The 143,537-nt window shown below is 40.3% G+C and overlaps 9 protein-coding genes across 12 annotated transcripts; 3 read left to right on the plus strand and 6 right to left on the minus strand.

Moving 5' to 3' along the window:
• Nucleotides 1–5,150: 5,150 nt before the first annotated feature.
• On the minus strand, nt 5,151–10,863 carry LOC148899003 (polyadenylate-binding protein-interacting protein 1-like). Its single transcript, XM_088993813.1, has 11 exons — nt 10,836–10,863; nt 10,455–10,606; nt 10,149–10,346; nt 9,950–10,062; nt 9,005–9,116; nt 8,755–8,880; nt 7,779–7,885; nt 7,589–7,703; nt 7,464–7,518; nt 7,225–7,309; nt 5,151–5,858 (listed from the first exon to the last, which is right to left on the minus strand). The coding sequence occupies exons 1-11, from the start codon at nt 10,861–10,863 to the stop codon at nt 5,771–5,773; spliced, it is 1,179 nt and encodes a 392-aa protein (XP_088849939.1). The 3' UTR covers nt 5,151–5,770.
• A 24-nt stretch (nt 10,864–10,887) lies between these two features.
• On the minus strand, nt 10,888–15,880 carry LOC148899004 (polyadenylate-binding protein-interacting protein 1-like). Its single transcript, XM_088995465.1, has 10 exons — nt 15,485–15,880; nt 14,121–14,272; nt 13,815–14,012; nt 13,616–13,728; nt 12,673–12,784; nt 12,423–12,548; nt 11,447–11,553; nt 11,257–11,371; nt 11,132–11,186; nt 10,888–10,976 (listed from the first exon to the last, which is right to left on the minus strand). The coding sequence occupies exons 1-10, from the start codon at nt 15,696–15,698 to the stop codon at nt 10,888–10,890; spliced, it is 1,281 nt and encodes a 426-aa protein (XP_088851591.1). The 5' UTR covers nt 15,699–15,880.
• A 3,233-nt stretch (nt 15,881–19,113) lies between these two features.
• Nucleotides 19,114–37,099, minus strand: LOC148899005 (fibroblast growth factor 10-like). The gene is made up of 6 exons (XM_088995466.1): nt 36,863–37,099; nt 33,176–33,246; nt 30,929–30,994; nt 30,102–30,856; nt 21,668–21,771; nt 19,114–20,177 (listed from the first exon to the last, which is right to left on the minus strand). The coding sequence occupies exons 4-6, from the start codon at nt 30,553–30,555 to the stop codon at nt 19,986–19,988; spliced, it is 750 nt and encodes a 249-aa protein (XP_088851592.1). The 5' UTR covers nt 30,556–30,856; nt 30,929–30,994; nt 33,176–33,246; nt 36,863–37,099; the 3' UTR covers nt 19,114–19,985.
• Nucleotides 37,100–42,879: 5,780 nt separating this feature from the next.
• adamts12 (ADAM metallopeptidase with thrombospondin type 1 motif, 12) lies at nt 42,880–91,221 on the minus strand. The gene is made up of 26 exons (XM_088994047.1): nt 91,163–91,221; nt 91,010–91,089; nt 86,205–86,697; nt 84,227–84,576; nt 72,760–72,937; nt 71,219–71,409; nt 69,565–69,648; nt 69,275–69,399; nt 68,941–69,090; nt 68,377–68,520; nt 67,331–67,475; nt 64,384–64,476; nt 64,165–64,310; nt 63,924–64,093; nt 62,125–62,258; nt 61,887–62,007; nt 59,708–59,952; nt 58,158–58,299; nt 57,077–57,203; nt 56,798–57,008; nt 54,783–55,763; nt 49,077–49,229; nt 48,579–48,755; nt 48,354–48,500; nt 46,047–46,200; nt 42,880–45,985 (listed from the first exon to the last, which is right to left on the minus strand). The coding sequence occupies exons 3-26, from the start codon at nt 86,308–86,310 to the stop codon at nt 45,870–45,872; spliced, it is 4,590 nt and encodes a 1,529-aa protein (XP_088850173.1). The 5' UTR covers nt 86,311–86,697; nt 91,010–91,089; nt 91,163–91,221; the 3' UTR covers nt 42,880–45,869.
• Nucleotides 91,222–95,260: 4,039 nt separating this feature from the next.
• LOC148899007 (glycerol-3-phosphate acyltransferase 3-like) lies at nt 95,261–112,379 on the plus strand. 3 transcript variants are annotated; one of them, XM_088994052.1, is made up of 14 exons: nt 95,261–95,369; nt 96,618–96,784; nt 96,920–96,986; nt 99,953–100,101; nt 100,177–100,322; nt 102,110–102,184; nt 102,286–102,375; nt 102,453–102,546; nt 104,454–104,569; nt 105,638–105,693; nt 105,864–105,949; nt 106,467–106,595; nt 106,674–106,753; nt 109,965–112,379. In XM_088994052.1, coding segments are annotated over exons 2-14 (1,233 nt in total). In that variant the 5' UTR covers nt 95,261–95,369; nt 96,618–96,640; the 3' UTR covers nt 109,966–112,379. The 3 variants fall into 3 exon arrangements, with proteins under 3 accessions (XP_088850178.1, XP_088850176.1, XP_088850177.1); XM_088994050.1 differs by lacking the exon at nt 109,965–112,379 and adding an exon at nt 107,548–108,611; XM_088994051.1 differs by lacking the exons at nt 102,453–102,546; nt 109,965–112,379 and adding an exon at nt 107,548–108,611 and having other exon boundaries at nt 102,286–102,406.
• A 143-nt stretch (nt 112,380–112,522) lies between these two features.
• myl7 (myosin, light chain 7, regulatory) lies at nt 112,523–115,153 on the minus strand. Its single transcript, XM_088994053.1, has 7 exons — nt 115,061–115,153; nt 114,900–115,001; nt 114,760–114,835; nt 113,073–113,177; nt 112,917–112,995; nt 112,786–112,834; nt 112,523–112,700 (listed from the first exon to the last, which is right to left on the minus strand). Exons 1-7 carry the CDS (start codon nt 115,130–115,132, stop codon nt 112,596–112,598), a joined length of 588 nt encoding a protein of 195 aa, XP_088850179.1. The 5' UTR covers nt 115,133–115,153; the 3' UTR covers nt 112,523–112,595.
• A 1,476-nt stretch (nt 115,154–116,629) lies between these two features.
• On the minus strand, nt 116,630–128,034 carry gck (glucokinase (hexokinase 4)). Of its 2 annotated transcripts, none has more exons than XM_088994049.1 (10): nt 127,510–128,034; nt 125,283–125,445; nt 125,048–125,202; nt 123,773–123,892; nt 123,602–123,697; nt 122,577–122,676; nt 122,304–122,487; nt 119,843–119,998; nt 118,573–118,806; nt 116,630–117,774 (listed from the first exon to the last, which is right to left on the minus strand). In XM_088994049.1, exons 1-10 carry the CDS (start codon nt 127,516–127,518, stop codon nt 117,627–117,629), a joined length of 1,365 nt encoding a protein of 454 aa, XP_088850175.1. In that variant the 5' UTR covers nt 127,519–128,034; the 3' UTR covers nt 116,630–117,626. The 2 variants fall into 2 exon arrangements, with proteins under 2 accessions (XP_088850175.1, XP_088850174.1); XM_088994048.1 differs by lacking the exon at nt 127,510–128,034 and adding an exon at nt 125,517–125,672.
• Nucleotides 128,035–128,995: 961 nt separating this feature from the next.
• Nucleotides 128,996–133,294, plus strand: LOC148899010 (synaptobrevin homolog YKT6-like). The gene is made up of 7 exons (XM_088994055.1): nt 128,996–129,130; nt 129,806–129,888; nt 130,119–130,219; nt 130,889–130,993; nt 131,089–131,154; nt 132,969–133,062; nt 133,142–133,294. The coding sequence occupies exons 1-6, from the start codon at nt 129,027–129,029 to the stop codon at nt 133,005–133,007; spliced, it is 498 nt and encodes a 165-aa protein (XP_088850181.1). The 5' UTR covers nt 128,996–129,026; the 3' UTR covers nt 133,008–133,062; nt 133,142–133,294.
• Nucleotides 133,295–137,034: 3,740 nt separating this feature from the next.
• LOC148899011 (synaptobrevin homolog YKT6) lies at nt 137,035–142,486 on the plus strand. The gene is made up of 8 exons (XM_088994056.1): nt 137,035–137,221; nt 137,519–137,671; nt 138,230–138,312; nt 139,931–140,031; nt 140,111–140,215; nt 140,323–140,388; nt 141,439–141,540; nt 141,624–142,486. The coding sequence occupies exons 2-8, from the start codon at nt 137,568–137,570 to the stop codon at nt 141,657–141,659; spliced, it is 597 nt and encodes a 198-aa protein (XP_088850182.1). The 5' UTR covers nt 137,035–137,221; nt 137,519–137,567; the 3' UTR covers nt 141,660–142,486.
• The last annotated feature ends 1,051 nt before the right edge of the window (nt 142,487–143,537 follow it).

Genomic DNA, 143,537 nt, shown 5'->3' on the forward strand with positions numbered 1-143,537 from the left:
TCGGCAGTACATATGCACCTAAAAGCTAGCAACCACTCATTTGACGACAATGAGGTCAAAATCTTAGCAAAAGAAAATAGATGGTTTGATAGGGGAGTAAAAGAAGCTATTTTCATAAAACAGCAAATTACTTCCCTAAACCGCCATGGAGGGGTGAGGTTCAATTTGGATCGTTCGTACAACAGACTGCTTAGGCAACATAGGCTTAGTCATGCTGATGAGGTGATAACAGAGCTAACGGGGCAATCAGGCCAGTCGTAGACCTCATACTCAGGCAGCCAAATAGAACTAGCCAGTGGAGCCGCAGGGAGGATTCCTCTGCTCCCCCCAACCTGAGAGCAGGGCCCAATCATAGCAGAGTCTGGCACCGCCACGTCTGGACAGTAGGGATATATATATATAGGGCCGAAACTACCAGTAAGACTTGAGTTAGCTAACGAAGCTTCTTGGATAAGAAGCAAAACGTCCGACACCTTCAAAGAAGTACAGATGACGGCTGAAGAAACCTTCTCATCGATGGACCACTCCTGTACAACTGAGAGCTTACACAGACATCCATGAAAATTGAAATCCTTGAAACAGCCATCTTTATTTTTAGCAACTATTGTGTATAGAATACTGCATTGAACAAATCAAAAGCACACACACACCCATAAATATAAATATGAATGTGTGTGTTTTCTTATCAGTAATTGACAGTTTTTAGATCACTAGTTGTGTTTTTTTTTTTCGTGCAAGAGGAGTCATCACCCTGTCTCAGTCAAGTGTCGTGGGAGGCAGAGTGCGCACAAACAACCAAAACTTATAATGATTAATGCCCAAGCCATGAAGCGATGTTGAGAAGTTATATACAAGAACGTGCTCTGTTTGTACACTATGAATGGAGTATAAACAACGCGGTGAACGACTCAGACATGCTAAGTCACCTCAGATCATTTATTATCTCATGAGGTAGTGGTCCATTCCGACCCATACGGTCCACTGCACAACACTGGACTGTTTTAAGATCAGTGTCTGGACCTGAAAATTACAGTTTGTCAGTCCCAAGAAGTCAAAGTCAAAGGCATTAAATAAATAACTAAATGCATAAAACACACAAACTGTGACAAACCATTGGTCACGGGTTGTTGTGCTGTCAAAGCAATAAAACAATGGATGGTTTGTTCAAAATTTTCTGATCCACTGCGGCCAATTTCATTCATATGTCCTCTTTTCCATAACACTTGTTCCCATTCGAGTCAGTCGTGAGTCAAAGGCAGTTGACATTGAATAAGATACAAGGTAGAAATGTGTCCCACAGCTACAGCTAAGCCAGCTATGTGACTAACTACACTACTAGTCAACAAACCAAATAGCTTTAGTGACACTAAAGTCAGAAATCTTTCATTCTTTTGGTCCCCCCTTTTCCGCTCTTGCTACAGCTTCATTAAAACAAAATTCTTGAGTCAGCGCCTCCCTCACAAATCAACATTCAAAGTTCTTTTCTTCAATAAGGAGTGACGTCAACTAAGTTTGGGAAACTTCATCCAATTGACGGTCCAACAGAGTCATACAATAGTGTTGCGGTCGAACGTAATGAACACTGGAGCTGTTGCAACTTCCTCAGGAAGAGGAGTATTTGTTTGTCCATCCGTCACTTCCTATGAATGTCAGGGGTATTCTTAGTGGAGACACAGGGTTGTAAAAATGGAACAACAGCTTTCATGATCAGAGTTCAGAGCAATTTGTGTTGTTAACTCTGATGTTTGGTGACACAAATTTTTGCTACGCAGGTCCGATATAACGCAACAATGTAGCCAAGTCATTAAAAAAAATCCCCACTGACTCGTCAGTCTAGCTTCTTATCAACAGACTTTGGTCGTGGGACTGTTTCATTCAGCAAAAATGGTATTTATCACTTAGCCTCATATAAACAAGTTAGACATTAAAAGACAACCGACACCACCAGACAAGTTGTGTCCATAATTTGTAAAATCACTTCAAATGACTTCTACTGAGCATATTTTACAAAGATTCCACCGCATATAGCTATATTTAAGACTTGCGCTGATGACCATTTGGTGTTTGGGAGCCTTTTACTGAGCATTTTCATTTTTATTAAGTTCATAGAGTTGCTTGTTCTGTAGCCACAAGGGGACACGAGACAGTGTCTTCTTGTGCCGGTCCCAAGCCCGGATAAATACAGAGGGTTGTGGCAGGAAGGGCATCCGATGTAAAAGCTTGGCCAAAATAAAACATGCGAATGAAACCTCTAAAGATGGAGGACACTGATTTGCTGTGGCGACCCCTAGAAGGGAAAAGCCGAAAGGAAAAGAAGAAGCCGAATATTCAGGAAGTCTTGTTTTCGAGTTGGTGACGATTCCTGACGTGACATCACGTCTGGAATGTCCCTGGCCGAGAAAGCGACACACAATACATTTTGGGTACTTTATTTGGTCTGAAAACTTCGTGTTGATGGCGAAATTAGAAGGAAAACACATAAATAACGCGATGGTGAATCGTTGTGTGTTGCACCAAGACTACTATTTGATACTAGTTGACACAAATTCCCATTTTCAACGGAGCTTGGGCGCCATCTTGTGCATTTTCTGGGACGCTACATTGGAGTCCAGACGCCCCAAAATGACACGGAAGGACTTCTTTAATCGATTGCAAACATTTATGCTTTCCTTTTCAGAACTATTTGAATCATATTCATAAATAACTGGAGGAGTAACAAGAAAGCATCTTCTCAAAATCTGAACTCAGTGAGCCCATTGTTTTGATTCAAGAGCAAGGCAAGACGTCCTGGCGTGAAGTCACGAACAAGGGGGCGGGACCTTATGAAACTCGCCATTTCCGGGGTCATTTTGAAGTAGTTTTGGGACACTAACTCATTTTTATTGGTGTTTTGCATTTGACTAAAAATATCAGCCTGTGTGTTTTGGGTATTTTAGATGCTACAAAACGTTTTTCAGATGTCAGGAAACAAAAAAAAAAATGGTGTCGGTTGTCCTTTAAATAGAAGTTTTACATGATTGGGGGTTCCAATAAAAAAGTAACTAGCAAACTTTTTTCCCCTCCTAAATGATTTTTATAAGATTTCAGGTCAATGTTGTTGTTTTTAGCCATTGAGCACCTGTATTTTTTTTGATAAGCCAGTATATATTTTGACATTCATTCAAGTGTTTTAAAAACAAAATATACAAAACACACACACAATAGGAACCCTGGGTGAATGGATTGCAATGCTGAGCTAATCCTTCTTTTGGACCCATTTGCTGACCTCTTTAATCTCTTTTTGTGGATCTACAAACGCGCATGCTCAGAGGGTTTTATGACTCAGAGGCTGCACATGAAGGATGTCAACATGTGGGAGACAGAACGTTATTTGACATGCAAAGAAACGGCTGTTAGGGGCATAATTTGAGATTACTTTTCTTTTCACTACTCAATATTGTGGTTGACATGGTTTTAGTAATGCACAGGAGAACATCTAATCAATGTAAATGAGTCAAAGAATTTGATAAGATTGAACAAAAGTTAATGAGAGCGGTTCAGTAGCAACCAACAACACTTGATTGTTGCAAACGCTTTATATTCTACCATTCAGTGAGTCAGTCATATTATGAGAAAGCAAATGTGTTGCAACATATTTTCACATTTGCCTTTTAATATAGAAAAATTGTTAAAAAACAGAAGTTCCAAAAATAATCCATAATAATGAAAAGGTTTCTTCAGCCGTCATCTGTACTTCTTTGAAGGTGTCGGTTATCAACATCGCAAGGATAATACTAGTGGGCCTCAATCGGCAGTACATATGCACCTAAAAGCTAGCAACCACTCATTTGACGACAATGAGGTCAAAATCTTAGCAAAAGAAAATAGATGGTTTGATAGGGGAGTAAAAGAAGCTATTTTCATAAAACAGCAAATTACTTCCCTAAACCGCCATGGAGGGGTGAGGTTCAATTTGGATCGTTCGTACAACAGACTGCTTAGGCAACATAGGCTTAGTCATGCTGATGAGGTGATACCAGAGCTAACGGGGCAATCAGGCCAGTCGTAGACCTCATACTCAGGCAGCCAAATAGAACTAGCCAGTGGAGCCGCAGGGAGGATTCCTCTGCTCCCCCCAACCTGAGAGGAGGACCAATCATAGCAGAGTCTGGCACCGCCACGTCTGGACAGTAGGGATATATATATAGGGCCGAAACTACCAGTAAGACTTTAGTTAGCTAACGAAGCTTCTTGGATAAGAAGCAAAACGTCCGACACCTTCAAAGAAGTACAGATGACGGCTGAAGAAACCTTCTCATCGATGGACCACTCCTGTACAACTGAGAGCTTACACAGACATCCATGAAAATTGAAATCCTTGAAACAGCCATCTTTATTTTTAGCAACTATTGTGTATAGAATACTGCATTGAACAAATCAAAAGCACACACACACCCATAAATATAAATATGAATGTGTGTGTTTTCTTATCAGTAATTGACAGTTTTTAGAAATAGTGTTTTTGTCAACGTTGTGTTTAGTCACTGATAAAATTTGGCAAACTGTAGATTAATGACTGTTGTCATTCGTATACAGTCCTTTCGCCAATCAGGATGCAGACACAAGTTTATAAAAAAAATAGTGAGAATGTGAAACACGATTCGTATTATAGCGAGGGATGACTGTACACCAATGGACAGAACCACGAGTTTAATTTACCTCGACTGAGAACGATGCCTCAAGTTGCCAATAGAGGGCGCGCTGATAGTTTTCAAGCGACTGGATGCATCCTTGCAACGTGGGATGCTCACCTGTAAGAGGCAGAACATCTGTCCGATGTTTTAATTTTCACTTAAACAACGTGGCAATAATAATACAGCACGTATAGGAAACCATACAGATTAAAGTTAAAGTTGTTGTGACCATTCGCTTCAGTGCACCAAAACTCGTTAGCGAAGACTATTTAGTCTCAGAAATGGCAAAAAAAAAAAAGAACAGGTCACCGTTTTTACAGGAAACCGATTTGTGTATTCTGGTACAGAATTAAAAAAAAAAATCAAGCCGGAAAAAAAAGGTCAACCATCTTGAAATGCTGTATGAATAATTACGGTAGTTTTATATGTACATTGACCTTAATAACCTACTTAAAATGATCAAAGAGAAATAAAATGTCACATTATAAAGGTTTTATTGCAGGCAAACAATACTATAAATAATATAAGCACACTGTATTTATAAAAAAAAAACCCATCATTCTTTTATACAGCCTCTGTCGATTGCCAACAAACAGTCTGATTCTCATGACAACAAACGTTTGATGCATTGGCGGTGATCCACTGCCTGATGCCAACATTCATGATTTTTTTTTTTTACATACTCAGACTTATACTCACCTTCGTCAGCGTTTGATATTTGAACAAAATATGAACACATCTGAGAAAAAGAAACGTCACAGCAAACTATGTACCTGTTTGTTATTATTTTGAGTTTCAACTATTTGCAAAAATGCTAATATATACTGCAGGAAAATCAAAACAAAGTGTCCAGGAACAAAGAAAATATTCATACCTCAACTTTTTTGTCGCCGCTGTTGTTGTGACTAAACCATTGAAAAGATTGTCTGCCATTTCTATTCTACACTGACCAGAAGCCAAATACCAGATGTGCATCTATAAATAGCTTAGTCACAACGGTTTTTGTTTACAGTCAAATAATATTTGGAGGCTATGACACACAGTAGCTTGTTTTGCTTCACAACATTACGGCAAAGTACTTGAGGTGTCCATCGGTGTCATTGCTGTCGTTTCCTCTCCGACTCTAAACAGAAATTCTCAAAGGCTTCTTCGATCTCGGGATCCATTTCGTCATCATAGTCGTCTCTGTGAACATACAAGGAGACATTTTGTTTTTCAAGAAACTGTGATGGACACAAGGTAGCTTTGTTGTGCATACACACAGATACTCAGGAGTGATCTTGGACTTTTTTTTCTCATATTTTCACCGAATTGCTAAACTGAATCATAGGCCCATGCTAACCCAGTTGCATTTTAACCTAAAACAGACATTTGCAAGATCAGGCGTTCACATTTTGTCATTCAATATCAGTTCATGGAATGAAGTTGTGATTTAGCTAAAGCTAAAAAGTCACGCTGAACAAGAAACACCATGTGTATGATCATCTTCAATAGTAATAGAGCGAGTCCTCGGTTGTTGACAAGATCTTTCTTCAAGGTTACTACATACAAACCCATACCTGTCAACCTTGGCTAATAGCTGCCCCAAAAAGACGCATACCCATGTAGATTTCACACATTATTCAGTTTATAGAAGACCATTCACCAGAGTTCCAGCTATTACTCTCAATTTGTCATCAATTTATGGCTTTCCCAAGATGTGTTCCAAATGTCCACCATTTCATTGCAAGTAAACCCGTATTCGTCTGACAACTTATCAATCACTTTTACACACTCCTTTTTGGGAAGGTTACCCAAAAAGATGCACTCCTACTGAGTTTCTCACTGCAGCAATGTTTTCTCCCAAAAGAGGAGTGTGTAAAAGTGATTGACAACTTTGTCAGCAGACAAGTACAGGTTTGCTGGCAACGAAATGGTGGACATTTGGAACACATCTTGGGAAAGCCATAAATTGACTAAAAATTGACAGAAGTAGCTGAAACGCTGATGAAGTGTCTTCCATAAACTCAATACTTTGTGGTTGTAATTTCAAATAAATAGCTTTTTAATTAAAAGCCACAATTGAAATGTTCATAGGTACGCATGTTTTTGGGTCACCCTGTAAATTGTTACAGTTCCCATTTTGTTGTAGTACGCTGTGCATTATTTGAAATGAAAACAAAATGACAACACAATCGGAAATGCAGTTTACCGCGCATCCGCACGTTATGCATATATCGATCCGACCGTACGCAGCGATTTTATTTATATATACATATACATATATATATATATATATATATACATATATATATACATATATATATAGATATATATATATATACACACACACACACACACACACACACACACACACATACATACATATATATATATATGTATGTATGTATGTATGTATGTGTACAATTTTTAAAAAAGTGTTCCCGTAAGTTGTAGTATGCCGTACATTATTTGAAATCATAATGTAATGTATAAAGTATGGGGAAAACGTATACGTTGACAGGTATGCAGACCAAGTGACATGAGAAACTCAATGGGAAAGATGACTTACTCATCATTTTCAATTTCGTTTTCTCCACCGAAATCATGGAAATAGTCTTGTTTTTCCATGAGCTCCTGGTATTTCTCAGCATATTCTACAAAAGCAAAACTGTGTCAAAAAACTTTCAGGAAAAAGACTTGTTGTCCACTTGAACAGACGAAAGAAAATGAGGGAAGGATAAAAAAAGCAGCAAAAATCATCATCAAAGCAGTGCAGATCGGGTTATTTCTTCTCCACCATAACCTTACCCGGGTCTGCTGCTGTAAAAGGCGTTCCGTCCTCAGTGTAGAAAGTGGGTTCATTCTGTCCAAAAAATCAGATGCAGTAATAAACAAAAAGAGAAAGAGGAGTCCATCATATCCATCACACTCACCATGAAGTAGTTGGGATCATTGTCGGGTGTAGCGCTGCTGGACGCTGCGGCGGACACTCGTCCCCAGTCACTGGATCGCAGCTCTACGAGCTTCAGAAGCATTTGTCGGACATCCCTGAGGTGAAAATTAGACGTTGTCGCGCTGCTTTGCTATTTGTTGCATGTTGAGCTGCTTAAAAGCAAAACACACCTACTGCATGTGGCATCCAGGACAATTGTTTCTATCCTTTGGATCAGCTCTTTCATATATGGGTCTCCTTTTTCTTTCCAAGCGTCATCCAAAGCGGAACCAGTTAGCTTCAAATAGTTCAATAAACAAATAAACCAAACATGATCGCATTTGCAAAATATCTGTATTTTCCAATGTATAAGGTGGATCGGTATAAGGCACAGCCCCAATGAATGGTGCATTTTCAAACTTTTTACATACAGTAAAGTCTCGTTATATCGATATTGGTTATATCGATAGTACTGCTTATTACGATACTATTTCTATGAACGCAAGGAGAAAATTTACATGCCACAGGATCGGATATATCGATAGTCCGGTTATATCGATATTTTTTCCGACTCCCGAGAATATCGATATAACGAGACTTTACTGTATATAAGGCGGACCGGAGTACAGGCTTACCTCCAACGAAAGTTGTATATGCGAACTTTTTCCATACATAAAAAAGGTGCACCTCCAACAAATGGTGTATTTTCAAAAGTTTTCCATATATAAGGCGCACCTTCAACGAATGGTGTATTTTCAAACTTTTTCCAGATATAAGGCGCACCTGAGTATAAGGGGCACCTCCAACGAATGGTGTATTTTAAAAATTTTTTAATAAGGCGCACCATCAATGAATGAAAAACATTTTCCAAATATAATATATAAATAGATACAACTTTTCCAAATATAAGGCACAACACATTATAAGGCACTATAGTAGACACTGGGGTTACACACAACTTCTTCTACAGGGGGAAATGGAGTCGGGAGCTGCTGACAGTAGTTGCGAGACCTGTTGTGGCTCAAGAGTACTTCACTTTTAAGGCGCACCTACATATAAGGCGCAGGGTCATCTTTTGAAGAAAATCAAAACTTTTGCTGGCACCTTATACTCTGCAAAATATGGTAATCGTTTTCAATAGGAGTTGAGTCATAACAGCTGTCAAACCTTGAGCAATTTGACAGCGCAGATGATGTTGGCATCCGCGGGGCTCGAGAGCAGCGTGTTCAACAGGTCTTTTAAAGCGATGAGGAGGATGTTAGCACGTTCTAAAGCTCCTTTGCTGCTCTTTATCTAAAAAAGGAAAACAACTGATTGAAATGTCTTTTTGCACATGCGCCACAACGGTTTATTGATTAGTGGACAGACGTCATTGCACTTGCAGAGTGAGAAAATTAGTGAAACATGGACTTCATACCTCTAGATGAAGGTAGAGCTCTCCTAGAAAGAGCACAAACGCGTGGAACTTTTTTTGCGTGTCAGGGTCTCCTTGCACGGCCACATCTCTTAGCTCAAATTCTTTTCGACACCTGGAACACACAATGATTTGTTGATGTGTTGTGTGGAGCAGGAAAAAATATATATGCAGGTAACATCCGAGTCACGACCGGGTTCCGTTCCGACAAAACGGTTGGAAGTCGAAATCCATTCAAAATGGTCGACGTGATGTTTACATGACAGGATAGTATAGAATGTCAATCTGTTGTTTTTAACCAATGTTTTGTATTGAATATTATTACATACCAACCTTTTTATAGTTCCTTGATACATTTTATATCATTTTATATTTCGTATTTTTGATTTTTATTACTGTATAACTGTACCTGTAAAGTATACAAAACTGTTTACTGTACAGTTCATTTATAAATTTTATACTTACCTTTTAGTGTCGTTTTTATCATTTCATATTTCATATTATCGATTTAGATTTTATATAGTGGGTTCAAACACTTCTACGTAAAGAATACAGCTGTTGAAAAATCGCTCTCCCTGCTAATGGCCAGAAGACGTGGCCCGACACACGCGTTCGGACTCAGGTGGACGCCGAAGGAAAAAAAGCAGTGTACAGTACTACAGGAGATGGTGCCGATATGGTATCTGTACTGCATAACTAACTACTGTACTTAGTGTAGTCACGCAATAGATTGCTGTGCGACTGTGTGACATGTTGGCTGGCCAAAATTGTAGTAGACGTTGCCGGCTGCTTGCGCGTTGCGGTACCAGGTGTAGATTTAAAAAAAAAAAAAGGAAAAAGGGTCTGGCAGTCATGGTCGTAAGTACGGGCGGTCGTAAATCGTGCCGGTCGTAACTTGAATGTTACCTGTATAACCGGCCGGCACATTATCATGGAAAGAAATGTTACTTTTGTAAGAGCAGCTGACGAAAGTTCCCGCTGGGTGGGCTGAGAGTGAGATGATGAGACAGATGGTTACAAAGTCGTGCTCCTGTGTAAGCGAAGTTAGGAATGGCGGTGGACTGGAATAAAAAAAAGAAAATGAAATCAAATATTGCAATATTTGCACTTTGATTGCACTTTGTACAGAGAATACAAGGAGCCATACCTCCGTGTAAATCAGATCCACCAGTTCTGCCAACAACGCCACTGAAGTAACGTAGGAATTAAGCACGCTTGTTATGTGTTCAATGTCTGATTCAAAGAGTCCAGGTGAGGAGCTCAGGTGGCAAAGGAAATCCCGCACCATCTCAGCCAGGGATGGAGCACCGTAAGTATCACCATTGTCCTCATAGAAAGCCTGGACCTGAATAAGACAAAGACAAAAAAAAGTGAATCTTCATGTTGACATTGTTTTCAAAGAAGAAATAATCAATTCATAAATATATAAGAATGGCCCGGTTATGCTGCTTACGTCATTTTGGTACACACTGGTTGGGACAAATTCTGGAGCGCTTGCAGAGAGCTTGGACGACTCAACCAAGGAATCCAAATTATTAAACCCTAGAGACACAGAAGGACTGTTGCCGTGGATATTGTGCTGGCCTGCACTTTGTCTTTTCCTGTCTAAAAGCAGAAAACAGGAGACTGGTGACACATTTAACTTACAATCATAACTTCACAATTCAGTGGTGCTTTCAGAAATGAGTTAAATTCATTCATATATGTATGTATGTATGTATGTATGTATGTATGTGTACAATTTTTAAAAAAGTGTTCCCGTAAGTTGTAGTATGCCGTACATTATTTGAAATCATAATGTAATGTATGTATAAAGTATGGGGAAAACGTATACGTTGACAGGTATGCAGACCAAGTGACATGAGAAACTCAATGGGAAAGATGACTTACTCATCATTTTCAATTTCGTTTTCTCCACCGAAATCATGGAAATAGTCTTGTTTTTCCATGAGCTCCTGGTATTTCTCAGCATATTCTACAAAAGCAAAACTGTGTCAAAAAACTTTCAGGAAAAAGACTTGTTGTCCACTTGAACAGACGAAACAAAATGAGGGAAGGATAAAAAAAAGCAGCAAAAATCATCATCAAAGCAGTGCAGATCGGGTTATTTCTTCTCCACCATAACCTTACCCGGGTCTGCTGCTGTAAAAGGCGTTCCGTCCTCAGTGTAGAAAGTGGGTTCATTCTGTCCAAAAAATCAGATGCAGTAATAAACAAAAAGAGAAAGAGGAGTCCATCATATCCATCACACTCACCATGAAGTAGTTGGGATCATTGTCGGGTGTAGCGCTGCTGGACGCTGCGGCGGACACTCGTCCCCAGTCACTGGATCGCAGCTCTACGAGCTTCAGAAGCATTTGTCGGACATCCCTGAGGTGAAAATTAGACGTTGTCGCGCTGCTTTGCTATTTGTTGCATGTTGAGCTGCTTAAAAGCAAAACACACCTACTGCATGTGGCATCCAGGACAATTGTTTCTATCCTTTGGATCAGCTCTTTCATATATGGGTCTCCTTTTTCTTTCCAAGCGTCATCCAAAGCGGAACCAGTTAGCTTCAAATAGTTCAATAAACAAATAAACCAAACATGATCGCATTTGCAAAATATCTGTATTTTCCAATGTATAAGGTGGATCGGTATAAGGCACAGCCCCAATGAATGGTGCATTTTCAAACTTTTTACATACAGTAAAGTCTCGTTATATCGATATTGGTTATATCGATAGTACTGCTTATTACGATACTATTTCTATGAACGCAAGGAGAAAATTTACATGCCACAGGATCGGATATATCGATAGTCCGGTTATATCGATATTTTTTCCGACTCCCGAGAATATCGATATAACGAGACTTTACTGTATATAAGGCGGACCGGAGTACAGGCTTACCTCCAACGAAAGTTGTATATGCGAACTTTTTCCATACATAAAAAAGGTGCACCTCCAACAAATGGTGTATTTTCAAAAGTTTTCCATATATAAGGCGCACCTTCAACGAATGGTGTATTTTCAAACTTTTTCCAGATATAAGGCGCACCTGAGTATAAGGGGCACCTCCAACGAATGGTGTATTTTAAAACTTTTTTAATAAGGCGCACCATCAATGAATGAAAAACATTTTCCAAATATAATATATAAATAGATACAACTTTTCCAAATATAAGGCACAACACATTATAAGGCACTATAGTAGACACTGGGGTTACACACAACTTCTTCTACAGGGGGAAATGGAGTCGGGAGCTGCTGACAGTAGTTGCGAGACCTGTTGTGGCTCAAGAGTACTTCACTTTTAAGGCGCACCTACATATAAGGCGCAGGGTCATCTTTTGAAGAAAATCAAAACTTTTGCTGGCACCTTATACTCTGCAAAATATGGTAATCGTTTTCAATAGGAGTTGAGTCATAACAGCTGTCAAACCTTGAGCAATTTGACAGCGCAGATGATGTTGGCATCCGCGGGGCTCGAGAGCAGCGTGTTCAACAGGTCTTTTAAAGCGATGAGGAGGATGTTAGCACGTTCTAAAGCTCCTTTGCTGCTCTTTATCTAAAAAAGGAAAACAACTGATTGAAATGTCTTTTTGCACATGCGCCACAACGGTTTATTGATTAGTGGACAGACGTCATTGCACTTGCAGAGTGAGAAAATTAGTGAAACATGGACTTCATACCTCTAGATGAAGGTAGAGCTCTCCTAGAAAGAGCACAAACGCGTGGAACTTTTTTTGCGTGTCAGGGTCTCCTTGCACGGCCACATCTCTTAGCTCAAATTCTTTTCGACACCTGGAACACACAATGATTTGTTGATGTGTTGTGTGGAGCAGGAAAAAATATATATGCAGGTAACATCCGAGTCACGACCGGGTTCCGTTCCGACAAAACGGTTGGAAGTCGAAATCCATTCAAAATGGTCGACGTGATGTTTACATGACAGGATAGTATAGAATGTCAATCTGTTGTTTTTAACCAATGTTTTGTATTGAATACTATTACATACCAACCTTTTTATAGTTCCTTGATACATTTTATATCATTTTATATTTCGTATTTTTGATTTTTATTACTGTATAACTGTACCTGTAAAGTATACAAAACTGTTTACTGTACAGTTCATTTATAAATTTTATACTTACCTTTTAGTGTCGTTTTTATCATTTCATATTTCATATTATCGATTTAGATTTTATATAGTGGGTTCAAACACTTCTACGTAAAGAATACAGCTGTTGAAAAATCGCTCTCCCTGCTAATGGCCAGAAGACGTGGCCCGACACACGCGTTCGGACTCAGGTGGACGCCGAAGGAAAAAAAGCAGTGTACAGTACTACAGGAGATGGTGCCGATATGGTATCTGTACTGCATAACTAACTACTGTACTTAGTGTAGTCACGCAATAGATTGCTGTGCGACTGTGTGACATGTTGGCTGGCCAAAATTGTAGTAGACGTTGCCGGCTGCTTGCGCGTTGCGGTACCAGGTGTAGATTTAAAAAAAAAAAGGAAAAAGGGTCTGGCAGTCATGGTCGTAAGTACGGGCGGTCGTAAATCGCGCCGGTCGTAACTTGAATGTTACCTGTATAACCGGCCGGCACATTATCATGGAAAGAAATGTTACTTTTGTAAGAGCAGCTGACGAAAGTTCCCGCTGGGTGGGCTGAGAGTGAGATGATGAGACAGATGGTTACAAAGTCGTGCTCCTGTGTAAGCGAAGTTAGGAATGGCGGTGGACTGGAATAAAAAAAAGAAAATGAAATCAAATATTGCAATATTTGCACTTTGATTGCACTTTGTACAGAGAATACAAGGAGCCATACCTCCGTGTAAATCAGATCCACCAGTTCTGCCAACAACGCCACTGAAGTAACGTAGGAATTAAGCACGCTTGTTATGTGTTCAATGTCTGATTCAAAGAGTCCAGGTGAGGAGCTCAGGTGGCAAAGGAAATCCCGCACCATCTCAGCTAGGGATGGAGCACCGTAAGTATCACCATTGTCCTCATAGAAAGCCTGGACCTGAATAAGACAAAGACAAAAAAAAGTGAATCTTCATGTTGACATTGTTTTCAAAGAAGAAATAATCAATTCATAAATATATAAGAATGGCCCGGTTATGCTGCTTACGTCATTTTGGTACACACTGGTTGGGACAAATTCTGGAGCGCTTGCAGAGAGCTTGGACGACTCAACCAAGGAATCCAAATTATTAAACCCTAGAGACACAGAAGGACTGTTGCCGTGGATATTGTGCTGGCCTGCACTTTGTCTTTTCCTGTCTAAAAGCAGAAAACAGGAGACTGGTGACACATTTAACTTACAATCATAACTTCACAATTCAGTGGTGCTTTCAGAAATGAGTTAAATTCATTCAGTGACCATGCTTGAAACCTAAAATACTTCAGAGAATTTTTCCCCATTGAAATTCCAGAAACTATTATGAATCAATTCCAGTCTCCCGCAACCACCAAAAAAAGTCACAACAAAAAGGAAAAAAGCAAATTTGTCCAATGAAGTTAGTCGGTCCCTCGCATCCAAATGCACTACTGCGGTCAAAATTTTCAGAGACATTGAATTTTGGGGTTTAGGCCCTTTAAGGGTTATCCCTTGCAATAATTCACTCTGTGTGGGAATGATGCGATGGCAATATAATGTATGATGAGTGTCAGAAAAGCTCCAGGAATGGCCTGACAAAAGATTGGTTGGATAAGCCATTATTAGTCGCGCAGTGGAGAAATGTACATTTCACATGACACAGAGACAACACATTTGAATCGGCAGGTTGCTTCAGCAAAGCCTCGCACTTCCTGGCAAGGATGCTCACAGATGCTCAGTGTTGTCATGGTGAAGCAGCCACACGTTCTAAAGCAAGAACTTATTTATTCTTGCTAAAACGAACAAAGTAAACGCCACAGGGTCTTTTTCTAGACGTGATAGTTGATCGTCTGGCCCACATTGATAGGCAGTTCGGGTTTTAAATCTATTTTTCGCAACTCCAGTCTTGGAACTTTTCTGGCACGAATGACAAAAACATTTACATTTTTCTGATAGTATTGAAGTGATTAGTTTTTTAAAGATATGTAAAAAAAAATACGTGGTAAGGGAACAATGGCGTTTTTAAGATATTTAATTTTCGAATACTTTGGCTTGACCGATTTTGCAATACTGGTCACCTGACGACAACAGACAATAGCCACAACGTTAATATATTTATGTGTACTGGAGGATTTTACTTATAGGACATATTTAAATTATATTACACGCTGCTACGTAATAGCCTAAGCAACAAAATAAAAACACGGTTATTTTCGACTTGTGCACATTTGGACATAGCGAAAGTCAAAAGAAGAATAAATCTTGATATGTTTAAATCGAAGTGACGCACTTTGGCCTACAATAACTTAACAGAACAGGTGCAAGTTGAAGATTGATTCGAACGTGAACGTTAAAAGCTAGTTAGCACTAGCCCCCTGTCTGCATATGCTCCTTACCTCCACTACCACCCGCAGCGCCATTTTCAGTGGCCGTGTTAATGTTGCAGTCCCCGGGAGCTGGGTGGTGTGTTCGAGGCTGCCTCAAAGGTTCTCTTTGGTGCAAAAACGTTAAGGGACTGTCGCTGTCCCAACCAGTGCTCGGGAGTGCGGCGTCTGCTGGAAGATTTCGGCTTCTCCCTGCTCCGGGAGCTCTGTTAAAATTCTCGTTCATGACCCGCTTGTTTTTTTAGCTTTAGTCCTCGGAAGAAAACATCTAGAATGAATAAAGTCCGTTTTCCAGAGAGAAAAAAATCCTGGTTGTTTTTATGTATCGCGACTTTCTACCTTTAGATCATGTTGGTGTTTAGTCCATTATTAACTTTTTGGGCCGCTTCCAGACAACAACACAGCTCTTGTTTTAATATTAGACGACGAGTTATTGCCATCTGCTGGTGTGGAGTAGAAGCTCAGTAACTAAAACGTACACTGGAAGAAAAATAATTGGTGGAATAAAATGTTCAAAGGTCAATTTTTAATGTAAAAAATAGTTTGAGAATTTAGTTCATAAACATTAGCACTAGCAATGTGACTTACAATCTCACGTAACCTTTTCATTCGCCCATAACGTGAACTCCCTGACAGATGTTGACAAGTGGGAGTACATCTGAACCTAATAATAATAATAATAATAATAATAATAATAATAATAATAATAATAATAATAATAATAATAATAATAATAATACATTTCATTTACAAGCACCTTTCAAAACCCTTAAGGATACTTTACAGTCACAGGATAAGAATAGATATTTTATTTTCTGCGGGTGAGCACATACTCACAAATACGCTTCAATGCACCTGTAGGCTCTTCTTCTTTTCGGCTATTCCCTTCACGAGGTCGCCACAGAAAATCAGTGTCCTCCATCTTTAGAGGTTTGATCCGCATGTTTGTTTTGGCCAATTTTTTACGTAGGACGCCCTTCCTGACACAACCCTCTGTATTTATCCGTGCTTGGGACCGGCACAAGAAGACTTAAGTCCCTTTGTGGCTACAGAACAAGCAACTCGCTCAGTAAAAGGCTCCCAAAAACAAAATAGTCATCGGCACAGCAACATTCAAAAAAGCAAAAAACTATAATGCACCTGTAGGCTAAATTTTACAAATGTAGCATTTGTCCAAAAAGCCATTGGGTATTAGACTGTGGCATTGTGGGAATAAAATGCACATCACATTAACAAAAAAAAACACAAAACCAAATTATGAATGAACAATGTGATTAAATGTTTTGATGCATTGGTATAATTTAGTGCAAATTCTAAAAATAAAAACATTTTAAAAAGTTGGACAATACCTTGTGGTGGGAAAATGTTATTTTTATAGCATTTAGCCTGGACATACCTTGAAATGTCAGAATGAACCCCAATCACGGTGTATTACAGGTATTTTCTAACTCTGTGGGATAAATTGGTGTATAAATGGTTTTATTGCAGAAAATCTAAGAAAAACGAAGAGTTTTCCACATCTGACACTGTCTATTGTAATGCAGTGTAACAAACATTGTTGCCTGATAGAATACATTCAGAAGCCTCTCACCCAGCCGCAGCAATTTCAGTAGCGGCCCACTACAAACATGTGTTGTGCCAGACTTCTCAGTATAAGTATTCATTAGTTGTTTTCAGCCTAGAGCCATTTTCCACTTGTTTCCCCAAGCTGGATCGCATTATGCCGCAGTGTATTCCCGCGCCAGAATGTGCGGACCAACTTTGAGAAAAGATTGCCATAGCTATTTTCTCTTATTGCTGTCCCCCATATGCCAGCCTCCCTGGAGGAAGTTTGAACACTTTCAAGTGTCTGGAGAGTGCACATGCACACGATGACAAACGACACTGGTGCGAATGGTGGAGGAGGGGTTGTGGACAAGAGTGTCTGCTGATGGACCACGCTCCAAGGCGGCTATTCATTAGCTCCAATTAGGTTATTTCCCTGGTGCCTCATTACATAGTACCAAGAGCCATTAGGAATGAATTAAAGAAAATTCAAGGCTACTTGATAGTTAAATTTTATCCAGGGGGCCAAAGACTTCACCCATGGGATAAATTAGCTTGGATTTAGAAACACCAACTGTCTGATACAGTAACTACATTACCAGTGGGGGATTTCACTGTAGATTTTTTTATTACTTAAAGGACAACCGACGTCACTTTTTTGTTTTTTAACTGACATCAGAAAAACGTTTTATAGCATCTAAAATACCCAAAACACGCAGTATGATATTTTAGTCAAATGCAAAACACCAATAAAAACGACTTAAAGTGTCCAAAATCTGCAAAAAATTGAGCTGCGAATTGGGCATTTTCAGAAAGTCCCGCCCCCAGTTCGTGACGTCACGCCAAGACGTCTTGCATTGCTAGTGAATCAAAACAATGGCTTCAGATTCGGAGAATATGCTTTCTTGTTACACTTCCAGTTATGAATATGATTCAAATAATTCTGAAGAGGAAAGCATACATGTTTGCAATCGATTAAATAATTTATTCAGTGCCATTTTGAGGCCACATTGGGGGAAATGTCTCACCCACAAAGAGGCAGAAAATGGCCACCGAGCTCCTGTGAGGAATGAATCAGCCCGTTTCCACAGACTGATAAATTCCTTACATGGAGCTTGGATGCCGTCTTCTGGCTCTTTCTGGTGCAACACGATGTTTTCAGACCAATGTGGAATCTTTGTAAAATACGCTCAGTAGAAGTCATTTGAAGCCATTTTACAAATTATGGACACAACTTGTCCGAAGGCGTCGGTTGTCCTTTAAAGTACTCGGACCAACAAACCAAACAAAAAACAAAAAAAAGTCACCAGACAAGGACAATGTAATGTCTATGCATCTATCTATCTAGCTTTCCATCTATCTATGTATCTATCCATCCATCTATCTATCCACTTTTCTAGCTATCTTTCTAGCTAGCTAGCAAACTATCTTGCTGGCTAACATTTGGTCAGTCTGCTCATCCATCCATCCATCCATCCATCCATCCATCCATCCATCCATCCATCCATCCATCCATCCATCCATCCATCCATCCATCCATCCATATATCCACCTTTCTAGCTACCTCTCTAACTAGCTAGCTAACTATCTTTCTCGCTAACATTTAGTCAGTCCACTCATCTATCCAATCATCCATCCAATCATCCATCCATCCATCCATCCATCCACCTTTCGAGCTACTTCTCTAGCTAGCTAGCTAACTATCTTTCTCGCTAACATTTAGTCAGTCCGCTCATCCATCCATCCATCCATCCATCCATCCATCCATCCATCCATCCATCCATCCATCCATCCATCCATCCATCCATCCATCCATCTGTCTATCTATCTACCCATCCATCCTTCAATTCTTCCATAGGTTTTGACTTGTTGGCAAAAGCAACATGACAATACGGGTCTTAAAGTGACAACACCGGAGAACCACACTCCTGCACCTTTGTCTTAGCTAAAATAGATATTTGCCAAGACAAGAAGATATGAGGCCCAGTCGATTGTGGCATTAATGTCCCATAATGTCCTCTTTTGATCTGCCATCAAGCCATCTGTCACCGATTAGCATGCTCACGCATGACGACTGAGGGAAGTGGGTGGTCAGACATTGGTCATGTTGCAGCAACCAGTGAGCATCCAAGGACAAGCAGGTTTTTCGATACAGTATTCATATTTTTAGCAGGTGCCTCCAAGTTGGTGTACATCATAGACGTACATAGACTTCAGACTGTAGTCAATTCCGCTTGCATCTACAGTCCGTATCAATGCAGAGTTCTCCCTCCCTCCTGTCTTGTCTTTATGTTTCCGCTCGGTTAGGGAGATAATGAGAGCAATGGTTGCCACATGGATTAGCCAGCCCTCAGACGTTAATGGTTGCCTTGTCAGCCATGCAGATAAGGACTCACATACCGCAACCCCAACATTCACAAGTCCAGAGTGTGCGGTGAACACAACAGATGGGATGCGGAGGATAAAAACAGTATTTTATTTCCACTTGATAGAAATCCTATGAAAAAAAACAAACAAACAAAAAATGAAGAATGCCAAGGAATGCTCAGGACATCAGTGTACCCCTCTAGTTAAATAATCACAAAATAAATAAATCAGTACAGTGCAGAAAACACACGGGCATTAAGTAATCAAATGCTTTGTTGGGTCCCCTAGAGTTTAATGATAAAGGATACCCACTTGTCTGCTTCTACACTTGCTTATTAGCTGAGCGAGTCATGTTTCTATTTGCCATTTAGCTCCATTTTGGCACAGAAATAAGATAAATATTGCATCCTGGGCCACATCAAACATAACCACACACTTCCCTTTCAAATAAAGTACATGATCTGATCTCTGTTCTTTGTCAGTGTTAGTGCCTCGTTTCTAAAATTTCCTAGTATGAGTCTTCACCCTCAGGTGAGGAATGCCTCTTTTTGCCAGTGCTGCATTTTGTCCTTTTTTTTCCCCAGCGCATTTGACGACGGGCTCACGCCATGATCGGAAGGAAGTGGGTGGCCGTGTTTTTCCTTCGTGTTCTCTTCCCTCTCACAGGCCTCCCATGGATGTTCAGACCCACAAACATCTGCCGTCGCTTGTTCTTCCACTCGGCTGACGCATAGGTGTTGTAGCCGTTTTCCTCAATGCGCTCCTTCAGGGTGCAGTCAATGCCAAACTCCCTCTAGAAAAATCCAGAAGCACCATATGTCAATTTCATACTCCTTAAGTAAAACAGTTTTATGTGCAAATATGTCAGGTTTGTCCATGCAACAACCCCATAATCTACAGCTGGACACATCTGAAGTAGAGAATTCGTATGAAAAAAAAACCTCTAACATAGACAGTTGAACCATCATTAGCATGATGTTGTCAAAGAGGACATGACTGTAGCTGGTGTGAGAGAAGAGGATGCACAAAACCGGGTTAGGTGGAGGACATTGATTGACTGTGGCGACCCCTGAAGGGAAAAGCCAACAGGAAAAGGACCATCATTAGCATGACATTGAAAAATTCATTTCAGAACATGATTTGTTATGACACCTCCATTTTAAAGGAGTAGCCTTTAAGCTGCTTTTTAAAGAAAAATATGAGAATAAAAATAAACAATTTACTAAAAGCCTACTTTCATTCTTTTTTCGGTTAACAATTCCTCACAAAAAAAGGGTTATCTGTTTATGCATGACTTTGAATGAATGTGGCTTTAAAAGGCGGGACCTAGCCTGGTGAGTGACGTTTTCATTGGCGAATAGAAGTTGCTGGTTGTTATTAGCTAGGGTGAGCCAGGCCGTCAATTGAGTGACGTCAGTATATGTTTTACGTGTTTCTTTTGTGTCGTTATCACTAGAATATCATATTAAAAGTGATTAACTTGTTTCATTATTTGAAAATGTGTAAAATATTTTAATATATATTTAAATAATATATAGAAACCTTGGAAGGGTCTTTTTTAATGGCTACATTATACTTTTTATGTTGTTAATTAACTACCAAAAATCATGTAAAAGTATGTGAAAAACGAATTACTCATGTAAAAAATACACTATATTAAATATTTTTATTTATATAGCTTGATGTCATTATTGTCACTGTTCTCGCTGTTTAAAATGACTTTTTGAAAATGTTGATGTCATATTTGGTATTTAGTTTTTTTTAACTTTGTTACTTCCGGGTTGAGTGAACGCTGGCGCGTGTGGCTGCCGCTGCTCACCCGCAGAAAAACTATCCTGTGACTGTAAAGTGTCCTTGACAGTTTTGAAAGGCGCTTATAAATGAAATGTATTATTATTATTATTATTATTATTATTATTATTATTATTATTATTATTATTATTAGTAGTAGTAGTAGTAGTAGTAGTAGTAGTAGTAGTATTAGTATTATCCGTGTGTGTCAACATCCGTGTGTGAAAGTCAACAAACTGTACCATAAGTGACTCGCCATTATTGCCAGTGTGAAATCTGGTTATGTTTGACCTCAAAGTTCACTCATTGAACTTTGAAAATTGTGACACTGTGATCCAATTTATGGCTTCACAGTTTTCTCTTCTTTTTCCTGTGCAAACACTTGACAAACTGTAACTGCACGGGATGAACACATAAGATGTTTGTGTTTTTTTTAAAGATCACCATGATGTGTCTAAAAATAGCTATGAGACCTCTGACCCGGACACTCACCGCTCCATACAGCTCTCCCCTCCTGCTGATTGCCAGATAGTAGTTGCTCTTCAGCCCTTTGATAGCCACCACTCCCACGTCCACCGATGTGATTTCCAAAATACCTAGAAAACAGTAACAACAGCAGATTATTATTATTATTATTATTATTATTATTATTATTATTATTATTATTATTATTATTATTGATGAGAAGGTTTCTTCAGTCGTCATCTGTACAAAAGTGAAGGTTTCGGACGTTTCGCCTCCTATCCAAGAGGCTTCGTCAGCGAACTAAAGTCTGACTGGTCGTATCGGCCCCATTTATATATCCCTAATGTCCAGACCTGGTGGCGCCGGACACAGCTATGATAGGTCCCTACTCTCAGGTATTATTATTATTATTATACATGTAATTTACAAGTGCCTTTCAAATCACCCAAGAACACATTATTATTATTATGATTATGATTATGATTATTATTATTATTATTATTATTATTATTATTATTATTATTATTATTATTATTATGCACCCCCATTCACTATGTTTCTATAGAAAAATGGGAATCAGTTTTCGGTCCGAAAAGACTACACTGAAATGGCAAAAGGATGTGAATGTTTTAAATGTTTTCCTGGTCCAGATCTCAATAGAGAACAATGCACATTTTGTGACACCTGTGCCATATGGGCTGCTAATGAGGCTTTTCTTCCACATCACCCAAAGTATGATTCCTGCTAGATTTTAGGAACTCCTACACAAGCGACCATGGGATGTGAGATTTAAGGTTTTATAACTGCAAACAAGATTTACAACTGTGTAACCGGTTTCAGCTGCATAATTTGAAAACGAATGGGTAGACACGACTGAGACTCTTCGGCTCGTTTAATTGCATTTCCTTAGTCAGGTGTCTGAGTCCTACGCAAATAATTCAAGGTTCTCAATGGCTGATGGTGGGGTTAATTTATACTCCAGCTATGTAGTCTTTGTAAGAGGTCAGAGAGATATAACTTCCCAATATGTCCTTTGACCACAAAAACTACTTGTCTCATTCTCTACTGGCAGTATGTGAGAAGAGAGCTCGCAATGAGCACGTAGGAAGGACATATTGGGGCACTCATGGGCCCCTCGGGGTTAAAAAAATCAAGTGAACATTTGGCAAGCCCCCTTCTCTGCCAATCTTTTAAACCCACCTATATTTTTTTGCCATTTGACTTAGCATGACTCAGATTTAGGTCTTAGTGCTCTCTTTGTTACTGATTTATTGTTTTATTGTCGGACTGTATATATGATAGTTGCTCTATGTACAACATTTTATATGCAGCAATGGCTGTCTAAAAGTGCTCGATAAATACAGTTGAGTTGAGTATGCATAACAGCAACAATTTATGGATAGGTTGACGGCAGTCCGTAAAATGAGAACGTTGTACTCAACGACCCTGTGAGGGGATGATACGGTACACATATTTGAAAACAATTGCTGAAAATGTCCAAGTTAAAGATGATCTACCTACCTACCTACCTACCTATATATTTACCTCTCTCCTCTGTCGCTATCTATTTACCTCTCTCTGTCTATCTCTCTCTCTGTCTTTCTCTTTTTCTATTTATTTATTTTGGTGGGGTGGTGGCTGAGTCTAAAATGGTGCCAAATCATGAACTTGAGAGTGCCACATGACTGGACCCCTCTTCCACTATACTGTATAAGAAAACTGGATGCCAACCATTCTCGTTACAAATATTTGAAAACAATTGCTGAAAATGTCCAAGTTGAAGATGACCTACCTACCTACCTACCTACCTACCTACCTACCTACCTACCTACCTACCTACCTACCAACCTACCTACCTACCTACCTACCTACCATATATCTATATATTTACCTCTGTCTCTATCTATTTACCTCTCTCTGTCTCTATCTATTTACCTCTCTCTCTCTCTCTCTCTCTCTCTCTCTCTCTCTCTCTCTCTCTCTCTCTCTCTCTCTCTCCCCCCCTTCCTTTCTTACTTCCTTACTTTCTTTCTTTCTTTCTTTCTTTCTTTCTTTCTTTCTTTCTTTCTTTCTTTCTTTCTTTCTTTCTTTCTTTCTCCCTCCCTCCCTCCCTTCCTCCCTTCCATCCTTCCTTCCTTCCTTATTTCTTTATTTGTTTTGGTGGGGTGGTGGTTGAGTCTAAAATGGTGCCAAATCATGAACTTGAGAGTGCCACATGACTGGACCCCTCTTCCACTATACTGTATAAGAAAACTGAACGCCAACGATCCTCGCTCACATTCACACCTTGGGACAGTTTTAGAATATTCAATCAGCTTGTCATGTATGTTTTTGAATTGTGAGACGAAACCAGAGTACCCAGAGAAAAGCCAAGCAGACACGGGGAGAACATGCCACTGTGTAACTCCAAAGTGGTTCATGAGAAAATTGAGTTTGTCAACTCCGGCAGAGTGACAGTGAATGACGTCGACGGTAAATGTGTCGAGTATACCAGCGGTTGACAACCAACAAAATGGTTAGGCCACACTCATTTAAAATGTTCTCTGTCGGTGCATGTGAGAACGCTGTTAAAAGATTCTGGTTGGAACGGTGGTGATTCCGGTTGTATGTTTAGCCATCAGGAAACAAGCGCCAATCAATGTCACATGTCCAAGAAGTGGCTGTCTGAAGTTCCCATCATTTGTTTGATGTCACGACAGTCTCTCTCACTTCAGTAATTCCTTCAACCGCTGCACCCTTGCATGTGGAAGCAACCCAGGGGAAGGGAATGACACGCTTTGATCAATGCTACTCTTCTCCCTAATCGCTTTTTGGAGGCCCCGGCATCCACGAGAGACCTACACCATTTTCCGGATATGAAGCCGGAAGCTGTATCGCGAAGCAAAGAGTGGAGCACGCAGGTGTGTCCCAAAAGAACAATCCCTCCCTTAAAAAAGCACGGTGGCTTCTCTCCTTGTCCACGAGGTCGTGACTGTATCAATTTCGAGTTCAAACAGTGTCACCTCAGGGCGATGAGGTCTGAAGCTGCAAAGCGACAGTGGGGACTGTGACACAACGGCCATTGAAGATCTGAGAGGAGCTAGTTTCTGTGTGGGGATCGGGTGTCTGGGACCAAGTGAGGATGTAAGACAATCTATGGCCTGGTCTGGCTGCTCTGTAGACATGGGAGGGATGAAAAGTCAAAGAACAGAGGATAGTAGAGCCATGACAGTGAGAATGAGGGGGAGGGGGGTTGGAGGGAGGATTAGAAAAGAGTGCAATGATCACTGATCAAAGTCAGCCACCGGAGGCTGGGGCGAGACAGCTTGTATACGCTCTGGCTCACACGCATGTGCATTATGGTGCTCGGGAAGCCTTATGAACACATGTGGATGTACTGTACATTTAGTATTGGGTACATGGGTCCACAAGATTCAAACATTCTCCTCAGTGGTCCATATTACATCCATTTTCAAGAACTAAATATTGTAATTTGCAGCATTGTAGAACCATACCGCATCGTCCCGATACCTGCTTTCAATATTTTGTACGACTTATGTCATGCAACAAAGGATCTGCAAGTGCAATTTTTCACCGATGCTTAATGCCGTTTTAACTCATTCACTGCAATTCCCGAATTTATTTGGGAATTGAAAATATGACATAGAGCGTCATTCCCGGATTTGTTCGGGTTTTGTTTTTTCATGCTTGGGTGCCGATAACTGCTGGCCATGGCCTCTGGCAAGGTTTTTTCTTTTCCGAACTTAATTGGTTCCTAGACAGTGTGTCAGGTGAAAAGTGTGTATCCCAAAAATTAAATTCCCATAGGAAACCATTAAAATGAGAATAATCCGTTCCCAGGTCCCCATGAAACATAATTTTCTACTTTCTAATTTTTTAAGCCTTAAACTACACAAAATATACGTTATTTTATGTATAATAAATGTGCTATGGTATTATAATTAAAGAAATAAACTGTATTTTATAATAAAGTCGTTTTATTTACCTTTGTGATGGTCGTTGATGGCTTGATGGAATGGAGTGGCCGGTTTCATCAGCATTAAACACTTGATGAGGAACGTAACCTTCTTTTATAATCTTGAGGAATGATCCCTTGTAGGTGCTATGTCTGCGATAAATTTATCTAGTTCCTCATCAATTGTGTTCTGTTTAGCTGGGTTGATAGCTTTTTGCATCAAGTGTACAGATGGCTTGTGCGGGTTGTTTGTGGAGCCTGATTGATGGGATATTTTAATTCTTGCAGTCTACACTCTGCCTTTGAACTATCAAAGTTGAAACTCTCTCACTGTCGTCTGCTTGTCTTTTTAATGTTTAAACCTTCCCCCCCTCACTGCTGCGTTCTTGACCAATCACATGGCTTTAACCGAAGATTCGGGGCGAGGAATAGAGGACAAAAACAGTCGGCTGCCATTTTGTTGTTAGAAGAACGGGCTCATTCGTGAGCGACACATCACTCATTGAGGCAGCTCCGTGCATGAAAAAAATTCGTATGCCAAGGTAAAGTTTGTATGACAAGGTAAAATTTTCATAAATGTAACGTTCGTAAACCGAAAAGTTTGTAAGCCAAGGGCTTCGTAAACCAAGGTATCACTGTATATGGAAAAAAAAAACATTTCTAAGGTCATTTGTTGAAGGGGCGCCATATAATACGGTGCACCTTATGCATGGAAAAGGCTTTTAAATATGCCATTTGTTGAAGGTGCGCCTTATGAGCCGGTGCACGTTATGGTCTGGGAAATATAGTAATAAAAAATACAACATAAATAATAACAACAACAATACTACTACTACTACTACTACTACTAATAATAATAATAATAATAATAATAATAATAATATATATTTTATTAACAAAATAAATACAGTACCCCCAATCCCTGTACTGAATCATATTAGATTCTGCTTATGTACCCAATGAAGTAGCTATGTGGATTTGGAACGCAGCAACATAGCTATGGTAATGTGTTGGATACGCTCAACAACTGCAAATAGTGCGTTAGTTGTGGAATGGAAGTGTTTTTCCATAAAGATACGAGAAGGCATGCAATTTGCAGCTTGTTTTGCCATTCTTCTTCATTCTCTATCCGCTTTATTTTTAACATTTTATCCCCCCACCTGCCGCAAAATAAAATGCCCTTTTCATGCTGACACGGGAATCTGGATATTTCCGAATGGCACTTTAAAAAGAACCACATTGTATGTATTTAAACAGACTGAATATCCATCATGAGCTTCATTTCAATAAAAAGATACACATCTCTCGCTTTCGCCCCCCCCCACACCTCAGTAAGAGGTCCATCTGTTTTTCCCATGCAAAAGGCCGTGGCTCTGATGAAAGAAGACAAATGTGTATGAAGAAAAAAGAAAAACACTCGCACAAACTCAGCATATCCACAGGCATCTCAGTGCACGCATGGCAACACAGTCTGACACGCATATGCACACTTGTTGACAGGCTTGTACCATAAGCGACCAAGTCAGACAATTTATAGAGCAGTGGGGGTCTTTTTTCCCCCTACTTCTACTTTTCCCTCCAAATTTTGCTGCTGTACATTGTTCTATGTATTGTTGTTTTATTGTAAAGTTCCTTGGATGTTCAGAAAGGCGCTTGTAAATTAAATGTATTATTATTATTATTATTATTATTATTATTTATTATTATTATTGTGAATTTTCTCATTGTGAGACAAATAAAGGTTTTCTTATCTTATCTACTTATTAAATTAATTGTTTCTGGAAGACAATTTTGAAAGAGAACATTTTGCAAGTCAAGATATCGTTCTCAAAGTGGCCAAAATTAAGACATTAATATTTTCTGAAACATAAAAACGCATGAAAACTGTAATAAATATATGCTACAATGACATTGTTGCACAATAAATGAGAGTTTAACATAATGTAAAAAAAAAAGAATAGCGTAAAGCATTTAATTTAAAAAAAAACATTTAACTATAACTTGGTCCTATTCATTTTTTGACCTCTTTCATTGGTGTTCTCGTTCAGAAGGCGTTTTTGACTGCCGTTTTGTATTATTAAAAAAGATTCGGCCATGTTTGCTCTGGTCGGGTTTTAACAATCCTAAGAAAATGATCGCCTGACTGGTGAATACTTTTTTTCTGAATGATTGTCGTTTACATAAAACTACCGTGACACCTCGTGGCTCGAGGGGCGAACGAGGAAGATGCGGAATAAACACATCGCTATCTAACTATACATACACACTTCGACACATCCGGCAGAGGTCCCTCTTAGCCAATGGGATGCCAGGATAATGCTAAGGATCAGCCAATCACAGACCTGCTATAATCATGTTGCGTACATGAAATTGGGAGTCTCAATAATCACCCACGTTGTATTTTTTACTTTTCGTATTTTGAAATTAATTTCATAACAAGAAGCAACAATTACCTTTTGAGGCGTTTTGTAACTTGAAAATTTCACATGGAGATGTTCATGTGAAGAGGTACCGTTGTATAAGGTAAAGGAAGTAGCAAGTGCTCTGGTAAAAAAAAACACTTGGCTTTGTACATTAGCATATAATCTATATTTAATGAGATGCTTTTGCAGATATGTTCTAAGCAAATAAATAAAAAAAGCTTGCTCTATTGTATGATGGGTGTTTTTGTTTTGTTTTTTTTTGCCGCGGGCCACATTGTAGTTACGGTTTCCTCTCCGGGGCTGTTATGAATTTGGGGAAGCCATTAGAAAGTTTTATATCCTCCACATATTACATACAGAACACACAACAAATTAATAAATACAGAATTTTAAAATCTGAAGTCAAGAATAATGACATTGTCGTTTTCATACAACAATTTGAAAATTTGGTTTTGACTAGCATCATGGAACTTGACATGCTTGATTTGCTTTTGCGGGCCAAATAAAATGATGTGGCAGGCCAGAACTGGCCCCTGGGCCTTGTCTTTGACACCGGTGCGCTATATAGTATCTCAAACCAACCTTAACACATGCTCCAGACAGTTTTTTTGCTGGCATCCCTATAAATCTGTGGGAGCCTGGATAGTAGGTCGTTAAGATACTGAGCTCAGTCCCCGCTGGGCCACAGGCAGCACCCTAAGACAGCGTTCCCACATCCTTCATACATCTATCTGAGGCACCGTCATACTTGAACTGCTTGGACAAGTTTTTACGCTCGGCGACAAGCGAGATTGTCCTACCACTCATAAGAACAAAAACAGGATATTTTGTCACTTCAAGGGACTGCGCAGAGTCGACAAAAGACATCAGACCTGGGATCATGTCTGGCCCCAGGGAGCAAAGACTGAAGCTACTGTTGTGTGGTGTCCTTTACCGTGTGAACCTGATACAAGAGCACAAAATCCACACAGTGTCCCCACACCCCCCCAGGACAGAGCTTTTTGATGGCAGTCCCATTGATGTGGAAGACACATGGCTTTGATGTGATCACAATGATCAGGTTTGCCATTCATGAAGTTGTAGCTCCAACTCATCCCGTCAGCTCATTTTAGTTGCCCTCCCCGATGGACAAGCCACGCTAAAACCTGCTGATTTTTATTTTCTAAACAGTGACACGTCCATCTCGACAGTGAGACATTCTATGCCCGCAAAAGTTCAAGACGCATTAGCGCACACCATTCATATAATGGAGTCAGTCGCTCGTGCACCCCCACATGTCAAGTTTTACAACTTAAGAGAAACATCCAACAAATGTGTCAGTAAAGGCATCACTGTTTAATACGCTCTGTAAATAAAGTTGCTTCTGTCATGACCTTGTCAAAACAAAATCTCCCTCTGACATCTTCGCTCCTTTTGATTGAAAGTGTGGTTTAGCATTCCCCCGGGGAGAACATTAAAAAGGTTCCACACACTCAACTCACTCTGGTTCAAGAAGGAGAAAGAGAGCACGTGAAGAGAAGATGTGAGCGAATACTCGCCAAGCACATGTGTCGTTGTCGGCGGCTTTAAGATAGCACACACACTGGGAGGGTGTGATTGACCCGGTGATTCTGATAGGCAAATGCTTATCGAGAAGCCCGATATGCGTAATTGCTTGAAAGTTTCTTCTGAAACCAAATCTCTCTGACTGTGGGATGTAATTTGTTCAACTGGGAAACACAGAGAGGGAGCAAGATTATAAAAGCACCATCGGGACTGACATCCATATCACCCTCCATGTCGCTTGCTGGTTGTTATCAGCGTTTACTTTGGGCTGTGAGGACCGTCTGATAATGACTAGGTTATCTGTCTTTACTCCTTCCAAAGTCATTTGAGAGCTACCAATTTTGTGCTGAGTGTTTGGACAGGACAGATCCCGTTGGATGTCTGGTTTGAAAGTAAATGACTATGTAAATGAATTGCATCTCGTAGTATAGACTCACGTTTGCTCCGAGACCCTCGGAGCAACAGTACATTGAGGTCACATGCAATACGTATTCAGTAAAACTCTAAAATGATGACATCAGATCATATTTTTACTTACTGAGAGGGTCATCCTTGCTCTTGGTTCCATTGACCCTTCCGTTCTTGTCGATCCTCAAGAAAAACTTCTGGAAAGAGAACAGCTTCCTCCGCCGTATGTCTCCTTGGAGATGACTGTAACTGCGCACGTGCCTACCCTGTGGTCCCCCGGTCCGACCCGGGGGCCCCCCAGTGGCCCCGGGCTTGGAGGCACCCTCGCTTTCTGAAATGTTCCGCAAAGCCCTGTGGCTCCACGGTATGGTGAGCCTCAGTCTGTCTTTTCTGAGCTGATGGCAGGCTGCTCCGGGGAGGGAGATAGCGAGAGCTACAAGAGCTAACAGGAAAGGCAGAGACCACGAGGAAAGCAGTGTGGCGGGCCTCAACCAGTGGCTGGTCCCAGAACAAGAATGAGTCCCAAAGTCAGTCCTGGAGTAGGACAAGGCAGCCTTACTCCTTCCAGCAGCACATCTGATCATGGTAGTGCGCTGTGTGGAGGACTCGAGGCAGCCTCAGAGCCTGGGACATGCTGCTGGGGGCGCAGATAGACTGGGGAGGGCAGGGAGGGAAGCCTTACAAAGTCCTCGCCGGGTCAGAACTCCCCCCCACCACCACTGCCGCAGAATCCAAATTATGAAGCACCTGTGTGAAATCCTCCGATTTCCCTTCTGCTTTATGTTTGACTTAAAAGCTACTCACTGATCCTCTTCCAGCCGGTATTCCTCTGAGTTCTCTACCTTTGGGAAACCAAAAAGTCTGCAGTCCAAGTTACAAGCGGATCTGGTTGGAAGGAAAAACAATTAGAGGCGAAAAAAAAAATGGATTGATTTAATACGTATTCCGGTAAGACACCTGTTCGTAACACTGCAAAACTGTTCTTTCGGTTGATGTTCTGAAGGTCCTACGTCCAGGGAGCTTCTATAAATTAGGAGAAGAAAAATCATGCAGAGGTGGAAGTCTTAAAATCAAGGGGGAGCACTCAGTGTACTTGCTACCAGCCAGACTCTCCACGGGCAGTCAAACCTTGGTAGAGTTTCCTCTGAGAACCCCCCCTGAAAACCTAAGAATCACGTCGGCAGATCCAAGCTGGTGTCAGATAATCCATTTAACGTGTATCGCTCCCTTTCTCTTCATCTCTGTCTGCTGTCTCTCTTGACCCCCCCCCCCCCCCCCCCAAAAAAAAAAAAAAAATGACCGCACAGCGTCGCACAGTACCGAGGCACCCAGGTAACGAGTCAGCTGTCCAGTGGGGGAAACACTTGAGCCTTTCTTTTCCTCTTTTTCAAGTCTTGGATGTGAGGAATTGTAGTACCATGTCCTCACCTGAAAGCTGAACACCCACCACCCGAAAAAAAATGGTGTATTGCACATAGCCGTGCGACTGTTGGTGACTTGAGTACGAGTACTCCCTCCCTCACATATGGGAGCAGGCGTTCTCTGTGTGTCTGCTTGCACGTGTGTGTGTGTGTGTGTGTGTGTGTGTGTGTGTGTGTGTGTGTGTGTGTGTGTGTGTGTGTGTGTGTGTGTGTGTGTGTGTGTGTGTGTGCCTCTTGGCTCATATGCATGACAGTCTAACTTTTGAGACTGGGAGAAGTGATACTTTATCCCGAGCTGCTACAAGAATCGGAAGTTTGTATTTACAGTTCCTGGGTCGATTACAAAAGTGGAAGTATGTTTCGCGGAACAGTTTGATCTCAGTACCATCCTTCAAGCTATCGTTTTTACATGTGTTGATTTAGCAACGCTATGATGAATTTAATTGGAAAGTACATGAAAAAAGCTGTGATATCATCACTGTGTGGTCATTTGTCACATTTGTCATCCATGATAGTTTATGGTAATGTTAGGTAATACCCTTTAAAAAACTAAAAGCGCATTGTTAGCAAACGTACGGCTAACAGCTAGTCGCTAATGGCTAATCCTTCAGACCTCTGGTTTCATTCTATCCTGACTGGCCTCATTTTGCCTGGTCTCTGTTTCTTTTCCCTTACAACAGGCGCCAATCAAAAGTGGGAGGGAATGTGGCAGGATCAAGAAGTTGACCGCCAGCCCATTCGTCATTTCCCACATTCTTGCTAGGACAAAGGATGTTGTGTTGTTTTTCTTCTTTCTTGTTTTATTCCGTGGATGAAAACCTCACAGAGTAGAATGAAAATCTACTTTGTATTAGCCAATCGAAATGGCAGCGATGACATTGTGGTTAATCAATATCGGCAGAGTTACATCAAGGCACGACTCGGCCTGCATTCTGCAAAGAAGCAGAGCAAAGGAAGAAACGTTCTATCGCGTACATAATTGGCGGATCATTTGGTTATGAACATTTTTATGATTGTAGAATTGGTTTTGAAATGAATGATGTCAAGGGGGGACCCACAGAATGACGCAGACTGAATTTGACATCTGTCATCAGGGACCGAACCGTTCTGTTATGCCCGAGTGAAACAAAACATGTTAAGATGTAGGCAGTAAAATATTGTTTTAAGACGCGAGTAAGGGGGAATCCCGCTGCTAAAAAGACAACTCGCTAACTGTAACGCTTTGAAAGCTTGTTTAAGTTTTCAGCCCGTTGACCTTGCTGACATAAATCAGATGGCAAGCTGACATTTTTAACCCAACCCGTGTGATAAACCAAACCAGTGTCGGCAGTCTTATCTAATTTGAACTGACCCTCGTATCTTTAATGTCGACGTCTGGTCTGTTGCTCACTTTCCCGACATTAAGTCCTACTTTTTACTGCCCGCTTTTAACGTCCATCAACGATGTACGGCGAGAGTGGCGGTCTGGACTCGACTATGCATGCCACGGTTTTATCTGGGGATGCAAACATAGCAATCTTATCAGCACTTCCTTAGCAGTGTCCCGTCCCACTGTGATAACCACAGTCATTGTGGAAGGAAGGAAGCAGGGACAATATCAATTTGGGTTGCGTCAAAATTCTAATTGATGGTCTAAACTATCGATCTACCTCAACTCTGATGCAATGTATTGGTGTCATTGTGTCTTTGGGTCATTTTTTATCAAATTCAAAACAAAATGATCAATATACAAATCGGGGTGTCGTCCTCTCTGGGATGAGGCCGTCCATCGCAAAAGACTCACAAGCTTTGCAGGATTTCTCGAGAGGCCAAGGAGCAAATTCTTCTCCACGTCAGCACACGTGTGTTGTCCTCCTAAAGGCAATATAAGAGAGATTTGCGGGGTCTGGAGATGGTCTCAACTCAGCAACCCCCCCCCGACTGAAAAATTGGCAATACACAATCTCCTGATCCAGGCCTACAGGCTGCATATCATAACTTATACTCCAAAATATGATGATATAAAATGAAAAGTCCAATGCCCAGAAATTTAGACACTTGAGTGGAGATTTAATTTCACATTGTTCCAATGACAAGAACATTCTCGATATGTTCATGCGTAAGAATATTCAGTGGGCTAATGACTCTTTCGCACTATATTCATAGATTATGTTTCCGAAATGTTATAGGCACAGTGCAAAATATTTTACCAAAATCTACAAAAGCATGCATGCATTTATACACAACCTCCACTGGCTATATATTTTTTCATAGATAACATGAACCCTATGTAGGTCAAAAAAAGTTCACGTCAACTAAATTAATTTACTTGAAATACACCAACATCAAATTGCAACATGATGGCTTTTTATTGTTGTAAATTTAGTATAAAATATACAATATACCAGTGGTGGACCGTCGGGGCCTGCAAGGCCTTCTCCGCTGGCCTAAAAATATCTGACTAATGTGAATGATATTTGGTCCATGAATTGTGACAACCGACACAATTTTTTGTTTCTTAACTGACATTAGAAAAACTTTTAAAAAATTATTACTTAAAGTGTCCAAAAACTACTTCAAAATGAAAACGGAAATGGCCAGCTGCGAATTGGGCATTTTCAGAAGGTCCCGCCCCCTTGTTCGTGACGTCACGCCAAGACGTCTTGCCTTGCTCGAGAATCAAAACAATGGCTTCAGATTCGGGGAAGATGCTTTCTTGTTACTCTTCCAGTTATGAATATGATTCAAATAGTTCTTAAGAGGGGAGCATAAATGTTTGCAATCGATTAAAGACGTCCTTCCGTGTCATTTTGAGGGGTCTGGACTCCAATGTAGCGTCCCAGAAAATGCACAAGATGGCGCCCAAGCTCCGTTGGAAATGAGCTGATTTGTCTGCTGGGAATTTGTGTCAGCTCGTATCAAATAGTAGTCTTGGTGCAACACACAACGATTCACCATCGCGTTATTTATGTGTTTTCCTTTTTCGCCATCAACACAGATCAACACGAAGTTTTCAGACCAAACAAAGTAAAGTACTGTACTGTAAAATGCATTGTGTGTCGCTATCTCGGTCAGTGAGAATACCTACCGTGACGTCACGGTAGGTATCGTCACCAATTCAGAAACAAGACTTCCTGAATATTCAGCGCAAATCTTAAAACGTAAAATATAGCTAAGTAGTCAAATATGCTCAGTAGAAGTCATTTGAAGTGATTTGACAAATTATGGACACAACTTTTCCGGAGCCGTCGGTTGTCCTTTAAATAATTCCAAATTGTCTTTCAGCTTCCTTTCATTGCTTTTTCCCTGTTGTGCTGCTTCCAGATGTGTGTTTTCGTATTTAAGCATTTAACCAATCACATTTCAGTCATCATTTTTTACCAAGGTCAGAAATATATCTGGACGCCTTCTCAATCAGTTCTGCGGGCCCTGGAGCGGAAAAATAAATGTCGATGAAACTGTTGCTTGAGCCAGTGTCTCATACAACTATTGCCCGGACGCCCGGGGTGTGCAACTTTTACGTCAGTCGTACATCTTACAGAACGTCTCCGCTCGGGTGGCCGACAACTTTTTCAAGAAAATAAAACAAACAATTTTTTTTTCAAATCAAACGATTGCTTTATTCTGATTTCGAAATTTCTGAATTTTGGTTTGTTTGGCAATTTACAAACTCGGCATCGAATCAGAAGCCTGCATCGAATAACTTCGTGCTTCCGGGTGCATTTGCATATCATTTTACAAAGTAGACGCACAGAGAACACAAGAAAAATGGTGGTTAGGAATCAAGCCAAAACCTCAACCCCAAAAGAAAGATTCAAAAGAGGCTAACAAAATGTATGACGCTACAAAACGTAAACTTACATTAAAAGCATTGTGAAAAGAGGAGTTCACGTGGCTTGTAGCAGACGACGACATGCAAATATTGCATTGTGCAACATGCCGAACAGTGTATCGACAAACGACAACTGGAGCATAATCATCAGCAAGTGATATTTACAATAAATTAAGCAAGGGAGCATTTGTGGTCGGCACATTTTAAAGTGTTTCTGTTATATATTCTGATTATCAATCCTTAATACTCTGCAACAATGTTGTTGTTTTTGCGATTAGTCGTCGTATTGTGTTTCAAGTTGTGAAAAATGGGGCAGGCAACTTTATGGCTGGGCAGGCAACTTTTCAGAGTTGGTGTCCGGTAACTTTTTGTCATGAGTTTCAGACACTTGCTCTAACCAATCAGATTTCAAGTTGGCAACTCAAAGCCTGCTGAAAGGCACTGGAAACGTGAGCATTTTCGCAAACTAAGATAGTCACATGATTGGCAAGTCACTAGCCAATCATCATTAGCCAGTAGTGATAAGAGCATACTGGCCGGAGCTAGCACAGTGTATCTGTAGCAAGCTGCATAAGCAAATATATTGTCTGGTTGATTTAATAGCGATCTTGTCAACCCACAATGGCAGGAGGAGGAGAAGATATGGATTTGTTTGCAAATATACTGTTAAAGCCATTTTCAAGATGGAAAATGGCTTTTATTTTCAAGAATAGATGGACATCATTCAGAAAGGTTGGACAGCTCAGAAGCTAGCAAAAATAGCAATTAATACAGTGGTACCTCGGTTCTCGACCATAATTCGTTCCAGGACCCTGTTCGAAAAGCGATTTTTTCGAACACCGAAACCACCTCTTTGCTCCTGTCACTTGCAAGTTAAACGCTAGAGCAAAACGCAGCACGTCCGCTAGCGACAACAGTTGGTCACGAACAGAGCGATACACCCGTGCGCCGCTCAGCTCCCCAGCCTCGCGTACGCACTCACGCGTCGTATTGGCATTCGAACACCGATTGATGTTCGAACGCCGAAGCATCTCGAATATTTTGTTCGAACACCGATTTGTTCGAACATTGAGGTGTTCGAGAACCGAGGTACCACTGTATTGAAATTTTATGAGGTTATCATGAATCCACATAAAAATTCCAACTATTTAATGACAGTATTTCTTACATTATCGTTTCTGCCCAACAGCACCCTCTAGTGGACATGTAGTACATCACACCACACTCGCAGCTGTGTGTTGATTGAGACATAGCACTACTGAAGACCTTGCGATGAAATCCACAGCCCGCCACTGGAATATACTATAAATGTTATCATTTCTACCCTAGTCAAGTTTATTCATATTGTTGTTCACCTTTATTGGACCAGGTTATAAATTCATAAAACTTGGAATCTCATCACATGAAGTCCGTAATCCGTTTGTGGGCAGTGACTTCCGCAGATACTTTACAACATCACATGGCAAAATCATGTACAAAATTATTAGATAAAGAAGAGAAAAGACCATCATAAAAAAGTACTGTTACCTTTATTTTCCAGGACAAAACCTCCAAATCATTCTAGACCTCTACACTGCGATATATAGCAGTTCAAAATGCAAATTTACCAAAGAACATGACAAAAGTATCGGAATTTTAAATAGAATGCATCATACTCACCAAAGATGAATATGGGCAGCACTATTCTTTGCTCCTGCTTCCCTGTATAGGCAATGAAAGTGTCCCCCAAATCTTTTTCCAGCAACACAGCTTGTAAGTTGACCTATCTAAACAATGACCATTTTTTCCCTGAAAAGGACACATTAATTTTAAAGACATTTTGAAATCATGCCCTCCTTTAGTAAATTTTCGATTCATATATTTAGTCCAACCAAAAATGGGTAAACATGGCAATCGAGTTAGGTCAAACAGTCAGAGGACAGAAAAATGATACCATCACTCCATGCTCTTAAATTATAAATGTCAAATCTGGCGCTAACAGTAAGCACTGCAAAGGCTTTGGGGAGATTACATTTACGTGGCAACACATAGAAGCTGAAATCTGAGCGGATAAAAGAAAATTCTGCATTTACGATATAAGTCTTAAAAGCTGGGAGGCCAAGATACATGCTGTGAACTGATGATAAATTCTTGGAAATTAATTACCGTGATATAATTAATCCAAGCTGTGAATGTAGGTCAATGGTTCTGATTAGCGTCTGCTCCGGCAGAGAAGGCCTTAAAGGCCCCGTGTGTTCATACCAGGTCTCTACCACCGCTGACATTATACATCTTTTTTTGATGTGCGGATTGCAAGTGAGAAAAAAAATCTTGCTTGGAGGGGACTGTGGGATTGACTTGCAAAGTGCTGAACATGGTGTACAACAACAGAGTTCAAGCGTGGAAATTCACCTTGTTCTTTCTCGTCGTGTGTCTCGACTTTTGCCGAGCCCCCTCCGCGTTGTGCCCTCCCCTTGGGTACGCTATCATTACGCAGATGTTTTGTGGGGAACGGCCCCTTGCGCCGTGTTTCTTCGACTCTCAATCCACATGTGGTCTGCTAGAGAATCAAACGCGCAAGTCACAAACAAGCCAAATGACCTATGGGAACCATGTGTGAGCGTACCCCGAGGCCCACTCTGTGTGTGCGCGGGTCACAGGAGGCTGAGGCTTTAATAAAGGAGCAGGTCTGGTACAGGGATGCTAGTCTGATCGCCTGGGGACATGGAACCTGATGGGGTCCAGATGAGCGCCACCACACTGGACCTTTTACTCCAAAGGACGCACATGTTCCGGACATATTCATGTCATATTCTGCTTGGATTGAGTTTAAAAGGGCTTTTTGCAGATCACATTTGAGGGTGTAAAGTGAGTTACACAGACGCAAAGTGATTTTTAACTTGTTAACTGATTTATTTCCCGGAACTAAAGACCTTACATATGACAAGACAAAAAAGAAAATCGCACACAAAACGTCATGATATTCCAATCAACTCTCCTGTTCCAAACTAGATGTCGCTGTCGCAATGCCAAACCTGACCATTGAGAGGCAAAATGATGCCATTGGGCATCAATTCAAAGAAGAGAAGAATGAAAAGAAGAAATATAGTACAAAAATGGAGGCTAAATGATAGCTAGCTTACTTGGTAGTTAAACTAATTTTACATTTCGTAAAATTAATTATAATGACCAGTACGTATGGTCCATACGTACTGTAATTACAGCTTTGTGAATTTATATCATATATGAACTTTCATATATGATATAAAGCAACCCCCGCGATCCAATGAGGAATAAGCGGTACGGAAAATGAGAGAGAGAGAGAGAGAGAGAGAGAGAGAGAGAGAGAGAGAGAGAGAGAGAGAGAGAGAGAGAGAGAGAGAGAGAGAGAGAGAGAGAGAGAGAGAGAGATGAACTTTCATCTTCCATTTTAGATATATTGATTTCAGAATTGCTGAACATCCATACAGAGCAAAGGAGGTTAAACGATTGTTTTTTTTAGAATTGGAGTTTACTTCACGACACGTTCTGACCTTTTTTTCTTAGATTGTATTCAATAAACAATCTATAGATTAAAAAAAACTAAAAATAAAACTAATAAAAATAATAATACAACAGCATTCTTTGAAAGATAACAATTCAGAAAAACTGACACATCTGCTTCAAAACAAACTGAACTTTTTTTTATACATTTAGAAGGAAATAAGAACAATCTAAAATGAAAAATTAAATTATTATAGCTCTGACGATCACGAGAAGTGCAACAGTATGGCAAGAGTGTCCATTAAATTTGTTGGTCTGAGTACTTTAAAGGACAACTGACATCTCCGGACAAGTTGTGTCCATAATTTGTAAAATGGCTTCAAATGACTTCTACTAAGCGTATTTTACAAAGATTCCACCGCATATAGCTATATTTTACGTTTTAAGACTTGCGCTGAATATTCCGGAAGTCTTGTTTTTGAGTTGGTGACGAGTCCGGACGTGACGTCACTGAAGGAACGCCCCTGACCGAAAAAAGGACACATTGTAGCAGCCCTTCCATCACGTCAATGCTTGTTTGGTCTGAAAACCTCGTGTTGCACCAGAAAGAGCCAGAAGAGGGCATCCAAGCTCCATGGAAGGAATTTATCAGCCTGTGGAAACGGGCTGATTCATTCCTCACAGGAGCTCGGTGGCCATTTCCTGCCTCTTTTTGGGTGAGACATTTCCCCCCAATGTTGCCTCAAAATGGCATGGGCTAAATTCTTTAATCGATTGCAAACATGTATGCTTTCCTCTTCAGAACTATTTGAATGATATTCATAACTGGATGTGTCACAAGAAAGCATATTCTCCGAATCTGAACCCATTGTTTTGATTCTCCAACAATGCAAGACGTCTTGGCGTGACATCACGAACTGGGGGCGGGACTTTCTGAAAATGCCCAATTCGCAGCTCAATTTTTTTCAGATTTTGGACATTTTAAGTCATTTTTATTGGTGTTGTGCATTTGAATAAAAATATCATACTGCGCGTTTTGGGTATTTTAGATGCTATAAAACGTTTTTCTGATGTCAGTTAGGAAACAAAAAATTTACGGCGGTTGTCCTTTAAGCAGTACTCAACTAAATCTGAGTTTCATAAAGTTTGGTAACCCCTGATTTAGTGGCTACACCACAACACAGTTATACCCCAACACCCCCCAACTAATATGTACCATGTGGTACCCTGGCGATTTCATCATTATCATTTTTATAGCTAGTTTTGAACACAAGTCAAGGAATAATTGTGGGAAACTTTCACTGGTCATATAAAATGAACTGGAGTAACGTCAAAATCGACTCTATTTGTAGTTGGGTACTTACTATAACTAGCGTTGAGCAGCTAGCTGTTAGCAGTTAGTTTACATTCAAATTCTTCCATTAGCAATGGCTGTTAACCTCATATCATCTTGGGAAGTTCACCATTCTGCTTTCTCAACATTTTGCTGATCACTGTTGAGATGGTTGACGATTAAGTGCAAGCTACTCCTCCGCAAATAACTGCGCTTCAGAGCTAGCATACCATTTGGATGCCATTTTGAGGCATTATAGAAACAGCACAAAAATAATCCAATATGAGTTTTTTGGGGGGAAATGTCGCTTATTTAGTTGGCAATTGCGGATGAAGATACAAGAAAATTATTTTCCTCACATAACTTTGCTGCAGTGAATCAGGAATTTATCCAATTCAAAACGAATAAAGGATATCTAATCTCTTAGCCAACGCAAGCTACTCGTCCGCAAATAACTGCGCTTCAGAGATAGCATAGCATTTGGACGCCATTTTGACGCATTATAGAAACAGCAAAAAAATAATCCAATATGTGTTTTTAGGGGGAAATGTTGCTCATTTAGTTAGCAATTGCGGTTGAAGATACAATAAGATAATTATTTTGCTCTCATAACTTTGCTGCCGTAAATTAGGAATTTATCCAATGTGAGATAAATAAAAGATATCTCATCTCATAAGTTTATACGTACCAAGGCCTTGTTATTTTTTTCTTATATGTAAATATTTAATGTGTCACTAGCCGTTGTGTTATGTTGTTGGGGTGTCTGGTAACTTCCAAGGTTACAATTTCCTGCCTTACAACAATCAATTAATGTTTGTCACGTTATCTGGGCAGTTTTACGTCACAGCACCCTGCTGAGTGTCAGTTTCCACAGGACCAAGGAATTTATTTACAGGTCAAACACTGGATCAAGTCATTGGTGCTTGAGCTTCATCTGGCTAGTGTAGCAATTTGGGCTATCGTTGTAGTGTTATCTTATTTTTACAAAGTCTGCCAATACACAAAATTCGAAAGTCATGCGATTCATTTCAATAGCACAATTTGCGTACTAATATAATTTTGATTCTCTTTACAATGTTGAAAAAGTTTTATGACAGTGGATTTTGAGTTTTCAGTTGTCTAGCATCATAAAAAAACTCTGATTTTCAGTTTTTGAACAATCGAACATTCGACAATGACCTGTTCATCATTTAGTCAGGTAAGTACTATGTAACTTGATACTGGATTAGCCAAGATATGATTTAAAGTCATGCACTGCATTAACAGGAAGTATATCACAGTATAATGCAAAGTTCACTTGTTCTTGTTTCATGATGTGCATTTACTGGAATTTATGAAAAGTAAGGTCTACCTTATGGAAAAACAAAAGATATATGTGCACATTTTGTAACTTTCATCTTTGTGATGCAAAATAAGCTGGCAGCTGGTGAAAGGAACTGAATTGAACCGATGCAGGAACTTTTCTAAAGCAGTGTAGGGATAAATTGTGGTTGACATTATTATGGCATTCTTAAATTTACGACACTGACGTCAACATAATATATGGCCGTATGGATACGGCAAGTGTGTGGAAATGTTTTACCAAAAATGAGATCCATAGCATGTCTGTCCTTAGACAAAGGTTAGATGTATTCATCCATGAATTTTTGAATTTGCTTATCCTCACAAGGAAACCGATCCCGGCCGTCTTCGGGCAATAGGTGGAGGACACCCTGAACTGGTTGCCAGCCGAGCATTGCGCACACAGATGAACAACCATCCACGCTCATAATCACCTCGGGAAAATTTTGTGTTCAATCAGCCTTCCATGTCTGCTTTTGGAATGTGGAACGGAACCCGGAGTACCCGAAAAAAAACCCACACAGACACAGAAAACATGCAAACTCCACACAGAAAGGCCAAAGCTGGACTCAAACCCAGTACTGTGAGCTCAATACGCTAACCACTGGCCTACCAGATCTGTATATTCCAATACAATAACATTTTGCAAATTTCCCCATTGTGGGAATATTAACTCATTCCAAAATGTATTTGGGAATTGGAAGTATGACGTAGAGCGCGCCATTCCTGAATTTGGGTTTTGTTTTTTCTTGTTTGGGTGTCCATAAAGCGCTGGCCATGGCCTCTGGCAATTTTTTTCCCTTCCATAAGGGGGCAACTTTTTTTCCCATGTTAGTGCTGTGTTCCAGCTTCAGCTGCTGGTAAAGTGATATATAAACCAATATGGATGTATAGCATTGTATTTGGACAGCCGACCTCATTTCAAGCTCATATAACTCCAGACCTATATAATTTAGGAATAAACTCTTTCTTTCTGAAAGGAGCTAGTCGAAGGTTTCTTACGCATCATTGAATGTTTATGTAGTCCTCAAACTCAATATTCGGTGGCTCCTGGAATTCGAGTGACAATGACAAAAACCCTGGCACTGGGGTAGACACATTTGTGCACATCGTCTGGCACAGGATGAGTTAAAGACATTTTTTTTATTATTCTTTTGTTTTTCAACACTTATTGCGCAATCACAATCGGATGATGCATTACTTGGTTACAAGAGCTGCTGTTATGTGATGCAAATGAGTACTTGCTTCATCATGGTAACACGCAAACGCAATTGTACACGCGCACACGCACAGCCTTGCACACACAAACACAAAGTATTGTGTTTCTCCTTCCATTATTGCTGACTAAATCTTGGTGTCTGGCTTGAATGACAGCAGTTGGGTCCTGTAATCTGGCGCAGAGGAAGCGGGAAGGAGAAAAGTGGGCCAGATGAAACCCCATCCCCGAATTTGAGCTCACTGCTGCTCCGGCTGTTGTTACACATACCGCAGCATATCAGGCAACAAAATGCCTTCCAAGTCACAGACGACAAAAAGCACCTGAAGTCTTTAATGGTCACATTTATTGCTGTGGAACCAACTGCCATGACATTAGTATGTACACGATCATACAAACAAAAACAAAGCCATGCTTGGAGGGACCTGAGAGGGATGACCCGCAACGCCTCTTTTGTCATTGGTCAATTTCACGCCAGAGGAGAACCTCAGTTCTGCAGGTCACTTAACAAGAAGTGCAGTTGAACCACCCCCAACCCCTCACATACAGTGCCAACCCACACACAATCATACTAAATGAGCCCATTGTCACTATTAACAATATAAAAAAAAAGTTACAAATATCATAATGTACATTTTTGCTCGTACAGTGATACCTCGGTTTACGAACCCCTTGGTTTACGACCTTTTCGGATTACGAACGTTAAATTTCTGAAAATTTTACCTTGGCATACGAACTGTATTTCGGGATACACACAGAGCTGCCACAATGAGTGATGTGTCGTTCGTGAACGAGCCTGTTCTCCTAACAAGAAAATGGCAGACGACTGTTTTTGTCCTCTATTCCCCGCCCCCAGTCTTCGGTTAAAGCCACGTGATTGGTCAAGAACGCAGAAGTGAGGGGGGATGGAGTTTACAGATAGAGAGAGAGTAAAACCGTTCTCCAAAAAGAAAATGGTAGCCGACTGTTTTTGTCCTCTATTCCCCGCCCCCAGTCTTTGGTTAAAGCCACGTGATTGGTCAAGAACTCAGCAGTGAGGGAAGGTGGTTTAAACATTAACAGTGAGAGTTTCAACTTTGATAGTTCAAAGGTAGAGTGTAGACTGCAAGGTTAAAATATGCCATCAATCAGGCTCCACAAACAACCCGCACAAGCCATCTGTACACTTGATGCAAAAAGCTATCAACACAGCCAAACAGAACACAATTGACGAGGAACGAGATAAAATGCTCGCAGAGAAAGCTCCTACAAAGGATCATTCCTCAAGATGGTGAAAGAAGAAGGTTACCCTCATCAAGTGTTTAATGCTGATGAAACCGGCCATCAATGACCATCACAAAGGTAAATAAAACGACCTTATCATACAGTACAGTTCAGTTCTTTAATTATAAGACCATAGCACATTTATTATACATAAAATAAGGTATATTTTGTGTAGTTTTAAGGCTTAGCAAATTAGAAAGTAGAAAATTATGTTTTATGGGGACCTGGGGATGGATTATTCTCATTTTAATGTTTTTTCTATGGGAAATTAATTTTTGTGATACGCACTTTTCGCCACTCTGTCTGGGAACCATTTAAGTTTGTAAGCCAAGGTATCACTGTACCAGTTTCAAATATAAAATGTCTTTTGTATTTCAGACCAAGCATTTAAAAGTAGCTCTATATCAGTTAATTTATCAGCAAGTCAAAGTCGAAATGCAGCTCCTGCATTCCTTGATGAATTGGTCAAAATATGTCCCGTTTTTTTGTGTGTACACCATACACGAGATCAACCGCCACACATGCTTGTTATTTTGTCAATTTGCCATTCAGAAATTGGTGAGGGTGTTAACTCATTCGCTGCCATTTTTTTCAGGAATTGAAAAGTGCTTTGTTACAGCTTCAGCTATTGTTAAGGTGCTAAATAAATCAATATGTATGTATTGTATTATGGACTGCCGCCCTCATTTCAAGCTCGCATAACTCCAGAACCATATAACTTAGGAATTTTTTTTTTTTTTCTGATGTAAGAAGAGAGTCTAAGGTTTTTAATACTGTATTGAACGTTTCTGTGCAGTAGTCCTAAAACTCAATATTCTGTGGGTCCTGGAATTTGAGTGTTAATGACAAAAATCCTGGCACTGGAGTGGACACATTTTTGCTCATCGTCTGGCAGTGGATGAGTTAAACATTTCAATATATGTAGCCCGATTTAAACAATAAAATTTGCATGATTTTGTATGCTGAATTAAAATAACATCAATGAATGTTCATGTGTGGGAACGAGAGGCATGGATTAGTGAAGCTTTATTATTTCAATTTTCTGATCAATTTTAACATTTTAAACCACCCCACCGAGCTCACCTCAGTTAGCATTCCGATTTACATGATTTCTTATGGGAATTTTGATTCCATATCCATTCAAACTGAACGTCAGCTTATGGTGTTGGACTTTAACGGACAACCGACGTCACTTTTTTGTTTTTTAACTGACACTAGAAAAACGTTTTATAGCATCTAAAATACCCAAAACACGCAGTATGATATTTTTAGTCAAATGCAAAACACCAATAAAAATGACTTAAAGTGTCCAAAATCTGCAAAAAATTGAGCTGCGAATTGGGCATTTTCAGAAAGTCCCGCCCCCAGTTCGCGACGTCACGCCAAGACGTCTTGCATTGCTGGAGAATAAAAACAATGGCTTCAGATTCGGATAATATGCTTTCTTGTTACACATCCAGTTATGAATATGATTCAAATAGTTCTGAAGAGGAAAGCATACATGTTTGCAATCGATTAAAGAATTTATTGCGTGTCATTTTGAGGCAAACGGGCGGGGGCAATGTCTCACCCAAAAAGAGGCAATAAAATGGCAGTGAGGAATGAATCAGCCCGTTTCCACAGGCTGATACATTCCTTCCATGGAGCTTGACTCCCTCTGCTGGCGGCTTTTGGATGTAACACAAGGGTTTCAAAAAAACAGTACAGCAAAATACATTGACGTGATGGACAGACACTACAATGCGTCTTTTTTACGGTCAGGAGGCGGTCCTTTTCTGACGTCACGTGAGGACTCGTCACCAATTCAAAAACAAGACTTCCTGAATGTTCAGAGCGAGTCTTAAAACGTAAAATATAGCTATATGCGGTGGAATCTTATTAAAATACGCCCAGTAGAAGTCATTTGAAGCCATTTTACAAATTATGGACACAACTTGTCCGGAGACGTCGGTTGTCCTTTAAAGGTGCAGGTGGATTTCAAATGTTCAATGTTACTTGCTGCTGACCAGTTTCATGTATAGTCCAGTAAGGGAGGTCCAGCAAGAGAGGGTTTATGACCTGCAGGTGCTACAACACTGTTTTTGCACAGACCTGAGAGAACATCGGCCCAGCAGTTTCAGCTTGTCACAGAAGCGAGAGGACATTGTGTTCTTCTTGCACACTGGACCTAAAAAGAAACGAGGATTATTCACAGCCAAAAGTCGAGAAGAAAAAGTTGTGGAACAAACCTGTAGTAGTCCGACATTCTTGCATATTGCACTGCCTGAGTGCTTCTGGTTTGGATTGCTTCTCGCACAGATTGTCTGGCATGACTCCAGAATCCTCAACATTCACACAGATGACGTCACGTTGCTGCTGACCACCTCCGCAGCTCACGGAGCACTGTCAGAACATACTTTTTAGATTGGTAAATCTAACTTACACCCGCTACTTGAGTAAAAGCACAAATATTGACATAAAAATGTAAAAAGGATTTAAGGCTGAAATGTACTTTCAGTGCAAAAGTAGAAAAGTAGACGCGCCTTATATATATGGATCAATATTCTGATTTCTTGGACGTCATATTTAAAATTTTCTGTAATGCACTGTTACAGTCGCAGCAGTTGAGAAATCTCTATATAAATAAAGCTGTATTGTATTGTATTCTCTTTAGCACATCAACATCTAGTGCAGGGGTGTCCAAAGTCGGTCCTCGAGGGCCGCCGTCCTGCCTGTTTTCCAGCTCTCCCAGGAGCAACGCACCTGATTCAAATCATCAGGACCATTTTGATGCTGCTTCAGAGCTGGCTGATGAGCTGATCATTTGAATCAGGTGTGTTGCTCCTGGGAGAGCTGGAAAACAGGCAGGACAGCGGCCCTCGAGGACTGACTTTGGACACCCCTGATCTAGTGGATGCATAATGCAACTGCAGTCACTATCGTAGCTTCTATTCTATGTGCCTGATAACATGGTGTGCCCTATAGATGAAAATTGTTTTGAAATGGGCCATTTGTTAAATATGCGGCGTATACGCAGACGTGTGGAACATATGTTACCCTCTCTTATTATTTACATCGTACTCAAAGACCAAGGGAAAGAAAAAAAAACATTGCAACTTGTTTAAAAAGTGCTGGCTAGGCTTTTATGCTATAAAAAAATAACTTGATGATACCTTTGTTAGCATTGTGGTTGTCTAACAAATAAAATTGTTAGCTAGCTTACAGGTAACTAAAAAAAAAGAACCTCCTGACTTGTATATTTATATTTGTGGGACTGCTGGGGTTATTTCTGTCGAAAGCTTGAAAAGAGACGTTTAATGGTTTCCTATGGGAAACCATTAAAAAACACAAAAAAACAAAAACAAAACTCAACTTTAGTAAAGTAAAAACAGAAATACGTTAACCAAGAATTTCTACTTTCTTACTTCATATAACTGCTGGTTGTTCAAGGGTGTCAAAGTCATTTTTTTACAAATGCTGCCCCCTCGTGGAAGTGAAAAAACATTGACAGAGGTCTGACCAGCGCTTTATTGGCACCCAAGCATGAAAAAACAAAACCTGAACAAATTTGGGAGTGGCGCTCTGTCATATTTTCAATGGCAGTGAATAAGTTAATAAATAATAATAATAATAATAATAATAATAATAATAATAATAATAATAATAATAATAATAATAATAATAATAATAATAATACATTTCATTTATAAGCGCCTTTCAAAACGCTCAAGGTAACTTTACAGTCACAGGATAAGTTTTTCTATGGGTGAGCAGCGTTCACTCAACCCAGAAGTAACTCAAATCGATAGAAAGCTAGCTAATATATAGGTAATATCTAGCCAGCTAGATAGCGAGGCAAATAGATAGCCAATAGCTAGCTAGATAGCTAATATATAGCTAGCGAGATAGCCAGCTAATAGATAGCAAATGGCTAGCTAGCCAGGTAACTAGCGAGATAGCCAGATAGCGATCTAGCTAGACAGCTCAATAGCCATATAAATCAAAAGACGAGAGTAAAAAAGAAATAACAATAAAGTCATTGGCGGGCTATAAAAGCTTATATGTTATGCATCAAAATAAAAGTATAGCAATTCTTGATGTTTTCGTTGTTTAGAGAGTGGTTTGAATTTCTGTCAGGCATTAAAACAACAATAACATCCAAATTGGCTGAGCTCTTATTTTGAAATCCTGACTCGTCTTCTTAATTACTCTGACAGAATGATATTTTTAAAAATGTGATTATCTTCTTTTGCTTTCGGCTTAAACGTGACAATCAAAGATACTAAACGTGGCTTTTTTTAGCATTTCAAGGTAATATGATACTAATTGCGGCATGCGGGATGACTAGTTTTCAAATTTGAAGTAAAAAATAATGACTTTTGTTATTGTGGTTTAAATTGGACAATTCTAATTTTGGTTCGGACTTTAGTAGGCATCATGGCACTTGACATGCTTGATTTGCATTCGTGGACCGAATAAAATGATATGCCGGGCCATATTTGGCCCCCGGGCCTTGACTTTGACACCAGTGTTGTAGTTGATCATCTATCACAAACCTGCTCCCACTCCTCTGCCGTCCAGTTGGTGCAAGGTTTCAAGCTGCATGCCTCTGTGCTGTTTGGCCTCGGCGTAGCACCGCAACCTTGAGGCACTGGACAGTACACCAACCGTTCACGTATTCCTTCACCACAGCTTCCAGAGCACTAAGGTAGAGCGATATATTCATGACGTTTTAAATCGAGCAAGCGACTCCAACGAGTGATACAGCAAAAAACACATACGGGTCCCCATGGTGACACCCTCCAGTCCACACAGGCCTTGTGGGGACATGTCAAAGTAGTGACAGGTTTGCTTGACACCGCCTGACAATGGAACGGCCTAAGAGGACGCTGATTCTGGGAATCAACACATTGGACATCCCGGTACCGCTTTGCCACCACTGCACAGTTATCTGGACACTGTGGACAACACAATGCAGTAATACCTTGGCTTATGAACTTAATTGGTTCACAGACAGAGTCAGGTGAAAAGTGTGTATCCCAAAAATTAATTTCCCATAGGAAACCATTAAAATGAGAATAATCCGTTCCCAGGTCCCCATAAAACATAATTTTCTACTTTCTAATTTTCTAAGCCGTACGTCTACACAAAATATACCTTATTTTATGTATAGTATTGATTGATGGGATATTTTAACCTTGCAGTGTACACTCTGCCTTGTAACTATCAAAGTTGAAACTCTCTCACTGTCGACTGCATGTCTCTTCAATGGTTGTTACCTTGCTCCAGCTGCTACTTTGCCAGGTTGCACACGGCTGAAGATGACAAGTGCGAGCAGGCTCAGGTTTCTTGGTGCCAGCACAGTCTTCGTCCTTTTGGGAACTGCATGTGACCTTTCTCCATATTGCACCAATTCCACATGTGGTTGAGCACTGGAGTGGGAGAAGAAGTCTCATCAGTGAATGCTTTTGAAAAGTATTTGGTAAATGAAGAAAAACACAATTATCAGCCATTTTTTCTCTCCACCTTTCATAGTGTAATTAGAGGAGTGGTTCTGAAACTAGGGACCCTAAGAGGTCTATCAGAATCGAAAACCCTTTAATAGTCCCACAATGGGGAAATTTGTCTATGTGCCATAATTTGGATTGTGCCCTATATATACTGTACATATATGGTCATATTCCGACAATTTTTCTAGGTAGTGGGCAACTTGTAAAATCCTATGGCAGTGGTGTGTAAAATTTTTGCAAAGGGGGCCAGATTTGGTGTTTTAAAAGTATAGTGGGGGGGGGGGGGTCAACCTTGGCGGACATTCTTTACATCCAACAGCAATTAATTTAAAGAATTTCAGCGAGCCATTCTGTGTGAAACGTTTTTGTTTTTTATTTCAGCAATCTTAAGCATGTATTTGGTTCATTTGAGACATGCGTATCAAAATTGAATTGACATTGAAAATTGAAATAGATTATTCGCTTAACTTCACTTTTTTTAACACTCTCCGTTTTGTAAGAGTTGAACGGTATTTTTTGTTGATTGTCGCCATTTTAGATTTTTTTTATTGTAGAAAAATCACAATTTTAGAAAATTGGAGGGCTAATTCAGCCAATTACACATACAGTATACTGATTTGCTTTTCCTGAGTCTGTAGATGGCAGCACTTAGCACCACAGGTAACAGCGCGACTACCCAATGTATTATCGGATTTTCCGGTGTATAAGCAGTGTCTGAAGCTCATGACAAAAAATTAGCAGACATGAGGGCAGACAACTCTGAAAAGTTGCCTTCCCCATTTTCAAAACTTGAAACACAAGAAGACGACTAATCGAAAAAAAAAGGAAAAAAAAACATTGTTGCGAAGTATAAAGGATTTTTTTAAATTAAGGAAGTACCTCCCACAAATGCTCCCTTGCTTAATTTATAGTAAATATCCCTTGCTGAAGATTTTGCTCCAGTTGTCGTTTGTCATGGTGCACAATGCAATGTTTGCGTTGTTGTCTCCTAAAAGCCACGTGGACTCCTTTTTCTAAGTGCCTTTCATAACTCTCAAGTACGAAACAGTCTTCTAATTGGCTGCCGTGCCGAGTATGCAAAATGCCACGTTCGTTTGGCAATTTGTTTCGTGCTTCGGACTATACCGTGACTGTAAAGTGTACTTGAGAATCTTGAAAGGCGCTTAGAAAGAGGAGTCCACATGGTTGTAGCGGTTTGCTCGTAGCTTTTGCTTTATTGAATAAAACAAACGTTTTGATTTGAAAATAATCTTTTTTTTTCCTTGAAGAAGTTGTCGGCCACCCGGGCTGAGACATTTTGAAAGTTGTATGCCCGACGTAAAAGTTGTAAGTCTCGGGCCTCCGGGCAGACGTTATTTCAAACACTGGTATAAGACGCACCAAAAAGCCTTAATTTTCTTCGAAAGATGACCCTGTACCTTATACGCAGATGCGCCTTATATGTGAAAGAATATTGAGCCACAACAAGTCTCACAACTACTGTCAGCACCCACCGAGTCCATTACCCTCCTGTAGAAAAGTAGTGCGGAACCCCAGCCTCAACTGTAGCGCCTTATAATGTGGTGTGCCTTGTATTTGGAAAACTTTTTTTAAATGGCATGTATGTACTCTTTGTACAAATGTATGTACTGTTTTAACAATTACTTTTCATTTTTGAAGGTGCGCCTTATACTCCAGTGCGCCTTATACACTGGAAAATACGGTCCTAATTTGCTGTTCCTAATTGAGCCTCTAGATCAGACATGGGCAAACTACGGCCCGCGGGCCACATACGGCCCGTTAGGCTTTTTAATTCGGCCCGCCGAACTTTCCCAAATTATAGTACAAAGAGTGTCTAAAACTCATGACAAAAAGTGAGCGAACAACAGGGCAGATAACTGAAAAGTTGCCTGGCCCATTTTTCGCAACTTGAAGCACAATGAGACAAGAAATCACATTAAAAAACATTGTCCTAAAGTAAAAAGTTTTTTAAAATCAAGAATGTACCTACTAGAAATGCTACCTTGCTTAATTTACGGGAAATGTGCATGGCTGCATGGCTGTAGATTTTGCTGTAGTAGTCGACTGTTTGCATTGTTTCTACGAGCCACTAAGCCCCTTTCAGAAGTCTCACGTACACTTTACAGTCACGGTTTAATGTAAATTTACGTTTTGTAGCGTCACATATGTTGTTAGCTTCTTTTGAATCTTTCTTCTGGGCTGAGGTTCTGTGCATCTATTTTGGAAAACGACATGCAATTGCATGACTTTATAACGCTTGCGAAAGTCCGGAAGAAAGAAGCAGGCTTCTGATTGGCTGCCGTGCCGAGTATGCAAATTTCAACTGCAGGTAGCCTATGTCTGTGTGCTCGGCGACGGTACACGTGTATTGTTTGTGCGTGAGGGCGAGGGCGTCAGTGGAGAGTTTGTTGAGCGCGCCGTCAGGACTAACCATCTATGATTTGGCGGAATTTAACACAAGTAGGTATTATTGAGCCTGAATATTTCGTTGTGTAATAATATGTTTTGAATGTTGAAAGTGATTCCATTTTTCAATAAATGTTGATTTCTTTAACTTTGCCCCTTCGATGGAAACTATTTAAAAACAGACGCAATATTGATAAATCACAGTGCATATGTTATTTTAATCTATTTCCCTTTCCTCCTCCAAGTATCTGCGAAATAGTATGTAAACCCCATATTCCTTGAGCCAAATTTATTAATTGATCAGGGATATTTTTCACATTTGAAAGACAGTTAATAAATTGGGTTGTAGTGTTCTTACTGTGCTATGAGGTTTGTACATACTACATTTAAAGGACAACCGGCACCATTTTTTGTTTTTGTTTCCCACTGACATCAGAAAAACGTTTTATAGCATCTAAGATACCCAAATAAGGCAGGCTGATATTTTTACTTAAATGAAAAACACCAATAAAAATGACTTCAAAATGAATCCGGAAATAGTCAGTTTCAGAAGGTCACGCCCCCCTGTTCGTGACGTCACGCCAATACGTCTTGCCTTGCTCAAGAATCAAAACAATGGCTTCAGATTCGGAGAAGATGTTTTCTTGTTACTCATCCAGTTATGAATATGATTCAAATAGTTCTGAAGAGGAAAGCATAAATGTTTGCAATTGATTCAAGGAGTCCTCCCATATCAATTCGAGCCGCCAATGAGAGCAATGTAGCACCCAGAAAATGCAGAAGATTGCGCCCAAGCTCCATTGGAAATTGGCTGATTTGTCAGCTGGGAATTTGTGTCAGCGAATATCAAATAGTTGTCTTGGTTCAACACACAACGATTCACCATCGCGTTATTTATGTGTTTTCCTTCTAATTTTGCCATCAACACGAAGTTTTCAGACCAAACAAAGTACCCAAAATGCATTGTATGTCGCTTTCTCAGTCAGGGGCGGAGCAAACGTGACGTCACATGGAGATCATCATCAACTCGAAAACAAGAATTCATGAATATTCAGCGCAAGTCTTAAAACGTAAACTATAGCTATATGCTGTGGATTTATCAGCCTGTGGAAACGGGCTGATTCATTCCTCACAACAGCGGTGGCCATTTTTGGGTGAGACATTCACCCCCGCCCGTTTGCCTCAAAAACACGGAATCTTTGTAAAATACGCTCAGTTTTCAGTCATTTGAAGTGATTTTATAAATTATGGACATAACTTGCTCCTGGCCCGGCCCCTCTGTCAAATTTTAGAACCCAATGCGGCCCGCGAGTCAAAAAGTTTGCCCACCCCTGCTCTAGATGACAGCACACGCAGGTACCAGCGCTCCTGCCCAATCTATTAATTCTATGTTATTGATTTTATGACAGAGACTGCGTGCCAGATGAAAATTGACCTTCGACCGCATTTGACCCCCGGGCTGGACTTTGGACATGTCTGTATTATGGCATTTAGCGGAGCACATGGTTGTTAGATTTCTATCAGCAGAATTTTCCATTGCACAGGCTCAGTGCAGCTTGGCTGTTCTCAGCTTTGTGGCAGTTAGTTTTCCACAAAATATTATCTCATAAAACTGCAGAAAGTTTCTTGCTCTGAACGCATCAGTTGGAACAAGACATGCCAATAAAAATAAAACAACAATGGAGGAGAATGAGAGTTTGGCAAATTTACAATCAGAATCCAAGGGGAGATTTAGTGCGGCGAGAAAATGGGCCACATCGAGAACGGGGAGAAGGGATTTGCGCATTTGCTATTAGGCTAAACTAACGTTACTATGTTTTGATTTTGGCCATTGTTGGTTTCAGATTGTACTAGAAAGTACAATGGCTGGCAAAAAGGACAACTCAAATTCATACATTCACTCCTACTGCAACAACAAGAAAAAAAAGTAATCATCCTTTTCTGCTTTACTGCTAAAGATGAAGAAACACATTTTATGACCCTGCAAACAAATTTGCTTTAATATGATAATAAAGAATAAAACCAATATCATAAAAAATGATATTGATTGCTTGCGGTCAGCATGATCACATGTGTCGTGAACTCATTCATTGCCATTCCCGAATTTATTCGGGAATTGAAAAGTGTGTGCATTCCTGAATTTGTTCGGGCTTTGTTTTTTTTCTTGCAGGGTGGTGCCAGTAAAGCACTGGTCGGACCTCTGGCATATGTTTTTTCCTCCCACGAGGGGGAAGCATTCGCCTTTTGTACAACCGCCGCCCATTTCAAGCTCAGATAACGCCAGACAAATAAAATTAACCATTTTTTTCTGGTGAAAGAAGAGAGTCCATAAAAACTCCTAGGAAACAAACGTTTTAAAGAAGCAAGAATCTCTGAAAATTAGGCACAGGTTGTTTAAGCGCTACATAACCCAATATGTTTCAGTATGTTTTGCATTGTATTTTCGACAGCCACCCCCATTTCAAGCTCGGATAACTCTAGCAATCATGTACGCTGAACTATTTTACATTTTATTTCTGAATCCTTTCATCATTTTTTTACACTCCATGAGTATATATATTTGGATCTTGATAATGTATTAACTCATTCACTGACATTCCTGAATTTGTTCGGGTTTTGTTTTTTCATGCTTGGGTGCCGATAAAGTACTGGCCATGGCCACTGGCAATGTTTTTTTTCTTTCTTTTCCACAAATGGGCAGCATTTCTCTTTTTCCATGTTAGCGCTTTGTTCCAGCTTCAGCTGTTGTAAAAGCTCTATATAAACCAATATGTATGTATTGCATTGTATTTTGGACAGCTGCCCTCATTTCAAGCTTATATATCTCCAGACCCATATAACTTCGGAATTAACTCTTTTCTTCTTATGAAGGAAGAGAGTCGAATGTTTCTTATGCTGCATTGAATGTTTATGACTCAATATTCTGTGGGTCCTGCAATTCCAGTGAAAATGACAAAAACCCTGGCACTGGAGTGAACACATTTTTGGACGTCTGGAAGAGAATGAGTTAAACGATTGGAACATTTTCAAAAATCTGATCATAGATGACAGCCCAAATTTTGTGCCTACCTCACTCCAGTTTCCTACAAGCCAGGACACATCCATGCTGATTGTCCCTGGTCGGGCCTGGGTGCTGGGTGGTGGATTCTGGGTCTTGGAGCGAGTACTTTTGGAACGGGTTGAGTTTTTTTTGGCAGTGATATTTTTCTTAGGGGTCACAGCAGGCTTCTTGGTTTTAATAACCTTTATTGTGGTCAGAGGCAACGATGCAGTGGCGAGCGGTACGGAGGGAGCTTGTGTTGTGTGGTAGCCAGTTTTGGGTGGAGCCAAACGCCGCTTCAACATGGGAGTAGTTAGAGGAATATTCTGCATCCGGACGCCGTATGGAGTGAAGTGAGGAGTGCTGTGATGACTGATCTCAGCAGTAGCATGTGGGGTGAAAGAGGAGGATGTGGCGGCTTCTGTGGTTGACTGCGAGCCAGGACCATTTGTTTGTAAAGTGGGTGTGATGATTACATACGGCAGTGGTGCGGTTGTTTTAAGAGTGTTTTTGAACCAAGTCGTACCCACGTCCAAATCGATGATCCCCTCCTCTTCTCGTGTCCTCTCGTCTGTGATGTAGTCATAACCAGGAATGTTTATCGTCACATCAGGTGTGCTTCCCTCCTCGCTGTCCACTCTCTCTTCTGATTCTGTCTTTTCTTGACTTGAATTTTCTCCATATTTCTTTGGATTCTCCACAATAATGACATCATGATGATCGAGGGATGGGATTTTAGGGGTGAATGATGTCGGACTCATAGTGGTGACCAAAGTACTTGTGGGAGACCCAATGGGAGGGGGAGTGCTACTGGGGTATCGTTTAGGTGGGTAAATGCGTCGGTATTTCGGAGGAGGCCCTGGTTGTCGCTGAAGACTCGAATTGGGGCAGCTCTGCAAACCGCACAGAGATCTGGTGCGCGGTTTGGTTGTGAGGTCGCACGTTGTTTTCGGTGTCAACGCACATGTCACATTGCGTGACCGGACACTTCCACCACATGTCACTGGACACTGCGGAGTAGACAGAGGACCAATTACCATAAGACAGGAGGACATTGGAACAGGGATGCATCTGGGAAATTTAAAAAAGGGGGCCAGTTGGCCCCGTTGTGTCTGAAAAGGGGGCCAAATTCTAAAATGGATGGGCCCAATTTAACTTGATTGCCGAAGTATACAAAACTGATTGAAATAAACCAAAATACATTCATCGGAGCACAATATTTCTAAATTGCAAATTCAAAAAACATTATTTGACTAAAATCTATTATTCTAATATATAAAATTTTAATTCAAGTCAAAGAATTTATTCATACATAAAATAAACAAGCTTTTTCTATTTTCTTTACTTACTACACAATCAATCCTGTGCTATTTTGATATTCTTCGGTATTACAGAGAAGACTAAGAGAACAAACTCCACACAATATTTTTTAACTACTTGCAATGAAGATTTCCAATGTGCTGCAACAGCTCTGAAATCATTCCCATTATCCACTCAATTCGAATCATTAACAGCAGTTTGCTGCAACGAATTGTCACTACCCCCCGCACATTTATTTGATTGTTTCTTCAAAAAACGAGAATATGTGTGTTTTCTGGCTAATTTTAATGTCTTTCAGAGTTTTACTCCTGTTCACACGCTCCATACTGCAACCTTCCGCCATGTTCGATGTACAGTAAATACTGTACATCACGGAATATAAACACGGAATACATACACGGAAAAGCCCGAAATATCGACTTTGGAACGCACCGAAACAAATGCTAGGTGATTATGGTTAGATATTGATAGGGCAAGATGGTAGATGACGACAGTTAAAACCTCTTAGGAAAATGAACATTTCTCAATTGCTGTTTCACTAAATTTGCTTCATTAGCTATCATGACAGAAGTATCTCATATGTGGCGGAGATCACTTGGCAATATGCGTGAATCGTAATTGACACGCCGGTGCTGGCGCAGTGGAGTTACTAAGTTGCGCCAGTGACTGTCAAAAAAAGCAGTGTGGCCCAGATGCATCCCAGTTGAAAGTGATAGACTCTTACTTCTTCCCAGACCCCAACAACCCAGTCCTGTCCGCAGGCTACATCTCTATTGCACGGCACAAGAGATTTGGGTTTAAGGAGCTGCTTGCACTCCATAGGATGAAGCACCCTCTCCTCACCAGAAACTGTGCGTACGCAAAGTACCGTACGCTTCCGCAAACCTTCCAATCCACAGGCGGCCGTGCACTGCTGCCAGCCTCCGACCCACCACCTGAAGAAGAAATGATTGAAAAGATGGAGGAAGGATGTCAACGTCCAGGTGGATTTGACGTGACCAACCTGGCGGGACAATCCATGTTCTTGCAATTGCGAATTCTGTCTTCTGGACGGATCTGCGGGTCACAGAGAGACTCGTCTACAACGCCGACATCCATTTCAAAGCAGCGTGCGGGCTGGTGCTGTACACCTATGAATCGCAGACAGGCAGACGAGAGGATAAGCCCATAAAAATAAATCACAATCTGCGTACTAAGATATAAAGAAAGTAGAACGAAAGCAAAAAGAGCACCAAGAGAGTGCATACCTACGCTAAAGCCCAGCACTGCATGAGTTTCTGGGATGCATGCCCGGATCTAAAATGACATGCACCGTAGATCCCCGAGCAGATATCAGATCTTGATCCAGATCTAATATCTGAGCTTCGGACTGTTTTTTCACTTGACCCCTTGTGGAGTCACATAGGGGATACCTGCGCTTTGAGTTTTACCGCTTGATACCCACATTTAAAGTAATACACACATGACCCAAAGATAAAACATCTTCCATATCAACTCATTCACTGCCAGACAATGTGCAATAATGTGTCCACTCCAGTGCCAGGGTTTTTGTCATTTTCACCCAAATTCCAAGACCCGCAAAATATTGAGATTTAGGACTACATAAAAAAATCAATGCAGTGTAAGAAACGTTAGATTCTCTTCATTGATGAGAAAAAAAGAGTTAATTCCTAAGTTATATGGGTCTGGAGTTATCGGAGCTTGAAATTGGGGCGGGTGTACAAAATACAATTACATTCATATTGATTTAGTGTATACGTATAGCGCTTTCACTAAGTGCCAGGGTTTTTGTCATCTTCACTCAAATTCCAGGACCCACCGAATATTGAGTTTTAGGAGTAGATAAACATTCAATACAGCGTTACTAAACTTTCTCTCTTCTTTCATGAGCAAAAAAATAGTTAATTCCTAAGTTATATGGGTCTGGAGTTATCAGAGCTTGAAATTGGGGTGTGTGTACAAAATACATATTGATTTGAAAAACCAAAAACCCGAACAAATTTGGGAATGGCGCTCCACGTCATGCTTTTCAATACCTGAATAAATTCGGTAATGGCAGTGAATAAATTAAACATGGGACCGACCTTTTCCACAAGTGGTGCTGCAGTCCGTCCATGCGCCATGTCGCCACCTGTAAATTGGTTTGATGACCTCATTTCCTGTCTCTTTGCTCTTTCTAATAATGTACTCGTATTTTAGGCCCGGGTTCTTCTCCTGAAACAACAACTGGACAATGATGCAAAAAGTCAGGAGGGACTTTGGTTATTGTACCCATCAAAGCAGATTGCTAAAATGGCAATATTTCTATCTATGTCTCAATACAGTGATACCTTAGTTTACGAACTTAATTGGTTCCCAGACAGAGTGTGTAAGAAGAAAAGTGTGTATCCCAAAAATTAATTTCCCACCGGAAACCATTAAAATGAGAATAATCCGTTCCCAGGTCTCCATAAAACATAATTTTCTACTTTCTAATTTTCTAAGCCGTACGTCTACACAAAATATACCTCATTTTATGTATAGTATTGATTGATGGGATATTTTAACCTTGCAGTGTACACTCTGCCTTTTAACTCCCCATAAAAAATAATTTTCTAAGCCTAAAAACTTCACAAAATATACCTTATTTTATGTATAATAAATGTGCTATGGTATTATAATTAAAGAAATAAACTGTACAGTATAATAAAGTTGTTTTATTTACCTTTGGATGGTCGTTGATAGCTTGATGGAATGGTGTGGCCGGTTTCATCAGCATTAAACACTTGATGAAAAACATAGCCTTCTTTCACCTTTCGCCATCTTGAGGAATGATCCCTTGTAGGTACTTTCTCTGTGATAATTGTATATAGTTCCTCATCAATTGTGTTCTGTTTAGCTGGGGTGATAGCTTTTTGCATCAAGTGTACAGATGGCTTGTGTGGGTTATTTGTGGAGCCTGATTGATGGGAATTTTAACCTTGCAGTCTACACTCTGCCTTTGAGCTATCAAAGTTGAAACGAGTCCATATGTCACTGTTTTCTATCCATTTGCTCACTTTCTCTCGGTCATTTGCTTGTCCCTTTAATGTTTAAACCACCTTCCCTCAGTGCTGCGTTCTTGACCATACACGTGGCTTTAACCGAAGACTGGGGGCGGGGAATAGAGGACAAAAAAAACGTCGGCTGCCATTTTGTTGTTGAACTAACTCACTCTCTCTCTGTCTGTAACCCCCCCCCCCCCTTCACTGCTGCGTTCTTGACCAATCACGTGCGGCTTTAAGACTGGGGGCGGGGAATAGAGGACAAAAAAAAGTCGGCTGCCATTTTGTTGTTGAACTAACTCACTCTCTCTCTGTCTGTAACCCCCCCCCTCACTGCTGCGTTCTTGACCAATCACGTGCGGCTTTAAGACTGGGGGCGGGGAATAGAGGACCAAAAAAAAAGTCCGCTCCCATTTCCTTGTTAGGAGAACGGGCTCATTGTGAACAACACATCACTCATTGTGGCAGCACCGTATGTATCCTGAGAAATAGTTTGTATGCCAGGGTAAAATTGTCATAAATTTAACTTTCGTAAACTGAAAACTTTGTAAGCCAAGGGGTTTGTAAACCGAGGTATCATTGTACCTACATACATCTTTGGGTGGCCATACCTGGAGCACGACTGGCTCTTTGGTGGGTCCCGGTGCAGTAAGGTTCTCCATGTTCCCGCTCCGTTCGTAATAGAAGGTGGTCCCACCGGCTTGGTACTCCCCATTCCATTGGATGATGTAGTTCCCATTGAGGAAGTAATCCTCCGAGCCCTGTCTCCTCAAAGCCAGGAAGTTACCAGCCTCCTCGGTTTCCTTCACCAGGATGTCCCGGGCCCCCTCAGGTATGACCCCCACGTCCACGTACCCTGCGAGAGACGGGAGGAGGGAAGTCGGAGTCACAGAGAGGTAATGGATGGCCCACCAAGGCAGCTGGTGCACGCGCATCCAGACTACCACAGTTTCTCTCTGATCTTTAATGGAGGGTGGGCTCAGTCTGTGTCGTTGGTTGGCATGTGTGTGTTCGGCATGGGGGAGGGGGGCACTGCCCCCGTCTCTTTTTATTTAATTGCCTATGAATAGCAAAGAAACAAGCAACGGTGAGTGGGTCTGTGGAGTTTAATGATGTTTGCGGGATGGCGTTTGCGGGATGGTGGGGGTCATGTGCTTATGTCTTTTTAAGTGTTTCAACACATCTGGCTGGTTATCTGATGCCATGCCCAACGAGAGAGGGAGAAAACGTGGGCACAAAGGAGATTTTTTATCCTGTATTTATTTATGTATTTATTTATTATCATCTCTCTTGCTCTCTCTCTCTCTTTCTAACCATCTGTCCATCTCTCTATTTATTAGTTTATTTGTTTGTTTATGTATGTATTTATTTATCAATTTATTTATCTATATATTTATATAGATATTTATCTATATATGTATTTATCTACTTGTCAATTTGTTTGTAGGAAATTCATTTGTCTGTGTCTACATTTATTTGTCTAATTTTGTATATGTGCATTTATATTTGTATTTATTTGTTTGATTATTTACGTATATGTATATTTATTTATTTATTTTACTGTACATCACAAAAGGCAAACAGTGGGTCTAATTCATTTTTTGGGCTAAATTATTGTTTTTTGGGAGGGCGGCAGGGGGGGGGGCAAAACTACTCTATAACGTTTTTTTTTCACTTATTAGAGACTTTACAAGTATTATTATTGCAACCAAATTATTGCAACCAAATCACATAAAATTGAACCATAGGACATACAGTAGATTTGGCTCTCACTGTTTTGATTTTACCTTTGTGGATTTGTAAGTATATGATGCAGTGTTGATACAGTGTCTGAAATAACGTCGGGGCATACTCGGCACGGCAGCCAATCAGAAGCCTGCTTTCTGATTCCGGACTTTCCCGAGCGTAAGAGGAGATGCCAGCGTGACCTTGTTTGTTATGATCACGTGATCAGCCGCTAACTTCCGGGAGGACGATAGCCAAGTGAACGCAACAGTTGAGCGCGATCATTGTTTTGTAAGCTTATGCCTTTCATTTTCGGTTTTGATGATGAAAGTCTTTGCGTTTTAGGACGATGGTGATATTGTGTGTGGTTGTTGGCTGTACGAACGGTTTTGTGAAAGGATCCGGGTTAAAATTTCACCAAATACCGATCGCTGAAGGAAGAAAACAAACCAGTTCGTTTGGCAATTTGCATACTTGGCACGGCAGCCAATCGAAAGCCTGCTTCGTGCTTTCCCGAGCGTTATAAGGTCATGCATTTGCATATCATTTTCCAAAGTAGATGCGCAGAACCTCAGCCCCAGAAGAAAGATTCAAAAGAAGCTAAGAAAATTTATGACGCTACAAAATGTAAACGTACATTAAAAGCATTGTGGAAAGAAGAGTTCACGTGCATGGAGAAACGACAACTGGAGCAAAATCATCAGCAAGGGATATTTACCATAAATTAAGCAAGGGAGCATTTGTGGTCGGTACATCCTTAATAAAAAATCCTTTATACTTTGCAACGATGGTGTTTATTTTGTGATTCGTCGTCTTATTGTGTTTCAAGTTGTGAAAAATAGGGCAGGCAACTTTATGGCCGGGCAGGCAACTTTTCAGAGTTGTCTGCCCTGGTGTCCGGCAACTTTTTGTCATGAGTTTCAGACACTGGTTGAAACATTTTCAATTGCCTTCTAGCGGAAAAGTACCACTATAAAAATTCAGGCCCAACATGCGGGATTGAATTGATGTGAAAACATTTTGATCCTGGTCCATGTGCTCAGTTGTTTTGTGCATTGAACTCACCGAAGCCCTCTCCCTCCTCAAATGACTTGTAGACCGTTTTGCAGCTCGTCCCGTCACCCAAACACACACCGCAACGATCCTCGACTGCGTTTGAGTCAATGCCAAAGTCACAGCCCACCTCCTTGGGGACAAATCGAACACATAAACATCAACCTGTAACTGTAGCGGCATGTTGTAGATATTTCATAACTTGCTCTACCTCCCCAGCCTCTCTGAGTCTCTTACCCAGCCACACTACCTTGCACACTCCGTTAACGCAGATGTTTCTGGAGTTGTTGTTCAGGAAGCATGGTGTTCCGTCGGTCACCGTGTCGAGCATCTTTTCCGAAAAATACTCAGTATCGGGACGACAGTGGAGCTCGCAGGGGTTTACTGCAAGCAGATAAGGGGACGGAGGATATTTTGAACACATAGATTTTAGTAACATGGAGGCAAATTTGGTATCACAATCAATTAGTGGTCACGCTGTCACGACACGGTAACGATGCTCAGGGTTTGTATCTGTTCACGCCATCCTAAGTGGCATTTACTGTACAAGTTTACTGCATGCTTGTGAGTTTGAGTGGTTGTTTGTTATGTTGACTGGAAAAGTGTGACAACCAGTCCGCCCAAATCTCTCCTAAATGTCATCAATAATAATAATAATAATAATAATAATAATAATAATAATAATAATAATAATAATAATAATAAATTTCATTTATAAGCGCCTTTCATAACTCTCAAGGACACTTTACAGTCACAGGATATGTTTTTCTGTAGGTGAGCAGAGGCAGTCAGACATGCCAGCATTAACTCGACCTGGAATTAACACACACTCACACACATGCACACACACTACTAATTCAAATATAAAATGTTCATTGGCAGAGTAACATTCAAATAAAGTCAAACTACTTACCATTTGATGACAATGCCCTTTTTGTGTAAACATAAAGAGATGGGAAAAAAAAAACACCTTTAAATCACCCTTTCTGGGAGGTGAATTCCAATGCCGACCTCATTTTTACAGATGGACCAAGTATATACTGCAAGTGGCAATGATCACCCCACTCAAAAGGTATAGATTCACTCATATATATATATATATATATATATATATATATATATATATATATATATATATATATATATATATATATATATATATATATATATATACACACATGTATATATTATATTATAACCATTATGTTATCTGGCTGCATTTGTTGCTCCACCTTTTGTGTTCAAATATTTGTTAGCATATTTTCCGGTGTATAAGGCGCACCCAAAAGTCTTGATTTTCTTCAAAAGATGACCCTGTCGTCTAATAATCATTGAACGAAATTAGGTCGGCAAAATGACGGGTAGGAAACAACCCAAAAATGTTTGGCACCAAAACCTCATCATATTGGATTATGACATTATCTTGTGCACCTAAGTTTGAAAGGAAAAAAAATGTGGACCACTTGCATGTTTCTATATGCTTAATTAAATAGTTAAATCGCGTATCAATCGGATTAGTACGCTTCCCTGTGACGAAACATTGTTTTCAGTTTTCGAAGGCGCTTTGCGGTAACCGCTTCGGCTTCGAGCATCCGTTGACCTGCCGGTGCGTTCATGAACCTCCGGACAAATCAAGACGTCGATGTTTTTTGCTGTGGATTGCTTATAAACTTCGACAATTTTTGGCATTTTTCAATTAAATACCATACTTATAAGTTTTGATATATTACCCTTCCTGTTTTGTTTGTCTTATGATGTCATGTAAATTTATTGTAAACACAGTCAGATATGACCATTTTATATTTGAGTTCATGGTGTGTGTGCATGTGTTTGTGTTACTTACGGGTTGAGTGAACGCTGACTTTAAAGTGTCCTTGGGCGTTTTGAAAGGCGCTTATAAATGAAATGTGTATTATTATTAATACACCCCGATTTACTAACCGGTTCAAGTTATGGGTATTACATTGTAAATGCTGCCCCCTAGTGGAAAACAAACGCATGGGCTACCCAGAAAAAAAACTCATGTGGGGTCTGTCTGAGTACACTCACAGGGGTTTGCCACAGGAACCCACTTGTAGAGCTCGTTGTGGTAGGGTACAGTGTCAAACTCGCTGCACAACATCTCTCTAAAGGAAGGCTTATCCTTCTGGCAAGGTCTTGTGTTACACGTCCGATAGCGCTTCCGCTCCCCTGTGCAGTACTTCCCCCCAAATTCTGGCCTGAGGGGAGGGAAAGTCACATTATTTCACCAAATGCTTACTTTGAACATGGTTCTAGAATAATATCTTACTTGGGGTTGTTGCATTCTCTCTCAGCTGACTGAACTCCAGTCCCACAAGTCCGAGAGCAATGAGACCATGCCGTCCATTGTCCCCATCCTCCATTTACCGTCTCAGGGAGCTTTCCCACGATCACACACTCTCCAGAGATACACCACTGGGACAAAAGCGCATGACATTTGGTAATGAGGGAATAAATACAAGCTAGTAACTGTAACTTTGACACATACCTTCTCCGGTCCACAGCGAGTCCCATCAATGGGCGAGTCCAGTTTGGAGCGACAGGAGCCATTTACGGAGCACCAAAGAATCTGGCAAACATTCTAAAATAATGAGAGAAAACAATCAGCAGCCATTTGAATATGTGGTCAGTGGTGAGGGCTAGCAAAGACCTTCTCTACGGGCCTGAATGCGATCCAAAACTTTGACCTACATTTGCAAGATGTTTCATTATTCCCAAAAGGCTATTCTTCTCATTTTGTAGAGCTTTTTATTTGGATTGTGCTGCTTCCAGTACAGTATGGAGACGTTTTTTTTTTTTTTAGTCCGGAGTCGCCAAAACCCATTTGAGTCTTAATAGGCTGCTGTGTCGTTTTAAGGGAAAGGTGTCCAAACTTTTGGCAAAGGGGGCCAGATTTGGTGTGTTAAAAATGTAGGGGTGGGGTGGGCGGGGGCAACCTTAGCGGACGTTTTCTATATATAACAGCAATTAATTTAAATACATTTCAGCTTCGACCTTCTTTGTTTCACGTTTGCTTTTTTGAATTTGAATTTCAGCGATCTTGAGCATGTGTTTTAGTTCATTTGAAACATGTGACTCAAAATTGAATTGACATTGAAAATCGAAATTGAATATTAACTTAACTTCACTTTTTTTAAAACATTTTTTTCAACAATTGAACAGAGGTAATTGTTCCTTTGTTGATTGTTGCCGTTTTTGAATTTTTGTTTTTAGAAAAGCGCCATTTTAGTCAGTATACTAAATGGCTGTTCCTAATTGAGCGTCTAGATGGCAGCACTTTACACACGGAGGTAACATTGCTACTGCTCAATGTATACCAGTCAAACCTCGGTTTTCGACCATAATCCGTTCAAGAAGCCTGTTCGAAAACCGATTGGGTCGAAAACTGAAAAATGTCCCATTATAATCAACGTAATCAATCTCTGCTTTTCTTTTATCGTGATTGAACAATACAAACATGCCTACTCACGATGGAGCGCCACACGAGGACACAATGAGATGCGACACAAGGAAGTGACGTATAAGGAAGTGGAAGGATGCATTCAGGTGCGCTCAGTTTGGTAGAGAACCGCTTTTTGGTTGTAAACCGAAGCGTAAAATGTTTGGCTGAAAACCGAATTGGTCGAGAACCAAGACCTTTGAAAACTGAGGTTTGACAGTAATTCTACATGAAGGTCAGACATTATTGATTTTTTGGGAAAAATCTGCGGGCCAGATGGAAATTGATCACGGGCCGCATTTGGCCCCCGAGCGGGACTTTGGGCTGTCTACATTGACACTACTGTAAGTTCTCGGTGGCAGCAGAAGCCCTATTTGCTCATAACACACTCCCCCGTGGGATTTTCAAACTGTTTTCTGTGTGTTGCTAAAGATTTCTCATGGTCTATTATTGTAACCGTGACGGGCCAGAGGCTCAAAGGCGCATTATGGTTCAATCCGTGGCTTGCCTCGGACGCTTGCGCATTCCTCCGCAGCCCATCACTTTCTGACTGGGTCACTCATGTTTCTCACATTCCGCCTAGGCTTTGTACTGCCGGAACGTGAATGCCGGGGAATTACAGAGGGCATTTGTGGCCGAGGGAGTCAACAAAATCTCCCTGGCTGGACATGGCTTCAGTGGCGGTGTCACTGCAAGTGGAGGAATCAGTGGTGGTTGGGTGGGACAAACATAGGAAAGTGATGCCCCCTAAAAAGGGGCCTTCAAAATATATTGAAGCTTACTGTAAATATCAAGGACCCGCCTGTTAGACTGGAGGCCCTCTTTTTGAATTAGAAGACCGAATGCGACGTGCCAGATTGATATCACGCCAGGCCATCACATAGCAGGATGCAGTATGATTGAGCAGCGTAAAATAACCATACACCTTCGCTGGTCATGAGAACTATGTCAAAATATGGGAAACGTACTAAAGTCTTTTGCTGGTAGTTACGGCCCTATATATATCCCTACTGTTTGAAAGGGGAGTAAAAGAAGCTATTTTCATAAAACAGCAAAATCCTCCACAAAACCGCCATGGTGGGGTGAGGTTCAATTTGGATCGTTCGTACAACAGACTTCTTAGGCAACATAGGCTTAGTTATGCTGATGAGATGATACCAGGGCAAATGGGGCGATCATGCCAGTCGTAGACCTCATACTCAGGCAGGACAATAGGATAATCAGTCAGGACAATAGAAGTAATCAGTGTAGCTGCAGGGAGTAGTCCTCTGCTCCCCCCAACCTGAGCAGGGACCAATCATAGCAGAGTCTGGCACCGCCATGTCTGGAAAGCAGGGATATATATAGGCCGAAACTACCAGCAAAAGACTTTAGTTCGCTGACGAAGCATCTTGGATAAGTAGCGAAACGTCCGACACCTTCAAAGAAGTACAGATGACGGCTGAAGAAACCTTTTCATCGATGGACCACTCCTGTACGACTGAGCGCTTACACAGACGTATTTTTAAAAAATAATAGCAATGCAAAGTGGTTCTCTTAAGAGTCGTATTAAATTAGACAAATCTATACTTAAAGCCCTGATCTGTATTATCTTATTTAGTTTAAAATGGATCGAAGTGACGGCCCGGTAGTCGAGTGGTTAGCACACCGGCTTCACAGTGCAGAGGTCGCCGGTTCGTGTCCCGGTTCGGCCTCCCTGTGTGGAGTTTGCATGTTCTCCCCGGACCCGCGTTTCTCCGGGTACTGCGGTTTCCTCCCAAACTCCAAAACCATGCATGGCAGGCAGATTGACCACTCCAAATTGTCCCTAGGTGTGAGTGTGAGAGTGACTGTTGTATGTTTTTGTGTGCCCTGCGATTGGCTGGCAACCAATTCAGGGTGTCCCCCGCCTCGTGCCCGAAGACAGCTGAGATAGGCTCCAGCAACCCCCGCGACAATAATGAGGAATAAGCGGTACGGAAAATGAGATGAGATGGATCGAAGTGTGATGACTTACATCCACTTCAGGGCAGTAGGTGGCGTTGGGCCCGTACTGGAGCTGGCACTGGTGGTGTGTTGTGTAGCGAACGCCAAGGCGAGCCAAAGGAGTGGTAAGGTCTCTTTTGGAAGGACGATCGTCCAGACAAAAACCCCATCCGCGACTGGAAGAGAGGACAAAATGACTGTAAAATAGCTTGAAAGGACAACCGTCGCTTCCGGACAAGTTGTGTCCATAATTCACTTTCAATGACTTCTACTGAGCGTATTTTAAAAACATTCAACGGCATATAGCTATATTTTACGTTTTAAGACTCGCGCTGAATATTCAGCAAGTCTTGTTTTCGAGTTGATGACGATACCTATCGTGACGTTACGGTAGGTATCGTCACTGACTGAGAAAGTGACACACAATGCATTTTGGGTACTTTGTTTGGTCTGAAAACGTCGTGTTGACCCATGTTGATGGCGAAATTAGAAGGAAAACACATAAATGATGCGATGGTGAATCGTTGTGTGTTGCACCAAGACTACTATTTGATACTAGTTGACACAAATTCCCAGCAGACAAATCAGCCCATTTCCAACTGAGCTAGGGTGCCATCTTGTGCATTTTCTGGGACGCTACATTGGAGTCCAGACGCCTCAAAATGAGACGGAAGGACTTTTTTAATCGATTGCAAACATTTATGCTTTCCTCTTCATAACTATTTGAATCATATTCATAACTGGATAAGTAACAAGAAAGCCTCTTCTCCGAATCTGAAGCCATTGTTTTGATTCTGGAGCAAGGCAAGACGTCTTGGCGTGACGTCACGAGCAAGGGGTCGGGACCTTCTGAAACTGAAACTTTCTGAGGTCATTTTGAAGTCGTTTTGGGACACTTTAAGTCATTTTTATGGGTGTTTTGCATTTGTCTAAAAATATCAGCCTGCGTGTTTTGGGTATTTTAGATGCTAAAACGTTTTTCTGATGTCAGTTAGGAAACAAAACCAACACCTGTCAACTGGATTTTTTGCATGGAAGAAAGACAGCAGAGAAGAGTCAATGCGGACAGGGGCTCACTCGAGGAAACGTGTGATGTAGTCCTTGGAGCACGACGACCATGTGAGAGGCGAGCTGTCGTACATCAGTTGTCTGGACATGATGAAGGGGTGCCTCCCGCCCACTTCGCAGTCGTTCCCTTGACCATCGTGATGGATTCCAAAGCTGCAGTCAAGCATATCCGACCAGAAGAACAACTGCTTTTTTATGGGATTTTGTCTTTACAGTCACACTCACTGTAAACTGTCAGGCGTAAATTAACTAATTCACTGCCAGATAATGTGCAAAAATTAGGTCCATTACAGCGCCAGGATTTTTGTCATTTTCACTCAAATTGAGGGACCCTAAGAACATTGAGTTTGAGGACTACATCAACATTCAATGCAGTGTAAGAAAACTTAGACTCTCTGCATTCATCAGTAAAAAATATTTAATTCCTAAGTTATATGGGTCTGGAGTTATCTGAGCTGGAAATGGGGGCGGCTATCTAAAAGGCAAATGGTGCCAGGGGTCTGACCAGCGCTTCATCGCCCCCCCCCCCCCACGGCAAGCAAAACCACAACCGGAACACATGCACGTATTCACCTATGACCCATCTCATGAGCTATGGTGAAAGCCACCGGTAAACCCGAATCCTCATTGATATTGCAGCTGCGGTGTGGTTGGCACATCCCAGAAAGATGAGACAGGCCTAAGGTCTCGCAGGGTTGGTTCATTCCGGCACAGATGTCCTTCCTGGGAGTGCAAATACAAGCCAAGGAACATTTAAAACATTTGACTTCATTTTCAAATGATATTTCGTGTATGTGTGTGTGTGTGTGTGTGTGTGTGTGTGTGTGTGTGTGTGTGTGTGTGTGTGTGTGTGTGTGTGTGTGTGTGTGTGTGTGTGTGTGTGTGTGTGTGTGTGTGTGTGTCTTGCCTAGTGACCAACACAGCCAGGTCATGATGAGCGGGGTGTGTGTCACTCTGTGGATTTAAGTTCTTCTGCCAGGCACAGAAGCTGGACAGAGTGGTGTCTGCATGGTGGACGATCTTGAGGCCTTTCTGTATGGTTGGAATTACCATGACAACCACACCTCAAATGAGCATATCACAATGAACGTCCTTTGACTGTTCAGAAACTTCAGATGAATTTGCAATCTTTGATTCCCAATAGTGAATCCATATTGGAATGACAAATAAACTGGAAAGACAAGAGTGTTTCATTACCTCTTCACCTTGTAGAAGTATCAGACGAACCAAGAGCACATGGATGGCGTTTCCAATGCTGGCGTCGTGGAAGATACCCGCCACCTTAGCAACATACAAAGTGTACCGTATTTTCCGCTGTATAAGGTGCACCCAAAAGCCTTCATTTCCTTCAAAAGATGACCCTGCGCCTTATACGTGTAGAAATTTTGAGACACAACAGGTCTCGCAAATACCGTCAGCAGCTACTGACTCCATTTCCCTCTGCAGAAGAAGACGTGCGGCGATATATAAAAATTTTAAGAGATATTTTCAATAATCTATTCAAATTACTTTGCATAATGGAATTTGTTTCATGATTTCAGCATAATTTTCCGTTTTTTGGCATAATGATTAGAAATGGAAAATTTGGCATTAAAGTATTACATAATTGACAGTATTGACATAAAAGTTTTAAAGAAGGAAGATTGAAAATCTCAGAAAATTATATTTATTATTGTATTGCACAGGTGTCAAAGTCAAGGCCTGGGGGCAAAATCTGGCTCGCCACATCATTTTATTCGGCCCACGAAAGCAAAACAAACTTGTGAAATTACATGACGCCCCATAAAGTCCGAACCAAAATTTCAAATGGTCCCAGGTAAACCACAATAACAGTCATTATTCTTGACTTCAGATTTGAAAACAAGTTACAGTGATACCTCGGTTTACAAATCCCTTGACTTACGAACTTTTCAGTTTACGAACCTTGGCATACGATATTTTTGCATACACGGAGCTGCCTCAATGAGTGACGTGTCATTCACGAACGAGCCCGTTCTTCTAACAACAAAATGGCAGCCGACTGTGTTTGTCATCTATTCCCTGCCCCCAGTCTTCGGTTAAAGCCACGTGATTGGTCAAGAAGGCAGCAGTGAGGGGAAGTGGTTTAAACATTAAAGAGACAGGCAGACAACAGTGAGAGAGTTTCAACTTTAATAGTTCAAAGGCAGAGTGTAGACTGCAAGGTTAAAATATCCCATCAATCAGGCTCCCTAAACAACCCGCACAAGCCATCTGTACACTTGATGCAAAAAGCTACCAACCCAGCTAAACAGAACACAATTGATGAGCAACTAGGTAAGATTATCACAGAGAAAGCACCTACAAGGGATCAATCCTCAAGATTATAAAAGAAGGTTATGTACCTCATCAAGTGTTTAATGCTGATGGAACCGGTGACTCCATTCCATCAAGCCATCAACCACCATCACAAAGGTAAATAGAACGACTTTATTATACAGTACAGTTTATTGCTTTAATTATAATACCATAGCACATTTATTATCCATAAAATAAGGTATATTTTGTGTAGTTTTAAGGCATAGAATATTAGAAAGTAGAAAATTAGGGAACGGATTATTCTCATTTTAATGGTTTCCTATGGGAAATTAATTTTTGGGATACACACTTTTTGCCTTAAACACTCTGGGAACAAATTAAGTTCGTAAGCCAAGGTATCACTGTATATGGAAAAAGTTTGAAAATACACAATTGAAAATACACCATTCGTTTGGGGTGCACCTTATAGTCCGGTGCGCCATATGCACTGGAAAATACTGCACTCACTTCTTTATGCGTTTGAAGAATAAAATATGGGAAAAAGTTGATGTTCAAAAAAATAGTAAAGACTCACCATGTTCATGATCGTGAAGATGTATGACTCCACGTTGTCACTGCCGTGATATTCGATGAGTTTGGAGTCGGCCACCACCATGGTCTCCACCCAGCGCTCCCTGCTGACCGAGCGCCGGGAACGAGACTGTGCTGGACCGTGTTCGCTCTCCCACGCCTCTCTCTCCTTTTCCAATCGTCCAGAGTCGCCATCTGTGGCGTAGATGTAAAAATTTGAGCGTACTTTTAACAGAGCCCCCGTACTTTCCAGTGTATAAGGCGCACCCAAAAGCCTTGATTTTCTTCAAACGATGACCCTGCACCTTATATGTGAAGTCATATTGAGCCACAACAGGTCTCGCAATTACCCAGCCAGCCTCTACTGTCGCGCCTTATAACGTGGTCTGCCTTATATTTGTGAAACTTTAATATTTAACAGTGTCTGAAACTCCTGACACATAGTTAGCGGACACCAGGGCATTTGCCTGCCCCATTTTTCACAACTTGAAACACAATAAGACGACTAATCGCAAAAAAAAAACATTGTTGCAAAGTATTAAGGATTTTTTTAATTATGTACAAATGCTCCCTTGCTTAATTGATGGTAAATATCCCTTGCTGATGATTTTGCACAAATTGTCGTTTGTCCATACACTGTTCGGCATGTTGCACAATGCAATGTTTGCGTTGCGTCGTCTGCTACAAGCCACGTGAACTCCTCTTTCCACCATGCTTTTAATGTACTGTATGTTTACGTTTTTTAGCGTCATAAATTTTGTTAGCTTCTTTTAAATCTTTCTTCTAGGGTTGAGGTTCTGCGCATCTACTTTGGAAAATGATATGCAAATGCACGATCTTATAACGCCCTGGAAAGTCCAAAAGCACAAAGCAGGCTTCTGATTGGCTGCCGTGCCGAGTATGCAAATTGCCAAACGAACCAAAATTCCAACATTTCCAAACCGAAAGATTTTGAAATCTTCATTCAAACGTTCCCTTATTGAAAAAAGCTAACGTTTGATTTGAAAAAAAAAAAAAAATATATATATATATATTTCTTTTTTCTCAAAAACTTGTCGGCCACTTGGACCTAGAAGTTTTGTAAGTCGTACGCCCCATGTAAAAGTTGCAGTGAAGAGTGAACGCAGGCACAAATGGCTGCCGCTGCTTACCTGCACAAAAAGAAAAAAATGTTCTTATCCCGTGACTGTAAAGTGTCCTTGAGAGTTTTGAAAGGCACTTGAAAATTAAATGTATTATTATTATTATTATTATTATTATTATTATTTCAGACACCGTATTTAACTATTTTCATTCATTGAGATGCGCCTTATAGTCCGGTGCGCCTTATATATGGGACAAGTTTGCAAAGATACCATTCATTGGGGGTGCGCCTTAAACTTCCGTGCACCTCATAAATCGGAAAATACGGTGCATTTTGGTGGTTGGACAAAAGTCTTAGCCTGACTTTATTCTCACCACATATTCATTTTGGCCAATGGATTCCATTTGGAGACAGCGCATAAACAAAAAAATGACAATTCTTGAGAAATGCCAAATAAATACCCGTTACTCCACACGGGCCGGGTGTCTGCATGCCCTCGGCGTTGCGTTTTTTTCTGGGCGTTTCCGTGGCAACATTCGGGATAATGATGTGCGGCTCTGGGGAACCTGCAGGATCACTTGAAGATTTAGGGAGCGGCTGGATGAAAAAGTGTCCTTCAGGCAGGGAGAAGAAGCCTTTCTGTTGGGGTGGAGGAAATGTACGCACAATTAGGCAAATATGGAACGAAATGATTTTTTTACGGAGTTTTGTGTAGCTTGTTTTCCCAACAAGACGACAAAGATCAGTACCATTTTTATTCATCAGATGAGCTATTAGACATCACTCCTTTTTTTTTTTTTCCCCGTGGGCACATTCTGTCTGCAAAAGAGATGTCTTGCCAAGTATGCTCTGCAAGTTCTTACTGGCCGTTTTTTTTTTTTTTTTTAACGTGGGCCCACAAAAGTTCAACGACGCGCACCCTCCAGCACAAACAAAGTATCTCGGATGGATAAAAGAAGACTGGATATTTTTCTTTAGGGGTGCACTTGACATCTTGTCTTTGAAATATTTTTTTCCACTTCTGGCCTGGGCTGAAGGCGCTCTTCATTTAATTGTGTGAGGACGTTCGGGTGTATGCGGATGTGCGCGAGGATGTCCAAACAAGCCCAGACTGTTCATGGAGTAACTCCTCCCTGTCGTTAAAGCCGCGTGGATAGCAGGTGGCCAAATAACGCTGAATGAGATGATATTATAAGATTAATAATTAAGTGTTGTGGCAACTATATTCCCACTACGAAGAGAGTCATTCTCAGTTTTGATTGACACATTCTGTCCGATTATGCAGAATGAGAATCACATTTATGATCATTTCTTTTCACATCACCACTACTTTTTTTTTGTCATCCATATTTGCGTCGACTTTTTTTTCTTGCTTGCGTTATCAAAAGGCACAATTAAAATGACACAAATGCTTTTTATTTCTTTAGCTATCCAGCTATCTATCTATCTAGCTGGCTATCTCGCTAGCTATCTATTTGCTATCTATCAGCTGGCTAGCTAGCTAGTTGAGCCAAAGATAGTGACTGTGGGCACCAGGTAGCAAGCACCCCCATCTACAACATTAGTAGCCTGTTCTAAAAAAAGGCAACAGTCAACAATCTTAGCTATCTATTCATTTGCTATCTATTAGCTAGCTAGCTCGCTTTCTATCTATTTGAGTTACTTCTGGGTTGAGCGAACGCTGGCGCGTGTGGCTGCCGCTGCTCACCCATAGAAAAACGTATCCTGTGACTGTAAAGTGACCCTGAGAGTTTTGAAAGGCGCTTATAAATGAAATGTATTACCTTTGTAGATTTCAGTCTATTTTTGTTTTACTTTTATCATAATTTAGGAAAAGGAGTTGAATTTGTACTTTTTGGGGTCTTTTTGGGATTTTGTTGGGATTTCTGCCGCCTCTGCAGGAATGTAACTCACTATACTGGAAACATATCACACTTGTAGCGGCATATAGAAACGCACTGCATCATACAGAGAAGTACCGTATTTTCACGACCATAAGGTATAAACGTCTCAGATTTTTTTCAAAATGTGCGGTGCGCCATGTAGTGCGGACGTATTAGAGACCACCATGAGGAGGACGTGGTAGGGAACATGAGGGGGGATGTGTGGGCGTGGTTTGTGTATACAAGAACAGGTATGTGCTTTATGCAGAACATTGCTGTTTTAACAACGCTTTTAATGGCAAAGAGACATGGATATGAAGCTCAGTTTAAACTGAAGGCTATCAGCTACGCCGAGGAACATGGGAATCGAGCCGCCGTGACATAATACGCGGAGATAAGGCAAGGTGGCCGGAGTTGGAGGAAAGATTCGAGCAAATCAGGAAGCTAAGAGGGAGCAGAAGGAGCGTTTCGACTGTCACCATCCCACTCAGAGCAGTAACGCTAGCGGAAGAAATGAAAATTGAACATTTCCAAGGAGGTCCGCCTTGGTGCTGGCGTTTTATGAAACTGTGCCATTTTTCCATCCGGACCAGGACTTTGGTAGCGAAGCAACGGCCGGCGAATTATTCTGAAAAGCTGGTGAAAAGGCTTCGTTTCCTGTTGTGCTTGGCTGCCATGCTAACGGAGAGAAAGTCCCGCCGATGGTGATTTTTAAAAGAAAGACTTTGCCTAAAGAGACATTTCCAGCAGGCGTCATTATTAAGGCAAACGAAAAGGGCTGGATGTTATGCCACAGTTTGCCAATGGATTGTGGATGCTTGGGGTAACGTGTCTGCTGGCACAGTGGTTCGAGCTTTCGGAAAAGTCGGTATCGGTAATGTGCTTTTTTTTACCATGTCGACGCCTATTGAGTGATGATTACAAAATGTTCTTATTTTGTAATAATAAATAAAGCACTACCAAACTCAGTTTTGCTCCCGATCTGTTTTTATAAATACGCAAACTTGTATGCCTGTGTGTTGTTGTGAGGCAGACGTACGTATGGCAGTAGAGGATATGTACCGGTATATAAAACTTGCGCCCTATCAGCCGGTGCGCTCAATGTGTAAGTTAAATACAGAAATGGCACACATAAATGAGACTGCGCCTTTTCACACGGTGCGCCCTTTGGTCGTGAAAATACGGTATTTGTAATATTTTGCCAATTTTCGCATCTGATTGGCCGCTTTCTCCTGTGCCGTAAGAACCAAAAGCAGCTGTGAAAAATCAGGACATGTTCCGCATCCTGCTGTTCCACAGGGCTCCGGATCACGTGTAGTTCCAATTTCTGGGTCATCCTGACCACTTTTGTAAGAGAAGGAAGGAGAAAAAAAATCCCTAAACATGTTCATTCAACAATGTGTACAGCATATCATTTTTCCTTTTTGGTGGAGGGTAGTTCACGGGGTTCATATGGGGAGAAGCAACCCCCATGGACATTCATAACCCACCTGTTACCATTGCAAAATGGGCCAGAGTGCGATTCCGTAATGGGGTGGGGGATACTTTCTGAGAATGTTCTGAAATTCTAATTACATTCCAGGAAGACAACAACTACGGTCAAAATTGATCTCTGCAGCTCAAGAGTTTCATGCAATCGATAGAACACCAAACAATATATTATTGTTCCTACCTATAGATCAGTTATTCTGAAACTACAGAATATCCGTTGTGGTACACAGGTTCTCACTATTGGTAAGTGAAAGAATCACTGAATTAAATATCCAAATGAGATTCAGATCATGAAATTTAAAAAGCACGAATACTATTAAACATATTAGAAGAAGGTTTGTTGCTATGCATTCCTGTTGATTTTTTTAGTGCAGTGCAGTTAAACACAACTGAACTTTAAAGGACAACAGACGTCAGTTGTGTCCATAATTTGTAAAATGGCTTCAAATGACTTCTACTGAGCGTATTTTACAAAGATTCCACCGCATATAGCTATATTTTACGTTTTAAGACTCGTGCTGAATATTCCAGAAGTCTTGTTTTTGAGTTGGTGACGAGTCCGTACGTGACGTCACTAAAGGAACGCCCCTGACCGAAAAAAAGGACACATCGTAGCAGTCCTTCCATCACGTCAATGCTTGTTTGATCTGAAAACCTCGTGTTGCACCAGAAAGAGGGTGTCCAAGCTCCATGGAAGGAATTTATCAGTCTGTGGAAACGGGCTGATTCATTCCTCACAACAGCTCGGTGAGACTCTTTTTGGGTGAGACGTTTCCCCCCAATGGTCACGTTTTGCTAGGTGGTGATGGCGGGTGCGGATCCCAAAAAGCAGGCAGGAGTGAGTAGGAGGTTATTTGACAAATTGTATTAAAATAAAGGCCAGCAGGAACAAAATGTAAAACATCAAAATCATCTGAACGGAAAAAATACAAAGTATCAAAAGAAAATCAAGTGTAAAAGTCCGCCAAGGTTAAACAAACACATGCACAGCATACAATGCATGCAATTGCAGACAAAGCATACAACAAACAGCAGCAAACAATGAACCGACACCGGATGGTCGTGCCGGGTTTCCTTTTAAGTGCCAGTGATTAAAACGACCAGCACCTGCAAGGCTGCAGGCAGGGCTGACGTCGCTACCCGTTGGTCGCCAATCTGATCGGGACGACCAGCACCTGTGCAGGTGCAGGCGGGGCCGACAGCGCCCCCCGTTGGTCGCCAACCAGATCATGACAAAAATGGCATGGAATAAATTATTTAATCGATTGCAAACATGTATGCTTTCCTCTTCAGAACTATTTGAATCATATTCATAACTGGATGTGTAACAAGAAAGCATATTCTCCGAATCTGAAGCCATTGTTTTGATTCTCCAGCAATGCAAGACTTCTTGGCGTGACGTCACGAACTGGGGCGGGACTTTCTGAAAATGCCCAATTCGCAGCTCATTTTTTTGCAGATTTTGGACACTTTAAGTCATTTTTATCGGTGTTTTGCATTTGAATAAAAATATCATACTGTGTGTTTTGGGTATTTTAGATGCTATAAAACGTTTTTCTGATGTCAGTCAGGGAACAAAAAAGTGACGTCGGTTGTCCTTTAAAGGACAACTGACGCCGACGGACAAATTGTGTCCATAATTTGTAAAATCACTTCAAATGACTTCTACTGAGCGTATTTTACAAAGATTCAACGGCATATAGCTATATTTTACGTTTTAAGACTCACGCTGAATATTCAGGAAGTCTTGTTTTCGAGTTGACGATGCCTGACGTGATGTCACGTCTGGAACGCCCCCGACCGAGAAAGCGACACACAATGCAATTTGGGTACTTTGTTTGGTCTGAAAACTTCATGTTGATCCGTGTTGATGGCGAAATGAGAAGGAAAAAACATAAATAACGCGATGGTGAATCGTTGTGTTTTGCACCAAGACTACTATTTGATACTAGTTGACACAAATTCCCAGCAGACAAATCAACCCATTTTCAACGGAGCTTGGGCGCCATCCTGTGCATTTTCTGGGCGCTACATTGGAGTCCATACGCCTCAAAAGGAGACAGAAGGACTTCTTTAATCGATTGCAAACATTTATGCTTTCCTCTTCAGAACTATTTGAATGATATTCATAACTGGATGTGTCACCAGAAAGCATCTTCTCCGAACTGAAGCCATTGTTTTGATTCTCGAGCATGGCAAGACGTCTTGGCATGATGTCACGAACAAGGGGGCGGTACCTTCTGAAACTCGCCGTCCCGAGGTCATTTTGAAGTAGTTTTGGGACACTTTAACTCTTTTTTTGGGTGTTTTGCATTTGACAAAAAATATCAGCCTGTGTGCTTTGGGTATTTTAGATGCTATAAAACGGTTTTCTGATGTCAGTTAGGAAACAAAAAAATGGTGTCGGTTGTCCTTTAAAATACAACTGAATTAAAAGAAAATATTAAATACAACTTAGATTAGAAATTAATTTGAAACATTTGTTTAAAAAATATAGAAGGTGACAGTGTTTATTAAATGTGTCCAATAAATTTTCAATTGTGAGATTGACAGGCAATCAGTCCAGGGTGAGCCTGCCCCTCGCTCCAAGTCAACTGAGATAGGGGTAGTCTTTTGTATTTTTCAAATCTAATACCATTTTAAGATGGTGACTGTGCTAATGTGAAATCTTTTGGAATGCAAGTATTTCTATTTATTTATTTTTAGTCGCCTCTATCGTCACTGTGCTGTACCGATTGAAAAGATTTTGGGGGAAATTAGAACAACTCGCATTCAATTTTGTGGCTGCGCTGTACGGAGTTGACTTATTTGGCGTCCCCACCCAAAGTGAGACAAAATTAAATTGAGAGGAAAACCTCTGGAGAATGGCCTTTGGCTACAAGTGTTGATGGACTCATCCACAAAACATGTAAGTTGATAAATCCCTCGTGAAATGCTGTCCGTTTCCCAGACTCTCAGTGCGCAACTTGCAGATGATTTCACTGTTCTCACACTCTTCTAGTGGGAGCGCATTTTCAAATTCAAAGATAAAGCGCGCAAGACAAAACACATACAAATATCCAATATGCTGGAGAAAAAAAAGTGACTGAGGTTGCTTGCACGCTTCTTTTTTTCCTTTGCTGCTATCATACCTTTGTGTCATCTCCTATATATTTGCAGTGTTTAACTTGCAGAGAGCAAAGCAGGTGGTGGAGTGCAGATGGACCGGGAAGGAATGCCACAGGGAGGCCCATCCAAACACAAAATTGCTCTGCGTGATTCATATGATCTGCAAAGCGAACGTACGTCTGGGCTTGCGCGCTCTTTTATGTACACTACCTGTGCTCCGCAAATGACACCCCCCCCCCCATGGCAATGGTGTGGGGGGGGGGGGGGGGGCAGAGTGAAAATATTTTTGTACTGTACTTAAAGACCCGATGAAAGGAATTCAGAAATGTTTTCCCTGAATATTCATATTTTGAAGATAATTAATGAAAACGCGCAAAGACTCAATCAGTCAATGGTAGAGTTATCACGTTAAACTCTTGACACAATTTCAGTATTCCATGGTTTTGGTTTGGCTAAAAGGTGCAATTGCACCATTTGGTCTTTGCCGTAAATAAAAAAAATAACTTGAGGGCCTTTGTTTACATCAGTGGTTATTTGGCAAAATGGTGACTAATTTCGCTCTTATGACTAGGACCAAACCTGTTTGTTTGCTAGCTAGCTGATGGCTAGCACGAAAAAAAGAACTCGGGGGGCCTTTGTTTACGTCAGTGGTTATATGACAAAATGGTGATAAAATTCACTCTTATGATAAGGACCAAACCTGTTTGTTTGCTAGCTAGTTGATGTCTAGCATGAAAAAAATGAGAGCCTTTGTTTACAGCAGTGGTTATTTGGCAAAGTGTGATTAAGTTCGCCCTTATGATTAGGACCAAACCTGTTTTATTGCTAACTAGCTGGTGGCTAGCACGAAAAAAGAACTTGAGGGCCTTTGTTTACATCAGTGGTTATATGGCAAAATGGTGACTAAGTTCGCTTTTATGATTAGGTCCAAACCGTTTGTTTTCTAGCTTGCTGATGGCTAGCAGGAACTAGGAACTCGAGAGCCTTGGTTTGCATCAGTGATTATTTTGCAAAACGGTGACTAAGTTTGCTCTTATGATTCGGACCAAACTGGTTTGTTTGCAAGCTAGCTAATGGCTAGCTAGCAAGGGTATTTACAGTCTTAGAAAAGAATGAAGAGTCCGCCATATTTTCTTCAATTTCTTTTCTATTTTAAAGTCTGTTGTCACTAAAAATGCATCTCGTAACTGACTGACACAAAACAAAACAAGCTGATAAATCTCCAGTGAAATGTTGTTAAATAAGCCAATTGAATAGACAGCGCCTATTTGCAAGAATATTTGGTTGATTTTTATACTCTTGAGTCGTGAGCAGAAATTCCGCTCGGACTGTAAAAAAAGTATGAGGCCAGCCTCTGAATCCTTGAAACCTGGAGCAAGGGTGTTTTCCGTATGAGGTACCAGGACCACAGGAGGTAACCATAACATGGGCCTGTGTTGTAAATACAACGGCCATGTGGAAATGCTTTATGGCACTTTCCTGCTTCTGTGGGTTGCAGTGCAATGAGAATAAAGTGTTAGCTGTTGGTGACCTTCGAGAACTTATTCATGTCAAAAAAAGGTCAAGGGGAGGGAGCTGCTTATTATAAAATGACCACCTTTCAACTTTCTCCCATGAAGAGTGCTTTTACGAATCAGGTGTGGGGGGTTGGGGGTGAAGGGAGGGGGGTCATTACGAGAGAATTTCTCTCTGTCGGTTCAAAAAAACCTTCTCTCATTTATCTTCGTGCCAGAAGACAAAAAAATGGTATAATAGGTCTGAACTTGTTTGTACTTGTTCAGGGGTGTGCCTCAGGGAATGGCCAAGCTTTGATGGAGAGCATCTTACATGAAAGGAGAATTTTGATTCTCAGCGCGTTCCACCCAATGATTCATACTTAAACTCCAGAATGGAGATTAGGTCAATTTGTTTTCTGCTAATGGGGAAATAAACAACACTGGTATATTTAATTTTACTAAAAAGACGCCTGTTATCCCTCATTTTCTGTCCTTTAGTTGGCAAGTAATTTAAGATTTAAACACTTAAAGGACAACCGACGTCACTTTTTTGTTATGAGTTATGAATATGATTCAAACAGTTCTGAAGAGGAAAGCATACATGTTTGCAATCGATTAAAGAATTTATTCCGTGCCATTATGAGGCATCATTGAGGGGAGATGTCTCAACGAAAAAGAGGCACAAAATGGCGACCTCCTGTGGCCACCTCTGCTTCCACAGGCTGATAAATTCCTTACATGGAGCTTGGGCCCCCTGTTCTGGCGGCTTTTGGGTGCAACACGGTTCTCAGACCAAACATGTACAGCAAAATACATTGACGTGATGGAAGGACGCTACAATGTGTCTTTTTTACGGTCAGGGGGCGGTCCTTTCATGACGTCACGTACGGACTCGTCACCAACTCAAAAACAAGGCTTCCTGAATATTCAGAGCAAGTCTTAAAACGTAAAATATAGCTATATGCGGTGGAATCTTATTAAAATACACTCAGCAGAAGTCATTTGAAGCCATTTTACAAATTATGGACACAACTTGTCCGGAGACGTCGGTTGTCCTTTAAACTGATAACAGCTACTATGAGGTCATTTTCAAATATTGTGTGGTAACTTCAAGTTGCCTTTATGGTGATAAAAATACAAGCAAAATTTAGGGGGGAAAAACTCAAAAAAACTTTACTGGAATAAAAGTGGAGAGCGCCAAATTAGCCAAAAAAGCGAACAGCTAGCCTAATTTTTTCCATTTCTTTTTCGGCAATTTGGATGTCCACGCTGCCTTGCTCTCTGGAATGAAAAATTGTGCTTGCCAGTGGAGATAAGGTTGTAAGCATGGTGTGCTTTGTTGGTCAGTCTCAGAATTTTTTTTTTTATCAGTTAAATATTTAATATCGAGATGTGTGTACCACACTTCAGTCACAGTAGTGCGACTTCGTTTCCCAAGGCCAAATCTGGAAAAGTTTCCACCCTACATCTGTGTATAAAGTGGACTCTCCTGGGTTTTTTAACTACTGGAAACCTACGACAGCAAAAAATCTGGATAATATATCAGATTGGATTCCCTGGGATTTGGAGGAGGGGAATTACAAAAAAAACACTAATTCCATCTTGAAGATGTTAGGTTTAAGTGACACATATCAGTGCATTGGGCTGGACCATCAGAGAAGGTCTAAAGTGGGTCAGTTGTAAATTACGCCGCAGCAGGACAGGCTGTCATTAACTTGGCTCTGTTAGTCAGATATAACAAATGAGGCCCGGCAGAGGAGAGATGAGGTAAGCCTCCTTAATGCAAACACGTTTTGCTCTGACATAATCAAAAACACAGAAACAAGGCATAATGTGCTATCATTTAACATCCAGGGTATTATTTGTAATTGTTTAGGGGTACTCGAAGTCTAAAGCTCACCCACTGATGTAACAGATATGTAAGATATGTATACGACAGCTGTCACTCAGGCGAAGCTGTTGATCCTGCAATACTTTACCAAACACTCTCCATTTGGCTGCGGTGGGCCAAACTTAAGACTGCCCATAATCTCGTCGAAAAAAAGAATTGTGTCACGTGCTGAAGTAAATTCAGTCGCCCTTCAACCTACAGCTTGTCTTATCCTCATTAAAGATAGCTATATTTTAGGTTTTAAGACTCACGCTGAATATTCAGGAAGTCTTGTTTTTGAGTTGGTGACGATGCCTACTGTGACGTCACGTATGGAACGCGCCTGACCGAGAAAGCGACACACAATGCATTTTGGGTACTTGTTTGGTCTGAAAACTTCGCGTTGATCCGAAATTAGAAGGAAAACACATAAATAACGTGATGGTGAATCGTTGTGTGTTGCACCAAGACTACTATTTGATACGAGTTGACACAAATTCCCAGCAGACAAATCAGCCCATTTCTAACGGAGCTCGGGCCATCTTGTGCATTTTCTGGGCGTTACATTGGAGTCCAGACGCCTCAAAAGGAGATGGAAGGACTTCTTTCTTTCTTCATCGATTGCAAACATGTATGCTTTCCTCTTCAGAACTATTTGAATCATATTCATAACTGGATGAGTAACAAGAAAGCATTTTCTCTGAATCTGAAGCCATTGTTTTGATTCTAGAGCAAGGCAAGATGTCCTGGCGTGACGTCACGAACAAGGGGGCAGGACCTTCTGAAACGGAAACTTTCTGAGGTCATTTTGAAATAGTTTCGGGACACTAAGTCATTTTTATTGGTGTTTTGCATTTAACTAAAAATATCAGCCTGCATGTTTTGGGTATTTTAGATGCTATAAAAGTTAGGAAACAAAAAAATGGTGTCGGTTGTCCTTTAAGGGTTCCACTTTCGCCATCCAAAAATTTCAATCTCATACACGTCATGTTTTATGGAATATTTTGACACAGTTCAAAATGTTATTTGTACACCTTAAAAAGTGGGCTGATTCTTAATTTGTGATAAATACCAATTTCAGCAATAAGGTTTTTTTTTCACCTTCTATAATCAAGTCATTCAATTGGCCAAAGCGGTGGAAATGCTTGCTTGTCTCAATACATCCATTGTGATTGACAGGTGACCAGATTGCTCAAAGTATACGCCCCAGCTCTCCTCAACCATAAAAAGGATCAGGGCAACCGAAAGCGGATGTAAAATGAAATGAAAGTAAAATGGGAGCACTATTCAGTGTCAGTGACAGCAATCTAAGACATGGAAAACAAGACCAAGAAGACAGGAAAGCGTCTCATGGTGAGCTGTTGAGGGGCGGCCGCTTTGCAAACAGTGTCGGGAAGTCTTTGAAGGGAAAACGTACAGACAAGACAGTGTCTTATGATATTTGGAGCCTTGACCGCATAGGAGGGAAGTAAATCCTAACACAAAACACGGGAAAATACCAAGCACGGCAACAGAAAAAGGACTTTAATACATTTGTGTACTTTAGGGTTCTTATTCTGCGCATTTGAGTTTTTTTGGGGGGTTACCACAATTTGGGCACAATGTGATTGCAAATTTCCCCTTTGTGGGACTATTAAAGGCTCTCTGATTAAATCAATGAAAGGGTTTCTTCAGCCGTCAGCTGTACTTCTTTGAAGGTGTCGGACGTTTCACTCCTCATCCGAGAAGCTTTGTCAGCGAACTAAAATGTTGCTTGCTGGTAGCTCTGGCCCTATATATATATATATATATATATATATATATATATATATATATATATATATATATATATATATATATATATATATATATATATATGACCTCTGCTTTGATAGGTCCCTGCTCTAAGGTTGTCCCGTGAAGCTAAACTGATTAATTCTTTTGTCCTGACAGATTATGGTCAATGACTGGCCCAGATTGCCCTATACCAGGGCAAATGGGGCAATCAGGGCCAATCACAGACCATACTCGGACCACTCCTGTACGACTGCTTACACAGAGCTTTCTGATTAAAGACTTAAAAGGCTTTCTGATTCCTTACCAGTCCATTACACGTGCTGATGGCAGCTGTCCCTTTGACACCCGAGACTTCCACAGTGCCGAGAAGGTGGCAGGACGTCCCATCGGGGGCCCCCCGACTTTCTGTCCAGTTGGAACCGCCATTGCGTCTCTCTAGGATGTAGTCACTTGAAAGCAACTGATGGTTTTCTGTCAAATTGAGCATCAAAGCACGTCCAGTGTAGTTGAACTTGTAGTAAACCTGCGCCACCGCGCTGAGGTCTCGCTTGATTCGGCCATCTTTGAAGTGGTGGGACAAAGAGTGGGAGATGAATTCTCCATCGGCGTTGGTTCTCACTGGATGGATGACGGACTCAGCCTGAGGCTCAGCACCTGTGAGGTTGAAAGCAGGATTGCACATGAGTCACTTGGAAGATAATGTTTATTAGTGTGTGTGAGGAAAAAAAACATGGCGGCGCACCCGCAAAAAGGAGAGTATGAGGTTTTAAATCCTCGAAAACTACAGTACAATGCTATTTCTAATTACCGTATTTTCTGGAATATAAGGCGCGCCTTCAACAGATGACATTTAAAAACCTTTTCCATAAATAAGGTGCACCGCATTGCACTTTCAATGAATGACATATTTTAAAACGTTTTCCATGCATAAGGCACACCGGATTATGAGGCGCATGGTCAGCTTTTGAAAAAAAATCTTTTCTTTTAGGTGCGTTTTTAGTGCAGAAAATACGCTAATTAATCCGACTGGACCCTCCGCACCCTGCTCACCACCCAATCCCCTCAGACAGGCACTACCGATCCATGCGCATCAAATCCAGCGGACATTAAAACTTCCCCCATCACATTTAACTATCTAAAGAGTAACCCAAATATAACTGTATAGTGGCTCTTGTAGAACAGCATCCCGTTACAATCATTGAATCTCCAGCTCTGTACTCACTTGAACCACTGTCTGCTTGATACTTTGCACATTGTCTCACAGTTATTCCTGAGAGGTACCACTTACATTAACTCATTCACTGCCACACGTGTGCAAAAATGTGTCCACTCCAGTGCCAGGGCTTTTGTCATTCTCGCTTGAATTCCAGGACCCACAGAATATTGAGTTTTAGGACTACATAAATATCGAATACAGCGTTAGAAACCTTAGTCTGTCTTCTTTCATCAAAAAAGAGTTCATTTCTAAGTTATATGGGTCTGGAGTTGTACGATCTTGAAATGAGGGCAGCAGTCCAAAATACAATGCAATACACACATATTGGTTTTTTTAGTGCTTTAACTACAGCTGAACCTGGAACAAAGCGCTAACATGGAAAAAAGGGAAATGCTGCCACTTGTGGAAAAGAAAAAAAAAAATGCCAGAGGCCATGGCCAGCGCTTTATCGGCACCCAAGCATGAAAAACCAAAGCAAACAAACAAATTCGGGAATGGCGCTCTACGTCATATTTTCAATTCCCGAATAAATTTGTGAATGGCAGTGAATGAGTTAAAGAATTCGATAAGATTAGCCTTTATTAGTGTCCTCCATTCTTATTTGTCATGTCTTTCACATGACAAATAAGACGATCCTGATTAATTTAAACTAATTAATTAACTCGCCTTTTAAATTCATGAATTAACTGTTAGGTCAAACATTTGCAGAGTGTAATACAGTAAAGTCTCGTTATATCGATATCGGAAATATCGATAGTCCCGGTTATATCAATATTTTTCGGATTCCCTAGAATATCGATATAACGAGACTTTACTGTACTTTAGAATAAAAATAACGCAGATGCTCTACATTGCAGTCTGGCAAATCCAAAACGTGCTTCATGGATTATGATAAATTAATCAAAATGGCAGTTCTGAATCAGTACTGTGTATCCGCATGAAAAATAGCTGAAAGGGGAGCACATCTGGATTAGACCTCGGCAGCGTCCACGACCGCCCCTCAGGCTGTCAGTGGTCGCTGAGCGCAGGCATATTGAGTTGAGGTGCGAATGAGCAGCACACTGACCTTGCGCTGTAAAAAGAGAGAAGTTCAAGTGTCCGTGGCCGCCTGCCAGGAAGAAAACAAAATGTTGCAGCAGCAGAAGACGGGTGCACTCTTGCAACCATGGCATTATTACATGGAATCAAACTTCCCAAACGATGGAAAAGCAGTCCACGCGGGGCGTCGGGAGCGACTATACTGACTGTCTCATGACATGGACATGCTCAGGGTGAGGAGTGCGTCCTGCCTCATTGGGGGAACCGAGCCAGGCTGCATGGGGAAGGAGCAAGCTGAGGCGCTCGGAAGGAGGGAGGGAGAGATGGAGACAGAGGGAGGGACAGAGGAGTGTTCTTCTGTGAGAGCTGGTGTCTGCTTTCCTTCTCCGAGGAGAAACGTGGAGAAGGAGCAACAGGCTCCATTGGTTCACGGGCTCCAACTTTGCCTCAACATGCAGCTGGGTGTGTTTCAGACTCACGGTTACGCGTCATGAAGCCTATTATGATCACGACTTGGATTCCTGCACACACAAACTCAATTCAGTCACACGATACGATGATATCAATCATAAATAATGTTACCATAGCCACCTCAGTGCAAGAGCCATCAGTTTCACGACAAGTCCCGGCCTTCCTGTGTGGAGTTTGAAAGTTCTCGTGTCTGCAAAAGTTTTCTCAGACTACTCCGGTTTTCTCCCACATTCAAAAAATATGTACTCTAGACGCTCCCCTACTTGTGTACATTCGAGTTACGAACAACAGTACATACAAACATGTTTGTAGTAACATACAGTATGTAGTATTCTCTCCAGCTGTACATCTACATAGCTTTATAAAGCATATATTTTATTTAATGTTTATTTTTCACTACAAACCATTACAGGTTACTTATACAAGCCTTAAACATACTTACTGTATATAAGCCTTATCATACATTCCATACAAATTATAGCACTGAAGTAACTTACGAATTAAGAGCGACCGTTTGGAACGTATCTCGTTCGTAAGTTGGGGAGCGTCTGTATAGGTTATAGTTGATGACTCTACATTGTCCCTGGGGGTGATTGTGAAGGCAAACGGTTATGTACCGTATTTTCCCGTGCATAATGCGCACCCAAAAGCCTTGGTTTTCTTCAAAAGATGAACCTGCGCCTTAAACACCGGTGCGCCTTATATGTGAAGTCATATTGAGCCACAACAGGTCCACTACTACTACTGTCAGCACCCACTGACTCGGTTTCCCCCCGTAGAAGAAGCAATGCGTAATCCCTGCCTCTACTGTAGTGCCTTATAACTTGGTGTGCCTTATATTTGGAAAACTTTTATATATTTATATATTATATTTGGGAAACGTTTTTCATTCATTGGGGGTGCGCCTTTTACACCAAAAAATATGGTAATCATTTCAGGGTGTCCCTCGGTTATGCACAAAAGGCATAAAAGTTGTAAAATAAAATAAAATGTGAAAAAAAAAACACATGTAAAAAAAATACTTGTGAAATGTAAAATGAAATACTTTTATTTTGAAAATACATTTGTGAGAAGTACATTCTTGTTCATTTCACTTTTATTAATAGAAAATATAACTATTAATTACTATTAACTATTAGTAGAACTACACTATTACACTATTATACACTATTAATAGAAATCATGTGGCGCTGAACTATTTTATATTTTGTTTCGGAATAGTTTCATCATTTTTGGATCTTGATAATGCCATCCACAAATTTATTCGGGAATTGAAAATATGACATCAAGCGCCATTCCTGAATTTGTTTGGGTTTTGTTTTTTCATGCTTGGGTGCCAATAAAGCGCTGGCCATGGCCACTAGCAATGTTTTTTTTTCTTTTCCATAAGGGGGCAGCAGTTCCCTTTTTTCCATGTTAACACTTTTTTTTCAAGCTTCAGCTGATGTTAAAGCCCTATATTTTTTTTCATTTATGATAGTACCTGTGCTTGTCCGTTACTGTAAACTTTACAGTTTGCCTCAAGGACACTTTACACTGTAAAGGACACTTTACAGTGTAAAGTGTCCGTGAGAACTTTGAAAGGTGATTAAAATGTAATGTATTATTATTATTATTATTATTATTATATAAATCATTGTTTATGTATTATATTGTATTTTGTACAGCCACCCTCATTTTCAAGCTCATGTAACTCCAGACCCATATAATTTAGGAACTAACTATTTTTTTCATGATGAAAGAAGAGAGTCTAATGTTTATTATGCTGCATTGAATGTTTATGTAGTCCTAAAATGCAATATTCTATGAGTCCTGGAATTCAAGTGACAATGACAAAAACCCTGGCACTGGAGTGGACACATTTTTGCACATCATCTGGCAATGAATGAGTTAAATAAATGAAGAAAATGCAGAATTTGATAAACGATTACCAGGTAATAGATGCACCAAAGTCCACTTCGCACTGTGACTATTCATCATGGAAAAAGGAGTCCAGTAGGGACACGAAATGGACCACTACGGTTTCCCTATATCTTCTTTCTGACAGGAAACATAAACTGCACCCCCCCCCCGCCCCATTTCTACAAGGAAACGTCAAACAAAAGATAAATTCAGCACAAACAAATGCAACATTTCAGTTTATCGGGGGGTGAACTGCAGTTTGACTAACATTTGCTCATTCCACTGCTACTTCTGAAATTGGCTTTGATCAAAGACACTTTTCTGGATGCAACGTTATATGCGAATGGACGCCCATCTGCTGCAATGTTTAATTGTGAAACTAATTAAAGGGGACTGCTGGTTATTTTCGTAACAAAGCAACTGCGGGTCTAACTAGCGTGTTCGGGCAACAAAATGAAATACAAATATTAGTCACAACCTTCGTGAGTTCATCTCTTGACGTCTTCCTTCCTGTCCATAAATAATGACAACAACAAAAACAACACAAAAGGAACCCCCTAATAAAATCTTCAGATAACCAGATTAAAATTGAGTTTGTGACTTCATGTGCCTTTATTATTGCTTTGATGTGTTGAACGCACTTCAGCTTAGAGATAACTGTTTTTTGGCACTCTTTAGGGGATAAATAAAACATCTAAAGCAAATTTCAGTGCGATAATGTAGTTTATCCACTCCGAGCTACAACCAATAATAATAAACAGAATAGATTTGCCTGAAAGTGCTTAGATACGTTTTCATTTAATTCATTCACTGCAAAAATGTGTCTCGTCTCGTCAGTTTTTATCATTGTCACTCAAATTCCAGGACCCACAGAATATTGAGTTTTAGACTACATAAACATTCAATTCAGCATGAGAAACCTTGGATTTTTTTTCTTTCATCACACAAAAATTGTTATTTCCTAAATTATATGAGCCAGAAATGAGGGCGGCTGTCCAAAAGACAATGCAATACATAGATCTTGGTTTATATAACAGCCGAAGCTTTAACAAAGCGCTAACATGGAAAAAAGGGAAATGCTGCCCCTTGTGGAAGGAAAAAAAGCACTGCCAGAGGCCATGGCCAGCGTTTTTATCAGCCTCCCCGCAAGAAAAAAAAAAACAAAACCAAACAAATTCGGGAATGGCCCTCTATGTCATATTTTCAATTCCCAAATAAATTTCTGAATGGCAGTGAATGATTTAACAACTCCGTCTTGCATCTCTCTTACAGGCATGACCCAAACAAGACCCCCAACAAAGGGCCCCGTTACTGTAATGTGCAGTAGACTGTGAAATGTCTGAACCTAGAAAATAATCGGGAGCTTTTGTTCGTCTTAGGTGGGATAGAGAGGGTGGACCCCCACCCCACACACCCCCACACACTTCGGCCCCTTTCTCCTTCCGAAGGAGCTTGTGGCCACATTCCTCAAGGCCTCCCCGTGTTGTGGTGTGTAACTCGTCTGGGGGGTTTGGCACTTTTTCAGCACTTTTTGAGTCAAGGCCTTTAAATGATGAGACCAGTTTCGCTGGGATTGGCAGCAGCACGCCTGCGCTCCTCGCGAGGAGAATCGGAATTAGAACATTGATGGACGGATGGGTTGTTATTTTGGTTTCAGCCTATTTGCAGATGCCCTTAGTAAATTCCCTTATTTATGGATACTGGGGGCTAATCCTGTTATTTTGAGGAAAAAACAATTTCAGTTCATAACATTGTTTTGCAAACATTCAAAACTAGTTGTATTGGGAAGGAGTTCTTAACTCATTCACTGCCAGATGATGTGCAAAAATGTATCCACTCCAGTGCCAGCAATCACTAACAACATAGCGAGTCGCTGAGGGCCGTCCTCATCTTCCTCTTGTGCGCCAAAACCATGGAAGTCTTCCTCCTGCTTGTCGCATTGGAATAGCGTCAGATATTCCTCGCCGCACACGCTCTCAATCTCTTTCGTTGTCGCATTAAGTGTCACTTTCATCGTCGGGCAAAGTCACTCCTGAGCTTGTGCTGTCCTCTCCGTCATGCAGCAGACCGGCTTTTCAAAAGGCGTTGGTGATGGTGGAATTTTTTTCACACTGCTCGCTGTCAGGATCCACTGGCAGATTTGTGCAAAAGTTGCTCTTCGCATACGGCCAGTTTTGGTGAACGATTTCTTGCCGCTAGTCATCCAAGCCTCCCATTCAACTCGTAGGGCCACCTTCAATGCACGATTCACAACCAAAGTCTTACTCTTTCCTTTAGTGCTCGAGCCGCACTGGCGGCCGTTGGAAAAAAATGCATAAATTTGCCCCACTGTTGCATAACCCGCAGGTTTAAAAGCTTGTCACCAAAGTTGCGGCTTATAGTTAAATTACGGTACATGTATCATATTTTCAGTAAGAAGATTGTGCTTAATATCAGTTTCTGTGTCTAGGAGGCTCTCACATTCATCCGCAGACTCTTCTTCATCGCTTAGTTCCAATACAGAATCAATTCCAGGCTAGTCATCGAAGGAGATCATCCACCTTTTAGGACAAGAAAACTGCTTAAATTTCTGATTACTTTAAGAAGGAATTTCTTAAAGTATAGTTGACATACCTTTGAAGAGTGTACGCATGTGACAGTTGGAGGTGGAGAGACTTTCTCAGGTAGTTATAAGCTTTTGGACCATGTAAATGGAATTTTAGGGCAAACTCTTTCTGGTCTCTCATGTACTCCTAGCCCTGTTTTGACAACAGGTGGACTGGCAGACCTGGAATTCACACCCAGCCATATTGGATGTGTGTCACTTGAATTGGCCAAATGTTGAGCGAGTTGTATCCCCAGGCACCAATGTAGCGGGGTTCCATTGAATTCAAGTGCTCAAATATACACACACACCCCGCCTTTATTAGTCTCGCAGCGGAGAAATTTACATTTCACAGCAACAAAGTTAGCATGGGGGCATTGGTTGTGTTTGTGTTTTTCCGGTTTATTAACATTCAATAAACAGGTGAAAAATGTATCAAGATTGTGGCTCTCCTTTCCCACACCGAGAGGCAAAGTATAGAGATATAAAGTAATGTCGATAAACCACGAATTCCTGTAAAAGGGAGGGGATTTCCGCAATCGATACATTACACAAACAATAAAAAAAGAAAGAAAAATGATACTTACAGCGTCAGAAAGAGGGGATGCCTGTAGTGGCAGTGATTCAGTCTGCGGCACATTCGGCGAAGCAACAGGTGCCGCCGCTGACTCTCGAGCTTTCTTTGAGGTTTCTGTTGTCCTGGTAAACACTTGATGATGTGGAGGGTGGAAAAAGAAAATCTGATTCATAAAATTCACGAACATTAACTTGAAATACAACATCAAAGACATTATTTGGCTGAATATTGAATATAATTTGTATATACATAATTTACACAATTAAAATTGCTCTCCTACTAGCTAATATCACTTCTACAATGCACTATTTCACCATCAAAAAGTACACCTCTTCCATAAATCCAAGCAGCGGAAAAATCTATTAATTAGCTCGTCATTCAATCACGATCATGAATTCCCACAATGTTTCCACTCGACGAGACCCACTTTTGGGACAGTAGACTGTAGACTGAAGACAGAATCCCGATGGCCTGTCTGGCCTGTGGCATCAATGTCCTTGGGTTTGAAGTGCTAGCTGCACAGGACAGATGACTAGGTGGCGAAGAAACCTCTGTTCCTTGCTGCCACTTCCCACTGTCTCCTCAAAAACGTATCTTTTGGAAACCTGCAAATATGACCACATATGAGTGCCTATTAATCAACAATATTAGCTGCACAGCGATCGATATTTTAACGTGTTCTGCTCACAAATAAATGGAGGATATTTGCCTTTGAGGTGGAATTGATGGAAAATGTAAAAGGTTTACGCTACAGTGATATTATATTGATTTTCTCATCACAAACAATTCATTGAAAGAAAAGTTAACAAAATGGTGGGATTTGGGTAAAGGAAAATCTACTTATATTTCTTTCTGTGACTCTTCCAGTATCTTTGTAGGAACCTGTAGATTACAATGTGTGACATGATAAATTCAATGGCCAGTTAAGGTCAATGACCCCTTCCATCTGAGAACATCTTGTTTTAAGCATCACGATGGCAGTCCTTATTAGAGAAAAGCAACACGTGTAAAGAGAGTGCTAAGAAACATACACCATTTGAACATTCAAAAGCTATGAGAATGTCACATTAAATTCACGGGTAATGGGTTGCTACCATTTTAATCTCATCCTGAAACTCCACTTGAAAGCCAAATATCCCAAAGTTTTTGTGGGTAGGGTAAAATACACAACTCGTGTTGTGCTTCATATTTAACCCTGAAAGCGCATTCCGTCTGACCTGTGAAAGGTAATTTCCCCGCAATTTGCTTTCGGCTGTGCGGCGATTTGGATATCCCCATGCTGCACACGAGTCAGGCATCTTTCCTTTCAAAAGTCAGGCTTCCAAATTGTGCATTTGGCGTTTACTCTGTGTGGTTTTGTTGCGAAATCTGAGCGGGATAGCGTTCGGGAGCCTAAACTGGGCAAACGAATACTATTTTGCCCGGGAACATATGGCGACGCTTTTGGCGTGCGAGTGCAAGTGTTTACTTCCGCCTTATTTTAATTCGATGACGTGTTTCCGTAAATACGGTACATCTGACAACAGAGACCGTATCGGGTCTTTCAATTTTATTATTATTATTTTTTTTGCGATATAAGAGGAAAACACCGCCTTCTATAAAAACGACAATAAAACCTGGAGGCATACAAGTGTTAGCTCATTCGTGTCACCGTTTAAACATGACTGCAATAAATTGTTAAGTGAAGTCGCATTATTCAAATGTTATCGACTAATTTATGGAATGTCCTATCTTTTGTCTCCGCTGTGCACGTATTCTTTTTTAAATATATTCATTTTGTTTAAAAAAAACACACGGATGTACTGGACTACCCCCAAAACCCGCACGAAAATGGCGTCGACGTCGTGTGTTTCAAATAACAAATCACTGCGGCAAGGAATTTATTTTTCTTCTAAATTTTGTTTTGCAGTCGGTAAACTAATTTATAGTGATTTGCCGCCATCTATTGGAGGGGAGAGCAGGGAAATAATAATAATAATAATAATAATAATAATAATAATAATAATAATAATAATAATAATAATAATAATAATAATAATAATAATAATAAGTGCAGTGTGTTCGACAGTACCCTGCTGCCACTCAAATACATCTCTCTAGGGGTGTGCTTTTCTATTTTATAAAGTGTGGCGCTCAATGTTCGATCGCGTGAAATGAAGTGACGCGTTGTGAGAGAGAGAGAGAGAGAGAGAGAGAGAGAGAGAGAGAGAGAGAGAGAGAGAGAGAGAGAGAGAGAGAGAGAGAGAGAGAGAGAGAGAGAGAGAGAGATCTAAGTGGGACTGTTTTGAAGCATCCTTCTATATACTGCATATGCTACTTGCCAACAGGCGATCAATTGCTACAAGAAAATAGCAGTTGTTTGTTTACACGAAAACTCAGTGTCTCGCATTGTATGCTCTCAGCCCAAGATTGCCTCCCAGCATGCAGACTGGAATTACATGGCATAAAACTTTGGGCAGGGAATAAAACGCCGGACCTTTGAATGGAACTGTTTTGGTATATTTTAATTGGAAAAAAATATTTATTGTCATGTCAGACATGGCGGTGCCGGACTCTGCTATGATAGGTCTCTGCTCTCAGGTTGGGGGGAGCAGAGGACTACTCCCTGCGGCTCCACTGATTCTTCCTATTGTCCTGACTAACGACTGGCCTGATGGCCCCACTTTCTCTGGTATCACCTCATCAGTATTGCTAATCCTATGTTGCCTGAACAAGCTTTTGTACGAACGATCCAATTTGAACCTCACCCCACCATATCGGTTAAGTGAAGGATTTAGCTGCTTTTTGAAAATCGTTTATTTTACTCTCCTTTAAAACCATCTCTGTTCTTTCGCTAAGATTTTAACCTCGTTGTCGTCAAATGAGTGGTTGCTAGCTTTTAGGTGCATATGTACTGCCGATTGAGGCCCACTAGTATTATCTCTGCGATGTTGATAGTCTTTTTTTGAGAATTTGTTTAGTCTCCCCAATGTACTGCTCTTTACAATTTTCATTCTTACAATGTATTGAATAAACGACATTACTTTGTTTTTCATTTGGCTGCCTATCTTTTGGATGCAAATTTTGCCTTAAAGTGTTTATCGGTTTGAAATAAGTAGGAATTTTATGTTGCCAAAGGACTCTGTAGTTTTTCAGAAACTCCTGCAATGTAAGGTACTGCTACTCATCTCCTTTTTGTATTTTCAGAATTTTTCAAAGAAGTACAGATGACGGCTGAAGAATCCTTTTCATCGAATAATTAATGGACAAAGTATAATTCACATTAGTCTGTGATTCAGATATTTTTAGGCCAGCACCAGGCCCTGACGGCCCACCACTGGTTTTACTGTTTATGGAAATTTTATTTGCTAACAATGTACGTCAACAAACTTCCCGTCATTTCATTTTGGTTTAATTGTTTAAATAAATCTTGTCATTAAGAGATGCTCTGTCCTAATAAATTAATTTCTTTTAAGTTGTGTTGAACACCAAGCAAGCATCGGTCGTGTTTGCTTTGACGCCATTGAACGCGGCACGTTGAACTTTGGCACGCAAGAGGTGAAATGGGCGTGCCCAATGCGCTTCGCGTGCAGTCTGGTCGCGAGTGAATCAAGAAAGCCAAGCCGAGTTGCAGTTCCTTCCGAAATAATGACGCTTTTCACCACGGGGGACAAACCGAGGTAGGAAAAACAATCACAAATGTTGACTGTGCAACGCATTGACGACTTGATTACGGAAAACGTTGCGTGTTTTATCGGTTTTAAAAGTGATCGCTGACGGCTTGTCTTGTAACTTGAAGCTGTCCTAAGTGCAATATTGTACAAGTAGTACTAACGTTTATGAATTGGTTACCAAGAGCAGCATTTCACAACTTTTGTTGAGCCAAAGTGCATATTGAATATTTAACAAATATCACACCACCAAACACAAATGTCAAAAGTGAAGTTTATCTCTTTTTTTAAACACACAATGTGTTTGACACCTTCACATTGCTTACAAGCTGTCCAAGGGCAATTTTTTGACAGACACACAATATTTTTTCTTTCAAAAATAATACCCGTTTTTATTTGCTCAAATTAAAATGTATTGCATACATTTTAAATTAAATTGTGTTTTATTGGTCTGAAATTATCCACCGTCTTTCATATAGGGTAAAAGCAAATATTTTTTTGCTGCACTTGTAAAGTTGAATATAACTGAAACGTAGTTTCCTGGATTTAAAGGGTGATAGTCGAAAACGTTGCTAATACTAATAGAATTTTCTAAGTGTTAATTTAATTTGTATGCACAGTACTCTATTTTGGTGATTGTTTTTTTTTTCTTTCTGTCATATACTGAATAAGTAATGCTGTCATGCAGGGGTCCATTCAATTGTCCCACTTCTCTGATCTACTGCCTTTTTGTTAAGACCTCATGGTTCACTTTCCTTGTTGCTGTTGTCCCTGTTTTTTTCCTGCCAAATAGGACCCTGAGATTCCAAACACACTTGACTTTACCGCTGATGTCTGAAAAAAAATTACAAACCTATTTTGACCAAATAAAGGAATGTACAGAAATGCCATTTTAAAATGTAAGGGATGAAAAGTCACCAGGAAAATTACTACTGGCGCCAAGTACTTGTACAAAACTGTACGAGAAAATGTAGTGAACAAGTAACAAAAGTAATTGTACTTCTTATCATTGATCTTGTTTCAATTTTTCAAATTAATCACGTTGCAATGGCTACAGGTGGATACCCATCATACCTCCAGCCACCTAATGGAAAAGCATTGAATTGATCTGCCTCTCACTATACGTTGCAAACAGATAGATGAACAAAGATATTTTATTTGGTTTTCAATCAATAATCATTTTCAGATCAATGAAATGATTTTTCAACACCAGATTAGCTGGAAATCACGGATATTGAGTGTGGTTTCTTCTTATAGGCTCTAAAAAGAAAAAGTTGGAGATGGAGGACTTTTGGGATGTTGTGGTTTGGGCTGGGAGAATCTGGCTGTGCCTGATTGTCAGCCTCATTATGATCCCTGCCATGTTTGGCTTCTCACTTGGCATCTCGGAGACCTACATGGACATCTTGGTCAAAATATTGGAGGTACACTCCTTCAAATATAGGGTGGAGTTCCTGACCTTTGTAAAAAAAAAAGAACTCTTCGTGTAATAGAAAATAAAAGGACTGAATGGACGGTATCAAAACTTCATACGATTAACGTTATTTTTCTTCCATTAGTGGGCCACACTAAAGTTGCAGAAGGCAACGACGGAAGAACATGCACTCAAAGCTTCTCCATCCAGTGGTGAGTACAACTGATGGATTAAAAAAAGTATGTAGCACTGTTCACGCGTCCGGTTTTTGCCATATAAAATAAAATAGATGAATAAAATAACATACAATTCAACTGAAAATGTGTCAATATTTTTTGAGAGGGCAATTAGAACTTTAGTGCACACCATTTTATAACTGAAGAATCAAGCAATCCAGCATACTGATTGTTAAATGAGATTCAACAAAGACTTATGTTTTAATGGACAACCGACGTCTCCGGACAAGTTGTGTCCATAATTTGTAAAATGGCTTCAAATGACTTCTACTGAGCGTATTTTAATAAGATTCCACCGCATCTAGCTATATTTTACGTTTTAAGACTTGCTCTGAATATTCAGGAAGTCTTGTTTTTGAGTTGGTGACGAGTCCGTACGTGACGTCATGAAAGGACCGCCCCCTGACCGTAAAAAAGACGCATTGTAGCGTCCTTCCATCACGTCAATGTATTTTGCTGTACATGTTTGGTCTAAGAACCGTGTTGCACCCAAAAGCCACATGAAGAGGGAGTCCATATAAGGAATTTATCCACCTGTGGAAGCGGAGGTGGCCACAGGAGGTCACCATTTTGTGCCTCTTTTTCGTTGAGACATCTCCCCTCAATGTTGCCTCATAATGGCACGGAATAAATTCTTGAATCGATTGCAAACATGTATGCTTTCCTCTACAGAACTATTTCAATCATATTCATAACTGGATGTGTAACAAGAAAGCATATTCTCCGAATCTGAAGCCATTGTTTGGATTCTCTAGCAATGCAAGACGTCTTGGCGTGACGTCACGAACTGGGGGCGGGACTTTCTGAAAATGCTCAATTCGCAGCTCATTTTTTTGCAGATTGTGGACACTTTAAGTCATTTTTATTGGTGTTTTGCATTTGACTAAAAATATCATACTGCGTGTTTTAGGTATTTTAGATGCTATCAAACGTTTTTCTGATGTCAGTTAAAAAACAAAAAAGTGACGTCGGTTGTCTTTTAAATGACCTTAACAACCATTTGATTTTTCATTTTATTTTGTCTATCAGAATCCCTCTTCCTCCGTGCGTAGCTGTCCATTTTACTAAAACCTGATAGATCGATGGATATAGGAATATATGGACAGATGGATAGATACTGTAGATGGATAGATGATAGATTGATTGATAGATACTGTAGATAATGGAGATAGATAAATCGATAGATACTGTAGAAACTGTAGATAGATAGAAAGACAGACAGACAAATAGACGGATAGATAGAAAGTGTGAACTATGGAGGACTGGCAACAGACGTGCCGCAACGTGCCATTTCTTCACATAGTTCGAGCCAGGCAAAGCCTGTTGAAAAACCACTCAAAAAAATAAGATGTTGCAACAAATGTGGATTTCGGCGTGTGGTTTTATGACGGGCCACAGGGTCAAGTTGCGGAGGGAGCTATCTCACAAGATCCATGCTATTACTCAATGGTGGTATCACGCATGCTGTTGTAGACACTTTGTAGAAGGTTTTGTGGAAGGTTTGTGGTTTTGTAGAAGGCTTTGTGGAAGGTTATATTTTATATTTTTTTCAATTCTTAAGAAAAAAAATTGTGCAACATATTTTTATTAAAGAGAAGGGGGAAAATATATATATATATATATATATTATAGGCGGCCCGGTAGTGGAGTGGTTAGCACACCGGCTTCACAGTGCTGAGGTCGCCGGTTCGCGTTCCGGTCCGGCCTCTCTGTGTGGAGTTTGCATGTTATCCCCGGACCCGCGTGGGTTTTCTCTGGGTCCTCCGGTTTCAAAGTCAAAGTCAGCTTTATTGTCAAATATGCTAATATGCATGACATACAGCACAGATGAAATTAATGTCCTCTTGGACCCAGCATGCAAGACACTAATAGTTGGCTAACGTGGCTAAAAAAGACAATTGACAAGACTATACATGTAATTTCTGAATGTAAAGTGAGGCAGTGTCGTATGTAAAGTAAGGTAGTGAGGTATGTAAAGTGAGGAAGTGACATATGTAAAGTGAGGAAGTGACACACATATATATATATATATATATATATATATATATATATATGTGTGTGTATGTATATGTATATATATATATATATATGTATATATGTATGTATATATGTATATGTATATATGTGTGTGTGTGTGTGTGTGTGTGTGTATGTATGTTTATATTGTGTGTGAATTAACTGATATTCCGTATGAGATTTTTTTAAAAAACATATATCACTCCAAAAACGATTTATGTCATAGTTTGGTAAAATTATTTAAAAAGTAGCAAATTTTATGAGAACAGCATTCACAGAAATAATGTTTTTAGAATAGTATTTAAAAAAATATCTATTTTCAAGACAAGAAATATTTTATTATTATAATTTTTCCAAGCTTACGTATATTATATTAAGAGAAGAACGTTATATGATTTTGGGCGAATCAAACCTCTGAAGATGGAGGACACTGATTCGCTGTGGCGACCCCTTGAAGGGAAAAGCCGAAAGGAAAAGAAGAAGAGGGGTTGAAAGCCACAGTTATATACACAGTTTCATACATTCGTATGAGGAGGATATGAAGAAAGAAAAAAAGCTATGTCAGCATCCAACGTTTGTGAAGTGTGTCACTTTTAAATTTATCATTACATAACCCTGTCTTGAGTCAACATATAAGGATGTGTGCTTAAGCAATGTCATGTGTGCTTAAGTAATGTACCAATAATAGTACATTTGTGGAACTGTGATTGGACATTTGAATATATGTATGCTGTTATCTGCCATCTTGTATTTTGCCCTCTCTGCTATCAGTTGAAACTAGATCGACTTTTGTGCTGACGTCATTTAAGTGGATCGTCTTTTGCTCTGCCCGTGTTGTGCTAGGTCATGTTAACATTAAAATGCATGTTTGATACTGAGCTGTCTGAAAATATGTATTATGTCATTAATGTGTGTTCGTGTGTCAGCTCTCATCCAGAGGGAAGATGGCTCCATGGAGAAGGAGTTGGAGGAACTAAGACGAAGTCGCCCCAAACCTCCAGTGGGCGGCGATTTTACACTGAGCGACTGTTTCTATTTCACTCGCCGAGGAATTGAGAGCATTGTCGAGGATGAAGTGTGTCACATGACTTTGTTTTACATTGCGAACAGCAGTTATCCACATTTTTTGAAATGTAGCTTTCAATTGAAGGTGACACAGCGGTTCACTTCAGAGGAGCTGGTGTCTTGGAACCTTCTGACCCGCACCAACAACGACTTCCAGTACATCAGTCTGAGGCTGACGATGGTCTATGGACTTGGAATTTTTGTCCGATACTGCATTCTCGCACCTCTCAGGTTCACACACGTTATTGTTACTATTGTTGGTTTTGTTTTGATGTGTCCCTTGGGTGTCTTTGAGGAAGCACTACTCGCCACTAAGGAAGTCCTAGAGACATATCATCACAAGATCCCATTGAAATAAAAAAATCCTCCTCATTTTGGGGGTAAAATAGGAGGTGTAGCATCTGTTTAAAACGATAAACATTGCCATGAGACAGAAGTTCTTCCTTATACACAGGTGCGCCTTATCTGTGAAGTTTTAATGAGCCACAACAGGCCTCACAATTAAACTCAGCAGCCACCGACTCCATTTCCCCATGTAAAAGTGGTGGATAACCCCAACCTCTACTGTAGCACCTTAAAACGTGGTGTGCCCTATATTTCCAAAACCTTTGTAGATTTATATATTTGGAAAACGTTTTTCATCCATTGAAAGTGCGCCTTATATATAAGTTAAAAAAGTTAAAAAATATATGTTAAAAAGTTTGAAAATACACCATTCATGGGGGTGCGCCTTATACACTGGAAAGTACGGTATTTATTAATACTATTCGTAAAATGTAAAAAAAAACATGTAATCAATACTCACAGTTTATTTTATTAGGCTGGATCGTCTAGTTGAAACTTGTAAAAGGTAATCAACATTAAACAAGTATTCATCACTGGTTTTGTTAGCACAACCCTTTCTCTTTTTAACAACCTGGATATGCTTAAGTTTTTTGACTTATGACTCAAAAAGCTTGACCAAACTCAAGTTTACTGTGGACAAGATGGAATAATTGTCAGCGTGACTGTGAATTTCATGTCATTGAAGTATACCGATTGCTGACATATTGACACTTCGCGTCTGCTCTAACAACACCGCACTTTGGCTACGTGTGTCTTCATCATTGAAGGACAACCGACACCAATTTTTTGTTTCCTAACTGACTTCAGAAAAACGTTTTATAGCATCTAAAATACCCAAAACTTGCAGGCTGATATTTTTAGTCAAATTCAAAACACCAATAAAAATGACTTAAAGTGTCCCAAAAATACTTCAAAATGACCTTGGAGATGGCGAGTTTCAGAAGGTCCCACCCCCTTGTTCGTGACGTCCCGCCACGACGTCTTGCCTTGCTCTAGAATCAAAACAATGGCTTCAGATTTGGAGAAGATGCTTTCTTGTTACTCACCCAGTATGAATATGATTCAAATAGTGCTGAAGAGGAAAGCATAAATGTTCGCAATCGATTAAAGAAGTCCTTCCGTATCAATTTGAGCCGTCAGGACTCCAATGTAGCGTCCCAGAAAATGCACAAGATGGCACCCAAGCTCTGTTGGAAATGGGCTGATTTGTCTGCTGGGAATTTGTGTCAACCCGTATCAAATAGTAGTCTTGGTGCAACAGACGATTCACCATTGCGTTATTTATGTGTTTTCCTTTTAATTTCGCCATCAACACGGATCAACACGAAGTTTTCAGACCAAACAAAGTACCCAAGTACATGTCCGCTTTCTCGGTCAGGGGCGTTCGTGATGTGATGTCACGTCAGGAATCGTCACCAACTCGAAAACAAGTCTTCCTGAATATTCAGGCCAAGTCTTAAAACGTAAAATATAGCTATATGCGGTGGAATCTTTGTAAAATACGCTCAGTAGAAGTCATTTGAAGTGATTTTACAAATTATGGACACAACTTGTCCGGAGGCGTCAGTTGTCCTTTAAATAAGCAAAGTAATACCTGACAGCAGCCAGAATAATTAAATCCAAGATTCCTCTCAGTTTTTATAAGCAAACCTTGCAATGTGTTCTCTCCTCAGGATAACGCTAGCCTGCATTGGCCTCACCTGGCTGGTCATCGGGACGTCTGCGGTGGGGCTGCTTCCCAATCGGAGGTAGCTACAAAACACATTGTAAACTATCACTTCAATCGTTTTTTTTTTCATTAATAATAAGCAGAGCAGTTTTCAAGATCAAGCTCGGTATCTGTTGTCAGGGTGAAGTTCTGGCTCAGCGAGTGGGTCCACGTCATGTGTTACAGAATCTGTGCCAGAGGCCTCTCCGCTGCTATTCGCTATCACAACAGGCAAGCGAAACCAAGGCTAATTCTGGAAAATGAAAGTCTTTCATAAGTCTTGACACGCTTTTCTTCTGGTACATCAGAGAAAATATACCTCAAAAAGGAGGCATTTGTGTGGCCAATCACACCACCCCCATTGACATCGTGATACTCTGCAATGATGCCTGCTATGCCATGGTAAGACAAGGAAACCCCATCCATGACATCCATTTTAATCATTACGGGATAAAATAAGACTTAATCCATTTTTAGTTGACACACAAAAAAAATCATCGTGAAATACGCATCACATTACTCAAATTCAACAGCTAACTTTTGACAAACTACTACAGTAAAGTCTCGTTATATCGATATTGGATATATCGATAGTCCCGGTTATATCGATACTATTTCTATGCACGCACGGAGAAAATTACATGCAAACAGAGTCGGATATAGCGATAGTCCCGGTTATATCGATATTTTTTCGGACTCCCTTGAATATCGATATAACGAGACTTTACTGTATTATGTTTAGAAAAATGGCCTCAACTATTAAACAAGTAAAACAAAAATATAATTTAGTAGCATCTTAATCACATGACCAGAACCCACCCTGTACTTTAGCTTTCTGATCTTTTTGTACAATAGTGATGTGTCGTTCGCGAACGAGCCAGTTTTTAGACCGGATCTCTGAAGTAAACGAAGAGAGCCGGTTCCTAACAAGGATCCGGAAATGGGAGCCGACTTTTTTTGTCCCTTATTCCCCACCCCCAGTCTTCGGTTAAAGCCGCACGTGATTGGTCGATATCCGTGGTAGAGGAGGGAGGGGAGAATTACAGGCACATGCAACAGTGATGAGAAAGGGCAAGGGGGGACGTTAGCATAGACAGGTGGACAAATGTTATCACATTATGCTGTTATTATTATTTAGTTATTATATTTTTTACTAGTTGGTATGATAGCATTATTAATATGAAAAGCAAATTAGTGACAGCTGATCATCAGACCAGAGTAACCACGGGGAAAGTGAAAGTTAGTGGATGCTCTCTGTGCACATATAAATCAAGTCATATAAATACAAATATTTGATATAGTGTATTTTTTACATGAGTAATTAGTTTTTCACATAATTTTACATGATTTTTGGTGGTTAATTTAAGCAACAAAAAACAAACAAACTGAGGAGCCATTTGGGAGCCATAAGACCCGGATCTTTTTAGTAAGCCGAGCCAAAAGAACCGGCTCTCTGAAAAGAGACGGAATTCCCATCACTATTGTACAATTACCAAAACTATCACGAGCTAGCATAAATGCTAATTTTCAGCAGAAGCTCAAAGGCAGGTTTCTAAAATAACACAGTAAAACACATAACCTTTAAGACCACAATGACAGATATAAAAACAAAATAGGTATAACATTATGAAAGAAGGCGACGCAACCAATTGCTGTACCCCAGTTAGCAGTGAAGCTAGCACAGGTTGTTAGCAAAGGATGTCGCCCAGATAGCCTAGCATTTAGATTTATGATCTGTTCTAATGGTCCTGGGTTTTATTTCAACATCACCAACAAGTGCATAACTCTTAGGACAGGTTTAGAAGGTGGTGAGAGTTAATGTTTACCAGGGGGTGGCCTAACAAGGCACTTACCTGGTACTCTTGCAAAGAGAAGACATCAGCTCACCTTGACAGTAATCCCTCGTTTTTCGCGGTTAATGAGGACCAGAACCACCCGCGATAGACAAAAATCCGCTTCGTAAGGTTGGCTGTAAATCTATGAGATATCATGCTGTTATTTGGTGATGTCAGTGCTGGGAACCAATCAAGTGACAGCCATGTACAAAACGTCTGAGTCATTCGGCATTTTTTTCCTGAACTTTTTTCCCTGAAAAAAAAAAGTGATGCATCAAGGGACACGCAGTAATCGAACCGCAAAGTAGCAAGGGATTACTGTACTTGTAAGGCTTGATCGCTGGTTTTATCCTTCATTTCTTGAAACCTTTGATGCAGCACCAGGTGCAGAGTTACACAAACAAGTAACAGAAGTCGACAATACTCAACACTTACAATATCAAAAGTGTGCAAAAGCAAATCACATGTGCTTAGGTGGGCCAGGTGCACGGAGGTCTCATGGGAGTGATCCAACGGGCCATGGTGCGATCCTGTCCCCATGTGTGGTTCGAGCGAGCCGAGATGAAAGATCGGCATCTGGTCACCAAGAGGTCAGTTGCATATATTTGACCCACTGTGATTGCCATCACTTTCCTAAATTTGTGATGTTATGACAGAAAAAATGTTATTTTGCATGTAGTCCACAGTTTACAAATTTTACAGAGTCAATAACAAAACAAATGAAAAACTGTGGTATGATGGCAAAAACGACACCTGAACCTTTACAGTGAGAAAGTTGAAAATATGAGGGGGGGGGGGGGGTCCATAATGATCCAAATGTGAATCAGAATCAGAAAGCCTTTAATAGTCCCACAATGGGGACATTTGCAATAAGCTACAGTATATGAAATATCACAATTGAATTTAATATATAAAAAGAAAAAATGTATATATGTAGTACAGTAATTGATTCAAAATGTCACGCTCATAAATAGTGAATTACATACCTGTCAAGTTTGGCTAAAAGCTGCCCTAATAAATGATTACAATTCCCGTATAAAAGTTGTAGTTCGCGTACATTTGAAATGATAAAAAAAAACACGCTAACATGCGGAAATGCAGGTAGCTTAACGCGCACGTTATGCTTTTAGCAATACGACCGTATAATAATAACAACACATTTCATTTATATAAAATCGTATGTATAAAAAGTATATACGATTGAGGATTACTTTTTCTGGTTTGCCGTGATCGGTGGCAACATTGTCGTTGGCTACGAGCAGTATTGACGAACTGGATTCGAGCCAAAATGGTCGTTGTACGATCGGTCAAAATTTTTCCCGTATAAAAGTTGTAGTACGCCGTACACTATTTGAAATGATAATAAATAGTATACAATACGGGGAAAACGTACAAGATAACAAGTATGGTTATAATAACATCTCAAAAGTAATGACGCTTTGTTCGATCCATTTCGTTAGTACCAGCAATTGATTCACATGCCGCTGGAGGGAACCCTCGTACCACTACACACGCTCATACCTCACCTTGAAAATAAAGTCTATTCAACATACATTTGCAGAAAATGAAAACTGCCTCCATTCATTTGTTAGTTAAAAATTTCGTGAGCTGTATTTAAACTGGCAACGGTTTCCATAACCTCTCTGTGTCACCCTCAGGTTGAAAGATCACGTGAATGATAAAACAAAGCTCCCCATATTGATATTTCCAGAAGGTAAGTTGAAACGCCGGTGCGATGTTTTTCTCGGTAGTGTCAGTACAGGTTGTTATTTCACCTCTTGAGTGATGATGAGTACGACAGTCCATAATGTGGTTTTGGACCTCACGCATACACACGCTCCCCTTGTCTCACTTTTGGATGTTGTTGCTGTTTGGTGTCCATAGGAACCTGTGTCAACAACACATCAGTCATGATGTTTAAGAAGGGGAGTTTTGAAATCGGAGCAACAATTTACCCCGTTGCCATAAAGGTATTACACTCGCATGTTTTGTCTTGTTTTTCTGATCATAAGGATGCATTGGCATATTTTATTTTATATTTCATATTTTTTATGTGATTCAAGCCTGTTTATAGGCTTATGTTTATATAAAGCTTTCCACCACATTATAAGGCGCTACAGTAGAGGCTGGGGTTACGCACTACTTCTTCTACAGTGGGGAGGAGAAAAATGGAGTCGGTGGCTGCCGATAGTAGTTGTGAGACCTGTTGCGGCTCAATATGACTTCACATGCACTATAAGGTGCATATTTTGAAGAAAATCAAGGCTTTTGGGTGTGTCTTATAATAATAATAATAATAATAATAATAATAATAATAATAATAATAATAATAATACATTAAATTTTAAGCGCCTTTCAAAGCTCTCAAGGACACTTTACAGTCACAGACAAGCATCTTATATACCGGAAAATACGTAATGACCCAATACCCATTTTTTCCATCTCACATATATTTTAAATGTCATTTTCTCGATTTCCCAACCTCAGTATGACCCCAAGTTTGGAGATGCCTTCTGGAACAGTTCCAAGTACAGTATGGTGAGCTATCTGCTGAGGATGATGACCAGCTGGGCTCTTGTCTGCAATGTCTGGTATCTACCCGCCATGCATCAACAGGTCTGTGCAACATGTCTCTGCACGCACACAAGTACACACGGCGTTAGGCCAAGATATTAATTCTAAACTCGCATGCAGGAAGGGGAAGATGCCGTCCAATTTGCTAATAGAGTCAAGTCAGCCATCGCTCACCAGGGAGGCCTCGTGGACCTACAGTGGTAAGACATGACTTTTGTTTTGTTGGTGTTTTTAAGCAAAGATTCATGGACATTTATTGAAGTCAGGCATGTTTTTAAGGGAGGGTGGTTATTTGTACAAATTCTGGTGGAATTATAGCTTTTTACAACTATAAACACTCAAGAGTAACAGATAATACAGTCAGATGTTCGCTCGGACAATTTGAACAAAGGCTTGAACACAGGAAGATTGTCTTTTACTGCTGGCAGGGGGCGTAGATTTCATAAAGCCACTTTGTTTGCTTCCTCGACCGACCCTTCCCCTCTGTCGGCTCTGCTAAGCTTTTTATAAGTGTACAGTGATCCCTCGCTACTTCGCGGTTCACTTATCGCGGCTTCAGTGCATCGCGGATTTTTCATTTTTTTTATGGCATGAAAATGTGCAAACAAACAAAGTAAAAGAAACACTGCACAAAAAGCAGAATAAAATCAAACACATTAGCTTTGAACAGCTCATGGAGCATTCTGCTTCTAGAAATCGCGCTATGTCGATTTATAAAAATCTTGCCAAAAGAGAGTGCCAACAACTACCGATAACAATGTTCTTCTCTATATGCTCACGAATTACTGTTCGTGAGGTAAAAAGTTCGTGAGCTAACGCGCTTGTAAGCTGAGGTATTACTTTATACAGTAAATGAAACTTTTAAAACCTGATCACTTCTATTCTGTCTCTTCTCTGTCAACATTGCAGCTATTTTCGAAACAATGCACAATATATATATTTTTTTACATCAACATAATCGATGGGATAATCGTTACATTAAAACTATTCACAGGGACGGAGGTCTGAAACGAGCAAAGGTGAAGGAGTCGTTCAAGGAGCAGCAGCAGAAGCAGTATAGTCACATGGTGGTAGGAGATGACAGTAGCGGTAACAGCGACTGAGAAGATGCCAACAGGACCACACCCCCCACCCCAAAGTCCTTTTCTCACAACCTCGAGGGACATGACCGTGTCTTCTTGCGCAAGTGCAATAGTGAACTTTGAGGAGATGAATGGCGAATGCGCTGCTGTTATTTCTGTATTTGAGGACCACTTCATGTGCTGCTTTTTTGGGGGGAAATGAGAGTTTACAAATGTTGCCATCCTCTAATATGCCGCGATTTCTTTTTGCCGCACGACATGAATGTTTGCAGTATGGGGTCGGAATGCTTTTCACCACTAAGGTTCTCGGTTTGAATCTTACCTCTGGTTCTGCTCTGTGGAGTTTTGCACTTTGTTCCCGCGCTATTGAGAAAGACTGGAGAACATTAAATGTAAACATTGTGGTACATCGACCAGTTTTCATTTGGTCAAAGAAGATAATGCAACTCCATTTCTAACATGTTCCATATTTTGACATTATCAACATATTCCTAAACATATGTAACAAGGCTCTATGGGACGTAAATAACACCAAAATGGACAATAAATGTACCTGATTCAATTATTGAAGCAATTAAAATACAACACATAAGTGTGACTTTTTAGTTGGACGTGTGATGGATATTTTTTTGCTGCATATTTTGTCCTCCACGTCTTCTGTCTTGTGCTGTTCTTCAGTGCCGTTACCTGAAAAACAAATCAAGTGTTACTATTTGGGTAATCGTGGGGATTCATGTTATCGATCGGGATCTACGGGCACATACTTGAATGATCAGTACTGACTTGAGTGTCCTGGAACATCAACAGTTATTGTCACTGTTAGTACTTTACAGTACTGTATATTGGAAGGGGGGCATCTCTTACCTCTGTTAATTTATGTTTGTTTTTCTTCCTCTGTTCCAAATATCTACAATATGATGACAATAACAACAATGACATTCGTCACAATTTTGAATACAATCATCTTCAAACAACAGCACTGTGCTTCTGTCCTCACTTATCCGTGTCAGTAGTGTTTGCCATTTTTACACCAAATTTTTAGAAATTTAGCCTTCTGAGTAAAATTATTGTCAACATTGGATACCCTGTATCGTGAAATATGAGATTTGTTTCTAAATTAACTTCTTCACATCAGGAACATAACGGATAATGGGAGGTCAACATCCTGAAAAAGGATGTACTTCCTGAGGCTGCTGAAGAAGCATGGCCTGTCACAAAAGGTGCTACGACATTTCTACATGTCATCGAATCAATCCTGTGTTCTACCATCACAGTTTGGTTCGGGGTCGCCACAAAAATGGACAAAATACGACTTCAATGAGACTGTTAGGACGGGGAAAAAAATCATTGGCACAGCCCTACCCACTCTTGTTTTTCAGCACTATTTGAATCATATTCATAACTGGATGAGGAACAAGAAAGCATATTCTCCGAATCTGAAGCCATTGTTTTGATTCTCCAGCAAGGCAAGACGTCCTGGCGTGACGTCACGAACAAGGGGGCGGGACTTAATGAAACTTTCTGAGGTCATTTTGAAGTAGTTTTGGGACACTTGAAGTCATTTTTATTGTTTTGCATTTGACAAAAAATATCAGCCTGCGTGTTTTGGGTATTTTAGATGCTATAAAACGTTGTTCTGATGTCAGTTAGGAAACAAAAAAATGGTGTCGGTTGTCCTTTCAGGAATTAGATTAGACTTTATGAGTGTCCTCCATACCTATTTTTAGTTATTTTTTTTTATGATGATACGAGTGCAATGTATTCTACCCGAGACAAATTCCTTAAAGATGATTCCTTAAAGATGATTCTAATTTTGATTGACAGCCCACAGATAGATTATAGTTCGAGTAGTTCTTGATTATTTATTGAAAATACAATTTTTTTGGTGGCATTGAAGAGCAGTCATAAATAAAAATAAGCATATAAAATAGGCACCCCGTTACATTCTGGTTGAATTTCATCACTACCTTCATCCGTCGGTTGCCACTTTAAAAAAATTCCAAAAGTAGACAATGCTTTTGCATTTGTATCCCTTGACAGTTTGTTTGATGTGCATGAGAAGTTACATTTGTGTCCTCCAAAAATCATAGACGCATTAAGAGTCAAATAAACACGCTTTGTGTGAAAATGGATAATGGATTTTTTACCTTACCCCTCACCCCATGCACAAATTTGCACATCACTGCTGTGTTACTCCAGCTTCCTCCCTCATTGAAACAAAACATGCATGTTTTGTTCAATAAACTATACATATTTGTCAACCGCATGATGGTAAAACAGCATTGCTCTATTATCATACAAGTTCTCAGTAACCTTCTCACCGTTGCAGATATGAGTCGCAGTTCCTGTAGTCAAATTTGGCCGCCGTCGTCTTCAGTCCATCCGCCGAGCCTGCGTCCACTCGACCCGACGCTCCAGATGCAATCGGCATCTTGACACGCAGGAGCCGGATGCCAACCATACGGGAGAAGAACCTGCGCTCATTTGGGTGCAGCTCAGTAGTCCATTTTGTCATGCACAATTTCAAAAGATCACTGAGATTTTTTTTGTTTGTTCTTTTTTTTCTCAGTGAATGAACTAACTTGTGGCCTCTTTGAGTTCATGTGAGGGGTTTGTTGTCATATCCATGGTAACTGTCTGGGGCGCTGTAAAAGGGGCCTTGGTGTTGCAATTGGGGTGACTTCGTGACTTCCTGACACAGAATGAAATTGAGGACCAAATATTCACAGTATCACAGTTACTAACATTTTTAGTAGTGATGGATGCACTCGTAAAAATAAGTGTTTTTATACTTGCCTGTATGTCCAGCTCTGATTCATTCTTGCATATGATGCAAATTATTAAAAGCATATCGGTAATATTTATGGAGAGTTTGTAACTTGGTTGTGGGTTTTTGTACTTATGTTACCAAAAGGATTTGGTGATACTGTATTTGTTATGAATGAAGTCATGTACATCCCGGGTGACCCAAAAATATGGGTACCCTCATGAAAATTTCAATCGTGGTATTGATTAAAAATCTACTTATTTCAAATTACAACCGCACATTATTCTGTTTATGGAAGACCATTCACCAGAGTTTCAGCTGTTTCTGTCAATTTTTAGTGAATTTATAGCTTTCCCAAGATATGTTCCAAATGTCCACCGTTTCGTTGCAAGCAAACCTGTACTCGTCTGATAAAGTTTTCAATCACTTTTACACACTCCTCTTTTGGGAGAAAACATTGCTGCACTGAGGGACTCAGTAGGACGCATATTTTTGGGGTCACCTTCCCCAATGAGGAGTGTGTAAAACTGCTTGACAACTTTTTCAGACGAGTAGTACAGCTTTGCTTGCAAAGAAATGGTGGTCATTTGGAACATACGTATTTTGGGAAAGCCATAAATTGACTAAAAATTAACAGAAAAACCTGAAACTCTGGTGAATGGTCTTCCATAAACAGAATAATGTGTGGTTGTAATTTAAAATAAAAAGCTTTTTAATCAAAGCCGGAATTGTATTGTATTTTATATCATAGACATACAGAATCAATATGAATAGATAATAGTGTACAAAAATTAAATGAGTTTGGATAATGAGCAATTTGTTTCATTAAATCAACATTGGCTTCTACTTGCTGACTGATAAAAATGAAAAAAGGTAGTTATATTCAGCAAAATCGACTGACAACTAGCCAGTACGAATTTACCAAAATTTCACAAACTACAGTATTGTAAAAAATCTGCTATATTAATTAAACAATAAAGTTGCAATAATGTGAAATTAGAAATGTACAGTGATACCTTGGCTTACGAACTTAATTGGTTCCCAGACAGATTGTGTAAGGCGAAAATTAATCCCAAAAATTAATTTCCCATAGGACACCATTAAAATGAGAATAATCCGTTCCCAGGTCCCCATAATACATAATTTTCTACTTTCTAATTTTCTAAGCCTTATAAGTACACAAAATATACCTTACTTTATGTATAATAAATGTGCTATGGTATTATAATTAAAGAAATAAACTGTACTGGATAATAAAGTCGTTTTATTTACCTTTGTGATGGTCGTTGATGGCTTGATGGAATGAAGTGGCCGGTTCCATCAGCATTAAACACTTGATGAGGAACGTAACCGTCTTCTTTCACCATCCTGAGGAATGATCCCTTGTAGGTGCTTTCTCTGTGGTAATTGTATCTAGTTCATCAATTGTGATCTGTTTAACTGGGTTGATAGCTTTTTGCATCAAGTGTACAGATGGCTTGTGCGGGTTGTTTGTGGAGCCTGATTGATGGGATATTTTAACCTTCCAGTCTACACTCTGCCTTTGAACTATCAAAGTTGAAACTCTCTCACTGTCGTCTGCCTGTCTCTTTAATGCTTAAACCACCACCCCCACCCCCTCACTGCTACGTTTGTGACCGATCACGTGGCTTTAACCGAAGACTGGGGCCGGGAATAGAGGACAAAAACAGTTGGCTGCCATTGTGTTGTTAGAAGAATGGGCTCGTTCGCAAACGACACATCATCATTGAAACAGCTCCGTGTACAAAAAAAGTTTGTATGCCAAGGTAAAGTTCATATGTCAAGGTAAAATTTTCATAAATGTAATGTTCGTAAACCGAGGAGTTTGTAAACCGAGGTATCACTGTATTTGTAATTTTTACATGCATGTGTATATTACCTTCTTATTTTCCCTTTTGCTCAATAACCCCAAAAAAGATTTTATTTTGGAATTTTCCATCCATTTTAATGTGGTTCACCATTGAGAGGGGTCATTTAATTTCACTCCTTGGGACTTCTGAGCTCTTAAATAAATGTGTGATGGTATGCTAATCAAGTTATTTGAATCTTGGAAGAAAAAGCGAAATTACAGAGTTAAGGAAAAGATCAACCCTGCTGTGTACAGTATAAGTTACACTTTTTATTCTAACGATCTCAAGCACCGTTACGTGATTTCCTAACAGTGGGCCTCGTTTAGGACTCTTCCTTTTCGTCTCCATGCGTGATGATGTAGCAGAGGGACTTGTAGTCGATGTTTCCTGTCGGGTCGATGGGAGCCAGCGCAAAGGCCTGATCTACCTTTTAAGTCAGACAGAGGGAACATAACCGATGGCTCAGAGTTGGGGGAAAAAATCTTTAAAAGGTTGAAAGAATATAAACCAACCTCCTCTTGTGAGAATTTATCTGCCTGGTTCAGCAATAGTCGTCGAAATCTGGACCGGGTTGGAGAATATACCCATTGAGCTTGCAGTTAAAGTAAATACAGTATCAGATGGGTGGATTGTCAGGACTTACTCTTCCTTGTTGACCAAACCTGTCGCGTTGGGATCGAAGAGCTTAAAGGCAGCGAGTATAGTGTCCTCTGGATCGGTCCCTGCAGATGAATCACGAGCAAATCACAATCCGGCATCGTGGAAATGATGCTTTCTTGGCAATGAGATCAATTCTCACCGTTGAGTTTCTCGCCAAACAGGGACAAGAAAACTGTGAAATTGATTGGTCCTTTGCCCTCGTTCAACATTTCATCCAGCTCCTCTTCTTTCACGTTGAGCTTTCCTGACACACGCAAACAAGTTGAATTATTTGTTCGGGTTTTGGTTTTTCTCGCGAGGTGGGGTGCCAATAAAGCGCTGATCATACCTCTGGCAAAGTTTTTCCCTCCCACATGGGGGCAACATTTGCATTTGTACAGCTGACCCCATTTTAAGCTCAGATATCTCCAGATACATATACGTAACTTAGAAATTAACTTAGAAAGAGTTTTTTTATGAAAGAAGAGAGTCTAAGGTTTCTTACGCTGCATTGAATGGTTATGTAGTCCTAAAACTACTATATTCTGTGGGTCCTGCAATTTGAGTGAAAACGACAAAAACCCTGGCACTGCAGTGGACACATTTTTGCACGTCATCTGACAGTGAATGAGTTAATGTCTTTTTTAAACGGCTGGTACCTCTTTTTGATTCTCAATTTGTGTAAAAAAAAACCTGGATACGTTCATTTCAAAAATAGCATTGTGCAATAAAACACAAATACAATCCAATACAACATATATTAAGTTATATATACTGTATATTAAAAAAAACATCTACCTAATCAGATATTCAAGAACTGTTCAATATAGAGGACAAAAGCAGTGTTCATTTTCAAACTGCATGGTATCATAGTATCAAATATACCTTAATAATAAGTGTCTGAAACTCATGACAAAAAGTTTGCGGACAGCAGGGCAGACAACTCTGAAAAGTTGCCTGTCCGGCCATAAGGTTGCCTGCGCCGTTTTTCACAACTTGAAACACAATAAGACGACTAATTGCAAAACAAAAAAACCATTGTTGCGAAGTATAAAGGTTTTTTTTTTTAATTAAGGAAGTACCTACCACAAATGCTCCCTTGCTTAATTTATGGTAAATATCCCTCGCTGAGGATTTTGCTCCAGTTGTCATTTGTCATCATGGTGCACAATGCAATGTTTGCGTTGCGTTGTCTGCTCAACGCCACGTGGACTCTTTCGAAGCTTTCAAAACTTTCAAGTACATTTTTCAGTCACGGTGTAGTCCGAAGCACGAAACAGGCTTCTGATTGGCTGCCACGCCAAGTATGAAAATTGCCAAACGAACGTTCGTTTGGTAATTTGCAATTTGCATAAGGCAGCCAATAAGAAGCCTGTTTCGTGCTTCGGACTACACCGTGACTGAAAAGTGTACTTGAAAGTTTTGAAAGCTTAGAAAGAGGAGTCCGCGTGGCTTGTAGCGGTTTGCTTGTAGCTTTTGCTTTGTTGAATAAAACAAACGTTTGATTTGAAAATAATTTTTTTTTTTCTTGAAGAAGTTGTTGGCCACCTGGGCCGAGACGTTTTGGAAGTTGTACGCCCTACGTAAAAGTTGTACGCCCCGGGCCTCCGGGCAGATGTTATTTCAAACACTGATAATAAGAATAATATATCCAAATTTCATTTATAAGCACCTTTCAAAACCCTCAAGGTCACTTTGCAGTCAAAGGAGAAGTTTTTCTGTGGGTGAGCACTTGGGATAAAACCTTTGTCTTGTTTTTAGGACTACGAGCAACTGCTTAATGTTGTCATAGTAATGGTACTTGGTACTTTTTTTTTTCAAAGCACAAGTCCGGAAGATAAGCCTACCCAGTTGTGCATAGGTCTCCTTCAGGTCTTGCTTCTTAATAACACCATCTCTGTCCTGGTCGATGCAGCCAAAAGCCTACGAAAAACAACACTGGAGCCCTTCTGATGCATTCACTTGGTTGATATACCAAAAGGCTTACCTCTTTGAACTCTTGTATCTGGGACTGCTCAAACATGGAGAAGACATTGGAGCAAGCCTTCTGTGCTCCTCTCTGTCTCTTATTTGATGCTTTCTTGCTTGCCTATGTCATTTATGTCATTAAAATCATATTATGGGTCTTGTCGTTTTCTCAATTCTTACCATGACTGCGTGATCCCGCGCGGACTCCCGGCCAAGGCCTGATGCCAGGGTGGGATTTATACAGGGGCCCATGTTATCTTCTCCTGCTTATAATAACCAGTGTTGTGAGTGCAGACCCTTACATGGATACAACTGCTGTCCGCGTGTTGCCAAAGGGAACTGATAAGATGAGATGCAGGATTCCACCAGGCTGGAGAGTGGAGATATGCCAAGTAGGGTGGGCTAAGGAGAGTGACCCTTGATGCTTGACAGTCCTGCAATTTGGCTGGGCTCAGATTGTGACTTCAAATAATGATAAATCCATCATTAAATGGATCGATGGAGGAAAAGCAGTAGTTTAAAAAATGGGCTGAAATAACTCAATGGTTTGAAAACAAACGTGGAAATTGCACATGAACATAAAAATATCTCAGAATTTGAGAATTCTATTGAAAAAGTTACGATTAGGAATTCAGTTCCTAATTATGCCTTGATATGCTAAACAGTTTGAATGATTTGAAAGAGCCAACTAATGTGGAAAGGAGGGACCTATACAGTATAAACACTATTTCGCTTAACTCTTTCATACACCCTGTAACCTGATAACATGATAAACTGTCCACAGTAGTAACTGCTCTCCCTGAAAGGGTTCATAGTGAGAATTTTCTGTGGAAAATATAGAAATTATAAGAATGTGGTAAAAAAAATAACAGTTGAGACTCAAAAACAAATCCCCAGATCTGTGAGGCATATATCGGTATGTATAAAGTAGCGATTTTGTGGTGGGTCATATGTGTATTGTGGTATTGATACAAAAGCATCAAATTGCTGATTACTTATAGGACATTTATTTTTCACGTTTGCACATAATTCCTTGATGCATTGCTGACCATTTTCTTTCAAGATTGTAGCCCAAACTGTATTTTTACAATATTGCTCTCGTTACTATAATTGACTTCATGCTGTACTCTGTACTACACAGCAATTCACCAAGTATAGCAGTCGGGTTTTAATACAATTTTTCTATACAGTAAAGTCTCGTTATATCGATATTCAAGGGAGTCCGAAAAAATATCGATATAACCGGGACTATCGATATATCCGACCCTGTTTGCATGTAATTTTCTCCGTGCGTACATAGAAATAGTATCGATATAACCGGGACTATCGATATATCCGATATCGATATAACGAGACTTTACTGTATTTAGGCACTGTTAATGTTAACTGCATAATGGTAAAATATCTAATAATTATAAAATGTTAGACCTTGTATGCTTTTTTTTAAGTTGCATTTGCTTTGAGAATGGCTGAATTGAAATATCAGAAAAGTTCTTTTATTTCAGTAGTTCAATTTCATTAAATAAACCTCACAATTCTGTCAGGTTCAATCAGTCCCAATTTGTACATTGTACTTTGATGGTCTCTAATTTTCATGAGTTGTAAACAAACCATCTAACATCTAATTGGCTGTAAAATACAATCATTAAAATTGTTAAAAAAAAATAAATAATGAATAATCCCACTTTAGAAACACAAAGTGAAATATTCAGCATATTTTTATTGAGATGCACCAGTATTATGCCAGTATCTCAACAGAAATTACCCAATGATCCACAAAGAGCTACTGTCTATTACAATTTCCAGAAAGCAGTACTGATTTGCTGTGGCGACCCCTTGTAGGGAAAAGCCGAAATGAAAAGAAGAAGTACTGTATTGACTTGAAATAAATATTCCTTCACAAGGCAACAACGTGTTTGATTCAGTCAGAACTTTCCACAACATATATATTATATTACCAAAGGTTACTTTTAGATATCAACCATAAATCCTCAACAGAACCAATTACGTATATCAGTCGGGGGGGAAAGCATTGGCATTTTTTTTTCTTTTGAAGAAAAAAATGAGCCTATCACCAGACAATTTGAGTTAATATAACAATATGAGCATTTCAAACTTGGCCCTTTGACAGAAAAGAGTGGATGTTAACCATTGAACTTTATATTTATATTATAATTTTCATTGTGTCGAGTAGATGTTATCTCGTTAAAATTGCAAGTCGGTCAAGCGTCCACACTTTTATTTGTACAAGCAGACCTTTCGCAAATGTTAGCATTTGATGATCAGGCAGTGGATCCGAATATAGCAATATAAATTCGCATCTACTTACAAATGTGTCTTCATGCGAAATTTACAAGTTGTGAAACGCTTTGACAGAAAATTATTAACTCTTGTTACAAAAAAAAAACAAGACGCGACAGCTAATTTACTCGAACCGCTTTATCAGAAAGCTAAAAATACAACACGGGCAGATCGTCGCATATCCGAGTTTGGTGAACGCAAAATACTTACATCTGCTCTGTCATTGGCTATTACCAAGCATCTTCATGGCATCCCATTGGCTAAGAAGGACAACCAGATATATCAACGAATATTTCACTATAATGGAAATCCAGTGATGCTTCCTTGTTGCAGTCTTCCAGTGCTTTTAAAAGACAAATATGAATGCAGCATACGTTTTTTTATTTGAATTTGACTGTTGACATATATCAACAGTAAAATTCAACTGTCCTGTTAAGTCCACCTTTCAACCCGCCAGCATGCTAGCAGCCATCTTGCAGGCCACTGCTGAGATGAGAGCAGCCCCTCGACCACTTCCTTCTTCTGACTGGATGAATGTAATCTCACAATGTGGCGTCAGCTCTCTGACTATTTTGTGGAACCTGTCACGAAAACTACAAACAAACAACAAACACATTATGCCTCATTAAAAAATAAACATTTTGATGTTGTCTACTTGGGATTCGAGTCCAAGACAGGTCCAAGACCACCAGTGTCAAAGTCAAGGCCCACATCATTTTTTTCAGCCCGCGAAAGCAAATCAAACTTGTGAAATTGCACGATGCTTGCTAAAATCCTCACCGAAATGTCACATTTTTGAATGTAAACCACAATAAGCGTCATTATTCTTGACTTCAGATTTGAAAACTAGTTATTCATTAACTTGTTGTGCGCTCTATATGTAATATGTGAAGGGGATTAAACATTTTAATGGCTTCCCCAAATTCATAACAGCCCTTGAGAGGAAACCATAACTACAATGTGGCCCGCGGCAAAAAAATGACTTTGACACCCCTGTCCAAGACCCTTAAAATGTGGTCTTGAGGCCAAGACCAGTCTTGAATGTTTCAACATCAGTTAACAGTACCAGTTATTATTTTCGTCTGTACTTTGTAAATTTTACCTAAAGGTGAAGTCAACTGCTTTGCAATATGTTCTATGTACTCTCCATTAGCATAAAGAAACATTCCGTGCAGTATTTCATTGTAGAATGGGAATTGACTCACAAAATCCACCCGATTTATCCATCTGAAGGAGACCATTTTATCATTTGTTGTTGACTGAAAATTACAAGGCAGTTAATTACGGCTGGATTTTGTCGCTTCATTCAAATTCCACAAGTAATTTTATACACATGTAGTTGACATAAGTAGAGAGTGTGAGTATTTTTGCGTTCTCCATCCATTTCTCACCACGGGTGCATCTTGTAAACAGAGCCATCCACACCAACGGTGATGTTGAGTGCCTCCAGGCCACGTCGTTCCCTCATTAGGTTGATGACGCCAGCAAGGCCGGCGGCACACATGTGGGCAGAACGAGTCGAGACGCTCTCGCAGACCAGACACACGATGTCGCAGTCCAGTTCGGATGGTCGCACACCCATAGATGACAAAATATTGTAGATGTGCTTCCTGTCACCGGAGTCACTGTAATTAATCAATAAATAATGGGGAAACTGTGGTTACATCCTGAGCATGAAATTCATATTTTCGTCAAGAAATAATCTGATCAAATTATGAGAATAAAGTCATACATTTAAAGTGTGGATGGTAATGTTTTCAAACACGATAAAGTCGGTCACGGTTAAAGGACAACCGACACCATCTTTTTGTTTCCGAACTGACATCAGAAAAACGTTTTATAGCATCTAAAATACCCAAAACATGCAGGCTGATATTTTTAGTGAAATGCAAAACACCGATAAAAATGAGTTAAAGTGTCCCAAAACTATTTCAAAATGGCCTCGGAGATGCCGAGTTTCAGAAGGTCCCGCCCCCTAGTTCGTGACGTCACATCAGGACGTCTTGCCTTGCTCTAGAATCAAAACAATGGCTTCAGATTCGGAGAAGATGCTTTCTTGTTACTCATCCAGTTATGAATATGGTTCGAGCCGTCAGGATGCCAACGTAGCGTCCCAGAAAATGCACAAGCTCCTTTGGAAATGGGCTGATTTGTCTGCTGGGAATTTATGTCAACTAGTATCAAATAGTAGTTTTGGTGCTACACACAATGATTCACCGTCGCGTTTTTTATGTTTTCCTTCTAATTTCGCCATCAACACAAAGTTTTCAGATCAAACAAAGTACCCAAAATGCATTGTGTGTCGCTTTCTCGGTCAGGATCGTTCAGACGTGACGTCACGTCAGGCATCGTCATCAACTCTACAACAAGACTTCCTGAATATTCAGCGCGAGTCTTAAAACGTAAAATATAGCGATATGGCGTGAAATTTTTGTAAAATACGCTCAGTAGAAGTCAATTGAAGTGATTTTACAAATTAGGGACACAACTTGTCTGGAGGCGTCGGTTGTCCGTTAAGGGGTTTTGTGACCAAAAACTGAAGGACCCAAATGCAGTGAAGCAGGGAGGTAATAGAGGTCAGAATTTCTTCCAACCTTTTTTTTGGACTGTGGGTAGAAATCTGACGTTCTCACAAAGCTCACCTTTGACCCTAATGCTCACCTTTCCACTTGCGAGACATGTCTGGTCTCGAAGCTGCCGCGTGTCTTGAGCATCTCTGAGGCCTCGCCATTGAACAGCAGGTTCTCGTTGACCAGCTTCATCATGACCAGTCTCACCAGCTCACCCATGTACTTGCCGCTGATCAGCTTCTCAAAGCTTATAGGGGAACACGGGCCAAAACAAAAAAAAATCAGTCTGGCTTGAAACCAACACAAGCAAACATAAGACGCTCGAAAGGCCCAGTGACGCTGGCTTCAACGGCTGTCCGGCATCAAAGGTAAACAGCCATTAGGCCGACAGGCACTGTGGCGAGCTCATTAATCTCACACCCTCAACCAGAGGCCGGGCGCTGACGTATGAGGGCCTGCGGGCATCTATAAACATCCTTCAGCAAGAGCAGCCCGTAGCTGAGCAACCAGCACCGGGAGCTCAGGTGAACAATGGTGGCTCACCAGTACCATATTGGGCTAATTGATGCCCAAATGAAGAGGGAACACAGATCTTTACCACCACCACACATCCAACACAAAACAAGGTCAATCAAGACACGGATGACAGAGTGCGGATGAACTTGGCCGACCTTCACAGAGTATTGACCTGAACCCAATAAAAGACATTTGTGATGAATTAGAACAGAATAATGAGAAACACTTTCTCGTTAAGGCCATTTTTATCCAGCATGGAGGAAATCAAAACCTGGATGGCACAAAACGTCTTGTACCTCAATGAAAAGAAGACAGAAGTGATACGGTTTGCTCCCAGTGGCCAATGTACACCTCATTCTGTAGACCTGGGCCCCCTGGCTTCTTATCTGAAGTCACCAGTCTCAAACTTGGGTCTTAAACTGGACACTGACTTTAAACTTGACCGACAAATTGGTGCCATTGTTAAATCCAGCCTCTTTCATTTTAGTGAACTGGCTAAAATAAAACCTCTCTTTTCTCATGAGTACTTTGAAGCAGTCATTTGTGCCTTTGTCACATCTCGGCTCGATTACTGTAATGCGCTTTACTTTGGAGTCAGCCAATCCTCCATGAAGTGTCTCCAGCTGGTCCAGAACGTTGCTGCTTGTCTCTTGACTGGTACTCGTAAGAGGGAGCACACAACTCCTATCCTGGCATCCCTTCACAGGCCCCCTTTACATTTTAGAGTTCTTTACAAGATCTTATTGTTTGTCTTCAAATAATTAAATGGCCTTGCTTCTCCTTACCTCTCATAGCTCCTCCACCCCTACATATCTTCCCGATGCCTCAAGTCTGCCAAAGGCTAAACAGAGGCTCATAGGGGATCGAGCCTTTTCCGTTGCTGTCCCCACTCTCTGGAATGACCTGCCACTGAACATTCGGCAAGCCCCCGTGCTGCCCATCTTTAAAAACAGTCTCAAAAATCACTTGTACTCTTTGGCATTCGACTCAGCATGATTCTGACTTGATCTTGGTTTCACTCCCTGGTGGTTTCTATTATCTTTGTGACTGCTTTGTTTCCTGAATGTGATAGTTGTCCATGTTAAGCGCTTTGTTACAGCCTCAGCTGTTGTTAAAGCGCTATATAAATCAATATTGATTGTATTGTAGAAATCGAGAGCCAGTATTATGACTGTCTGATAGAGAATAAGAAGTTATCATATTTAAAAGTCCCATGCTTAGCTGGCCAACTAAACAATAGGCCCATCGTCAAGGTGCAGATGGTCACAGTAAATCTGAGTGAAACAGACACAACCCAGTTAAACTGTCACCTTCATCTAGGACAGGGGTGTCCAAAGTCGGTCCTGGAGGGCCGTCCTGCCTGTTTTCCAGCTCTCCCAGGAGCAACGCACCTGATTCAAATCATCAGGACCATTTTGATGCTGCTTCAGAGCTGGCTGATGAGCTGATCATTTGAATCAGGTGTGTTGCTTCTGGGAGAGCTAGAAAACAGGCAGGACAGCGGCCCTCGAGGACCGACTTTGGACACCCCTGATCTAGGAGATCTGGCCTTGGACAGAATTTAGGACTTGAAACTCCCTATAAGGAAGAGCTCATTAGCCAGGTTACAAATTTATCAGTTTGTGGAAAAGACAAACAATTAAAATATCTATGTTTTATTGCTTACAGCTGTTGGTGCTCAGAACGTCCAGAGACGTGGTATTATAATCAAGAAAACTATGTTTTACTAATGTATCACTTTAATTTGCATGTACTCTCAATAAATAGCTTGGCAGAGGGCTGTAGAATTCAGGCGTCAGTCATGAATGGCTACGTCTCCTGCCAGCAGAAAAGACAATCTTCCTGGGTTCGAGCCTTTGTCCACAGTGTCCGATCGAACATCTCTGACACTGTCCAATGTCAAAATTAAAATAAACCCTTCCAGGGACAACGGTTACTACAGTAGACAACTGGTGATGTTATCAGGTTACATTAATATCACTAATTTTAGGTTCAAGTGTGTCTGTGATCCAAATGTGACACAATGTCCGACTCACAGCTGCTGTCCAGGGTTGATGGAAGTCTCGTCCACTACTCTGTCATACTCCAGCCTGAACTCCTCCAGCTCGCCGTTATCTCCAAATGCCCCCCACTCCGTGTTGACACACATGCGGCCCTCCTCGCCTTCCACCAGCTCCACTGTGCTCATCTCCTCCATGTAACAAGCGTTACAGCCTGTCCCTGATAAATACAAAAACATACCAGGAGATTGTTTGTTTTCAGCAATGTGAGAAGAGCTATTTTGGATTCAGTTGTTTGTTATTTCATACCAACAATCATTCCCACTTCACAGCTGCGGTCTTCGTAGTAGCATGAAATCATGGTGGCCACTGTGTCATTCACCATGGCAACGACGTCCATCTCAATGTCCTGAATGGCAAAACAGTGGAAGTGAGTGTTTTTTTGTTTTGTTTTGTGCAGTCTTTAATCCAGTTTGTTGAGCACTTGTTATCTTTAAGGTCGCGTAACCATAAATGCATCCATCCATTATCTGAACCAGTTTTGAGCTGTCTTTGGGCAGTATGTACCTTCAACTAGTTGCCAGCGAATCGCAGCATTACCATAAATTAAATGTCATGGTAAGATTTTAAAAGTCATAGTATAAGGAAAATAATGTTTTATTTTTATTTTTTTTAGAGTTGTTATTCAATGAGAACAAAACTGGTCATGATGTGAACTTTTTTTTAAATGGGGTCAAAAAAGTATTTTTCAGTGTATAAGGAGCACCGGAGTATAAGGCACAACCCCATTGAATGGTGTATTGTCAAACTGTTTCCATATATAAGGCGCACCGGAGTATAAGGCGCACGTGCAATGAATGAAAAAGGTTTTCCAAATATAATACATAAATGTAGAAACGTTTTCCAAGTATAAGGCCCACCACATTATAAGGCGCAACAGTGGAGGCTGGGGTTACGCACTATTTCTTCTACAGGGGGAAGTGGAGTCGGTAGCTGCTAACAGGAGTTACGAGACCTATTGTGGTGCTATATTACTCCACATATAAGGTGGATCGGCAAATAAGGCGCAGGGTCATCTTTTGAAGAAAATGAAGACTTTTGGGTGCACTGGAAAATACGGTAGTCATATAATGGGGAAATAAGATGCACTTATATAAACATGAAGTCAGATTGATTTTTTTGAAGTGGTCATACAATAAGGGATAAAACATCATCATTTCCCAAAAATAACAACAGTTCAAAAGAAACGGCGACATAATCAACAAAATACTCTTGCATGCCCAATTTTGCTTTTCCTTAGTTCTGATTGTTCCAAGTGTTGTGCACAAACATACCCCTCGTCTCTTGATAGCGTCTTTGAGCAACCCCACAACATTGTTCCCTTCTGCTCCAGAGGCCTTGAAACCTTTGGTCCAGTTGAGTAGGATTCCCTGCACAGGCACAAACATGGCTGACACTGTACTTTACAAACAATCGGTGACAAGAAGTGACGACAATAGTGATACCTTGTCGATGTCCTCGTGACGAACCGGGAAAGAGAAAGTAAAACCAAGAGGAAGTTTCTTGTGCTTGATGTTGTGCTGGTCTAAGAAGTTCGACATGCACTCTGCGATGTAGTCAAACAACTGTAAAAAGGAGGACAAAGTGGAGAAGCGATTAACAATTTACACAGGACATTCGTTGACTGTTTTTTACACATGACATGGATGCTATTTGCTAGCACGATTGATGCATTTTCTATTATTAATGTAACACACTTTAAAGGTCACTTTGTTTTAATGTTAAGTTTGACAGAAAGCATAAGCAGGAGTACCAATAAATAACCTTGAAGTCTCTCTTCCAAGCAATTGTTGATGAGTGAAAGCTAACCAAGAAATATTCTGCAGAAATACCACGCAGTTAGGTTATCAATATAACTAGGGTTAAAAAGAATGTTATTTTTTGCTACGAATTTTTGCTCAGAAAAGACAAAATCACCAGTCAGGGGTTACTTTGACAAGTCACTCGCATGATACATTTGAAAAAAATGTAAAATTTGTACATTTCTCCACTGTGAGACTAATAAAGGCAAATCCAAATCCAAATCCAAAAAACAGTTTAGTCAATATATTGTCTAACCCAATTTGGGTCAAAAAGGAACCAACCCAATTTTAGGTTACTCACTTAACTTCCTCAAATATTTACTTATTCAACATAACTTTGAGGCTTACTTATTTGCAACATAAATTTGATTCAAATAACCGACAGAACACAGTTTTTGAGACCAAATACAGGATATATCCAAGTTTGTTCATATGCTGTAAAGTCCCTCAAGGCTACAGAGAGAAAATACTTCAAGAGAAGTTAAATACGTGTTAAAAACAAAACATCTCAGGTTTTGGAGCGTGTTGTATTGCCTTTTTTGATCCCATTTTCACCACTGGGCGCTCTTCTCGACTAATTTGAAGAGGTTTTGAATGTCAATCCCATTAGCTAATGTAGTAGTGTTTCCAACAGAGCCACATAACTACAATAATGTGTGAGAAGAACATAACATGAAATATACAATACATATTGATTTATATAGCGCTTTAACAACATTTACTTCAACTTCAGTTCACTGGCGAACCAGTATAGCTCTTCAGCTTGACAAAATCTAACCTTCAACCCAATCTAGTTGATCAAATCCATTGGAATGAACTTTGGGAAAAGGGTCCTCAAAACCACAGCTACCTAGCTAGCGAGTTAAGAAAATAACTTTTCTTTATCCAATGAAAAGTTTATACTCCGGTGGGTCTCACCATCTCTGCAGTTCCCGTCATGGCATCTTCAGGAATGGAATACATTTGGTTCTTGGTCTCAACCTTCCAGCTCCTGTCTTCATCTGCTCCCACTTTAACCAGCATCACCCGGAAATTGGTCCCTCCGAGGTCCAGAGCCAGGAAGTCACCCACCTCTGCCCAAATGCAAACTTCATGTAAATACACCAACAAGTACATTACGAATGGGAGACACGATAATGTGACGTTAGTTTACCTGACCCCTCGGGAGTAGAACAAACATAAGTAGGCAACATTTTGACACTGGCCACCTCGTGGGTCTCTAAACGCAAGCCTCTGTCCATTTCGCGCCGAATCCTTTTCATAATCTCTTTCAGCTCATCCTTCTGCAGCCTTAGCTCGGACAGGATTTGATCAACCTGCGGACAAATTGCAAATCAAGACCATTGCTCACAAGGCAACAATAGACCGGCCATAAGATCTCGAGTACCATGAAGTCATGTCTGTCAAATACACAACTGAGGCCACTTGACGTCTTTACCATCTGCTCCAGATATAAACTCACGCATGGCATCTTCACATAGCAAATGTGTTTCTAAACGTGTTGTGAGTCTCCACAGTTTGTGTGTGTGTGTGCGCGCCTGTGTGTGTGTGTGTGTGTGTGTGTGTGTGTGTGTGTGTGTGTGTGTGTGTGTGTGTGTGTGTGTGTGTGTCTGCATGTGTGTGTAAGTAAAGGTTGTAAGTGTGTATGCCAGTGTAGCATTGGATGTTTTTATGCTAAAGGAAAGTGGGCCGGTGCAACTTAAAGACCACATCACAGGTTCACGCCTTCCCCAAATTGCCCCATCTACTGTGCACGCGCACACACACACACATACACACACATACGTACAAATACACACACATTTAAACCTAGCACTGTAACGTCATGGCTCACAAGTATGAGATGTACAGTAAAGTCTCGTTATATCGATATTCAAGGGAGTCCGAAAAAATATCGATATAACCGGGACTATCGATATATCCGACCCTGTTTGCATGTAATTTTCTCCGTGCGTGCATAGAAATAGTATCGATATAACCGGGACTATCGATATATCCGATATCGATATAACGAGACTTTACTGTATTTTTTTTTTCATTTTAACTGCAGCTGAGTTAATGAAACCACAACGAGACATCCTCATTTCCATACATCTTCATTTTCATGGTACAGTATTAAGTACATGTTAAGCTGTTCGAAATAATGCACATTGGCCAAGCTCTTACGATATGGAGAGAGAGAGAGGATACACATTTTTGGCTAACGTTAGCATTTAAAGAACACACAGTGGGCCTGAACTAAGCAAGATGATTCACTTAGGGATCTGACTGTGTTCTGTTAAATAGATATATTGACATTTTCTGAAAGATTTTTTTGAAATATCTTGATTGACTTTGTCCAATATAGCCACAAAGGGGTACAAGCCAGTGTCTTCTTGTGCAGGTCCCAAGCCCGGATAAATACAGAGGGTTGTGTCAGGAAGGGCATCAAACCTCTGAATAAAAGACAGGAAGCAGAGCTGGAGGTAGCAGAGCTGAAGATGTTGAGGTTTTCTTTGGGAGTGACCAGGTTGGATAGGATCAGGAATGAGTACATTAGATTGACAACTCATATTAGAGGCTTTGGAGAGAAAGTCAGAGAGGCCAGACTGAGATGGTTTGGACATGTCCAGAGGAGAGAGAGTGACTATATAGGGAGAAGGATGCTGAGTCTTGAACTGCCAGGCAGGAGACCGAGAGGAAGACCGACGAGGAGGTTTATGGATGCGGTTAAAGAGGATGCACAAAACCGGGATAGATGGAGGACATTGATTCGCTGTGGCGACCCCTGAAGGGAAAAGCCAAAAGGAAAAGAAGAATATTGACTTTGTCCATGTTAGAGAGGCTGCGTGCCAAAAAAGATGAAACATAAGTTGAAATATTTATTTTGTAACTACAGTTTGAGCCTCCACTGAAGAAAATCAAAATCCTGGTTAAAATGTCCCCGATAATACAACATTAATATTTTATTTTGGAAGCATGTTTGTCTTCATATCTTCTGATGACAAAACATCATTATTTTACAAGTAAAAGAAGTCTGTGTCACTTTCAAAAGTGGTGCAGCCAGCCTGCATGTGTTCTGTCTTCATTCACTTTTTCCATGCAGCATGGTTGCACAATATACAAGGAGGTTGTGATGCATATATTTGCAAAACAACCCAAAAAAAGGCATTTAAAATTAGCAAAAGTACAGGATTACTGACCTGTAAAGTTAACTATGGCAAGTAACAACGTAAAGCCCTTCTGTGCATATCAGGCTTACAGTGTGACCTTCTACCTTGCTGATTAGTGAACCTTCACACAACCTTGACAAAATGAAAGCCACACATTTGTTGTAACATCACTAAACATAACAGAAGATCGCATAACTCATTAGGACATGCAGACAGATGTTGACTTACCTTATCCATTGTATGATGACGAGGACGTCCTCCCGATCATTGGGACTCTGCTTCCCACCAAAGATTTTCGTATGCTGGTTTATTCAATTTGAACTTTCCCGTCTTGAGATGAAGTTGCGCTTGTGGGAAGTGTAGGGGGTGGAATGAACTGACTACATTCTGAACGGCAGGAAGTCAAAGCACAATTACATGACTAGCATCGTCTAAAAAAAAAGCAGAATAGATCTTTTAAGAAGAATCAACAAGTAATGGATTTATCCCCAATAATGTTGCATTTGATAAATCAACGTGAGAAGATCATCACCACCATTCTGATAAATATGATAGAAATGAGCAGTCTCTTCATCTCCATTCCTTTCATTCCAATGTGCCAATTTGTCCACACTGGAACAGTCCTGGAAAATTATCCTATAATGAAAATGAATTTGTATTCCATCCATTAAATCCAGAGATGCATTTTGGCACATACATAAAAAGAAATCAACCAAACAAGCTGCTGTTTCATTTTTTTTTTCACACTGTCGACACAAGTCAAGCTTGAGTTCTTGGAAAAGGAAGGATGATCGCCGCCTTCCCAGCAGGCATGTCAAACATTTGCACCCAAAACCATCATCCAAGTGTTGCCTTGGAAACGAATTACAGGCACACTTGTGCAGTCAAAAACACTCACCGCTAAGTGGCCAGCAGGAAATTGTTAAATGGAGCAAACCTACTGGAGAAAACATCAATTGCTACGCTTGGGGTGGGGGGAGAGGCTGAGACACAATTTTATAAAGAATAACTATGTACGAGGTTAATTTGTCATACAAGGAGGAATGATGGTGATCTTGATCATTCCATCATTATTCATTAAACCCAAAAACAAAACTCCTGAAAAGTATTGGTGATTTACCATTTTGAAAAGGAATTACAAATTTCAATGAGAAGTCACCTCATTCAGCTGGGTCCACAAGACAAGGTCCGACCGACAAGACGACACGAGACAGAGAGAGAGAGAGAGAGAGAGAGAGATAGATAGATAGATAGATAGATAGATAGATAGATAGATAGATAGATAGATAGATAGATAGATAGATAGATAGATAGATAGATAGATAGATAGATAGATAGATAGATAGATAGATAGATAGATAGATAGATAGATAGATAGATAGATAGATAGATTTTTTAAACCAGGTACATTAGACGAGAGGCTTAACGAAAAACAAGCTAGCATTTATAGCTACCCACCATTCGCCGTAACTTTGGCAAGGAATATTGGACTTCTTTTGTACTATTTTGTAATAAGAGGCTTGTGTAAATCCAAACAGAACAAAAAAAGTAAAAATACAGTGTTGACAAACTCAGAACTTCTATCAGGGTGGCGAGTTGGACTCGTTCACCATCAAACAACGTTGAGTTTGTTTACAATTTACATACATTTTACAGGGGGGATAATGCTTATCATCTGACCCACATTCCATTTCAGACTATCAGGTGTGTGAGACCGTGTGTGCTGCTCGGGACCAGACAACATCATGAAGCTCTTCAGCCTTAGCGTTCATTATAAAGGAGCCACCAAAGCCAATCTCCTGAAAGCGGAGTTCGAGCTCTCATCCTTTGGCTTCTTCCAGAAAACCAGGTACGTTGTAGTTGAGGCTCATCACATATCTAAGCATGAAAATGTGAGATCACACACACACACAAAGAGCAACGCATTGCCGAATTGTTCTAAACAAAATGTATTGTATTAATGTATGTATTATTATTATTATCATTATTATTATTGTTGTTGTTGTTGTTGTTGTTGTTATTATTATTATTATTATTATTATTATTATTATTATTATTGTTATTATTATTATTATTATTATGAAGGTCGAATGAGGAAGCGCATGTGTAATCATAGTTTATTTTAACTGGGCTTTTTTAATGTGGTTATTAAATTACTTGATGTTAATTAGTATTAATCAAACCATGATCATCTTCTCCGATTTCTGCAGGCTTGCATAAAAGGACACTTGTCTTCACGTTTAACCAAACCTGAACATCTGCACTTTATACTAGAATCGGGTTCCAATGTTATGGGTAATTTCTTTTGTTGAAGTGGAGAATTGGCCATTCCATTATTTTGTGTGGATGTCTGATCAATGTTTAAATTTGTTGTCTTTCCATGAAAGTACCGTCTATTTCCAAAATGACTGTCCTGAGCATAGAAATTTAAGTGAATTTTGCAACCCTATGCCAGATTAGTCTGTGCTGCTTTAATGTAGCTTTTTTCTGTACCTTTAACGTTTATTGTGCTGTGATTATTCAGCATCCGGGAGTTCCTGTTCTTCACCACTTCCTTTATTGTTGAACGGACAACAGTTGGTACTCGTGCCTTGGTCAAAGAACAAGGTAATAATGTTTCCATGTTCACACTGTTCTTCTGTGGATTTACTCCAGTCGTTTTATGCATATTCGGTTTATTTAAGACTCATTAATTAGTCTTTGTTAGTCAGTTGTAATGTCTGGAGTCGGTTGCCGACCAGTCCAGAATCAGACCCACCTGTGATCCAAACACAGACAGGCATTGTGCAAAATACATCAACGGATTGCATTTTTACAAGTCAAATGTTTTACCATAGAGTACGTTTTTTACGTATACGTGAGGAATGATAACCTGGCCGTGGTGGTCGTAGCGGACGCAGAATATCCCCAGAGAGTCTGCTTCACGCTGCTTGACAAGGTGAGCGCACCTTTGCCCATGCCAATTACGGCACACACGCATATTCAGAGTTCTCCACTGTGACGGTATTATGTGTATACATATTATGATATTCTATGCTTAGAATATCATAACATGGCAGTGGGTAGGTCCTATAGACCTACACGGGTGTAAAGACGACCCCGACATCCACGAGTCTCCTGCTGCCTTACGGGTTAGGCTTTATAAAGCCAAAGGCTCATGGGAGTGGAATCTGTCAAGGCGGTTTGGCGGTGAACCCCACCGCCCCTCCGACAGTTCCAATGGGAGTAAACCCGAACTCAATCCGGACCGGAGCCCCTAAGGCGGTCTGGTGGCGAGATCCGCCACCTTTCCGGCAGCTCCTGCGACCATACTGACCCCAAAATTGTATCAGCTCAGCTGTTCCTTTGGTCCAGTCAGCGTGGTGGAGAGGGGGAGCAAGCTGCATAGGCGACAACCTGCTCTCCATAATACACCGCCCAGGCACACTGTCCACGGACAGTCATCCATGGTCAGCCATGACCGATGGAGGCCGACGATGCTTAGAATATCTTGTTTTCTATACTTTCATCCCCCACCACCCCATCCCCCTTTCAAATTGCTGCTGTGGACTGAAAATTTCCCCATTGTGGGACAAATAAAGGTTTTCTGATTCAGATTCTGTATTAGGTGCTCGAAGAGTTTTCTGGACAGGTGGACAGTATAAACTGGCCCACTGCTTACCCCAACATCATTGGCTACAATGGCCTCGAGATTTATCTCGCCAAATATCAGGTATGTCAGCTCTCAATCAGGTCATTCAAATGTTTAAAAAAATGATAACAGAGCAACTTCAGTGCTGAACAAAGGTTTTGACATGTCCGCTTCAGAATCCAATGGAAGCAGATGCAACGGCCATAGAGCAGGCGGAGCTGGACGAGACAAAGATCATTATGGTAACGCAGACCTCTGCCCCCACAGGCTCCCATCCCTCCTGATAGTGACATAAAAGCTAACTATCCTCAAATACTACCAACTCGCCTCATCATCAGTCACATTGGCGACATTTTGGGCTGTTTTTGCATGCCATTTAAATCATCTTTCCCCATTCAAATGGTTTTCTTTCTTTTGCATATGACTTGTTTTTTAAAGTAAGTTACTTGAAATTGGTGTTTAGGGTGAGTTGGTTTTCCTTTTTTAGTTAACTCATTCACTGACAGACGATGTGCAAAAGTGTCCACTCCAGTTCCATGGTTTTTGTCATTTTCACTCCAATTGCAGAATATTGAGTTTTAGATCTACATAAGCATTCAATGCAGTGTAAGAAACCTTAGACTTTCATGAGAAAAAGAGTACATTCCTACATTGCTAAATTATATGGGTCTGGCCTTATATGAGCTTGAAATGAGGGGCGGCTGTCCAAAATGTATACAGTGATACCTCCGCATACGAACGCTTCAGCTCACAAACTTTTCGCCTCTCATTAAATTTGCGAGCATATAGTCTCGTCTGACGAACTACTTTCCAGCGATCGAACCAAACCACACAGCGCCATGGTGGCAGGCGTACTAGTTGTCGGCAGATGAACACCAAACCACATGGTCGAACAGCGCCACTGTGGCTGACGGACTAGTTTTCGTCACTCCCTTTGAGTGCGGACGTGGTTTGTTACAGACTGTAGTACTTTTGCTATTATGGGACCAAAAAGACCCCACCACATGCTCGTGTTAAGCACGGGAACTTCACTCAGATGTCATCAAACGGCAACGACAACAACGACCATCACAAGTGAATAAAACACTATTATACACTAGAGTTTATTTCTTCAATTACAATGCAACAGCACATTTATTATACATAAAATTAGTTATAATTTGTGTAGTTTTATGTCTTATTTAGTAGAAAATTATTTTTATATCCTGGGAACGGATTGTTCTCATTTTAATGCTTTCTTATGGAAAATAAATGTTCGGCAGACGAACTTTTCACCTTACACACACTTTCTGGGAACCAATTAAGTTCGTGAGCTGAGGTATCATTGCATATTGGTTTATACTGAATAGGACTCAAACAACAGCTGAAGCTGGAACAAAGCGCTAACATAGAAAAAAGGGAAATGCCGCCCTCTTGTTGAAGGGAAGAAACATTGTCAGAGGTCTTATCAACACTTTATCGGCACCCCCGCAAGAAAAAAACAAAAACCCGAACAAATTTGGGAATGGCGCTCAATGTCACACTTTTCAATTCTCGAATAAATTCGGGGATGACAGTGAATGAGTTAAATTTGGTTTAATTTGTTTTTATATTTTATTTTTTTGTAGACTGTCTTTTTAGAGTGGTAGCTGCAAAACAACAAAAAGTCCAAGTCTTGTGTAATATCGCAAAGCAGAAGACCTTTTTTTTCTTCTGCTCGGCTACAGAGTAATACAGAAAGAAATCATAAAATTTCATATTAAAAAACCGACAGATGAACATTCATTTTGCAATAGGTAGACTTTGTTTTATAAAGATAAAAGATAACATTTTATTTGGCATTTAAAATAGTCATTTCTATTTGGTTTCATGAATAAAAATATCGTTATTTCAGTTTTAGTTATTTTGTTAGATTTAGTTAACTATAATACTTGATCATGATCACAGAAAATGTTTGTTTGAAAAACACAATAATGCCAAACCTGTGAAACAATTAATTGGGAAAAGGGTTAAGTCCAGAACTAACTTCATTTTCATTGTTGCTTCTTAGTGCAGTGAAGTATTTTTGTGTGTGTAGCACGAGACATTGCAAAGTCTGTTGGACAGAGGAAATTGACCCTTGGGCCAAGTGAGAGCGCCTGGGGACCCAGTCCAACGCCTTAAATAAGACTGTGAGTGCCAGACATATTTTTTTTCCTAAGACAAGCTATTTTTTCATGACCTCTTTTTGTTCTTTGTTTCTACAAAGAGGCTTGACCATCTACCTTGCTGATTAGTGAATCTTGCCGCAACCTTGACACAATGACAGCCACACATTTGTTGTTGAGGCAGTGCCTCACCTGTCATCATGGAAAGCTGTCATGGAAATACCAAATGAAAAAATAAATTAAACAGTTATATGCATTTAGTGATTTGTACTTTAGAGTTCTTGTCCATTTAACTTCACCGTTTTAGGATTTTTTTCAAAATCGCTGAATTTTCATATTTACCGTTCAAATACTAAGTAGAGAGGAGCGGTGAGGCAGCAGCCGGCTGAGCCTCAACATGGATTGCGCAATCACTATGCTGACTGTGCTGGCTTGCTCTGCAGTGAGACCGCATTGCTGTCCTTCTGCATATCGCTATTAAAGCGTTCAAACACGTTTAGTATATGAACTACATTTCTACAGTTTAGCTGGTGTATATAATGTAGAGTCATTGTACATTATAAACACTGTGCTACAGTGTTTATTTTGTTTTATTTTTATCAAAACGCTGTGCGTAGGTGAGGCAAACAGTTCTCCCGCCTCATGACAGGGGGCGCTTGTGATTCCAGAGATACTTCCGACTCCACGTCTGCAGAATAATAGAATTAGAGACAGAAAGCTACAGTAAACAGTTAGCAAGTAAAGTGCAACCCTGCAGTCATTTTTTCGTGCTGCTTGGCCTCACACAACTCAGAATGGAGGATTACATATCTAAATTGAAAGAATTTTCTAAACTGGACTTTCAATCGAAGCAGGAGGTAATAATTAAAGGAAGACCAACACCGGAGCTAAAAGGTTTGCTTCAGACAACGGGACACAATACTCGCTCTTTTCAGGCGGACTGGTACACACGAAAAGGCTGGCTGTGTGGATGTCCAGCAAGAAAGCGCCTTTTCTGCTTTTCCTGCCTTCTGTTCTCAACTTATGACAATGTCTGGACTCAAATGGGATATTGCGACCTGAAAAATTTACAACGGAGCCTCATCAAACATGAGCGAAGACTCAACATCAGCATCCACAATGCTAAGGTAAATTTGCCAAATAACAGCTGGCATTTCGTGGAAATGATGAAAGTTAAGGCTCTGCTAATCGTGGCAACTATGTTGAACTATTTCATGCTTTCGCTCAGAAAGATGACAGGCTAGCGAGTCATTTTGGGACATCCACTATATTTTCTAGCCTGTGAAACAGAATACAGAACGATTTAATTGAAGCAGTTGGTGATGTCATTAGAAATGACATTAAAAAGGAGATCGGTGCAGCCCCATTTATTGCTGTAGAAGTAGACCAGATTGTCATTCTCAGCACTGAAAACATACAGTCGGAACAGGACTGATCAAGGACGACTTTCTTCACTGGCAGTGATCTCCGTTGAGACAGAGCGACTTTTAAAACTGAAGAAAGATAAGGAAGGCTTCTACAAAGAAGTTATCGATGCCTTTCTTCAGAAGGAGCGGCGCATGGACTTCATTTACAAGTAAAGGTAACATGATAAAAACGTTTTTTAATTATTTTTTTCTATGCTACAGTTTGTATATATAAAGAATGCTGACATGAAATTTCAAACAAAATACGTTAACTGTTGCCAATCAAATGGTGAATAAACTACTCTGTAGAGTTCATATGTTTGTAAATCTGACTATGATGACGTCAGTGCCTCACCAACCATGAACCTCACCGCACGTCACTGGTTGTAACATAACAAAACATAACATAAGACACACATGTCTAAAGTCTGGCCCAGGGGCCAAATGCGTCCGATGGGCCATTTACATATGGCCCGCAGCTTTCGTCATCCAATCAATAACATCTGGCCCGGATGTCGAATGAATTGGGCAATAAGGCTGTTACCGGCGTGTGCTAAGTGCTGCCATCTAGAGGCTCAATTAGGAACAGCAAATTAGTATATGAATAATTGACTGAATGAGGCCCCCAATTTTCTAAAATGGTGATTTTCCACATTTGTTCTAATTTTCTAAAATGGCGACAATCAACAAAAGAAAAATTACTTCTGTTCAACTGTGACAAAAAAAGGTAGTGGTTAAAAAAGTTAAGTGAATATTCAATTAAAATTTTCAGTGTAAATTCAATTTCTTTTTGCAAATGAACCAAAACACATGCTTACGATACCTGAAAATGAAAATAAAAAAGCAAATGTTTCACGCAGAAATGTATTATTATTATTATTATCATTATTATTATTATTATTATTATTATTATTATTATTATGCAGTAACTCAATAGGATGGGTTGACGGACAGACAGAAAGACAGTTGCTTTTATTTACTTACTTTATCCATTCTATGACAAGGACGTCCTTCCAATCATTAGGACTTTGCTTCCCACCAAAGCTTTTCGTATGATGGTTATTGAATTTGAACTGTCCTCTTTGGAGATTTAGTTGCCCTTGTTGGGGTGTAGGTGGTGGAGTGGACTTACTGCACAGCAGGAAATCAAAGCACAATTACATGATTAGCATCGTCTTCAAAAAAAAGCAGAATAGATCTTTTAAGCAGAATCAAGTAATGGATTTATCCCCAATAATGTTGCATTTGATAAATCAACGTGAGAAGATCATCACCACCATTCTGATAAATATGATAGAAATGAGCAGTCTCTTCATCTCCATTCCTTTCATTTCAATTTGAGAATTTTTCCACACTGGGTCTGTCGCGAAAAATTATCTTACTTTGAAAATGAATTTGTATCCCATTCATTAAATCCAGAGGTGCATTTTGGCACATACATAAAAAGAGATCAACCAAACAAGCTGCTGTTTCAATTTTTTTCACGCTGTCGACTCAAGCCAAGCTTGAGTTCTTGGAAAAGAAGGCGGGATCGCTACCTTCCTAGCTGGCATGTCAAACATTTGCACCCAAAACCATCATCCAAGTGTTGCCTTGGAAATGAATTATAGGCACACTTGTGCTGTCGAAAACACTCACCTCTGAGGTAAGTGGCCAGCAGGAAATTGTGAAATGGAGCTAACCTACCGGAGAAAACATGAATTGCTGCGCTTGAGGTGGGGGGCGTTGACCTACAATTTTATAAATAATAACTAGGTTAATTTGTCATACAAAGAGTAATGATGATGATCTTTGGGGAGAGGTGAATACTCATTCCATCATTATTCCTTAAAAAAAATGATAATTCCTGTAAATTCCTGGTAAATTCCTTGGTGACTGGGTGGCAGAAATCCCCAAACTGGTTTGTGGACACCAGGAGTGAGCAATGCTGTTTGGATGAAGAAAGGTTTATATCGGATATTTACAGCCATTGGGATTTTGACGAAGCTGTACCTATCAGCTTCCTCAAAATCCCAATGGCTGTAAATATCCGAACCGGTAGGAATTCCGTTTTGTTGGTCACTGCAGAAATAACTTAGTTGTGGGGGACTTTTTTATGAAGCAGTGAAGAATGACTTTTAGACATTATTGCAGAAACTCTGAACCAAAACATACATCTTAAAGTGCGTGGTGGTACGACATTACAGTACATTTGAATTTTTCCTTTCATAACTTTGCTGCTGTGAAATGTAAATGTCACTACTGCGAGACTAACAAAGGTCAATCCAATCCTACATTTCTATTTACATTTGTAAGCAGTTTTTTGTCGTCTTGTTCTTTGCATTATTGCTGATAATTGTCACTCTTGTAAAAGTAAAGTACAGGACTATATGAATAAAGGAACAGGGATAAACGATTTGAAATCATTATTTCATATACATATAGCCTAATTATGATAATAATTGACATAATAAAATAATATGATAATCATTTTTATTATACAGGTAAAGCGCTATATAAATATGTTGTATATTTTATTGGATGATCTCCGCGGAACCATAGTTGCATTAGCCGGTTGTTTCTGACGTCTAAAAATACTGAGGGACCAAAAGATGGTTGTGACGTGGGATTGGTCTCAAGCAAAATAGCATTTTCCAAACTATTACACTGAGATTACGGCACTTCAGATTTCTGCCCTGAAACCGGACAGTCATTGTATATGTCGTGTAAATAACAGTACATTCGGTTTCTTGTTTTAACCAAGCGGGACGAGGCTGATAAATATATTTTTAAACCGGGTAAGTTAACCGAGAGGCCTCCGGAAAACAAGCTAGCATTTATAGCTAACCACCACTCGGCGTAATTTTAGCAAAGAATATTGGACTTCGTTCGTACTATTGTGTGATAATATGCTTGTATTTAATGACTGCATATTGTGTAAATCCAAACAAAAGTAAACATATAGTGGTGACAAACTCGGAACTTCTACCAGGGCGGCTAGTTGTTAGCCATCAAACAACGATGAGTTTGTACTTTGCATGCATATCCAAGGCGGATAATGCTTGTCATATGACCCGTGTCCCGTTCCACTTTAGATTATCCGGTGTGTGAGACTGTGTGTGCTGCGAGGGACCAGGCGGCATCATGAAGCTCTTCAGCCTGAGCGTTCATTATAAAGGAGCCACCAAAGCTAATCTCTTGAAAGCGGCGTACGAGCTCTCGTCCTTCGGCTTCTTTCAGAAATCCAGGTGCAATGTAGTTTAGGCTCATCACATATAATCTAATCATTTTATTTAAACCGTTTTTTAATGGTGTTATTAAATTACTTGTGGTTAATTAATATTAATCATTTATTAATCATTAATCAATCAATTTCTGCAGGCCTTCAATCACGCCAATCATTAAATTGCGAAATATTATACAATTCTGAAGTCTTATTTCACTCTCATTTTAGAACATTATTGTTCAAGAAAGGTAAGGAGAGGGATGATTAAAATCGGCTTGTTTTTAATAGGTGTTCCCTTTATGATGTAATTGGGTTAACATGTTATGGGGAAGAAATATGAATATTTCTATTGAGAAATTTGTTGAAATGTACAATTAGTAATTGTATCATTTTGTGTGCATGTCAGCTTAATGTTTGAAATAGTTACCTTGCCATTGAATAACCGTCAATATGTCCAAAAAGACTGGAAATGTGAATGATATTTGCAGACTTTTGCAACTCTATGCCAGATTCATCCCTGCTGCTTCATTTGCTTTTTTTTTGTACCTCTAACGCTGTTTATTGTGCGGTGATTATTCAGCATCCAGGAGTTTATGTCCTTCACCAGTGCCTTGATTGTTGAACGGACAACAGTTGGAACTCGTGCCTCTGTCAAAGAACAAGGTATAAATGTTTTCATGTTCACGCTATTCTTATATGGATTTACTCCATCCACCCGTATGCATCATATTCAGTTCAATGAAGACTCATTTGTCAGTCGGTGTTAGTTTGAATGTTTGCCTGCACTCTGTGATTGGCTGCCGACCAGTCCAGGGTCCAGCCCACCTGTGATCCAAATGTGGACAGATACTGTTTGAAATGTTACGATGGGGATTACAGCCCTTTTTAGAGAGCCCGTTGGTTTGGCTCGGCTCACGAATAAGAGGGGGAAATTATGATCATTTCTTTTGTTGAAATGTACAATTAGTCATTATATTATTTTGTGTGTATGTCCGCTTAATGTTTAAAATATTTACCTTTCCAATAAATAAGGTAGAGGTGGGACTCCACCAGGGGTCAGCTCTGAGCCCCTTCTTGTTTGCTATGGTGATAGACAGGCTGACAGACGATGTTCGACAAGAATCTCCTTGGACCATGATGTTTGCAGATGACATTGTGATCTGTAGCGAGAACGGGGAACAGGTGGCTGAGAAACTAGAGATGTAGAGATATGCCCTGGAAAGGAGAGGAATGAAGATCAGTGGCAGCAAGACGGAATACATGTGTGTGAATGAGAGGGATCCAAGTGCAAGAGTGATGCTACAGGGAGAAGAGATAAAGAAGGTGGAGGATTTTAAGTACTTGGGGTCAACTGTCCAGAGCAATGGAGAGTGTGGAAAAGAGGTGAAGAAGCGTATCCAGGCAGGCTGGAGCGGCTGGAGAAAAATGTCAGGTGTGATGTGTGATAGGAGGGTTTCAGCTAGGATGAAAGGAAAAGTGTATAAAACAGTGGTGAGACCAGCCATGATGTTTGGACTGGAGACGGTGCCGCTGAAGAAAAGACAGGAAGCAGAGCTGGAGGTAGCAGAGCTGAAGATGTTGAGGTTTTCTTTGGAAATGACCAGGTTGGATAGGATCAGGAATGAGTACATTAGAAGGACAACTCAAATTAGAGGCTTTGGAGAGAAAGTCAGAGAGGCCAGACTAAGATGGTTTGGACATGTCCAGAGGAGAGTGAGTGACTATATCGGGCGAAGGATGCTGAGTCTTGAACTGCCAGGCAGGAGACCGAGAGGAAGACCAAAGAGGAGGTTTATGGATGTGGTCAAAGACATGAAGGTAGCTGGTGTGAGGGAAGAGGATGCACAAAACCGGGATAGATGGAGGACATTGATTCGCTGTGGCGACCCCTGAGGGGAAAAGCCGAAAGGAAAAGTAGAAGACCTTTCCATTAAATAACCATCAATATTTCCAAAAAGACTGGAAATGTGAATGAATGAATTTTGGCTCCTCATTTCTTTATTTCTTTATTGTTGCTTAAATTAATTTTCGACCAAAAATAATGTACAATGATATGATATGAATTACAAATGCAACAAATATACAATATATGATTTTTTAAAATGTATATGACTTCATTTATATTAGTGTGCGTGTGTGTGTGTCTTCTACCACTGATATTGACCAATCACGTGCGACTTTAACCAAAGGGGAGGAGAGGCAGTCGCCTTAAGAGCCGGTTCGGTTGCAAACGACACACCACGAGTTAAATGCATTTTTACAAGTGATTGTTCTGCCACAGGGTACCTTTGTCACGTATACGTGAGGAATGATAACCTGGGCGCGGTAGTTATAGCGGACACAGAATATCCCCAGAGAGTCTGCTTCACGCTGCTTGACAAGGTGAGCGCACCTTTGCCCATGCCGCATGACACACACGCATATTCCGAGTCCTCTGTTGTGACGGTATCGTGTGTTTTAGGTGCTGGAGGAGTTTTCCAGACAGGTGGACAGTATAGACTGGCCCTCTGGTAACCCCGGCACCATTACTTACAACGGCCTAGACATTCACCTCGCCAAATATCAGGTATGTCAACTCTCAATCAGCTCATTCAAATATTTAAAAAAAATGATAACAGAGTGACTACAGTGCTGAACAAAAGTTTTGACATGACTGCTTGTTTTCCACTTCAGAATCCAAGGGAAGCAGATGCAATGTCCAAAGTGCAGGCGGAGCTGGACGACACAAAGATCATTTTGGTAGCGCAGACCTCTGCCCCCACAAGCCCCCATCCCTCCTGTTTGTCACATCAAAGCTAACTATGCTCAAATTCTACCTAGTCTCCCTATCATCAGTCGCATTGGCGACATTTTCGGCTGTTTTTGCATGCCACTCAAATCATCTTTCCCCATTCAGTTTTTGTTTGCATATGACTTGCTTTTTAAATTAACTTACCGTATTATGTGCACGATAAGGCGCACCTAAAAGAAAATGTTTTTCAAAAGCTGATCATGCACCTCATAATGCTTAGGTATAAAAAATGTTTGGAAATATGTCATTCGTTGAAGGTGCAAGGTTAAAATATGCCATCAATCAGGCTCCACAAACAACCCGCACAAGCCATCTGTACACTTGATGCAAAAAGCTATCAACCCAGCTAAACAGAACACAATTGATGAGCAACTAGGTAAAATTATCGCAGAGAAAGCACCTACAAGGGATCATTCCAGAAGATGGTGAAAGAAGAAGGTTACGTTCCGCATCAAGTGTTTAATGCTGATGAAACCGGCCACTCCATTCCATCAAGCCATCGACCATCACAATGGTCACTAAAACGACTTTATTGTACAGTACGGTTTATTTATTTAATTATAATACCATAGCACATTTATTATACATAAAATAAGGTATATTCCGTGTAGTTTTAAGGCATAGAAAATTATGTTTTATGGGGACCTGGGAACGGATTATTCTCATTTTAATGGTTTCCTATGGGAAAATAATTTTTGGGATACACACTTTTCGCCTTACACACTGTCTGGGACAGAATTAAATTCGTAAGCCAAGGTATCAATGTACAGTCATTTTTATTTGATTTCATAAAAAAAATATATTTCAATTTTGGTAGTTTTTTGTTAGATTGATCATGATGACAGAAAACATTTGTTGGAAAAACACAATCAGGGTATACCAGTGAAACAAGCAATTGCGAAAAGGTTGACGTCAAGTCTACAACTAACTTTCAATTGCATTGTTTCTTCTTTGTGCAATGCTGATTTGTTTTTGTGTGTGTGGTCTGGTGTGTGTAGCACAAGACCATGGAAAGTTTGTTGGAGAGAGGAGAGAAACTGGACGACCTTGTGGCCAAGTCAGAGCACCTGGGGACCCAGTCCAAAGCCTTTTATAAAACCGTGAGTGCCAGGCATATTTTTTTTTTTTTAAGACAAGCTACTTTTTTATGACCTCGTTTTATTCTTTGGTTCCTCTCCAACAGGCAAGGAAACAAAACTCCTGCTGCGAGATCATGTGATCATGCCGCCTCGTCCCCCACGGACACGCCTCTTCTCAGTCTAATCAATCTTTGCCTTCCTACTCATCCCGATCCTACATCCCCCATCGAGCGCCAGCCGCACGATCTCAACGCCGCATGAGGAAGGTTAACTTCCACCCGTGATTTTCGCTGATGGGGGGTGGAGGAGTGATTCGGGTCCGAGGAACATTTTGAAGGACGAACCCGCATGTCGTTGTCTTTTGATGACGTGTCATCATCTGGATTGCATTATGTCTTAAATGTGGCTTTTTTTTCTCCAGTGACATCTCAAAAAAACATTTATATGCTACGCATCAGCTTCATCTTGTTCATTGAACTTGCCGACATTCCCGCTGTGGCTGATTGTGTTTGTATGGTGTTAACGCAGAGTGAACATGTATCCCGCCCGCACATCACAATGTTGGTTAATGATAAGGATGCTATGCTCAAATAGAATTATTGCCCTAAAACACTAAAATGGATTTATTAATTTGCCCAAAGGACACTCCAACATTCCCCTGCTGCCCCACCTTTTTTTAATCTACAAAATGAAAATGTTTTGTCTGCTTTCATTCACATGTGTGTGTGTGTGTACGACGTGTATGGCTGAATTCACGAGTGACTGTGTTTGTGTGTTTCTGGCTTTTACAGTGTAAACTTGTGCAATATCTACACAGACTGCTGTCTCTTAACAAAGCAGACATGTTACTCATAAGTGGTCACCAAACTGGCCTTTGTACACTTGTCTTATGGGTTCTCTAACTACCCCACATGACGCCTGTGCAGGGGTTGATTCTTGATTTAATAAATACTTATCTGGGTTAAAATCTGTCTGTGTAAGCTCTCAGTCGTACAGGAGTGGTCCATCGATGAGAAGGTTTCTTCAGCCGTCATCTGTACAAAAGTGAAGGTTTCGGACGTTTCGCCTCACTTTAGTTCGCTGACGAAGCCTCTTGGATAGGAGGCGAAACGTCCGAAACCTTCACTTTTGTACAGATGACGGCTGAAGAAACCTTCTCATCAATGTGTTTTCTCTGTATTGTAAATCTGCATTTTGTAGCCCTTGTGATTAGAGAGCTGGGTTTAAAATGGTTGATTTTTAAAAGATGAGTACAGTATACATGAAAATCCTCAAACTTGATATCCGCCAGATAAGGTTTGTGATTTCTTCTCGATCCCACAGGTTTGTTTTTAATTTGAAGGGGCTATAACCTGAATAAATGGTGAGCACCAAGATGCCATAGTAGCAAAAGTTTTATTTTACACATGGCTTATGACACTCCTTGAACTGACTCAAATTGTGACTGAAATGTAGGCATGCAAACCAAAAGACCATGATGCAGTCTGCATATTGCTTTATTTTTTCATAAAGGATTTCAGATACATAATTATGCCCTTAATATCGGCATAGTTGCGACTAAATTATTTTAATCAGTGGCGGGCTGGATGTCATCGCTAGGCCTTCAGTAGTGCTACGTCTGAATCAATCCAGACTGAAAAAAAGTGTGGTGTGATTTACTACAAGTCCACTAGAGGCTACCATTAGCCAGGAAATAAATTCCCGCCCTTTCTTAATGATGTCCATCTTTTCTTGAAAAGTACGTCTTGAAAATGGCTTTAACAGTAAATCTCCAACCAAATCAATTTCTTCTCGTCCTTCAGCCATTGTGGGTTGACAAAACTGCAATTATATCAACACAATATATTGCTTATGTAGCTCGCTAACGATACTGTATGCTAGCTGTGGTTAGCATGCCTTCGTCTCGAGCGGCTTTTGATTACAGCAGTTTTCGCAAACGATGATTGGCGAGTGGCCAATCATCGTTTGCGAAAACTCTGACGTTAACCAGCGTTTGCAAGAAGCCGTTGGTATCCCTT

The sequence above is a fragment of the Hippocampus bargibanti genome, linkage group LG04, assembly GCF_051943395.1.
Source record: "Hippocampus bargibanti isolate YZ-2025 linkage group LG04, ASM5194339v1, whole genome shotgun sequence".
NCBI classification, from domain to species: domain Eukaryota; kingdom Metazoa; phylum Chordata; class Actinopteri; order Syngnathiformes; family Syngnathidae; genus Hippocampus; species Hippocampus bargibanti.

Bases quoted from the DNA above. Each gene is read 5' to 3' on its own strand.
- LOC148899003 (XM_088993813.1), bottom strand. From the start codon at position 10,863: ATGTCACTTGGTCTGCATACCTGTCAAC. The intron at 7,704-7,778 runs GTGTGTTTTGCT...TTTTCACCTCAG, and splicing joins CTGGATGCCACATGCAGTAG to GGATGTCCGACAAATGCTTC. The intron at 5,859-7,224 runs GTAAGTCATCTT...GTATGTTCACAG, and splicing joins AACGAAATTGAAAATGATGA to AGACGACTATGATGACGAAA.
- LOC148899004 (XM_088995465.1), bottom strand. From the start codon at position 15,698: ATGAACGAGAATTTTAACAGAGCTCCCGGAGCAGGGAGAAGCCGAAAT. The intron at 14,013-14,120 runs GTAAGCAGCATA...TGTCTTATTCAG, and splicing joins CCAGTGTGTACCAAAATGAC to GTCCAGGCTTTCTATGAGGA. The intron at 11,372-11,446 runs GTGTGTTTTGCT...TTTTCACCTCAG, and splicing joins CTGGATGCCACATGCAGTAG to GGATGTCCGACAAATGCTTC.
- LOC148899005 (XM_088995466.1), bottom strand. From the start codon at position 30,555: ATGATCAGATGTGCTGCTGGAAGGAGTAAGGCTGCCTTGTCCTACTCC. The intron at 21,772-30,101 runs GTAAGTAAAAAT...ACTGTTTTCTAG, and splicing joins GAGCAAGGATGACCCTCTCA to GTATTTTGGAAATCACATCG. The intron at 20,178-21,667 runs GTGAGTGTCCGG...GGATTTTTCTAG, and splicing joins GGGGAGAGCTGTATGGAGCG to AGGGAGTTTGGCATTGACTG.
- adamts12 (XM_088994047.1), bottom strand. From the start codon at position 86,310: ATGCCATGGTTGCAAGAGTGCACCCGTCTTCTGCTGCTGCAACATTTT. The intron at 69,091-69,274 runs GCAAGACACACA...TTGCACTCCCAG, and splicing joins CTGGCTGTGTTGGTCACTAG to GAAGGACATCTGTGCCGGAA. The intron at 68,521-68,940 runs GTGAATACGTGC...GCTTGACTGCAG, and splicing joins GCTCATGAGATGGGTCATAG to CTTTGGAATCCATCACGATG.
- LOC148899007 (XM_088994050.1), top strand. From the start codon at position 96,641: ATGGAGGACTTTTGGGATGTTGTGGTTTGGGCTGGGAGAATCTGGCTG. The intron at 106,596-106,673 runs GTCTGTGCAACA...ACTCGCATGCAG, and splicing joins TACCCGCCATGCATCAACAG to GAAGGGGAAGATGCCGTCCA. The intron at 106,754-107,547 runs GTAAGACATGAC...AACTATTCACAG, and splicing joins GGCCTCGTGGACCTACAGTG to GGACGGAGGTCTGAAACGAG.
- myl7 (XM_088994053.1), bottom strand. From the start codon at position 115,132: ATGGGCCCCTGTATAAATCCCACCCTGGCATCAGGCCTTGGCCGGGAG. The intron at 113,178-114,759 runs GTAGGCTTATCT...TGCGTGTGTCAG, and splicing joins GGAGACCTATGCACAACTGG to GAAAGCTCAACGTGAAAGAA. The intron at 112,835-112,916 runs GTAAGTCCTGAC...AACCCGGTCCAG, and splicing joins GGTTTGGTCAACAAGGAAGA to ATTTCGACGACTATTGCTGA.
- gck (XM_088994048.1), bottom strand. From the start codon at position 125,600: ATGCCATGCGTGAGTTTATATCTGGAGCAGATGGTAAAGACGTCAAGT. The intron at 125,203-125,282 runs GTAAACTAACGT...GCATTTGGGCAG, and splicing joins TTCTACTCCCGAGGGGTCAG to AGGTGGGTGACTTCCTGGCT. The intron at 123,893-125,047 runs GTGAGACCCACC...TCCTTTTTACAG, and splicing joins TGACGGGAACTGCAGAGATG to TTGTTTGACTACATCGCAGA.
- LOC148899010 (XM_088994055.1), top strand. From the start codon at position 129,027: ATGAAGCTCTTCAGCCTTAGCGTTCATTATAAAGGAGCCACCAAAGCC. The intron at 130,220-130,888 runs GTGAGCGCACCT...ATTCTGTATTAG, and splicing joins GCTTCACGCTGCTTGACAAG to GTGCTCGAAGAGTTTTCTGG. The intron at 131,155-132,968 runs GTAACGCAGACC...TTGTGTGTGTAG, and splicing joins ACGAGACAAAGATCATTATG to CACGAGACATTGCAAAGTCT.
- LOC148899011 (XM_088994056.1), top strand. From the start codon at position 137,568: ATGAAGCTCTTCAGCCTGAGCGTTCATTATAAAGGAGCCACCAAAGCT. The intron at 138,313-139,930 runs GTATAAATGTTT...GTTCTGCCACAG, and splicing joins TGCCTCTGTCAAAGAACAAG to GGTACCTTTGTCACGTATAC. The intron at 140,216-140,322 runs GTATGTCAACTC...TTTCCACTTCAG, and splicing joins TTCACCTCGCCAAATATCAG to AATCCAAGGGAAGCAGATGC.